The sequence below is a fragment of the Callospermophilus lateralis genome, chromosome 13 (assembly GCF_048772815.1).
Source record: "Callospermophilus lateralis isolate mCalLat2 chromosome 13, mCalLat2.hap1, whole genome shotgun sequence".
Lineage (NCBI taxonomy): Eukaryota > Metazoa > Chordata > Mammalia > Rodentia > Sciuridae > Callospermophilus > Callospermophilus lateralis.
Window position 1 is genome coordinate 101,913,000 of NC_135317.1, and position 144,179 is coordinate 102,057,178.

General features: G+C 46.9%; 2 protein-coding genes across 3 annotated transcripts; one reads left to right on the forward strand and one right to left on the reverse strand.

Annotated features, from left to right (window-relative positions):
- Positions 1-13,415: 13,415 nt before the first annotated feature.
- On the forward strand, positions 13,416-47,550 carry Kiaa0040 (KIAA0040 ortholog). Its single transcript, XM_076873132.2, has 2 exons — positions 13,416-13,746; positions 44,139-47,550. The coding sequence occupies exon 2, from the start codon at positions 44,268-44,270 to the stop codon at positions 44,556-44,558; it is 291 nt and encodes a 96-aa protein (XP_076729247.1). The 5' UTR covers positions 13,416-13,746; positions 44,139-44,267; the 3' UTR covers positions 44,559-47,550.
- A 7,792-nt stretch (positions 47,551-55,342) lies between these two features.
- On the reverse strand, positions 55,343-119,542 carry Tnn (tenascin N). 2 transcript variants are annotated; one of them, XM_076831392.2, is made up of 19 exons: positions 113,506-113,595; positions 112,888-113,073; positions 111,422-111,511; positions 100,692-100,955; positions 97,437-97,700; positions 96,198-96,461; positions 94,885-95,148; positions 91,807-92,070; positions 84,703-84,966; positions 81,742-82,005; positions 80,162-80,425; positions 76,141-76,404; positions 73,962-74,092; positions 72,836-72,968; positions 72,261-72,412; positions 65,583-65,679; positions 64,601-64,768; positions 58,847-59,010; positions 55,343-56,379 (listed from the first exon to the last, which is right to left on the reverse strand). In XM_076831392.2, exons 1-19 carry the CDS (start codon positions 113,516-113,518, stop codon positions 56,239-56,241), a joined length of 3,651 nt encoding a protein of 1,216 aa, XP_076687507.2. In that variant the 5' UTR covers positions 113,519-113,595; the 3' UTR covers positions 55,343-56,238. The 2 variants fall into 2 exon arrangements, with proteins under 2 accessions (XP_076687507.2, XP_076687506.2); XM_076831391.2 differs by lacking the exons at positions 81,742-82,005; positions 84,703-84,966; positions 94,885-95,148; positions 113,506-113,595 and adding exons at positions 116,611-116,874; positions 117,372-117,746; positions 119,134-119,542.
- Between the last annotated feature and the right edge of the window lie 24,637 nt (positions 119,543-144,179).

Sequence of the window (144,179 nt, forward strand, 5' to 3'; positions counted from 1 at the left end):
ATGACTGCAGAGAGCAACTTATCTATGTTATACTTAGAGCAGCAACTATGACATAGACCCCTTATCTAAAACTGCTCAGTGCGTAAGATGCTCAAGTAGGTAGTTGTCTACCAATTGCTAATAGCCCATGGTAGACAAGCTACCAGGCTACAGGTCTCCAAGTGTTTCGTGTGTTTGAAGGTTTTGTTTCATGATCCTTGAGGGCAGGGATATCACCCTGAGCCATGTCTGACACAAAGCTTGGGGACACAGAATCAAAGAACTGGCAAGAGCCTTGGAGTTCATCTAATCCCACCTGCTCACTTTACAAATAAATTATCTGATGCCCAGAGAGGTTGCATAATGTGGCCAAGCCAATCAGGGATGAGGCTGGAGGGAGATGTCAGGCATCCTGGGCTCTTTCCATCCTAGAAGTTGTTGATTTTCTTTTCTCTCTCCCTCACCTTCAGTACCTAGTACAATGTTCTCCAGGGAGGAAGGATCAATAAATGATATAGACTGCTGACTTCTGGAACTCAAGTCGTCTTTGCTTTAGGGGACATAGGGAGGCATTGCCTAGAGCGTATGTGTGTTTACCAGCTGTCTGTACATTCCAGCCCAGTGTGGCAAGGTGGTCAAGAAAATACCGATTTAAAGCCAGACAGTTCCAAGTTCAAGTCCTGGCTTCCCTTTTTCCTAGCTATGTGACCTTGAATAAAATTAAGTTTTTAATTTTATTTCAATTAAATTCACATGAAATTTTAATTTAATTTCAATGACTCATTGAAATTGTGAACATAATAGTAGTACCTACCACAAACAATTATGAGAAATTATACAAAACAAATCATGTAAAGAAGATAGCAGACTCCCTAACACACCATAAATGGCCAATTAATTTTAGAAATCATCACTGTTTCAAAAGTAAGTCCTAATGTTCAAGTGGGCTCTAAAGGCAGATGGATCAAGCCATCTGTAGGAGTCTGTGATATACCTACATTTTTGTAATATAGTGAATAAAGATTGGGAATGGAGAGAAAAGCTATCTGTCAAGCACATTTGCTTAATGGATGCAGATGTGCCACATCTATCCCATGAAGCCCCATAAACACCTCGTACTAGAGTTAGTCTGTGGGATCTCAGTTCCATAAATCAGGACAAGGAGCCCTGCACTCTAGCTCCTGAAATTTTACAGATTTCCCCCAAAGCACCAGGAACCCAGATCAGTGGACTATCAAAAGGGACCCGTCACAGACTCAAAAATGCCTAAACCGTAATTCCATCTTAGGATCCATTTGAAGAGAAAATAAGCTGTATTAGTGAGGATGCCCAGTCGATCAGCAGAGCCCACAGCTGAAGTCCAGCAGAGGCTCATGCCCTGCCCACGAGAAGCCACTCAGAGAAATCAGCTCGCAGGGGACTTCAACCAACCTCGCCTTCTATTTCTTCTGCTCCCAGCACAGAGCAAATACCAGGCCCACGACCCACAGGAAGATGGGAGGCAGAAGGCTGTGAAAGCATCCAATATTTTAGGACTTAGAACCTGAGGGGAAGAAACATACCTGGGTATTCCAAATTTCCAGTCAAAGACGGCAACATCTTACGGTTGTGCAGTATCTTTTCTCCAAAATCTTCAAATCACTTCACCTAACCCAGCATTAACCTCCCAGTGAGGCAGCTAGGGGTTCTTTGGGGTTGCAAAACTTTAAAGAGCACTTAATGTTCCAAGCACATTGATAACGAAAAATGAGAGAAAATTATAAATAAGACCCTTAGTCCTAATTTAAACCATCGATTGACAACCTGAAAGTTTCTTGAAATTCAAGGTTTTCCAGAAGTAATGTGGTATTCTAAGTCAGACCCTTAAAGTAACAAAGGTCATTTGTGAATTAGCTGGTGAAATCCAAGGGTCCCGAGTTTAGTTAATAGCATCACATATCGGTGCTGATTTCTTTGCTTTGACAAATGTACCTTGGTGCATTGGCTATACCCTCGGGGAAGCTGAAGTTCTGGAAGGTAGACAGGATCTCTGGGCTACCTTTGCAGCTTTTCTGTAAATTGAACATTATTCCAGAGTTTAGCTTTAAAATAGCAAAAATAGAATACATCAAGGTGGTTGTGGGATTTTTGATCTGCCAAAGAACCTTTATTCAGTGGGTGGGGATAGTGGTTACCATTTTCCCTCCCCAGTACCAAGAATATTTAAAAGACAAAGACCTCCAGCCTCTTTCCAGAGGTCAAGCAAAAAATGGAGCCAACTGTTATGCCCTCACGGTGCTTTGTTAGGAAGGCGGGGAGCTGGGGCCTGGAGCCTCCAGGGTGTAGAGCACTGGTATCTCCCGTGGTCAAGTGCCACTGCGGGGAAGGATGGGGACGGTGCTGCGGAGCACTGGACACCTCCAGGCTGGGGCATTTCCCGTTGCTCCGTTGCTCCTTCTCAGGACGTCCTCACAGGTGGCTCCGTCAACCCCAGGGGGAGCTGCTGCAGAACCGTCTGCAAGCCCCCCCGGAGGTGCACCTGCTCTGTCCCCTCAGGAGGAGCTGCTGGGTGGTGCAGGCCCTGGACAGTGAGCGGCAGGCTGTGCACCCCACTTGTAGAAGGCAGTCTGCACCCTGCTGGACTCCTGTCGAGTGTCCTGGACACTGATGTGTCCATATGCCACTTTCTGAAGAACAACCATCCATCACTCTGGGGCAGGGACAGTGAAGAACCTGCCTCGTGCTTGCTCGTCCACGCCCTGGGGCCCAGCGCTGGCTCCTCAGAGGCCCCTGTCTGGAGCAGCGCCTGCTTCCCTCCGCTTCAGCCAACTTTAACTACATCCACAGCTGCTCGCTTTTCTTCCTGGTACTGGAGTTGAACTCAGGGGCACTTGACCACAGAGCCTCATCCCCAGCCCTTTTTAGTTTTCATTTTGAAACAGGATCTCACTAAGCTGCTTAGGGCCTTGCTAAGTTGCTGAGGTTGGCCTCGAACTTGTGATTCTTCTGCCTCAGCCTCCTGAGTCACTGGGTTCAAAGTGTGCACCCCCATGCCCAACTCTCACACCAACTAGACTTGGTCATTTTATGACAGTATAGAATCCATCTGTTCTTCCCAACTTTGTCTGGTCTTACAAATAGAGATTATTTGGGGAAAAAAAAAAAAAACAAGTTTCCATGTACTACTTCCATAGGTTGTAAATTTTCTTGATTAATCTCCATTCCAAATTCTCTGCATTATTGTTTAATCCCAGCCCTATTTGGGGGGGTAGCAGGTACTAGGGATTGAACTCAGGGGGACTCAACCGCTGAGCCACAAGCCCAGCCCTATTTTTTGTATTTTATTTAGAGACAGAGTCGGAGTTGCTTAGCATGCCTCACTTATGCTGAAGCTGGCTTTGAACTCACACTCCTCCTGCCTCAGCCTCCCAAGCCACTGAGATTATAGGCATGGACCAATTCGCCTGGCTTGCATTATTATTCTTAGAAATCATCCAGATGTCTCCAGAAGTTTAAATATTTCAGCACCTAAATAGACTATTCTCTCCCTGACAGCCTTGTCTACCTAAGGGTGACCCCATATTGTGCTAGCCTACAGGTTTTCTTTAGAAGTGGTCATAGTACCCACTGGATAGGTGGGTCTGTCAAAGACATCTGTCATGCTTTTTGGCCACTTAACATCTGAACCCAGTCTCTATGTTTGGGGAGCGCCTCTCCCTGCAAGGCAGAGCGGATCCCCCCCAGGGAGGCTAGAGATGACAGCCTCCCTTGGAGCTAGGTGGGGGCACTGGCCATGAGCTAGGCTCCCCCAAACTAGCAATATGGAACAGCAGGAGTCAACAGAATCCATGTGGCCGTGAGGACGGCTCCTTCTGGCTCACTGGTGCACCAGTGGCAAGCGATTCAGGGCACTTTCCAGCATTTACCAGCATGGCCGGCGGACACCCTGCAGCAGCACTGCCCAGCAGGGGCAGCTCCGTTTTCACCAGGAGAGGTCTCCAGCACAGTCTGAACACTCTTCCTGGCTCCACAGCCATTGAGCTTGGCCCTCCAACCTCTCTGGGGAAATCTCAGAGCCAGGACCGGCTTCCCATGCATGTGCCCTGTGCAGTCACAGGGAGTCCCAGGCTCAGCAGAGGCCTGTCTTGGCTCTGTACTCAGCTGCTGCCATCTTAAAATTCTTAAGATTTTTTTTGGAATAAGAGACCCCACACTTCCATTTTGCCGGGTGCCCAGAGCTAACCAGAGCTGTGGGTCCAGGAATTCTTGACCTTTGATGTTCATGAGCCCTCTGGTAGGCTAAAAACCTGTGGCACCCAGGAGGGAGGTTTTTAAGTACACAAAGCAAAACACAAAGAAAACTAATTATTTTGAAATGTGCTTAAATCTTGTTTTTGAAGAAACAAATATGGGATGACAGTGCACGTCTGCCGTTTGTATTAGTGCATTAAGCAAATCTAGCGGCAGAACTGAAGCCTTCTGCTATTTAGAAGTAATAACAGGCTTAAGCAATATTTGGAATGTCTGCAGCAACTGAAATGTGACCTAAAAGTATCTATGATTTCCAAAAATGGTAGTCACAGGTACCTAGTTTATTAACCTAAGGAAGTGCTAAGTTCAGTGGGAGACTATTGAGAAAAAAAAAGGATCCATCCTCATTACAGAGTCCCTAAATCTTAAACAGGAAAATCAACTTAAGAGGACTGACTTAAATAAGTTCCTTTTCCACTTAGACCAAAGCTATCATTTTGTGGTTGGCAACCAAGAACTCTGGGGACAGAGATACCCAGTGTGAGCCAGGTGCCAGACCATCCCTAAGTTTGTCATGGTCCTCCATAGAAAATGAGCAAACACAACAGTCATAGTGGCTCCAGGTGGCCCTGCCCTCGGCCACTAGGAGCGTAGAGGAGAGAGATCAACAACGACACTCCCAGACACTCCCTGGAAAACACAGGACAAGCACTGTGTGTGTGGCAGGAGGGTGATCTAGATGGCCCGGCCTGTGGAGACCCCTTCCAGCCAGCTGTCAACCCTGACCCTTCTCTATGAGAAGGGAGATGAGCCACACAGCAATACAACCCTTGCGCCAAAGCTCACCACCCGTTAACAGAACAGTAAATACTTCCCTTCCTCAGCTTCCCAAGTTCTAATCCATCATTCTTTATTCTAGCCCAGATCATCTCTTCACTATTTCAACATGGGTTAATTTTTTGCATGTCTTGAAGGAAATTTGCTCAGCACATCCCTCCCCAAGTACCTTTCTCCTCCTCCTTCTAGTTCTTTTGGAAGAGGAAGACTCAAGAGCCCTTTGGACAAAGGAAAGATCTATCATTTGGACACACTTGAAAAGCCTGAATTCAGTGAAAGTAGAAAGCAATCCATTTGCAGCCATCTTGACTTCTCCAAGTTGTTTCTCATGAGTTTCACTTGCGTTCTAAGCATCTTTCACTGTGTCTATTACATAGATGAGGAAACTGAAGTTCAGAGAGGTTGTGACCTGCTCAATGGCACAACGCAAAGTAACACAGCTGGAAGAGAACCCCAGGTCCTTTCCCTGCCTTACCTCTGCCAGGAGCAGATCGCGATGAAGAGAGGCTGAATTGGAAAGGGGAGTACATTCAAGCAGATAGTTAAAAACCAAGAAACACACACCCCAAATTCTGGAGAGCAGGTGTCCATTGAGAGAAAAGAAGCTCAAAAAGGAAACAGATGACCCAATCCTCTGGCTCCTACTGGGCGCACTTCAAGCCCCCACATATACTAGAATTCATTTGGCTGGTGACCAGGGCAGTCCGCCCCCTTCCTGCCTGGGAGTTCCACTCATAACAACAGCGCCAGCAGGAAAAGGGTTTCATGAACATAAAAATAAACAAACTTTCTATTTTTAGCAGAGCTGCAGCTGTGAGAATCTCATTCTTTGCTCTGAGCTGCAGCATTCTGAGAGAGCAGAGGGGTTGGGGAGGAGGAAAACGGGGCACCAGGAAAGCAGGAGCAGTTGTGCTGGGGGCCAAATCTCCCGTTGCTGAACCTGATCACATGAGGCCACAGAAACCTATGTCCAGCCTGGAAGTCTGTGGAGTCGGCAGGTCTGGAGAAACTGGAGCTTGTCCACCAGGAAGCCAGCCCCAGATCGGGCTAGTTTCTGGCCATATATAGAAGTAAACAATCCCTTTAAATGATCCTTTACCCACATGCTTTTTAGAGCCACTGAAAACCAGGGTGGTTTTGTTTCCCCATCAGAAGAGCAGAGAGAAGCTGGTGGATTTCTGCCCTTTGCTTAGGCTCTGGCTGGAAATTGCGTGGCTCTCACAGGAACGCAGGTCCCACACCTTTCAGGCTGACAGACGGGTGCAGAATTGAACTGCAGCAAGATTTCTCACTCAGCCCTTGTGACAGTCGGCAGCATCAAGAACCTGAGAAAGGACGGCGTCAACACCGGAGCAGGGAGTTAGGGGCACCCCAGTTGCTTTTCTTGTTTTTTGCCTGGAACAGGATGGGAAGCTGCGAGAGGGGGCTCCTAGGCCCCACCAAGGCCAGGGGAGAGGGCCTCTCTATGGGGCACCTGCCCTGGTGTCAGGGAGCCTCTCAGCCTTGCTCCTGCCTTCCCCTGACCCCAGCCCCCTTCTTCATTTTCCTCTCCCCACACCCCTCCTTTCCCCCACAGTCCAACTACGCTTCAGTCCTTCATAAGGGGACAGAATGGCCCCAAAGCAGCACTGAGGAAGGAAGAACCGCCTGTTTCACGTGCTTCAAAGAGCTACGTGATTGCAGAAGGGTGTCACATGTGTGCCCACTCACAGACAGTTTCTAAAGCTCCCCAGATCTGGTCTTGCAGCCGAAGCTCTTCATTCAAAGACACGTTTTCCAAGCAACTCACTGTCTGCCAGACGCTGTCCCAGCCCACAAGAGCTTACAGTGCGGTTCGGAGAACAAACATGCAATTTCATTACAGTGGGGCAGGCTCCGTGCCGGGCAAGCCGAGTCCTGTGGGAAGCAGAGGACCTGCTTCTACCTCAGCCTCGGGAGCTTCCAGAGGAGACACTGGCTGAGCCGAGAGCCAGGAAGGTGGAGATTGCACAGGGGCGAGAGTTTCTCAAATGCTCTCCATGTAAGGGCAGCTCTCAAATAGCAGATCAGTGGCACCAAAATACACAAGATCTTACCCCTGGCACTTCAGGGTTTGCTGATTTCCACCACCCAATACCATCTGCATGGGACCTGGTAACATGTACTAAGCTAATCAACAGTCATTGAATCATCAGAGAGTATGCACTGTTAGTAAGGAAGGTCCTGAATCTTGGGATCAGGAGAGGCCATACAGGATTCTCAACCTTCCCTCCAGGGACAGCAATCCTTCCCTGTCAGGGCATGTGAATTGTTCCAGTGATGGAGAACTCAGCCCTGATGAAGGTAACTTGTTAGTGCTCATTACTCAGTCTTCCGGGCAGGAGCTGGAGTATGTAGTGTTCTTTTACACACTGGAATTTCTCGCTCCTGTCTCCCACTCTTCCCCCACCACCATCAATTCTGCAGAACACCATGAACCTGCAGCAATATTTCCCACTCAGCCCTTGCTTCTCTGAGATGAAGTGGCTGTACCTTCTTTGAGAGTGGTCACTTCATCATCCAAAGTCTGTAGTGACCTCGATTTCCTACATGCGAGTTCTACTTTCCTTCTAAAAACAAGACTGACCCAAATAAAAAAGAAATGCATAAATAAATAAAACATTTTAAAAAAGAAAAAAAAAACATGCATGGTTATCTTTGATTACCAGGATTATGGATCATACTTTTTTTTTTCCTCCTTCACAGTTTTGAGTCTTTCCTCATTTTGCCACATTGAGGGACAGAGGTCAAACAATTAATGTGACTTGCCAAAAAAGCCCTACCATGTTCATTCCTCCTGCACACCTTTGTTTATGCTGTGCCCAGAGGCCACGCGCTCTCTTCCCTTGTCTTCAAATGCTGCTGTTCCTCCTAGATTCTAGTCAACCAACCTTCATCAGGAAAGTTTCTGTGAGTGTTCCAACCCTTACTATCCCTAAATCTAAATCACAAAATTCAGCATTTTACTATAAAACAATGCTAATCATTCCACATTAGATTGTAGACCCCTTAAGAGCTATATCACATCATATCATATGATAGTCCTACCTAGCTCAGGGCAGAGGTTACTGTAGGTTCCTCATAAATATTTGCTAGAGCCTGGTGGATAAAATTCCATGGGTCCTATTCATCAGCCTGGTGGCTGGAGCATGGTTCTAATGCCATTTCATAAATCATCTGATACTATGCCTCTCAATCTGTGGGGCACACTTCCCCAGGAATGGATGGCAATATGTACCAAGTGAGTGAAACCCCAGCATAACAACTAATGTCCTCCTAAAGCCACAATCCTCTGTCCTTCAGGAATGTTTTGGTAGGAAGACTGGCAAAGTGCTCTTGCACCGCATGGTTTCCAAGTGCAGATATCAATATTCTGCTGGAGCTCTTGGTCTAGACCCTGCTTCTACATCCTTTCAGACAACCATCTCTAAGTTTCACCAGAAGATGTTCCTGGGCTGCACATTTATCCTGCATTCTGCAAGTAGAGGCCACTGATATGGGGGCAGAACACCCAGATTCTAGTCCAATTGTGCAACTACCGTAGGCCACGGCCTCTACAAGCCCTGGCCGCTCATGCCCTGTCCACAAACAAAGGCGAGGTCATGTTAAGTAATACCTGGGAAACACTCTTGCAAACTGAAAATTTACAAAGCTCCAGGTATTACCGTTGTCCTTATCGTCCCAGAATCAGTTGACCCATGGAACCCACCTGCCCATGGAATGAAGGTGGACAGCCAAGGAGCCCTGAATTCAGAAACTTCTGGGCTGAAACCTGACTCCAGCATAAGCTCCATGAAACTAGAGTCTCATTTGTTTTTATATACCTAACATTTTGCCTGGTATTGGGAACATATATGTCTAATAAATCTTTCTATTTATTGAAATCTCTGCCTGCCATTTATCTGACTTTTGACAAATTTTTAAATTTTCAAAATCTCAGTTTCCGCATATATTAGATGGGTATGATAATAACTCACAGAGTCGCTCGATTTCAAAAGCAATGTGTATGAGCTGCGTCACTCAGTGCCTAAAGCAGAGAGAAGAGTGAGTCGAGAGCGTGTGTTTCTACAACTTGGGAAACGGAGGCTGGCTCATTATTTTCTGATGTCTTTGTCAGCCCTTCCTCTTACCTGTTTTAAAAGAGCCAGCCTAGGGTCAGGAAGTTTGTTGGTGGCAACACTGGTGCTCTGAGTCACTGAAGTAGTTAAGGAAGCAAATTTCAAAGCCACATTACTCCATGGGCCCTGGGGGCAGGAGCGATGAACAACTCCAGCCTCCACAAGAGCTTCTGCCTGCGTGAAGGTGCCGGGCAGGGCGCGCGGGGGTTTCCCAGGAGTCGGACCAAGGGGGAGCAGCGTTCCACCTGGTAACGCTGTAGGAAGCCCACACTCTGGGCTCGCTGCATAAACCACCCACCCCCAAGGGGGAAGACAAATGTGGAAAACACAGGAAGGAGCTCTGCTCCCACGGGAGACCCCTGCCACAAAACAGAGTCCAGAGCCCCCCCCCCCCGCCCGTTTACATCCCAGGCCAATGCTGAATCCAACAGAGGACCCCAAACAGTAGTGCCAGCCAGTTCACAACGCCAGCCATCGTGCCATAAAGACAGCTCAGGAGACACAGCTCTGGGGGCCGTGAGCCACAAACAGAATGAGAATTGAGCCCCTTAGGGCCCCAGAGGTATTAACAAAGGGCTTTCCAGGCCACCACCCACCCTCACCCCACACTGAAGGTGCTGGGGCTTGGTGCTGTATCTCTAGAACCCATAGGGACATGAAGGGAACTTTGGTGGAGGAGGAACAGGAGGATTATTAGAGGAGACATCCAAGTTCCCACCAATGCCAAGTGTCGGAGTCCATAAAAATGACATTTTTCCCGACACCCTGGATAAGACATTGGAGACGTTTTAGATATCACAGTAAAAAGAGCCTCCAAGAAAAGGACAGTGTTGCTGCTCTTTTTAAAGGACTTTCACAATGAGTTTATGTCAGAATTAGGTAATTTAGGAGGGAAGTTCTGCCAGAAATCTACTGCAAGAGATAGATACAATAACTGGCATGAAGACAGACATTCAAAACCTGAAAGAAATCAAAAGCCAAAATGAGGAAGAGGTAACACATTTTAAATGGGTCATGAGACTGCGGTAAAAAGAACAAGGTTTTGCTGCCTTCCTGAGGCAGAGGCCACAGAGACTCTAGATTTGGGTGGGGGAGGGGGGAGTGACATGGCCTGCTGGCCTGATTCCAAGTTCCATGGAGGCAGGACTCCTGCCCACGAGGTACCCGCTGTGAGTGCCAGTGGGTCTCCCTGGACTCCCAACCACAGAGAAGACATCTCAGCTTCTCGTGGGTCTCCCTTAGGGCTCTAAACCCTTCAGAATCCATTTCCGTTGCCAGCTTGTGCCACCTCTGGGGGATAATCACCCCACAAGCTCATCGCCTGCCTGTGAAGTGGCGCTTCCACGGGCCTGTCCTGAGCTTGCCTCCCTGTGCCGTCTCAGGATCCCGCTAACAAGTCTGTGCTCATCTTCTTCCCACCCCAACCACCTCCGCCTGTCAGCAGCCTCCCGACTGCGGTCCTCCGGGCTGCTGTTCCTGGACCTTCTCCCGCCCTGCGCTGACCTGCGAGACCCTTGCACTGCGTTGCAGGCAAGAATGCACCACAGTTTTAGATGAGGGGAAGAGAGTGTTCTCAGTATGATCACTTGGCCCTGGAGAAGGAAGCCCTTCTTGTGCAGCACTGTCCCTGGGCGACCACGGTGTGTTATACTCTAGACCTGGAGTTTGGAAACTGTCTCCCATAGGCAGGCTGCACAGACAGATCCAAGTTGGCCACTACTGCACCCAAACTGTCTGGAACAGGGCATTACTGAGGAAGGAAAGCAGATGCAGTCTGTGTCGGCCATGGAAGAAGGCTCAAGTTCAACACTTAATGCCCCACTGACTTTCACAAGGTCCGAGAGGGAAGCGACACCTCCCATCTGAAACTGACATGAACCCAAGACACAGCAGGTGCTAAAGTTAGTGGAGGGTGGTCACCCAAAAAAAGGGGTTTGAATTTCCAGTCTCAGTTTGCAGATCTTCTATTTTAAGATTTTTTTTTTTTCCTTAATTGGATGTTAGCATTCTGTTTCACTCCATTCGGAGCCCACTAACCTCTTGACCACCTTCAAATGTCTTTATGGAAAACAAGAAAAATAATGAGGCTTAAGCAAACTGGAACAGCTCGGTGGTTCCCTGAGGCCCGTCACGAGCGAGTAGACGTTGTAATGAAATAAGAGGTGGGTGTTCTGACCTGCCTCTTCCCAGGGAGGCAGCATCCACCCAGAATGAGAACACCTGGCCAGACGCCCATTCCCACCTTCTGCGGTAATTTCATCTTCTTGGCCGCATCAGGGCCTCAACAGACTCTACAGCCTTGATCACCCAGGGTCAGCCAAGCCACCAGCTTGCCCTCCAATTAGGCCCCGACTTGTCTGCCCCAGAAGACACTGGCTTTCCGTGCCGGCTTTTCTCCTTAGGAACCAGACGACACAGACACACCGTGATAGGCCTTGGTTTCCCTTCTTCTGACAGCCAAATCCATGAAGCCCAGAGAGCAACTCAACTACCTCAGTTCCTCTCATTTGTTTTCTCCCTTCTTTTCTCTTAAAAGCAACCCCCTATAACCGTCTCCTCAGCCAGAACCAGTCTGTAATGTTGGTAAGAAAGTATTTCCCCATCCTTCCCTCTAGGGCATAATTCCAGGCCTGCCTCTACCCCTTCCTTCCTCCTCTACTAGATGAGGTGGAGGGGGAAAGCAGGGGTCAGAAAAACTTGAGCCCAGATCTGAATCCCATCATTTATTAGCCGTGACCTTGAGAGAATTTCTTACCTACTTCTGAACCTCAGCCTCCTCATCTGTAGGATGATATCAAATCCCACACACGGGTAACCTCAGACCGAACGTACGTCACATGGGCAGCTCCGTTGCAAGCACCCCTCCATTTCCAAATCCTCAGCAGCGCATTTGAGGCCTTCCCCTCAGACCTCAGCCCTGTCCTCCTCAACTCTCTATCAGACCCTACGCTCCAGCTTTGCGCTTCAGGAGTCCCAGAGGATCCAACTTTAAGTGGGTAGATGGTAATAGGCCCAAAATGCCACTACACACTGAGCTGCCCCAGCCTGCTTAAAGCACCTGCTGAGGAACCGGCTCTCCCAAGCTGCTGTTTCAGTCCATGCCTAGGCACTGGCTTCCCTAAGAACCTCTGTATCTTCTTTCAAAGCCCAAATTTCTACCCCCTGCAGTCCTACCTAACTACCCACTGGCCCACCTATTTCTGGGACCCCTTTCCCCCCAACTTATTCAAATCCAGACTGAGCACAGAAATCTGCCTGGATTTCTGGGAAGAAGATCCCATCTAATCTTCACTTGAAAGAACACATTCCCCTTCTCTCTCCCTGACCATTCTGGGCATTCCGGGCTGGGGTGCTGGGCTTTCTCTTTGGTTTTTCAACTCAGAGCCATTTGGCCTCTCCAGCATAAACAGGAAGGGCTCTCTTGTTGCTCAGTTGTAACAGCTGGCACCAGTCATTTCCATGGCCACGTGGGGAGGCCACTGCCTGGGCCCAGTTGGTGGAAAGCAAGCCCCAGATCAGCCCTGGTACCTGGTACCTGTGCACCTGGCAGATACAGTCAAGGGGGCAGAATCTCACACCCGTGTCATGGAAGACCCTGGACGCTCCACAGCCAGGTCCTGGCACCCCTCCTCCTCACCCGCAGAAACCTTGGAGACAAAATCAAGATTCCTGGCCACCAGAACCTACATGTGCCAGAGCTGCATGCACCGTTGGCACTGTCTTCCTGTTTGTCATCGCTCCAGAACTCGACTCGAGAGATAGGGACGGGGTGAGAGGAAGAACTCTAGAGAACTTTTGGCGCTGGCTTTCCCCTCCTTCTCTACTTCCGACAATGTCTGTTGACAGTTTTCCTTACACCTTCAGTGCGTGGCCCAGACATCTCTGAGAAGTCGCCCCAAGCTCCCTAGAGCACAGGGCATCACCTAGAGGGACCGTCACTTCCCTCATCAGCTAAGGCAGGGGAGCTTTGCCCACCCCTCGAGGTGTCCCTCTCGACGCCTCCCATCCCCTTTCCAAGAAGTCCCTCTCTCAGGCAGCACGGGGCTCCTGTCCCTTGAGCCCGTTGCCCTGCGCTCCGTCCCTGGGAACGCTGGGGCGTCTGTGGAAGAAACCGGCTGGCCCGGGACCAGGCCAGGAGGCGGCGTCCTCAAGGAGGCGCGCTCCGCCGCGGAGGGGCAAGAGCGCGTCACAGCGGGGCGGGGGCGAGGCCGAGGAGAGGGCGCGGCCGGCGTTTGCGCCCAAGGCCAAGGGCACGGTAGTCGGTGGTCGGCTGGCTCCGCGGGAAGCCGGGCCAGCTGCGCCAGCCGTGGGGACCGCGTCCGACCCGGGAAGTTGTGTCTGTGACCTCAGGGGCAGAAGGGGTTGCAGTGAACCCTCAAGTATGCGAGGCGCGGGCCAGCGGCAGGGCAGGGCGGGCGAGGCGCACCCGGGGCGCTGCGGCAGGTAGGCGCCCGCTGGCCGCGCACTCCTGGACGCTGAGGAGCCCCCACCTCGCCCGCCTGGTCGCTGTCACTCAAGGGAGCGCGGGACAGATCCCAGCCAAGGAAGCCCCTGGCGCCTAAAGGTGAGTCTCAAGACTTTGTGTTGTGTCCCTGTGTTTGGAAGGGGACTTCCTGGGCCGAGGTCAGTGAGGTCGGAGGGTCCTTCCCGACCCTGCGAGGGTTCTCCGCAGGCTTCCATCTGCTCTGGGCAGAGGCCACATGGGCTCCTCCCGAGTTTGGGGTGGAGTTCTCTTACTCCAGTGGACAACAGCTGCCTAGGAGCAGTTTAAAGGGGCACACAGCCATTCGGTCTCCAGCTGAGGACGTCAAGACCGAGACCCTCCCCAAAGCATCCCAGGCTTGGAGGTTTCTAAGCGAAGCCAAATATTCTCTGGGGCTAAGACACTGGCCCCGACGAAAATGTGGCCTGGAGCCAGGGGTGGAGTGGGACCTGCCTGCTGTTACTCTCTGTCTCCGGGGAATTTCCAGCGGCCAGATTGTTTCCAGACTTTTTCGACTCTCTAAATGGTCTGTTCTCAGACCCTGCAGGTAGACTAGGGGACTCAACTGGGTCTGCTCCCCTCCTGTTTTGAAAAGTTTAAGGGAATACTTTGTGTAACAGCAGAGTTAAGTAAATGATAGACATTGGCTGCTGTGAACACCAGCCCTGCCTAACCGAAAGGGAAACTGAAGCAGAGGCCACGCTTGCCCTCATTTAAGAGATCTCCAGCAGCCAGCACACCATGGTAACCTGCAGGACTGTGCTGACTGCTGAATGAAGAAGGGGAGAAACAGCCACTTGGCATCCAGGAAGCACCTGCCTTCCAAAACATTTGCTCTCACTCACTGGTCTACAGCTCCTAAGAACCTGAAGGTACCCTTAAGGAACCCCTGTTCTGCAGTCCTGCTGGTTAATAAGAAAGTCTTGAGTTACAAAGAGCAGGATTTAAATATAGCATTGGTGCATCTTGTTTCTAACCTTTTTATAAATGGCTTGAAAGTTCTACCTACAGAATCCTGCAAGGGTCTCACTTACCTTAAGCTGACTCAGTTCTACCAATCACTTGATGTGATATGCTTGCCCTTTACCCTGTGCTGAAAGATCTGGTCAAGTTCTTCATTTTATCTGAAATTATAACTCCCCATCCCCACCCCAGATACAATTTTAGGAAAGAGATGCATTGCAAAACAAAAATTTCTCTTAGCCTTTACACATTGACAGCTTTCAGCTTAGACAATAAGACAATGATCTTTGCCCTTTTCCCGCAAGACAAAATCCAGGAGGATAACCAACACTCCACACACTGTTATTGATTTGATCAGGAGGAGCATCCGTTCCATCAATTCATTCAATATTATTGAACCTACTGTGAGCTGAGAGCATGCCAGGGCCTTGATAATGACATAGTTTCTGCCTTTAAGGATCCCAAGCCTGGCAAAAAGATGCTACAGAAACAAACTATGTTTCCAAATATATACATCATAATAGTAGTAAAACCATCCGAAGTTTTACTACTTTGGAACAGGAATTCCTCCCCAGGAATTTCCTGGGAAGTCAATACCTCAGAAGTGATTCATGAGCAGGGTCTTTAAAAAAAAATGATGAGGAGCTTCCAGGGGAAGGGTCTTTTGGACAAGGTAAAAAGCCCAAGCCAAGTGGATGGCCAGCGGGGGAAACAACGTGCCATGGAGATTACAACCTCGGGAGACCTCCTGCCTGTAGCAGACGGAAGAAGCCACTGCGTATCAGGTAGAGGGAGGGTAGTTAGATTCGTGTTTGGAGAAAGAACTAATGGCCAGGTGGAGGCTGACATGGAGATGAGAAGCAGAGACCACAGGGCCACTAAGAAGATGATGGCCATGGAAATTTAGGAGAGGGAGGGGTTTTCACGGTGTTCAGGCAGCAGAACCAAGAGCAGAACGTAGTCAGGTGTTGAACTGGAGGGCAGGGGAATGCGTGGGGCATTATCCATGGGACTCACACAGGTGGAGCAGGACGGCTCAGGAAGCCGACTGCAGGAAGCAGCAATGACACCTGAGACGTATTTAAGTTGGATCTGCCCAGAAGGGGTCAGGTGGACGGAGTCAGCAGGCAGTGGGGTAGACAGGTCGCAGCCCAGGCAGAGGCCAAGGATGCTCCAACGTAACTGTCCCAGGGGCTGTGTATGGAAGCAGTGTTGGTAGCTGAAGTGGCCTGAGAGGACACTAGCAGGGAGGGCACGTGGACACTGAAGAGCTTGTTTCCGTCAGCAGATGTGGCCTTGGGCATTATTTTCCCATTATATGGAGAGATGACTCTCTCCAGACTCCAGGCTTTCCTGAGATGCCCAGCAGGGTAATTCCTAAAATGTCGGAGGTGGTCGTGGGTTAATGGCACACAGGGAGCGCAGATGCATTTAACGAAGTGAGTGAATCTCCAGGAATTCCCCCCACCTCAAGACTCTGCTGTGTGAGAAATGAATACCGAGTTCAACTGTAGGACCTGCCAGACCTCTCCAGAATTCAGACCCAAATCTTTGCCACACCTTAGAAAAGGTGGGAGAGCCCCACCTTCACTAAAACAAGGAGGATCCCCAGCTCAGACTAATTCCAGGCCCTTGCAGAATTGTTCCTCAGGTCTAAATCGCCCAGATCAGGATCTTGTATAACTTGTATGGAAGAATTTTAAAAATATAATAGAACTGAATTTGGAGCTAGACAGATGTGGGTTCAATTCCTGACTTGACCACTTAGTAGCTGTCCTTGAACAAAATCTTTGAATCTCTCAGCTTCGTTTCCCTTGTATTTTAAAGTGGAGATAATTATTACTCACCAGGGCAATGGTTAGAATCAGAATCCAATTGAAAAAGAAAGTACATTTAATGTGCCACATAAATTGTAAGCCTCTATAAAGACGTAAGGGCTTTTATGATCATTACTAATCTCACCTCCTGACTCGACCCTAATCAGATGGGCTGTGTGGGTATAGGATCTGAGTGGCATCACAGGCCCAGAATTGGAGCTTTTTAACAGCAGGAGGTATTTCAAGGCAGTATTGATAAAAGTCCCCCTGTCTTACCACTGGTGTGCATCTATTCTGGCCTTGACCTTTTCTACTTGTTAGCCAAAGTGGTCAGAATCCAAAGCAGCCAAAGTTCCCGTGATACATATATATGCAGATCAGTCACTGCACAGGTCGCATGGGGCTGGAAGCAGCCAGGATTTCACCAGCCTGGTCAGAAACCCACCCCACTTGCAGCTGAGTCCCCCGGAGGGGACACTTTAATCTTCACCACGGTGCTGGTTAAGCCCGCAGTGCGGTGGCCCTGAGGCTGAGCACCACTTGATGGCTTAGATGGGTATGTGTTTTTCCAGGGAAACCTGACATAGTGCCACACAGCGCATCTCCAGTTGACACCAGCATCCAAACTGTCAAGTGCACAGAGTTCTAGTAATAGCAGCTGTTGAGGAAGAACAGGAAGTCACCCCAGGTTCAGAGACTTCAAATGAAAAGACACTTTAGAGATGAGCCAACCCACCCCGCTCACTTCTTAGAGGAGAACTAAGGTTCAGGGAGGGAAGAGAGTGCCCAGGTCGCCCAGCTGGTTCACGGAGGAACCAGAATCCAACTCTGCTCTTCTGTTCAGGAACACCCTATGGTATCTAGAGTCTCTGTCACCTGGAACTTCCATACTCAAGGACACATGTGGACGTTCAAATGGTGGCAGAGAGGTGAAATGGAAAGATCACACCTGAAGGCTGAGCCTCCCCCAGTGGCCTCTGGGACAAATCAGGAGCGAGCCTGAGAGACATGGGTAGATCCCCTCCTGGGACACTCCTGTGCCATCGCCCAGCCCTTCTGCCTCCTCAGCCTCAACCCTTAAACATTCCCAGGAGTCCCAAAGTCCCCTCCAGTAGGCGGGCCACACTGAGCACCTGGATTAGCTAAAACCCTTTCAGTGTTTTGCCAAACTTGCCGTGAGGACTGTTTGGCCTCAGAGATGAGAGTGTGGTGGAGACTAGTGCTCAAGTCAGCCTTCCATATCAACGTCAGTGTGTAACTTGCAGCAAGGCTCGAGGTGAACAATGGAGCTCCTGAGACTTGTCACAGGTGCAATAAGAGCGGTAAGAACAATGGCAGGATAGACCTTTTCCCTCTCCAAGCAGCCAGAGGAAAATCCACAACGGGTTCTTTGAAGGGTAGTCCCCAGGGCTATCGGCGAGCGTGGGTGCCCCGCATTCCCCCACATTGATCTGAACCTCCAAACAGAGCTTCAGTTAGTTGGCGACTGTGAGAGGAGAGCTAAGCTCTTAAATGAACTGCTCACTTTTCCAGGGGCAGCACCCAAGGGACCATAGCAGTGGCCAGACACAGTCCCTTACCCTGAGAAGAGACTTACTCCCATGGCTGTGAACAAGCTGCCTCATGGAGTTTGTGTCTAAGAAATGAAGTAAAACCTCACCATGGCTGCATCTCTTGGCCAGAACTGAAGAGGAGGCTGTGCCTGTAAGCCACAGCAGACTTTCCTGGCCGTCTCTCACCACCCCACCTAGGATGTTTTTCAGTTGAGGTTTTGCTCTCCTTGAACACAACCCCCATCTCAAGATGAATAGCTTGAAGGAAAGCCCTATCAGCACCTTCTTTTAGTTTTCTGGGGAAATCATAAAAGAAAATTGGCAGAAGAAAGGAAAGAGTGTGTGATAATAGCAGTAGGAGAGTGGCACGGTATAGAACATTATTTAATCTTTGGATTGTCCTGAGAGGGAGAAGATTTAGAGATGGGCCCAGAGGCTGAGGCTGGGACCGTGGCAGTCCCATTAGCTTTAGTACCATGGGAGCAGCAGGGCACTGCGGGCAAGCGGTGTCTCAGCCTCAGCGGCATGTGACAGTGGCCACTGTAAAGAAGAAGAAAGTGCCGCCCTCTGAGTCTAGAGCCTTCGCATAACCTCCCCCACCCAGGTAGATCTGAGCCCGCACCTTCTGCTTATGGTTCCCAACCCTAGATTCTTGTGCTACTTCCCCAGCAGGACAAAGTGCAGCCTTTCAGAAGCCCCTCTTCATGTGGTCATCAAACACCCAAAACCCTGGCCACAGCCTGCAAGCTCCAAAGAGTCACTCCAACACCACTGATCTGAAACCTCTTAGGAACTAACACTGGCCAAAGTGACCTTCTCAGCCACCAGGACCCTGGAGTAAACAGAGGTCCCTCCAGTCTTTCAGTGTCAATGTGAGGTTATCATTCGCCATTTATCCAATGGTGGTGCTAAGAATTTGAGGCATGCAAAGATAATAGCCCTTGCTGCCCCCACCTGCAGGGTGCCTAGCAGCATGTCACAGCATGTGTCCGTGTTCAGCATTGTGCTAGGGAGAAACTTCATAGCCAACAGGGAACAAGCCACTCTAAAGGCCAACCCTGCAGGCTTACCCCATCTATGAGTCCTCTTTTGTGAACGACTTTGACTTTCATCCCCTTCCCGCCTCCCCCTCCACCTTCTGCTGCTGACCTGAAGCATTCCCTCCTGCCCCAAGCCCACAGTCTGCCAGCAGCAGTCGCCAGCCCAGACATCACTCGCCTAGATCAAAGCCTCCGGGTTCATGACATGGGCGACCCCCACCATCCCCCAGGGAAACCTCCACTGGGAGAGGGGAGCAGCTTTGCCCCCCACCACACAGACATGGGCTGCTCAGAGCTCTCCAAGTTTTCAGATTAAAAACTCAGACGCTGCCCTCTGGGATGCTGGCACCAAACTTGCCTGGGGCAGGAAGAAAGCAGGGTTCTTCCCGGTGCCTCAGGACGCTCGTGGGTTCCCGAGGACTCTGCTCTTCCCGGCTCTGCCCGAGTTCCTAACCTCTCTGGGGGGAGAGCTGGGCTTCTGCGGTGCCGTGGCTGCCTGGCACCATCTTGCAGGCTGGCTGCGGAAAGGGTACCTCCCTGCCAGACAAAGGCACCGCGTGCCCCACACCAGCCCGATGCCTGGCACAGTGGCAGAGACAGTCACAGGGTGTGCACCACAGGGAAGGCCAGATGCTCCTGACCGACATTTTCCAAGGAGTTAGATTTTAGTAGTTTGAAAAAATATTATTCCTTCAAGGTGGACGTGAGAGTGAAGGGAAAAAATATCTAAACCACTGGCCATGTAGGGAATGGACAAACACACCCAAGAGTCCCTTAACACGTTTGATGCTTCTCAAATGATGGATAATGAAGGTTATGCCATTCTTTTCCATGTGCCATCTTTTAGTTTTTAAGAAATGTTGTGTTAGCTCCCGTATTTTTCCACTGAGATGAGAGTACTATTACATATAGTCAGCCATTCCCAAGTGAACAGCTCTGTGGCATTGGGGACATTCACCACCACCTTCAGCTCATTCCAAAACATTTTCATTACCCCCCACAATGAAATCCATTAAGCAGTTTCTCCCCTTTACTTCCTGTTCCCAGCCCCTGGCAACCCACCTGCACTCTGCCTGGGGGGTACCTAGGGCAGGTATTTCACATCTGTGACTCAGACAGCATGTGACCTTCCGTGACTGGCTTTTCTCACTTGACATGATGTTTCCAAGGCTCATCCGCGTTGAGCCTTGATTGGCATGTGTTGCTACTTGATTGTTTTATGGCTGATTAGTGACCCATGGCATGTAGAGGCCACGGTTTGTCTATCCATTCACTTGTGGCTGGACATTGGAGAGACTCCCACCTTTGGGCTGCTGTGATCGTGTGAGCATGAGATGAGTTCAAAGACTTATTTTCCATTGGTCTGAACGTGTAGCCAGGGGTGGATTGCCGAATCCTATGATAAGGAGGACTTGCCCAACTGCTCTCCCTTCCCCTACCTTCTTATCAAGAAACTTAAAGATTCATCTTCCTTTCTTGAAAATAATGTGCATATTACATGGCTTACATTCCCAGGCCAGGTCTCTTCTTTGATGCTTTTGATCCTGGGCTTTAATAAGAGATTTCAAATCTAGTGTCCTCAAGATTCATGGTTGCTTAGATGCTTGAGATTAAAAAAAATATATGTATTTGGGGTGCATTCAAGCTCCTCCTGGGTGTAACGGAGCAGGAAGCAGCAGCATTTGTGGAGCCTGGGTGGGTGCTGGGCATAGCATGAGCCCTGCCTACCTCCCCTCATTGAACCCTGATTTCGGCTCAACCAGAGGTACTGCTGCTATCCCGCTTTTACAGATGAGGAAATGGGGTTTCCCCAGGGTGAGGGGCTGTCCCCAGCTCCTACTCAGGAACTCACCTGCAGAAAAGCTCGGGAAGCTGCTCTAGTGTCAGAAGCTTGCAGTCTGTTTCGGCAGGTAGATTACAACACAATTCAACTGCAAATGCGGAGGTGGCACCACAGCGGGGCCCAGGGGACCCAGAAGAAAAGCACTAAGCCCACCTTTGGGCAATTCATTTCCCAGCCTGTGGGCTCCCTGGTAAAGTCCGAGCCTCTCCCTGCCCTACCTTTTGGGACACCCCTCCACCACAACACGGCCAGGGCACAGTGTCCAGCACAGAGTGGCCGCTCGTCCCATGTGGGTTAGTAAACACGTGCTGTGTACGCATAGAGCCTCCAGCCCTGTCTGGCTGTTATTGGACCCAACCCCTGGGGCCTGTCTTTTAGCTCAGCATCTTTCTCAAACAGACATGGATCAGCAAAGAAGGAAGGAACAGAAGGGATGGGAGGGGACAGGAGGTCTTTCCTGTGGCCTGGAGAGGAGAGTCTAGAGTGGTACGAGATCCTAAAGAAGAAAGTAACTGGGCTCCTCCTTCCATTTCCCCATTTCGTCTCTAGGTCTTATTATCGTGTCACTCAGCCAACAGGCACCTGGCACAGGAGCTCCCTGGGAAGGTCGAGACTCTGCCCAAACGCGAATTCCCACCGCTCTTTCCTGGGTCAGAGCTCTGTCGTGCCTATCACTCACCCGGGATCAGTCATCTTCTGCTCTTCTTGGCGAAGGGAGAATGGCAGAAACCCTCAGGAGGCCTGGTGCCTTGTTTAGACGTGGGAACTGCCCTGACATGACTCCGGCTGCATTTTTTAACGCACTTAAACACCTCTGTGAGTGCCGACACTGTGCTAGAGGCTGTGGGGAACTTTCAAAACAAAAAGCAGGCACAGATTCACCCCCAGGGACCTACCACCCAGGAGCCTGCAAGCACCCAGCTGCACCTCCCGCCCTTGTGTCTTAGAGCCGTGAGAAACTGCTTCTTCCTGGGCTCTCTGCTCACTGGTGCCGCCGTCTCCTTGCCCACTGACCGGGCTCAAGACCATGCCATCTTGGAATTCCTGGCGCCTGTCCCATCCCTGCTGAGCTGGGTCCCCAGGTGTCTAGCCACTTTACTGGATCCACACGCTGCCACTTGGGCTGCAGCCCCAACTGTGAGGGCTTCCTGTTCTGCCCAGGCCCCAGTCCTGCGCCCCTTGCCCTGCTGTAGCCTCCCCTGCTCTCCCACCCCAGGCCTGGCCCCGCAGAGCCTCCAGAGGTGTGTGTAGGCACACAAGCTCGGGTGCCAGTGGAGGTAACACAGCCCACACACCCTTAGCTCCAGTTATTTCCCATCCCTAAGCCATAGCCAGTCAGTTGGTTAGCCAGTCAACAAGCAGGTACAAGCATCCAGCCAGTCCCAAACTAGACCCCGGGGATCACTAGAGAGAAGAGCTCTCCTGGCTATGTCGAGCAGGAAAGCAAACACCAACAGCATGTACGCCCAGGAAACAATAAGCTCGAGCGTCCTCAGGGAGGGCAGGAGGTAGAGGAGGAGGAGATTTTCAATTAGGATGGTCTCTGTGGAACCAGGGATTCCAGAAAAAGCCCCCAAGCCACCAAGTCTTCCCTCTCCTCACGTCCCTTTGGTGGGAGCTACACAGGCCGAGTTTGCTTGAGCTTGACACTCCTGCTGGCTCTGAGACAAGGAGGCATAAAAGGTGTCTGCTGGGTATGCATGGGCCTTGTCACTGTGGTCCCTTCTGGTTGCTCAAGCCCCTCCCCGGGGACCACAGCAGGTGTCTCAAGCTCAAATGCTGCCAGGGGCCTGAAGGACGAGGCGTCCGTTGGACATTTATTCCAGGCCAGGTGCTGTTTTAACCAGGTTACTCAAGTCGTCCGCTTCCCACAACCATCCCAGGATGGAGGGGCAATTCCTGTCTTCTGTTTAGAGTTGAGGAAACTAAGGCGGAGAGTGGGGGGACATTTACGTGTGCCGCTAGCTAGGAAGGGGTGGGGCCAGGCTTCAGCCAGGCTCCAGTCAAAATGGGGGACGTAGGTGGTGACGAGCCTGGGGAGGGCGCGCTGGGCCGGCTGTGGGGCCATGGATCAGCAGAAGCCGTTCACTGCTCTCGTGGACCTCGTGGGCCTGTTTGCAATCTCTGATCCACCGGCTGATCCAGGTTGGCCCTTCTGAGGGAAAAAATATCGTGCAGTTTCAAAAACCCGGGCTAAATGTTGACAATGGCGTTAAACAAGTAGGCGAACAGAGTGTGTGTGTGACAGAGAGAGGAGAGGGGGAGAGGGAGCCCTTCGAATCAAGTAGGACTGGCTGTGGTTACCCAGAGCCTGGTGACGGATTTGGAATCAGGATTATGGCCAAATTTAAGAATATACAGAGATTGAGTATGGTGGGGATGGGGGAGGGAGGAGGAAGAAGACCCACTCTCTACCGGGTTTCTTAGCACAGGGATCTGCCTTCTTGGTCAAAGGTGGAAGACCTCTTCTGAAGGTCCTTAGGCCTGGGCCATCATCAGCCACCCCTACCCCCACCCTGTCTGGGGACATTCAAGTCCTAACAGCTTACGAGGTGTGGAGAGAGTTCCCAGTGGTCGTCCTCCTCCGTGGGCCACAGCCTTCAGGAATCCCTGCCGTGTGCAGCTGCCCCCTGGAATGCCCTGGAGCTGAGGGAAGGTCCCCACCGGGGAGGTGGGAACCCTGCAGATCGGGCCGGAGCTGGGCCACCCGGACCACAGACTCTTCCTCAGAGCCAGCTGTGCTTTCTCGAGCAGCCTGGAATCCCCTTCTTCCCCAGCCTTGCTGCCTGTAAACACCCTAGCACCCGTGGGTTCTCACAAGTCTCACCCTCCTTAAAGCCTTCACCAGACTCCTCAGTGGGATCAACGGCTTCCATAACCGTTGACTTCCGTTTCCCTGGGGCCACTTCACGAGTCCATTTCCCAACAAAGCAGCAGCTTCCTGGAGTTGACAGTCTCTGTATGAGGTCAGAAATCCTCCGAGACTTCTCACCAGGCAGCACTATCTGGAGAGGCTTAGGAGGGGGAAGTCCTCCGTGCACACAGGAGGTGCTTGACCAGCGTACGCGGAGTTGGACTCTCTGCTGCCCTACAGTGACAGCGAGGGCAGCTGTTGGCCTCTGCGGTGTCCATGGGGTCAGCAACCCTGGCCCAGCAAAGGGAGAAAGGAGGCAGCAAAGAGAGCTCCCCTTCGGGGGACAAAGCGGGCAGCACCTGTGGCAGTAATAACAGTAGGACACACACTTCTGCTCGGTTGGCCTGGCAGCCGGAAATCACCAAATGAAATGCCACCATTCAAGAACACTGGTGCTGTAGTCAGCTAGTTCGCTGCTTTGACTAAAAGACCCTTCCAGAACCCGTTCACTGCCACCTCTCATTGTCTCACAAATGAGCTTTGGGGGAACACCTCACATCCAAACCATAACACTGGGAATCCCAGGAGCATATCAACCCAGGCTTTCCAACAACAAGGGGGCAATCTCACTTCCAAGTGATGTCATCTTAATACTCAATATGGCAGCCCACAATAAGACCAAGGTCCACTAAGGCCAATGGTCTTTGTCCACGGAGTGTGCCTACCCTGGAACGCCCCAGCATATCTGGCGTCCCTGCATGTTGCCTCGCTGAAAGAATTCTCCAAACCTAGAATACTGAAATTCCAATTGGCAGTTGTTTTTTTTTTTCCGAATATCTTCTTTTATCTGATGACAATGTCGGGTGTGAAACTAGAGACCAGTGTGGCATTGTGGAAGCAGCGCTAGGTGGACAGGGAGGAGGACAGCCTTGTCATCTTTTATTAGCTGTGTGTGAGACCTCGGACAAGTCATTTAATTTCAGTGGGCCTCAGAGTACTTTCATCTATAAAAATGTTCTTTCATTAATTTAGCAGAAATTTCCCAAGGACCCAAAATATGTCCCAGAAGTTGGGGGAGTGGTGATGGAAATAGATACCGTCTATTGTGCCGAAACAAAGATGATTAAATAATAAACCATTACCCTAATGCTGGTTGGACATGGTTACGGTAAAGTACAGTGCAGGTCAAAGGGCAGGGCCCTGACCTTTAACAAGGTCAAAGGTTTCCCAAGGTCTCTGCTGAGACTTTGAGGATGAACACAGGCCAGGGGGCTCAGTGGTGGTGATTGGGAAACAGTTGTGGGTTCCACATGGAGAAGCTCGTGGGAAACCCCAAAGCAAGAGAAGAGTCACAGATCTCACGGAGTGGGACAGCCCTTGACCAATGTTCCTGTCCCCTTTGTGTTGCTCTCCAGGACCTGGAGCAGTAAAGAGAGCGTCACGCTGGGAAATGGGACGGCTGCAGCCATCTGCTGTGGCCACCAGCCAGCTTTACAATGCTGAGCAATTTTTTGCTCTTTACAAGAAATCCCTCCCCTTTCACATTTCAGAGGCTGGAAAGAAGAAACCTTCGCAGGAGTGAAACATTCAGATGAGTGTTAATGTTGGTAGACTTTTCCTAATCATAAATAAAACCAAGGCCCGTTTGGGTGTCAGTTCACAGACTGGAGAAGTGATCTCATCAGTGGCTTTATCTCCTGCCCGCCCCCCGCCCCCATTCCCCAGGGATCTGGAGATAAATAGCAGTTTCTTTCTGATTGGTTTGGTGATATTTCATTTCAGGTCATAATCAGATTTTGTCAAAGGGAGAAAGTGTGCTATTAATAAAAGGGTTTTTTGTTGCAGTATCTGTGATTACTCTACCCAACTGGGTAGGGCAGACTGCCAGAAGGCCTAGGGGTGGGGGCTTCATCCTGCATAATCCTCACTGCTGGCACGGAGTCCTTTTAGTTAGGAGTGAGCTCAGGTAAGAGGACGTGGAGACTGAAACATGGATACCAGTAGGTCCCCTCTGCTCACCACTTCGGAGGCCTTCCTGGGGTCCATTGCAACAAACCCATGCGAGGCTTTCAGAGCCCTGGTTAAATCCCACCAAACTAGCTTGCACGGCCCCCTTCCCACTCTTTCTCAGACGATGTCTTCACTGCCATCCCAGTCTCAGACCCTGTGCACTCACCCGGTACCCCCGCCCCCACAGCATGCCATTCCTCCATGTGAGAACACGCAGCCCCACAGCAGCCACCTCCCGCATCCCTCCCGCAAAAAACCTAAGCCAACATCCATCTCTCTCCTTCCTACGAGTGCGTGCATCTGGCACTTGCTGATATTTAGTTTAGCATTTAATTGGCATCATTTTTTTAAATTAAATTTTTCAGAGAATTTTCAGATTACAGAGAACTTGCATGAGTATCATATTTGACTTACACAGTGACGCTGGGTGAGTGAACTTGTGACTGGTACCCGAGGCCAGAGGCCTGCCTCCAGGGGTCTCCACGAACCAGATTGGGCCCCCTGCCCCAAGCGGAAAACAACATGGTGAAAAGCAGGGAAAACTTTAATCAGTATGGCCAGGTTGAGAAGGCAGAGTGAGACCCAGCACCTCAGCCTAACTTCAGGTGCTGACAGAGCTTTAGGTCCAAATAGGGGAAGGATCGGCAGTGGGGCTGAGCGCTCTGTATGACTGGGTTGCCTTGGTCAAGTGTGGTCTGGCTGATCACTCTCCAGTTCTGGTTCTGCAATGCCGGGTTTCTGTTCTCTCGACTAAAAGGCTCAGGGGTCACTCTAGTTAAACTGGGCTAACTGGGCTGCACGAAACAACCACACAAGAAACCCAAATACCTTTTTCTTTGGGGTAGCTGTGACGGCTCCTCTGACCTTAAGGGTCCACAGAAAGAGAGAGTGAGAGCATGCGCTGACCCTTTTTATTGAGGAGAAGCTATTCAAATGAGGCAAGGGGTCAGGTTTCAGGGGGCTGAGTCTCTTCATGATGTCCACTGTCAGCAGGTTGACTGACACCTGGGTAGGTCACACCCAAGGGCACAGTAAGAGAAGGGGACACACACAAGGCACTTCCACGGAAGATTCTATCCTAAACAGGGCAAGGGGTAATATTACAAAGGAACAGGTGAGCGTAGCTTCACCCACGGGGCTGTAGCAAGACACACCCATTTCTGTGACTGAGCTCCTCAGCACCCAGCTGGGGAGTGTAACTCAGTCACCAGTAAGGTTGGCCTCCCACACTGCAACAAAGCGCCGGAGAAGTCCCTATCACTTGAGGGGACAATTGCCACTTCTTGCTCAGGATGTTTATCCGTGGGCCTGGATCCTGGAAGGGGCAATTCCGCTCTGGGAGGTGATTGTTCCCGCTCTTTCTGGGAGGTGTAGGAATGAGGGGAGCCTTTTAAGCACCACCCCAGGGCTCTGAAACCAGATGCTGCAAACCTGGCCTTAATCTTCAACGGGGATGATAGTTTGGGTAAATCTGGGGCAAACAAAACCACATATTACTCATTTTTTAAATGAACATTCCTTAAATGATCAAGGTGCCTAGGTGCAGAGCTTAGCAGGGACTGACTGGAAGCTTAAGGAGACAGATACAAAATGAAGGCAGAGGGTCCCCTGCTCCATCCCACTTTCACTCACGCAGAGGGCACCTGCAGGTCTAGATAGAGTCGCCCGATGGCCTCTCTAAGTCCCTGCTCCAAAGTCAATGTCACTGATGTCGTCACAGCCCAAGGAGGAGGAGCCTGAGCTTCTGAGGTCCAGGACTTGGCCGCCACCTGGCCGAGCAGGCAGGACATAGAGTGTTCCGGGTCTCAGGAAGAAACTCCCTCGGGGGGAACCAGGTCATGCATTTCCTTTTGCCCCCCGCAGTACCACGTCAGTCACCTCGTAGATACTTAACTCATGCTTCTTGAAATGAAATTCATATATAACTGAGAAAATCATTCAAATGGCACCTCTCCTTGATGCAGATCATCATTATTTGTACACATCAAGCCTCTTCAAGTATAAAGTATGTCGGCAGCATCATTTTTATTAGTGACTCAGTAAGCAGCCTGAGGCAGACCCTGCATATTCTATAACAAAGCTTCCCTGACCCCAGGGACATGAGCGGCCCCACTGCCTCCTGGCGATGGATGGAATGCGCTTGTCGGAACTTGCTCAGCTGGGTGGACATGCTCCACCAGCCCTAGAAAATCTGGAGTCATTGAGCACCTGGAGGTCCCAAGTCACCCAGCACGGAGCCAGCAGGCGGGCCTCTGCTTTTCTATACCACTGGCGAAAGAGCTGCCCGGGAAGGGATGAGAGTGGCATCCCTCCACCCACTCTGGCTTGAAGGCAGGAAGACCTCCCAGGACTGGAGGAAATCTCTCAGGAATTTTAGGCAGAAACTTTGACACCAGGTGGAATTAAGGAGTGGCTTTTGTTATTGCCCCTTCTTCAGCCTAGAGTATACCAACTGTGACTGAGTATTTGCACAGCTCCTAACAGCCCAGCGTACAATCACATGCATTGCTGCTTTGGTCCAAGGACCCTGTCATTCACTTCCAGGTGCTTGTTCTTTAGGAAGTATGTGCCGGCGATAGAACATTTGGAACAGTACCAAAGGACTGAAAGAAAAGTCATTTCCCAGCACTGTCCCCAATTTCTTCCAAAGAGACAACACATGCTATCGTTTTCTTGTGTATTCTTTTAGATTTTATCCCATTTTGGAGATGAAGAAGATGAGGCCCAAAGCAGCTGAGTGACTTTCCCAAGGACACGCACTGAGCAAGTCAGACCTGCTTCTCTTACTGCATTTGTGACTCTTGAACTGTCCCTTCAGCCAAGATTTTGGCTCACATGAAAACACACAAGAGCATAAACAAAAAACAAACAAACAACAAAAAATAAAACCAGGAAAAGTGAAAGCCAGAACAGGAGGCCTGGGGCCCACAGGCTGTCCGTCAAGGAGCCTGGCTGCCCAGCTCTGTGGGGAAATGCAAGGTCATCTGCCCCCTTCACTGGCTGCTCCAAGCCAAACCCAAGCCAGGACCCTTTCCTGCTTTCTAACTAGCGGGGCCGCAGGCCAACTTTCAGGTTGTTCTGCTCTATCAAAGAGTCTCCGCCAACACCCATTCCTTCAGGACCTAGACACCTTGATGGCTGGTCTGATAAACAGCGTGTTCGGGGCTGCTAGAGGGAGATAAAGTGTACAGGCTGGTGCCTGGCCCTGAGACCACAGCACAGAGAGCCCCGAGACAAGGGCTGAGTTCCCTAATCTCTCCCACCACCTTACCATCTCCTAGGAGCCTCAAGAGCATTCCAGAAAGCCTTGATGTCTCCAGGCACAGACAGAGCAGAGGCAGGGTAGAGGGTAAGGAGGAAGGAGGTGAGGCCAGGGGCTGTGTGTGTGCGCACGGTGTGGTATTGATGGGGCCTCCCCTGAGATCCCCCGCCTCAACAATTCCTCTCATCCATACTCCCAAATCATGCATTTGCAATAGAGTAGTCTCCCCTCACCTGAGGGGGATACATCCTAAGACCGCCAGTGGTCTTCCCCTATAAATACACACCTAGGATGAACTTTAATTTATAAATTAGGCACAGTAAGTGATTAACAACAACAGCTAATAATAAAATGGAATCATGATAACAATACACCTTACAACAATCTAAAAGAATTTATTTTTAAAATATAGTATAGGGCCAGGAATATAGCTCAGAGATAGAGTACTTGCCTAGTATGTCTAAAGACCTGGGTTCAATCTCAGTACCGTGAAAAAGACCCTATCATTCACTTCCAGTCGTTTGTGTTCTATATTCCAGTATTAGAACTGCCAGCATTGCCACTCTTGCAATGAGGGACTATTATTAAGTGAAATAAGTGTTATTTGAACACAAACACTGAGATAGCCTGACAGTCAGTCTAATAACCCAGATGGCTGCTAAGCACCCACTAGGCAGGTAGCATATACAGTATGGATACGCTGCACAAAGGGATGATTCATGTCCCAGACTGAACAGAAAGGACCAGTATAAGATGTCATCACACTACTCAGAATGGTACACAATTTAAAACTTGTTAAGTGTTTATTTCTGGAATATTCCATTTAATATTTTTAGCAGTGGGTAACTAGGACTGCAGAAAGTGAGACCTTGGGTAAGGGGGAACTACTGTACTTTCAGTTTCCTTTGGGAAGGGCATTTCTGAGATGGAGAGGCAGATATTTGGTTACAGGGCGGGGCGGAGCCAGAGAGGTTTAGAAGCAACAGTATGTTTACAGTGCAGCTGCACTTAATGAGCTGGTGTGTGTGTGTGTGTGGGGGGGGGTCATCCGTAGCAAAGAAATTAAATGCTGAAGCAAAAGGAGAAGGGGGAGGAGGAGAACGCCTGCCTGGCCCTGAACGGTGTTCAGTGAATTCTTTAGCTCTCTCATATATGTCCTCTGCATTCATCAGCTATTAACTATCAAGACTCTAAGAGGAAGGAGCCTCCAGGCAGCGTTTGGAATGCAGATTTACACCCCTGCAGAAAGGAAGTGGAGGCTGGTCCTCAGGCTGGGAATCTCCTGCACAGTCACCCTCTGGGGTGGAGGCTGGGACCTGAAGCCTGGTGACTTCAAAATATACCACACTGTCCATTCCACCAGGATGAGTTGTTATTGAAATGAGACCATTTCTGCTCACTCACTGTGTGATTTGGCCTTTACATTTTAAGCTTAATAGTGCAATAAGGTAGCGTTTGGCTTTTAATCGCCCTGGACTTTTGTTAACATTAAACGAAAGGAGGAAATGGAAAGGAAAGTAGAATTCTGTCCTGCTTTTGAGTTGCATAATTGTATATTTTTGCCGCCCCATTAGTTTTCAACTACTCCAGCCTATAAACCTCTCTCGCATCACCACGGAGGAAAAGAAGTCAGCCGTTCTGTTACTGCTGCAAAGTTTGCAGAACTCTAAATTCCCTTCTCTGGCATGAAGGAGAATTGTGCAACTTTTAATTGAGGGTCTATTTTTTAATCACCACCTGTGTGGGAGGCCAGGAATGACACAAGTGTTTGGTTGTCCTCTTGCTGTTACACTCCTTCCCTCCAAGAGGATGTGACGTTTGGAGACAAGCATCAGTGTTTGGAGTGGGCCAGGAACAGAACTCTCCCTTTATTTGTAGAGCAGAAAAGGCACTACCCCACCCCAACCGCTGCTAACTCACAGATGACCTCAGAGGCTCCTGGTTCCAAAAATAAAACCTCACCTAGTCGCTTTCCACACCCATAAAAACCAGCTCCAAAATCTTTTTCCGAATGAGAGCTGGGCCTTTCACCGTAACCATGACTACAGGTTTTATGAGCACTAACACCCGGATGTGGTCAGATGGGAGATAGACAGAGGGTGAGTTGTAGCAGAGTGTACACTCGAATCCTCCACATTGGAAATAGAGCTCCTGATGACTGTGATTCATAAAAGACCAGGGAACTGGAGGGGAGGGAGAGGAGGGCCTGGGAGTACAGCAGCAGGAAGAGCTCAGTGTTCTAATTTTAGCTTTAATTCAGCTTTTTAATACAGTCCTCTGAAATACTACTACCTTCCATTTAGATTGCGGTTCCTCTTCTCAGTGTTCTTTCACGTGTCTTGGCTGTTCTTGGCAACCGCATTGAGAGATATCCAGGATGGGTAATGAACTCATTTCTCTGACAAGGAAAGGGCACAGAAAGCTTAATTTTGTCCAAGGTCAAAGGCATGGAGGACAACTGAACTGAACTAGAACTAGGTCCTGTGACTCCTAGCCTCAGAGTCTCTCCACCTCCCTCTCTGCAGCATTTGGTATCGAGCCCGGGGATTTCTACATGTGTACGAGATCCTCTGGCAGACATCGCTCATCTTGACCGTTTGTCTCTTTAACCAGAGACCAGGGTCAGTCAATCGGGCTGCAAGTTTCAGCTGCTAGCAAAACCTTGCCTTTCGTCCTGATACGTTTCAAGCTGCTGCCTGGCCCTCCTCTTCCCAGAGGGTAATACAGTCCCTACTCCTGGGGGATTTTATGATGGGGGGCTCCCAGGGTGAAATGCCTCCAGGGACCAGATGGGTGAACAGGAGTGGGCAGAGTAGGCAGGGGGCAGGGATCCGAGAGAACACAGGCCCTTTTAAATCTTCAGCAGACTATGGCTATGTGGGAAGTTAGTGAGCCCAAATATTAGGACTAGCTAAATACGGAGCATTTTACATGAAATCAGAGGAGGCAGAAAAATCACAAAAAAATGCAAGTGTCTGTGTATTGCATAGAGTTGTGACTGCTGGTGAGCGCCATGTCGGAGGACTTTCATGCCTCTGGGGCTCCGTCCCTCGTGGCCAGACATGATGAAGTGTTATAACTCTCTTCAGGGTGTTTGGTCCCTTTAAATGTGAGCTCCTTGAGGTCACTTTAGACATCTCCATCAGGGGTGAATCCTTATGGTGTGGTGCATGCGGCAGCTCTCAGATGCTGGCGGTTGAATGATTGGGTGAACAGCCCATCATCCTAAAAAAGAAAGCTCAGAGACTTGAGTCCTGGGCTGCCTGTGGTTTAGCAGCATCTTTGGACCAAGATAGGACAGGATCAAACCTCATTCTGCCCTTTAGTAGCTCCAAGGCCTTGGGCAAATATCTTAATCTCGGCCTCAGTTTCCTCATCCATATGATGGGGATACCCAGGGCTACTTTGAGTTGCTGGATGAGGCCTTGTCTGTAACCCCTCAGTCACACACATTGGTGAGAACTCAACCCACGGTGGCCTTTGAATCCGCAGATCATCCTGCTCCAGTGCAGGCGGTGACACCTTTGCCAACCCCCTGTTGGGAGGCTGTGGCCTTCTGAAGCAGCTGAGTCAAAAGAGGCTGGTCAGAGGAAAACAAGCCAGCATTCGGCTGAAATGAGGGGGAAAGCTGATAGTGATGGGCACAGCAGGCTCCCTAAGAAATCAGATCCCGCAGGTCAGGAGGGCTGAGAGGCTGAGAGAGGGAGCAGCAGCCGGGGATGAATGGAACCAGTCAGCGAGGAAGCCAGGAGAGCCCCGGGTGTCTGCCGGATCCCCGGGGAGTCTGTCCCTCACCCTCTAAACCAGTTCAAGCAGAAACTGATCAGACTCAGCGAGGATGAAATAATTTGTTAATCAAAGGATGTTTCCACCTTCCACATGATACGAACCATCTAAGAGCATACGTGGTGCTTTAGTGTGTCCCAGGCAATTGTGCGGCGCCCGCTGCGTGACGCATCTCACACCACACGCCTCACACACTCTGTCCCACTTATCCCACCAGAAATGCAGTCATTCCTTCACTCATCCACCCCATGAGGGCTGCCGCCCACATCGGCCAAGCACTGCTCCAGAGTCCAAGGGCAAAGAGAGGCAGTCCGGGGTCTGAGCCAGATCTAAACAGAAGCTGAACTCCAGGGTGCTGGGGTGGCCCAGGCCCCGCATTGTGATTGTGGCAGAGGCAAATTCTTGGCTACAACAAGTTTTCTGATTTATGAGAAGAAAAATTAGGAAATGTCCTGAATGATCTCAGGGGGGCGGGTATGAGGACGCTGTTGACTTTTGGCAAGTTGGGGAGGTGCTGGGTCCCAGGCAGCGCAGCCAGATGTTCAGGCCGCCGGAGACACGGACCAGTCCCAAGAGGGAGCTGAAAAGGACTACTGATTTTGGACGCAATGTGATGAAGGAAGGAGACAGGAAAGGGAACAAAGCAATCAGCTATCCCAGGCCTTCTATTTTTCCATAATAGAAAATCCAAGAAAGTCCAATGAGAACCTTTTTAAACTCTTTTTGTTGATCTTAAATCATTCTCTAATTATTTTTCCGGTATCACCTTTGAGAAGAGGGAGTATCTTTACTCTCCCTGTATGTCCTAGCATGGCTTAATTAATACCTGATTGATTGAAAGATGGACTCATTTGAACCCGAAGTGAAATGGAGCTTTTTAATTTTCTTTTCTGCTGATTCCGAAATAGAGCATATAGTAATTAGGAAAGGATCCCTTGTTATCAGAAAGTCCCAGCCACAATGGGCTTTTTGTAACTGAGCAAAGGAAGGTAGGCGATTATTTAGGAGCGGATAAAACGTACATGCCCACTCCCTACTGCTGTTAGTGATAATGGGATTTTCTTGGTCGTTATTTCCCCCTCAAATGAGTTTTGTGGCTGGAGGGTCCAACTGGACAGTACTAAATGGATGGGTGATTGTCATCAGAGTCCAGCCAGAGCTATGGCTGATGGCCACTTTCTGGGCCCTTCACTGCTTCTCCCAGTCTCCCCCGTGCCCTGGACTGATGTGCCCTGGAGCACTGGCTTGTGTCTCCAGAACAGGGTTGGCTTCGTCCATGCTGCAGTCCCCTGCCACACTCAGGGTCCAAACAGGCAGACAGGCTCCCTGTTGTGGTGGAGGGAGACAGGCTTTAAACGTGCGCGCCATCACCAGGGCCATCAGGAGTGACAGGAATTCTGGAGTGGGAAGACAGGACGGTGTGGTGGGCGTTGCCTGGATAGGAAAGCCTCTTATTGAGGTGGCACTGGAGTGAATCTGAATGGAAACCCATTTGAGCTGAGGCCTGAATGTTTTGAAGTACTCACACAAAGATCTGAGAACAAATGGACCAGACAAGGGACAAACAAGGTCCTGAGCAGGTGGACTGTCCCCAAAGTAGGCGTGGCAAGGGCACAGTAAGTGGGAAAGGAGTGCGATACAAGGTCAAGGAAGGAAGCAGATGAAGGAGGCAGAAGACAGATGATGGGGGTGGGGGCCAGGTGATGGGGGCAGGGGACAGATGAAGGAGGCAGGGGACAGATAAGGGGGATGGGGTCAGGGGCCAGATGATGGGGGCAGGGGACAGATGATGGAGGCCGGGGACAGATGATGGGGGCCGGGGGCAGGTAAGGGGGGCAAGGGGCAGGTGATGGGGATGGGGGCCAGGTAATGGGGGCAGGGGACAGATGATGGGGGCAGGGGACAGATGATGGGGGCAGGGGACAGGTGATGGGGGCCAGGGACAGGTGAGGTGATGGGGATAGGGGCCAGGTAATGGGGGCAGGGGACAGGTGATGGGGGCAGGGGACAGATGATGGGGGCAAGGGACAGGTGATGGAGGCAGGGGACAGATGATGAAGGCAGGGGCCAGGTGATGGGGGCAGGGGACAGATGACGGGGGTCTTGTGGACATGAGGACTTTAGATTTCACACATTGAGTGATGGGGAATCACAGGGCATAAACGGGTGAGACCAACATGACCTGGTTCATGTGGGGAGAACAGACTAGAGCGCGGGAAGAGAGGGCAAGAGGCGGGCCTGGAGCTGCTGCCATCATCATGGGATGAACACAGACACAGGTTCGCAGAGTGTTTTGGAGGAAGCCTGCGAGAGCAGCCAATGGGGGAGGTGAGTGAGGCAGAGGAGAGGGCAAGGGGGCCGGCCGTCTGCTTGGTCCAAGTGTTGAAGATCCGTTAGTTTGTCAAATACTTATTAGCTCCTGTCATGGGACAGGCACAAAGCTAGACAGACCTTCAGGTCACATTGAGGAGCCAGAAGCTCTTTGGGACTGAAGTGAGGGTGAAATGCCAGTCAACGAGCCCCAGAGAATGTGGAGAGAGAGATAAGCTTTGTATTTTTCTGTAGTCTTGCAACTTTTCAAAGGAAATAAATAATTATAATACAATGAGACCAAGGTTCCAGTGGGTAATTGCCTCTTTGGAAACTCGGAAGAGAAAGAAATCAGTTCCTGAAGTGGGGACAGGGCCTGAGAGCCACAGAGGACCTCACTAAGGAGGCTTGAACGACACGGGTTCTCCTGGTGGACGCACCACACCCAAAGCACACGGCTTGTGGCCATGGGGGAGAGCAGGGAGTTGGGGGGACTTAGGAACAGGTGGGGGGAGATGAGGGACAGATCCCAGGAGATTTGTCCTCCCTGCTGAGGAGTTGGGATTAGCACAAAGTGATGAGGAGCCAAAGAGGGGTTAAGCAGGGGTGTGGGGTCCCACTTAGATTTTAGAAAGATGAGTTGAAGGAAGGAAAAGGAGAGGAGCGTGGGGCTTGGTCAGTGTGTGACCGTGAGTTTGAAGAGGAGGCCACTTCTCATCTCAGGACCCTGTGGGAGGAGGGTGGGGAGCTGAGATACGCAGCGAACCCCTAGAGAAACATCTGCTGATACCTGAGCAGAAGGAAAGAAGGGAGAGCCACGGACGGCGTGGTGAGGAGGCAAGAAAGGAGAGACCCACGGAGGAAAGGCCAAGGTCTGAACCCTCAGACCTCTTGTGATCCGTCCCTCCTCTCCCACCGCCCTTTCTCAGTCCCCCCCAAATGCCCTGCTCTCCCCCCGCCTCACTCATCTGCCTGAGCAAGGCCTGCACATATTTCAATTCTGAAGTGGCTATTTTGAAAAAAAAAATAAAATAAAGAATGAAATGATTTTTTTTAAAGAATCTCCTAACCAAGGAAAACTAGACAAAGAATGGGGAATTCCCTTGTAAAGGAGACATACATAATCAAAATGAGACTCCAGACCATCCTAAATCTGACAAAGGCAAACAAAGTCATTATTAGTCAAGGGGTGTCTATTTGGCCTGTTTGCTTGGGGTCCGATCATCAGGATTCACATTCACTGCCACACAGGCTCTGAGGCCCTCCACCTACTGATGCGCTCAGTCCTCACAGCACCCTACACTGTCAAGCCCATTCTCCAAAGGAGAAGACGGCCTCAGAGGGCGAGGTTAACCTACAGTGGGGTATAGAGCCAGAGTTCAGACCCAGAATAACTGGTCCCAGAACCGCCAACTCGCAAGCACTAAGGGAACCTGCTCTCAGGTCGGTCGCAGGCCTAGGAGAGCGTCAGACTCCTGGCGTTGGTTGTAAGCATCCCTTAGACAAGGAGATCAAGGAGCCCTCATCACCTGAGTTGGTCAGGTTAGGCCAGTTGCTGTAGCAAAATACTCCAAGCTCAGAGGCTCCAGCCAACAGAGGTTTCTCTCCCTCGTTTCGCTGTTCACTATGGTCAGCCCGGGAGCTCGGCTCCACGCAGTCATTCAGGACACCTTGGTCTCTGCTCCCAGGCTCTTGGAGACCTCTCCTTGCGTCTGGCCAGATGAGCAAGCAGAAAGAAGAGAGGAGCTTGGCCATCATCCCTCACTTATGGCCCCTCAGAGACAGAGGAGGGGAAGGTCCTCCAGCTCATGCCCAGGAAGAGTGTGGTGGGCCTTCTGAAAAGCTCTGCCCAGTCTTTAAGGACTTTGATGATAGGAGAAGCCTGGCAAGAAGTTAACCTGAGAGGCAGAAGACACTGATTCTAGCCTGGTTTCTACAGGTTGCTAGCCAGGCGAGCTCCAGCAAAAGGCCCCAGAGTCTCACCAATAAAGCAAGGGAATTTGGTCAGGTGGAGCTGCTCAAGATTCTTCTCAACCCAGAATGGCCATACAATAAAGCATCGTTTCATTATTTTTAATAACTGTGGTGCCTTAGTCATTTGTGTATTGATGATCTATTTGTACTTGTGTTCAAAATTGTAGCCATAATTATAAATTCGATTCTGAGGGAACATACTATCTATTTTCCTTTAACAATCGATGTATGGTAACACATAATATCTGCATACTCTAGGAGAAGAGTCTCCAACTTTTATTAGGACTAGTTATTTGAAGCAATTAATTCAATTGGGAGAAATATAGATACCTATTTTCTAATGCCTTGAGCCAGGTATAAACGAACAACGTAATGTTCTACAACCAGATTATCGTTGTGATCTGATTTTTGTACAGCACAGTACTTACATCTGTGAGAGGGTATCTGAGCATGCCAGGTTAGCAAGGTGAGAACCGTCAAGAAAATATATATCCCGAGCCACGGAGTTAATAACTACCGGCTGCAGTTCCACCCTGTGCCCTCACAGCCGGAGAGCCCTGGTTTCTGAAGTGAGTGATATTATTGTAACCACTGGGATTTGCAAGGTAGGGTGGTTTGAGAGCCAGGGCAAGGTTTGAACAGGCAAGGTGGAGAGGTCTGGGGCTGAATAAGATGTTATAAACCCCCAGGAGAGACGGTAGGGTCAGAAGTCTGTTTGATGAGATTCTTATTTTGGAAAAAAGATTAAAAAAAAAAAAAAGTTAATATGTCCCCAAATTCAGAGAGATCATCACAGGAAACTAGGGCTAGAGCACAGGCAAGGTGCTGCCACATGTCCCTTTGCCTGGGGGTTCTACACCTGGAGAACCCTGAGCCAGACATGGTCCCCTGCTGCCACTGTCACCCTCACCCACCCGCCATTTCCCACAGCAATCGGAATCATCTCCCACTCCTGCCTCTTCAGTCTGTTCAGCCCGTTCTCTGGCATCTCCGTGAGAGTATTCTTTGCAAAACACCCATCGTTCATACCCCTCCTTACAACCCCACAGCCCTCACAGCACACACTGGAGTTCAGCACATGGCTGACAAGGCCCGGGGTGGTGTGCCTCCCGCCCCCATGTCGCCCAACTCCCGCCCCCACCCCCTGCGGCTGTGAAGCCACTCTGTCCTTTTCAGGAGAAGCACTGGGTCCAATTGATCATCTGATCAAAAATTCAATAAATGTATCATTTCCCTACGCCTCCAGACTTTCGGAGGACTTTCTAGTGTATTAACAATTGAACTCATCGGCGGAAATTTAGAGTCGCCTCACCTTTCAGGTACCTAAGGGTTGGAGGAAAGCACATCAAGCACATTACTTGGGAATGCTTGGAAATAGGGGTATCCCAGGTTCCCTGACTTTTCAGACACCCTGCTCGGGGAGTTTGCTGCTGGGTAATTTGGATCTTGGCTCATCCATGCCACACAAGGCCTCCCTGGCCTCCCTGGTGGGTCTCTCTTGCCTGGTGCGCCTTGCGGAGCCTCCTGGGTTTCCTGTTCGTGGCACTCACCATGATTATGCTTGGGCACAGTTGGCTCCTGCGTTGGCTTCCCACCCCAGACTGGAGCACTGGCAGGACAGGGTCTGGTCTGCATGCCCCTGGAGAGTCGAGGCCCAGCTCGGTTGCCAACGCAGAGCAGGTGCTTATACAGCCCTGTGACGAAGGAGCCGACATCCCAGGGGTTGTTTCCCCACAGCCCCTGCACAGCTGGACCGCAGGATTCATGGTACCTGCTTCTCCTTGCTGGACTGGGAGGGGCTCCAGATCTGAGTGCACAGCGCCAGATACATTGTGGGTGTCCGGCAGCCCTGGCCCAGATGCCCCGACTACACGGAGCAAGAAATAACCCCATAGGAGGGCCCACGGCAGGCCACGGCACAGCTCTGCATGGAGACACACCATTCCCTCATCAACACGAGGCTCCTGTGCTCCCAGATGAGGGTCATCTGCTCAGCCTGCTTTATGGTACTTCTCAAACCTGACCAGGAGTTTGTCATACACATACATTCCTGGCCCCACCTAGATCTACTGCATCAGATCCTCCAGGAGTGGGGCCCAGGAATCTAAATCATTAGCTAACTCTGTGAGCCACTGTTCCTGGCCTGCACTCCATCCTGCTGTCACCGGGATCCCTGGGCACAGGAGACAAAGCAAGCACAGTGTTAACTGCAACCTAAGGCAGAAAGCACAGTGGAAGCCGTTGAGGAGAGACAGGGGGAGGCCTTTCCTTGCACCCGCCCAGGTCGGCCCTGCAGCAGGGACACCTCTCAGGGTTCTGGCTGAGACCTGAACCTCCTGCCCCTCCTCCTTCCACAGGAGGGCTGAGGAGCTACAGAATTGGTAGGTCACTCTGGAGTTGGCCTTGGGATTTAACTGGGGGCCATCATTAACACTTCTAGAAAGCATTTAGTACTGGACAGACACTATTCTAGAATTTGACATGTATTATTTTATCCCATAAATAGGAACAATGAGAGGCCAGTGCTAAATAGAATGCCCACCCCCTTCTCAAGAGAGTTCTAGAAGGAACACCAGCCCCAGTGCCAGCCCTGCACAACCCCCTGCAGCAGCTGTTGGCTCTCGGAGATTGGTTCAGGCCTCCCTGTACCCACCTCTGTGTGCTTCCAGGGGTTACGAAGCCTGGGAGGGAGCCGGGGCCTGCAGGCAGCCAGCTCGTCTCCTCAGGCCTCACCTGGGAACTCAACAATCCTCAGATGTTCCCCAGGTGACCCTTCTCCATCTGCTAGAATCTCAGCCACAGACCTGAAGACTGCCGTAGCAGGGAGGCCCCTCACGAAGCCCTTTCCATCTGAACGAGGTGGGAACTGTGGTTCTTCAGCAGCGAGGACTGGGCTTGGAGGTGAAGGATGGGGAGGAAAAGCTCAAGGCTAGAATTAGTCCACTGTTATTGGGAAATAACCCACTAATTTATGGATTACGTTTGTATTGTATTTTACAGTTTACAAAATACATGGAATATATTGAGCCTTTTTAATCCTCTGACTTCATTACAAAGGAAGCTTATTAGCTTCATTTTGTAGCTGGGTCAGTAACTCGCTGGGGTCGTGCGGGTTGACCTAGGGCTCAAACCCAGGCCTTCTGTCTCTGACATGGTTCCTCTTCGACACAGGCGGATGAGAGCTTGTGGAAGAAAAAAATAAATGACTGATTCTCCCTGGCTAAAGGCTGCAAAGGATATAGAGATAAGTAATATTTCTTTCCCAGGGACTTGAAGGTGATGCTTCCCCTCTTCTCTTTCTTTACTCCCACAACCAGAGTCAGACATTGGAGGTTGATTAGCACCCATTGCTGGGCTGACGAGATTAGATGAATTGCATTTCAAACAGTGTCAGAGTTGAAAGCCAACAAAGCCAGGGTCTCCCAGAGCACAGTCAGGGCCCAGGCCCGGCTGCTTCTGCAAAACATCCCACAGAAGCGCTAACTTTTAATTCATACCACCGAGGAGCTATTTGATTGTTTCCTGGAAATGCTAATAATGCAAAGCTCATAAATACTAATGAAACACTATAGATTAGTGGAGCTCAGCAAGTAACCTAGGGGGCCTAGAAGAGAATTCTTAGATTAAAAAATATAAAGAATACCTTTTAATCGAATTTTCCCCAGACTGGGTTCCCAAATGTTAATGAATACTCTCTTTGGCTGTGGAGAGCAGGCTCAAATAAGTACCTTTAAGAATGCAGAAGTGAGTTATTGACTTAGCTTTATCTTGAAAAGAAATCTATTTATTCCAAGGCTGCTTTAGGTGCCATGGGATGGAGGAGTTTAAGACAGGTGGGAGGGGTAGGAGAGCCGAGCACATTGAGATAGACACATAATTCAAATGCATGCATCTATTTCAGCCAGCTAAGCAGCCTAGGTTGGAATTTGCTTATTATGTTTATCTTTCATGACATGATCCTTCAATAATAGTAACTCCCCTGGAATATACAAGGCTCCCTGATATCAAAACTATACCTTCGTCATTTGTTGCCAAACCCACACCTGGCACGGAACATGGCACATATTAGATGTCCAATTAATGTGGGTGGATTGATAAAGAGCTCTCTCAAACATTTCCCAGAGCTTTTACATCTTGTTAACTTCTTCTAAAGGGTAGCTCTGATCACAGGGTTCTGCTATCATAAAACTCCCAAATAAACATTAGCCCCATCTCTACCCTGGCCACACTTTGCCATTCTAGTTTGTCTCCCCATCTTCTCTCCCACCCAGAGCCCCAGGCCCATCAAAAGATGTCCTGTGCTCCTGCTCATAGTCTAGAAATTTCTCTGTCTGGAATATCTGAACATTCTTTTTACCCACATTTCTCTGTCAAAATCCCACTCATCTTTCAAGCTCCTCCTTCAGTGACTCCACCTTCAGGAAAACTGCCATAATATTCTCAAAGGCCTCAGTACCCTTCCTCTCTCTCTGGAAGACCCCAAAGTGGGCCCCAGATGCCCTTCAATCGTGTGGGGTGGCGTCGTCACTACCATGCTGCCGCAAAGTCACAGCGGCACCGTGCAAGGAGCACTCAGTCCCAGGAGGGCCATGTGCAGGATCCAGTAAGAGAAAAGACCCAAGTCTTCCCCAGCAGAGCAGAAAAGTCCAGCCCCCAGGGGAGCCCACACCTAGGCCACACAGAGCGAGGCAACAGCAAAAGGAAAAGGAAAATCCCACCAGAGGCGGGGGGTGGACAGGAGAGTGAGGGCTGCAAGGCTGCGAGGTTGCTTTTCCCCACAAACCACCTGGCCGTGTGACCGTGTGTGAGCAGACCCAAGTCCTGGGGTGTTCCCAGACCCTGGGGGCTTGGGCAGAGCCTCCAGCCAGGGGCCGTGGCTTCTCAGAGCGCTTTCCTTTGTTGGGCGTTGAGTTTGGGCAGCCAGCTGCTTTCTATAAACCTGCACTTGGGCAGGACTTGGTCCTTATGCTGTGTTTCTTTATGCATCTGGGAAGTGTCTAACAATGGGAAATAAATCTCTTTGCGGTCTTTTCTACAATAGACTGGGATAAATGTTTAAGTCAGTCTGGGGAATAGCCAGGAATTGTAAGATTCTGCAAATCCTGGGCTTCTTGCCAGAAATGGGTTAATTCCATACAAAGGAACTGGAGGTCCCAGAGCAATACCTGTGAACAGCTCAACCCTTGGGGATCTGGAACAAAACTCCCCAGAATAAGCAAGGCCAGCTCTGCCACTCACTGCATGACTTGTGCTTCTACCTCTTCAGCTGGGGATGGACATAACAGCACCTTCTTCACAAGGGTACAGTGAAGGTTAGATGAGTTCATAGGTGCACAGTGCCTGGCATATAATAGTGCTTAATAAAAATTAGCTGAAATTATCACTATTTTAGCATTACTTCAGTCTCTATGGTCAAAGGGCCCAATAGTAGGTGCCAATTTATACAGTTGGGAAAATTTGTGTAAATAGTGGCATCTGGGGTGGGGTCACATGCCAGCAGACCAGGACTGAGGTTGGGGGAGCCTGGATGGGTGCATGGGTACTAGGTATATGGGACATTTATAGATCACGCTATGCAAGGAATTAGACCTTGAAGGACAACCCTGGGATGCCACACGTAACACCCCACCCCGCAGGGCCACGCCTTTGTGCTCCGGTGCAAGGTAATGGGTGAGCCTGAGTTACCCGCTGGTGCTTCCGTCCACAGGCACAGCACCATCCTGCTGGGTGCTTCAAAGATAAAATGCATGTGGAGTGATTAGAAAAGTATCAAGTAAACCCTAACGTGAAGTAACAGCTCATCATTGCTGGCTCCTCCACTTGCCCACCATCCTTGGGTCTGGGTGTTCACCGCCCCTCTGTGTGTCCTCCAGCATGTCACCTCACCACTCTGGGCCTCAGGTGTGTCATCTTTCAGTGAGACAGTTGGCCAGGATGATCTCTAAAGTCTACAACCTGAAAATCAGTGATTCTGGTATTTGGGTACCAAGAGGTCTCTTAAACTCCTGTGAATCATTCCCGACCTCAAAGTCTTGTTTGGACACACGAACCTGTGGGTTCCAGGACCCAAGGGAGCCTCTGTGGCATGACACTTGAGAGCTGAGCCCGTGAAGAGGCAGAGGGGTAATAAGCAAGAGATGCCGCCCTGTGTGGGAACATGTCCCCATACACTGAGGTCAGCACAGGGCCAGGGGGTCCAAACACCCCCGTTTTCAAGGAGCTGAAAGACTCTTTACCCCTGAGACGCAAAGGAGCAGGTAGTGAAAGAGTCTTGGGAACAGAAGGTAGAGAGGAAGGTGAGGAAGGAGGAGAAGGTGCCTAGAATCAGGTTGAGGAGTGGGGCCTGGGAAGGGGAGGAGGCATGCAGCAGGACATCAAGGCAGGCAGGGGTGGGGCAAGTTGAGGACAGTGTCCTCTGAGCCTGGAGGAGGCTCAGGTCCCCTGCCACAGGCAGCAGGGAATAGACATGGCATCTTGTGCTTGAGCTTTAGTTAGCATTGGGAATGGCAAGTTACCTTCATAGAGGGTCACATCCAGCACTGTCCCCTTGGAAGTGTGCGGACAGCACCTGGCAGGTGGGCGGCAGTGGGGAAAAGATTGAGAACTGCCACCGCAGAGGGTCTGGAGGGCCAGCGCCTCCTCAGAACCCTGGCTACTCACATCGATTCACGTACCCAAGAATTTTTGATCAGCTACTCTGTGCCAGATCCGATAGAATAGTAATGTTTGTATAGTAAACCCCAAAGTGTGTGTGTACACAGCAAGAACGGACTGGTGCTTATTGACCAAACGCACACATTTACCTTCTTCATTGAGTCACAATAAAATTTCAGTGGACTATTTGAAAATCTGCTCTTCTTTCTCCTCCCTTTGTAAACCTAAAATCTATGAGGCTACTAAAATCATAGGGCTGAGGATGAGCTCAGTGCTAGAGCCTTCAGAGCTCGTGCGAGGTGCCAGGTCCACCCCCAGCATCATAAAACAGCCTGCCAAAAATAAATAGGGGAAACCATACACCCTCCACTGCATTTCTCTTCATGTCTCGGTTTTTCTCTCCTCAGGGGCTTTGATGGCATGCTCAGGCCCAGAGCTGAAAGAGGAATAAATTCCAAGTGGCCGAGGCTGTGTCCTCCAGGGCCCAGGACTTGCTCGTGAGTGCCTTGGCCGTGAGCCCCACACAGCCCAGCACCATGGAGAGAGTCATCACCTTCTTCAACTCCATCTGGGACATCATCGTGACCAAGCACCAGGAGGGCATCTTCAACACCGTCTGCCTGGCCATCCTCCTGGGGCTGCCACTCGTCGTGGTTCTCACGCTCATCTTCATCTGCTGCCACTGCTGCTGGAGCCGGCCAGGCAGGAGCAGACCACAGCCGGCGCAAAACAAGAGGAAGAAGAAGAAGAAGGATGAAGAAGACCTCTGGATCTCTGTCCAGCCCAAGCTTCTCCAGATGGAGAAGAGGCCATCGCTGCCTATCTAGCTCCCTCTGGGGCCAAGCCTCCTCCCGTCCCCACAGAGACTAGGGAGCAGGAATCCCTGGAGAGACGCACTCATGTCCCCAGACTACCTACTCAACCAGGGAACCAATCTCAGACTCAGTGTCCCCATGGAGGGCACTCCCCGGGGAGCACATGGACATGTCTTGCTCTGTCTTGGCCACTATGTGTCCAGTAGCCATGCCTCTGACGGCGACCCAAGAATGCATTCCACCTGCCTCTGCACACCCCATACCCCAAAGCACCAAGAACGTGAGTCTGTCCATCTTGACAGAGCTTCCCCGTGTACCCACACACCATCACACGGGCAGATTCAGGCAACGGCGCAAGGGCAAGTCTATTCTGCTCATCTGATGGCTGTCGACTGTGTGCTCCGGGCCAGCAGCGCATTACACACACTTGCAGAAATGCCTCGTGGGAAGGCGTGGCTAGACTCAGGCACTTAGACACAGTTGTGCAGCCAGGGAAGGCCCCCACGCACTGTCTGCTCCACAGTTCAGTCAGGTTGGAGTCGTTGCCTCCCTATTCCTGTACCTATTCTGCCTTTCACTGGAGAGTCTGGCAGCCTGGTACTGCCCCTATTCCAGTGCAGATTGACACAGACACACCAAGTTCCTGTGCTTCTGACCCCTCACCTGTGCCCCTGTAAAGTCTGATGATCAAAATTCACTGAAAGCTCTTTTCTCGCAACATTGTTCTCTTTGCCACTGATGGGTATTCATTGTGGGCCAAGACCTCTCTGGGACACTACCCCATAACCACTCAGCAAGGTGCCCTCTTCCAAGCAAAAACAAACAGCTCTTGGCGGTGACTGCTAGAAAACTATGGCAACCCCTCATCCACTTCAGTGGGCTCCAAGTGTATTCCTGTGCAATTATGTTTTCCAGATGGAAATGTTAGATGCTACAACTGAGTGAGGTATCCTCTTTCTACCAAAGATTTTCAGTAGGAAAGGAATTAAGACAATCACAGCACCATCTCCAAGAATGCACACAGGGACTGATTTCATATGGTTGTAAGGGGTGCATGGTGTGGTGCAGGAGGGACCCAGAAGTAGCAACTGAAATGAAAGTAGGATGTAGCTATAAAGAAGTTTATTAATATTTATCTTGAAGCTCAGGCAAGTACCTTGCACACAGTAGGTACTCATAACTGTAGTTTCTGTTTGATACATGGTGACATTATGGGTAAACTCTGATACCTCACCAATTCCCCCCAAGTGACCTTGTAAGAGAGCCCACTAACTGCTGCAATGGCTGGAACTAGGTATTGGGTTCCACAGGAGACTACATGCAGAGCTAAGGGGCAAGAGGATGCTCACGCCCCAAGGGATGTGAGGACATATAAGCTAGGTCCCCAGTGAGTTGAGAGGCTCCTCCTCACCAGGCTGAGGTTGGGAGGCACAGTTAATCTACCATATGATGAACTGGTTGGCATTTTGATTGCATATGACCATATTACAAAGATGGATCATTCCCAATCTGGGAGCAGGTTGTACTCTAACAATTCATTTGCAGATCTTCTAGGGAGCTCTCTTGAAATATTTTCCCATGGAGGCTGTTCTAGACAGTGGCAAAATCACTGCCTAATAGCACAGCTAAACTATGACATTTAGAAAAAAAACTAAATTCATCAAGGCTGTGTGAATGGAGAAATGTACTCAATTTGCTTACTTGGGCTACCTGGTACTCACTTGCCCTCCAGGTACACTCCAGGTCCAAGGAGGGTGGGCATCTGGTGGTGACCAGGGTCTAAGACAGAACTCTATGAACCTAACTTAGGCCTGCCTATGTGTCCAACCAGTCATGTTTGCCCTGGGGTGAGATTCTCTAGCGACTCAGGCCTCTACTCTTAAACCCCTTTGACCCAGAAAAAAAGCACTTTCTGATTCTGTGTCCCCTTGTCACCTGGAGAACTTGTTATAGAGCATCTGGCTGTCTCCTGCGAGTCCCAGGATGGCCAGTCATCTCCCCACATCACATGCCTCCCGTGTCCTCTGCTGCCCACCAGGACCAGCTGGCCTTCCCATCTCCAGCTCTCAGTCCCTCTAACGTAGATGACTTGGGAGAGAAATGGAGACCGGCAGAGAGATGGGGTGTCAGGATCTGGGGGCATGGATCAACAGCATCAGGGACCATATGAGTAACATGGTTTCCATGGCAACTGGCCACCAAATTGAATTAAGACAGCAGTCAGTTGGCTGCTGTGACAAGGCTTCTGTCCCTAGGCACAGGGCCCCTGCCATCTCCTAAACACATGGACTTTCTCCCACTCTGGACGTGAAACACCCAGAAACTCACATCTCAATTGTCTCCAAAGCCCAAGACACAGAAGACTCCACCTGGAGGGGGCTTGTCTGTTCCTCTCCCGGCCTCCCCACAGCCTCATGGTGCCTAGGCCTGTGCTGGAAGCGTGCCAGGCCCTCAGATTGTTGGACAAATGGAAGCTCGGAAGGGCCAAGGGAACCTTCCGGCACGTCCTCTCCCGCCGTCCTTGCCTCTCCCATGCCCCTCCTAGTCCCTCTTCTCCCTGCGCCTGCGGTTCAGCCGTCTAGTCCCTCCCCTTTTACTCCCTGTATCCCAGCCTCTGTCCCAGAACCACCTCTGGCAACCACTGGGACCTCAGGACTCCTGTCCACATGGCTCATCTGGGGAGGTGAGGTTGATGGGGGACAAAACGAGGATCTGTAAAGAAGAGGCCTCAACCAGCACAGGCTGGGAGAGAGGGTCCCCAGGCCCAGAGTCCTCACGCCTCAGCCAGACCCAGACAGGGTCAGAGGAGAGAGGCCCGCCATTGCTCAGAGTCGCTGTTCATCTGCATTTCCTGGTGGGGAGGGAAAGGAAAAGGACAGTGTGGAGAAAGGAAATTCCCCTTTCCAAGGAGAATATAAATCATCAAAGCTGTATAATATTTTTCAGTAAAATTCAAATACCATAAAAGAAAATTTTATTTAAATAAATATTTTGAAAATCAAAAGCTGTGCCTAGCCTCCTTGCTGGCTGGAGTCAGTTACATCAGGTGTTTCTCCCTTGGCCAGGCCTCAGAAGTGATGGGGGCAGGCTCTCACTCTGGACCCCTACCCAACCCTGCCTGGTCACCACCTCCCCAGAGCAGAGTCACAGGTCGAAGGACCAGGAACGTGGCTTTCTCACCCCTCTTTGCTAAGCAGACAGCCTCAGAGACCAAACTCCTCAGAGGTGCCAACTCCGGAAAAACACACTTACGTTCCCTGGCAACCCTTGGAGAACTTTCCCTTCTATGAGGTCAATCAATGGCTTCTCACAGAGAAAGGAGAAAGAGCAAAGACCTAAGCAAAAAGTCGACCTCTGGGCTAATCTGGTGTGGGAAGGGAAGGATCAAGAGCCTCTAGAGAGCCACCAGGGACTGAGCTATGGGTGTTTGCCTGGTGAGCGGGATAGGGGGGTACACACACGTGCACACTTGCACATATGGATAAGTGTACACCTTCCTTTTGAGTCACCCAGAGCTTTGCATTGGTTATGAAATGCAATGATTTAGATCCTCCTGATTCCTCTCCTATGATGCTAAGAATTGCTGTTAAAGCAGAAGCTGTCCAGAGCATGCTGCCCAAGAATCACGAGTGATGGAAGTGCTCTCCCTCAACACCGTCTGGTATGGCACCATCGCCACAGTGGCTGTTTAAATCCACTAAAATCAAATCAAAGGTCTGCCAGCTCAGTTCTGCCAACCATACTTCAAGTGTCCAGCAGCCACACGTGGCTAGCTGCTCTCATCCTGGACAGCATAGGTCCATGATCTCCTGGGGAACCACTTTCAAACACGTTGGCAAAACTCCATGCTGGACTGTATGTTAACGAGGCTCAGGAAGGAAGGCCCATGGAACAGGCTCCCATCTGCCCTGTCTCCCCCCAGGCAGGCTACATCTGAAGTTCTACTTGGTTCCCAGTCACCCATGACACCAGGCAATGGAGGCTTCACTTAGCTTCCCATTCATTCCTCAAGACATTCCAAAACTTTCCAGAGCAGTTAGGGCTGTTGACCAGAAACCACCAGGAAGGGAGCGGCCCCTGCACCCCTGAAGGGAGCCACTGCTGATGCCCCCAGCCCCTCCACCAGGCCCCCTGGGGTGTGCCCAGGGTTCCCACGGAACCATCGGCCATCACACTCTCAACTCACCAGGGCACCCCTGCGTGGGCCTTGCCTGTGACTTCAGCATGATTCCCAAATTAAAACCCCCAGGACTACGAGTCCGAGTGAAGATCCCTTCAGCCAGCTTTCTGTTTCTGTTACAGTTTCAGAGGGAAGTTTTCAGACACCTTTGTGGACAACCCCATAAGGTGGTGCTTTACTCAGGAAGGGTGGCCTGCATGCACTGAGTCCCCTCTCACGATATCTGTTCCATAGTTGTCTGTGCCATCCACTACATGCCACACACACTGGGTGCCAGACGTGCAAAGCTGTCCAGAGGGGCTCACAGCCTGACTGAGGGGGCAGACAAGCAAAGAGACCACCATGATCCAGTGTGGTCTCTGCTCCCTTAGAAGGATGCCCCAGGGCTGGTGTCAGGACAGGCTGACAGGAGACCACGGGAACACCAATGGCTGCCTGGTAGGAGGTGGTCAGGAGGGCCCCGTCTGCACAGTGGACTTTGGGAAGGTGCACTCTGGAATAGGGGTGCAGGGGGCAGCTGACGAGACCATTCAGAAGCCATCTGAGCTGTCGAGTCACAGGTGCTGTGGGCTAGGACTCAGGAGGAGAGTGGTCCGACCCTGCTGCTGACTCCAGCTCCCACTGGTCATGTCCTTCAGGCCCCTGCATCTTTCTGTCAAGACTTATCTGCAAAGTGGAGCTGATGGCAGTCCCTGTCTCCCAGGGGTGAAAAGCTTAAATGAGATAATGCATACAAATCATTTAGCACAGGGCCTGGCTTATAGAAAGTGCTCAGTAAAGGTTGGGTGTTAATAATAAGAATAGAGGGAAAGTCATGAGAGAGCTGTCCCAGGAGTCAGAAGAGAAGCGACTCTCAGGAAGAAAGCAAATTCCACGGGACAGAACGATGCAGGCAGGCCCCACGCGATGGGGATTCACCCTTATTTTTACTAACCTTTCCCTGTCTCACTCTTCTCTTTCTCTTTCTTCCATTCATGAACCATATGATCCTGTGAACAGCCTTAGAGCTGGCTAGAGACACACCCCTAGCAAGGAGGAAAACAGAAAAGCAACACTAAAATCAAAAGTTTTGAATGAAATCATAAAACCTACTATCTTACCATTCCAGAGGGTTTGCAATACATAGAGAACACTTTCATTACCTCATTTGATATCCACTTTATAAATGAAGAAAATGAGGCCCACCGAAGGGAAGCCCACTGATCTGGCCTGGAATGGAAACCAGAGTCTCAGGCTCTTGCCCCAGAGCACCCACACACCAGGCCCCGCCCAGGCTAATTTGCTGATTTGGGCTCCTCCAGACTTCTAGGAGCACCTCCTTTGAGTCAGAAATTACTGAATGCAATCAGCCATAGCCTGTGACATGCCCAAATGTCTCCTTCAGATGCTCCACAGCAAGCCCCATCTGCCTCCTTAGCTGTCTCTAAGCCTAATTGTCCTTACTCACCAAAATAAAGCACTGCTTTCATTTCATTTCCTTCTTTTATTGGAATTATAATACTACTGCAGTACTATTGTTTCTGCTTTGTTCTTATAATTACCCTGCAGTTCATCTATTTTATAGAATAAACAGGCTTTATGGGCTAACCTGGAAATCTAACTTCTTTAGATAACATTGGAATTAGAACCAAAAACCTTTCCCCCATGGAAGCAAACAACCAAAAAGAGGGCTTTGGGAAGCATTTGAAAACTTGGAACTGCTTGAAATCCCTTCCAGGAGTGCCCCTTACCTTCCTGCATGCTGACAACCTCCAGCCCCTGTCTCCTCGCTCAGCCTGGTACGCCAGGTCTGGGAACAGAGGCCCGGTCTCACTAGGCAACCTCTTCAAGCCTCTTACCTACTTGTGAATTGGTCCAGCAACAACACTGCCTGAGCAACCACCAGGGGCAGGTGGATGTTGATATGAGCCACCTTGGTTGACCCTCCATACAACTTCCCAAGAAGGAAAAGAAGTGGGAAACCCTAGCTCCCAGATTCCCGCATTATGGAGGAGAGAGATGCTAAGGCAAGAGGCTCTTGGTAAGACAACACTGCCATCTCCTGGCCTGGATGAGTATAGCAAGGCTCTGGCACCAGGCTGCAGGCCCCAACTGTACTGATCAGCTCCTAGGGACAGGCATGTCCTCCTGCCCTGATGAAGGGATTAAAGCATGACTTGGAAGTTTGTTTAGTAGAGGACCTTCTTCAGTAACTGACTACCCTTTGCCAAGAGCTCTTCGCCGTTCCTGTTTTTCCTTCCTCCTGGCTATTCCTGCATCTGCATTTCTCCCATGTACATATTTTCCTTTCACACCCCACACCTGGTTCTTCTCCTTCCTTGATCACAATTCCTTCAGCACTTCCTAGCTGCAATAGTCCTTGAATCCCTGAAAATTCCAAGTTCTAAAACAGAGCTCTTGACCTCATCTGACTAACACAGACTCAGGACCCTTTCCCAGAGGAAGCAGCTGTGAGCAGCATCCGACTCCAAGCTTTGCCAGGTGAGGACGGCCCCTCCTCTTAAATCCTGTTGACTTTCCTTCCATAGATCTGTTTTGCCTGCGCCCTCCCTCCCTTTCCCGGTCACGGGCCAAGGAAGTCATTACGTGTTGCCTGAACTCGTGATTCTCCATCCTCCCTGAGCCCTCCCCAAGAGGATGGTTAGATGGGTGGCAGGTGCAGTTGGATGCCTTCTGATGTTCTGCAGCACAGCAGAGTAACTGTGGTTGACAACAATTAATTGAATATTTCAAAATAGCTAGTAGAAAGGGTTGTGAATGCTCCCAATACAAAGAATGATGAATGCCTGAGGCGATGGATGCGCCAATTACCCGGATCTGATCATTACACATTATATACGTGTACTGAAATGTCAAACTGAGCCCCTCAGATGTATGCAATTACCATGTTTCAATTAAAAATATATTTTTTTAAAAATCCCACCACCCCCATTCTCTATTCTGCCTTCAGACTGATGATATTTTCAAAATAAAACCTGACCGTGTCACTGAAGAGTTTAGGAACCTCTGAGAGTTCTATGCTGTCCAAATGCTTTCATGTGAGCAGTAGCTCTGGTCCCTGTGGGATGTTAGAATCCCCCGGGGAGCTTTGAAAAGCTCAGATGCACAGGACTCACCTGAGACCCACTGAAATGGAGTCTTTGGAGGGGAGTGAGTCTTTGTGCACATCAAAGCTCATGTGAACTCTGATGGGCAGTGCCAGCTGAGGGCCACCGTGATGGCATGGCAGGGAATCCTGGCCCACTCCTGTAGACTGGCTCCCAAGCTCTTCACATCTGCTAGGTGCCCTGGCACCCCAGGGTGTCTGTGTCCTCCCCTGGAAGATTCAGACCCATCCTTCCAGAACTAATGCTGATGCATCACCGCAAAGATTTCTCCAGCACCCACGATGGGATTGGTGGCCCTGCTCTGCTCACCATGGCCCTGGTGACTCATGGTCCCCATGCTGCCACTGTCCTAGTTTGTTGCCACACTGGCTTCCCACAGCCCTGCCAGCTGCTCCAGAGCAATGGTGGTTCTGCTCATCCTGTGCCCTGTATGGGGCAGGCCACACTCAGGGAACTCCGCCAAACGCTTGCATGACTACTGTCCTGTCCCTACCCTGGCCTGGCCTGTGGTCCAACCCTTCCACGTGAGCTTCTGTGTGCTCTGGTTTGCACTAAGGGGTAGACATTGCTTCCCAGGAGCTTCACAACCTTAATGGCTCAGATCCTGGCCCATATTCAGCCACCAGAGCAGGAGCTTCAGGTGCTTGCCACATCAAAAGAAGCCAGGCACACGTGAAGGGTCAGGGGTGGAATGCCTCCCAGAGCCAGATAAACACCTTTTGGAACAAGCTTCCCAGACTTCCTTCCCTGCCCCAGTGGAACTCTTGAAGGTCAGCTGAGTTCTCCACCCCACCCCTCCTTTGGGCCAGCATAGGTCCTACATGCAAAGGAATATGAACTAACTAACCCACTCCAGTTTCCTACAGGACCCCTGTGGCCCCTGGTGGAGAAAGCCTGGCTCAGTGAGCACGGGTGTGCACCCTGTAATCTACTGCCATCAGACCCCACGAGAGCAAAAGATCCAGTTCAGGGCTACTCAGAGTGGTCACCAATCCAGCAGGAGCCCCCAACCCCCCACACCTACTGACTTACAACATCCGGGGACAGGGTGCAGCAGTCCGTGTTTTATAAGTGCTTAAGTTTAAGAAGCAGCTTAAAACTGAAGAGCAGGGCTGGGGATGTGGCTCAAGCAGTAGCGCACTCGCCTGGCGTGCGTGCGGCCCGGGTTTGATCCTCAGCACCACATACAAACAAAGATGTTGTGTCCGCCAAAAACTAAAAAAATAAATATTAAAATTCTCTCCCTCTCTCTCTCTCTCTCTCTCTCTCTCTCTAAAAAAAAATAAAACTGAAGACCATTGTCACCATCCACCATCCCTGCTCTGAGCAGTGCCTGGATTGAAGCCATTCTGCTGTTTTAAGAGGCACTTCTTTGCTGGAACTCCTGGACCTACCGGGATGGGCCCAGGGCTTCTGAGTCACAGGGATGAGTACCCTCATGCTCAGGTGCAGAGCATAGCACAGAGGAATCCAGAGATGACTTGAAACTGGGAAGCTGTACAGAAGGACCTTTAAGACAAGCAAGGAAAAGAGCTCAGGTCCAGGGCCCAACAAAGCTGGGTCAAGGCTGAAAGAAACCTGGCATGTCTCTGCAAAAGCTCCCCCTCAGAGCCCATCACAGCACCCTCCTCCACCCCGTCCCCACCTCCATCTCTCTTTTTTTTTAAATATATGACAGCAGGATGCATTACAATTCTTATTACACATATAGAGCACAATTTTTCATATCTCTGGTTGTATACAAAGTATATTCACACCAATTCATGTCTTCATACATGGACTTTGGATAATAATGTCCATCACATTCCACCATCATTTCTAATCCCATGCCACCTCCCTTCCCCTCCAACCCCTCTGCCCTATCTAAAGCTCGTCCATTCGGCCCATGTTCCTTCTCCCTATCCCACTATGAATCAGCCTCCTTATATCAAAGAAAACATTCAGCATTTGGTTTTTTGGGATTGGCTAACTTCACTTAGCATTATCTTCTCTAACTTTATCCATTTACCTGCAAATGCCATGATTTTATTCTCTTTTATTGCTGAGTAATATTTCATTGTGTATATATGCCACTTTTTTTATCCATTCATCTATTGAAGGGCACCTGGGTTGGTTGCACAGTTTAGCTATTGTGAATTGTGCTGCTATAAACATTGATGTGGCTGTATCACTGTAGTATGGTGTTTTTAAGTCCTTTGGTTATAGACAGAGAAGAAGGATAGCTGGGTCAAATGGTGGTTCCATTCCCCATTTTCCAAGAAATCTCCTTACTGCTTTCCATATTGGCTGCACAAATTTTCAGTCCCACCAGCAGTGTATGAGTGTGCCTTTTTCCCCACATCCTCACCAACACTTATTGTTGTTTGAATGCATAATAGCTGCCATTCTGACTGGAGTGAGATGAAATCTTAGAGTGGTTTTAATTTGCATTTTTCTGATTGCTAGTGAGGATGAACATTTTTTCATGGATTTGTTGATTGATTGCATATCATCTTCTCAGAAGTGACTGTTCAGGTCCTTGGCCCATTTATTGATTGGGTTTTTTGGTGCTTAGCTTTTTGAGTTCATCATCTCCATCTCTTAATCCTACTCTTTTTCTCCTGCAGCATTTATCACTCTTGAAATTAGATACTTATTCTTCATTGTCAGTCTCCACCACTAGATTATGAGCATAATTTATTTGCTATTTATTGCTGGTCTTGACCTCTAGTATATAAGCACTAGAATATATAGAACAAAACATATAAGCAAATGTCTTGTTCACGCGGCTAGGTCCAGTGCTTCGGAGGGAACCCGGTACATCACATGTCTGTTGAATGAATAGGTGAATGAATGAGTGAATGACGGCTTTGTGAGCACCAGGCCAGCGTTGGGCTTGCTCACCCATTTCCCCCAGTGTCTAACAGGCTGCCTGGTACCAAGCCAGCGAACTCTTTATAGGTTCCTGAGTCAATGAACTGATCAGCCCCAACATGAAGATCATACCTCATGCAGACCACTCATTATTAGATCTAAGGTTACTATGGCATTGCTCAGTGTGTCCATCTGGGGAGGGAGTGGGACAGAAACAGGAAAACTGCCAACTTGGAAGGTTGGCAAAGACAGTCTCAGGAATATGGCGTGACGTTCACCCAGAGGTCAACACCTGGAGAAGCCCAGGCAGTCACTTACCCCTGCCCTGATGGGACACTGTAGCTTTTAGGACATACACTTCCTTCCCATTCATGTGCTTCTGCATTGCAAATGCCATCATTTGCCATCACACAGGAAGACAGCAGCCAACCAAATTCCATCATAATGTGCCAATTGCGCCTTCACTTGCACTTAGGTTAAGTTTAGCGTTCAAGTGCACTTATTCAGGGAAGAAAAACACAAAGCGAAATTTATTTTTGATCAAGTGGTTTATTTCTTCTTGAATAGGAATTTAAGTTACTTCAATGGCCATTGACTCTGCTACAGAAAACTTCCAGGATGATAGGAAACAAGCAAGAAGAATCTGATTCTGTCCAGTCAAGCAGTAAGCCTCATGGGGCTGGGGAACCTGGGAAAACCCAGGGTCCAGCAGGGAGGGGAGCCAGGGAAGCAGCGAGGCTGAGGGCCACATGGGCACAAAGGGGAGTCCAGGAAGAGTCCTGGGTGGGACTAGTTATTAAGAGAGTCAAATCATTTAAAGTTGAAATGAGTGAGAATTTATTTACAACATATGCAGATCTATGCAAGTGATTATGCAAATGGATGGAAAGGGGGCAGTTAAAGATAGCAGTAAAATGGGAGCTTAGGTTTCCAGCATGCCAGAGCCCCGTCAGAGCTCAGCTAAATGTGAGTGCATTGGCCCTTCCCCTTCATGTGCCCCATAACACCAGCAGTATAAAGTGGGTAAGAGCTGCACTTTCTCTCAAAACCCAGGAAGAACAACAAATGCTGGGCTGCCTCAGCCCTGACCCCTGGGGAGTCGGAACCTCTCTGTGATGCTTTTTTCCAAAAGATTTGTAGTAGCAGAGTTTAAATATGTGTATATATACACACCCATTTCTAGAGATTTCCGATGGGTGATACTAGGTGATTCATCTTTTCACCCTAATGCAGTATATGTATTATCAAAAGTGGGCTGAAAACCCGTGAGTTCCAACACCCTTTCCCACTCACACATACTGTGCAACTACAATAATGAGGATTCTCAGGTCCCCTGGGGGTAGCTGGGAGAAAATGCAGGTGCCAGGGGTGGAACTGCTGTGATTTGAAGTGGGGAGACCCATTTATTCTGGGTTACCCATCAATCTCAGAAACTAGAGGCCCTGAGCAAACCTCAGACTTCCGTCCCCTCATCCCCACTGACCACCCAGCCCAAGCCTACACAGCCCCAACCCCAGCCGGTGGCTTCCTGTGAAGACTGCTGCAACCGCCATCAGAACGCTCTCGTCTTTCCTCTCAGTGTCCGCTTCTTTCTGCCAGAGAAACGCCCTCTGCTGTAGCCATGGGGGCGGATTTTCAACTCCACGTAAGGAATGGAGAACTCGTGTCCTTTCCAGGGCTCCCAGTTCACCCCCTAAGAAGAAGGCCAACATCAAGAAGAGGCATCCGGAAGGAGGGCAGGGGAGGGTACAGTACCAAGCAGTCCTCTGTATCCAGTGAAATTACTCTCTCCCTCCCTCCTTCTCTCTCTCCAGGGGAGAGAGGAGACAAGGTGGCCCCTCTGATTCTGGGGAGGTGAGAGTCAGATCTGAAGGCACCCTCTGCTGGGCAGCTGGGGTTAGACAGACTGAGGGGACAGATTCCTGCAGCCCCTGTGCTGGGAGGATGGGATGTGAGTTCAGGATGTGGATGAGGCCAGAGGCCCCCAAAATAACACGGGGTCCACCTGGCCAGCAATGAGCAAATTAGCTTGGCCTCACTCTTTCCCCTTCCAAAAAATTAAAGGCAAAAAATAAACATATTAATTGGCCAATTGTGTAAAATCATTTTCAATTTAGACTGTTTAGATATTAGCTCTGGGGTAACAAATAACCCGCTGAAAACTAAATTTCATTTTATGTCTTTTGACTGGTGAGCACAATAATATTTAATTCACTTAATAACCTTGCAACCTGGCCAATAAAGAGCCCAAGTGACCGATTTTATGTATTTTAATTTGTGAGGTAAATAATAAACAAGAAGCTAAATGCCTTGCAGACTGTGAAAAGCACATTAACCAGATGAATGTCTTTTATTAGCAAATATGGGGATGGTTTAGGGCATGCTGGCTGCTCGGTTCAAATATCTGATCTCTGATGGCAAGTTTCTCTGAGTCAGCCCACATGCTGCCACCATGATTGATGGGCCACCCTCCTTGGCTTCCCTGGGGGGAAAATTTATTCTTCCCTTTGAAAAACTACATAAGAATTGGGAGTCTCCCCAACCTAGTTAGGATCAAAGGGATAAAAATGTACCTGGACTTTAGATGTAGTAATATTGGAATGGAGTGAGTTCTGGGGAAAGGTGACTTCCCGAAGGGCAGGGTCAGGACCTGGGGTGTGTTATGATTTTTACATGAGGAATATTCAGAGGTAAATGATTAGACTATGAGAGCTGTCACCTGGTCAGTCCATCCTAGTTTGAGTGGACCAACTGGGTGATAACTACAGACAGGTGGGGTATGACTGAAGGAGGAGGGTCACTGGGGTCGTGCCCTGGAAGGACTCATCTTCCCTATGGCCCTTTCCCTTCTGTCTCTTGCTGCTTCCTGGCCCCCAGGAGCAGAGCAGAGCTCCTCCACCACACCCCCCCCCATGATGTTCTGCCTCACCTTGGGCCCAGAGCCACGCAGTTGGCCCATCATGGACTGAACCTTTGAAACCCTGAGCCAAGATAAACTTTTTCTCCTCTAAGTGGTCCTTGTCAGGTACTTTGGTCACAGCTATAAAAAGCTGGCTAATACAGATGGGAAATTGGAAGCCCAGGATGGAACTCCAAGGGCTTGTAGGGAGGACTGATGATGACTAGGAGGAAAGATGCGATTTTCCAGAAGCTGGGAGAGCCCACAGGAGACACCCAGTAGCTGACAGAATCCAGATGATACTCAAGAGTCATGAAGGTTTGAGAAGTGGTTACTTAGGAAACCCTCAGAGCAAGGAAGGGAGAGGTACCCTCCTGGACTCTCAGCCCTGCGCACACTCTTACTGCAGAGACCCGTCTAGCACAATGCTCTGGGAGGACACAGGGTGGGCTTTGGGTGAAGTAGATCTAAGGATAAGTCCGACCTGAGGCAGAAGAGACTACCTTCTTGGTGATCAGGGACTTGAGAGAAATGGCTCTGATCCCATGAGAACAGCTAGGAAGGACCATGAGTGTCAGGTGTGGAAAACGTTCTTCTCTCCCCAACAGGTGGAAGCCCTAACCCCCAGTGTGATGGTATTAGGAGGTAGGCCTTTAGGAGGTCATTAGTTTAGATGAGATCATGAAGGTACTGCCCTATGATGAGATTAATGCCCTTATGAGAAGAGGAAGAGGCGATAATCTCTCTCTCTCTCTCTCTCTCTTACTCCCCACCCCCACCCCCACCCCACCTCCGCTCTCTTACTGTCTCGCTCTCTTGCTCTCTCTACAGCCAGGAAGCAAGGCCCCACCAAGAGCTGGACCTGTGGCACCCTGATCTTAGATTTCTCAACCTCTACGAGAAATAAATGTCTGTTGCTCAAGCCACCCTTCAGTGGCATTCTGTTAGAGCAGCCTAAGCTGACTGAGACAACGTGTGTGTGAACTGGTAAGGTGAAATGGTGGTGACCCATGGCATCTAGCTTTATACGGCAGTGGGCATTTGGAGTTTCCCACCCACCTACCACCAAGTAAGTGTAAAGCCCTGGAATGCAGAGGGCAGGGAGGGACGTGACGTCAAGGCCTGAAGCCTAGAAGAGAAGCTTTTCTGTCCTGACTGGAAGTCTTGGAGAGAGAGGAGTCCCCAGACCAGGGAGCAGGGTGCCCTTTGGGGAGCCGATGTGGGCAGAGCTGGAACAGAGAGATGTTTGCCTCTCACATACCTCACTGTGCTTGGTCTCCCCGTATTTGCCATTGGGATTGGCCAAGTGGCAGTTCTTGTACCACCATCCGCCATGATGGGTCAGGGCACAGTTGCTGAGGGCGATATCATTGTCCCTGTCAAAAGTTGTAAATTTCCATCCATTGTGGTAAGTAAGAGCGTCCCCTGCAGGAGAGAAGAGCAGGGAGGCAGAGCCATAAGAGGATGATCAAGGCATTCCCAGGAAAGTGCCCATGGACCCAGTCACTTATATGTCACGATGGTCACCACTCTCTGAAAACAGCCATAATGGGAGCAGAACATGAGTGAACAGGTCCTCTTTCCTGGCCTGTCACCCAAATTCCAGGCTTGTTTCTCCAACAGCCTCAACATTTTCACATGGAAGCTCACGGTTACATCAAATGTCCAGCCATCCCTCACATGAGATGACCACTCTGTCCTTTCATCTCTGCTGTGCTGAACCCCCGCCCCATGTCCAACAAGCCCCTCATGCCCTTTACCACCCTTTCTCCTCAGCTCTTCGCCCCCCCCCTCCCCTATTGCTGCCACCCCAGGCCTCTCCTCATCTTCTCTCTGGCTTCTCACCCGCCAGCCCCCCGGAAGCCCAAACACCCATTTTCACTCTCTCCAACCTAACATCCTGCTTCCTACCACAGGGAGGTGACTTACTCCTCCAAGTGACAGTCTTGTCACTTGGCTGTCCCCTAGACACAATCTCAGATTCCACTGTCCCCACCAGGCACCCTCCACTTATAAATCAAGCCAGTCCACCTTTCATGGCAAGTCTGCCCTTCACTGGTCAAAACCTAACCTCCCGTAAAGCCTAGTAACGCCACTGCTAGGGAAGAGCCTCACTGATCCCCCTGATGTACGCACACACCCCTGAACCTGGAGCCCGTCATGTGTACAATTCCGCACTTCTTTACATCCCATCTGGGCCCTGCCTCTATGATCTTAGTTGTCTTTCCCTATGGCACTTGTCATTTTTATAAGTTCACTTCTTTCTCAGCTCATAAAAGGCAACGGAGTCCCATATCACACTCAAGCTTCGTCAAGTTCTGTTCCAGCAACAACGATGCCTACAATTGCATCGAATCTGAGTTTATGGAGAAGCTTCACACACATGTTCCCGTTTAACTCTCAGGGGCCTGCAAGGTGGGCAGGGCAGCTCTGGGTCCCGTGAGGAAATAAACCCACAGTGGTTAGACTCTAGGGAATTTTAAAGTCCCACAGTCCACAAATAGCAGAGCTGGGATCCAACCCCAGTTCCTCAGATTCTAAGACCAGTGTTCTTTCTGAGAGACCAGTCACGATGACTCCTTGATTCCAAGACATGGCTTCGAATGCTCTAGCAAGAGCAAGCTGTCTCTGAAAGCCCTACAGGCTTCACCCAGCCCTAAAGAACCAGAAACTGATTATGGGGTGGGCCCCTGCCATCTGTGCTTCGACTAGCCCTTAGATGTTTCTGATGCAGACTACAGTTTCCTGCATTCACCTACCTAGTCAAGGACATTTACTGGACACCTGCTATGGATTAGCACCATGCCAGGCTCTGGGAATATAAAAAATGAGGAAGCCCTTGCTCAAAAAGCTTAGCTGGGGTGAGTGTTTATAAAGAATTGGTAGGGCCTGGGGGTTCAGCTTGGTGATGGAGCATGCACCAGGTCCTGGGTTCCATCTCCAGTACCACAAAAAAAAAAAAAATTTAAAAATAAAAAAGTTGGTAACACTTTGTGCAAAGGGAAGGTCCTGGTTTCCCCTCCACCTCTGTGAGGTGAACAGCCGCTCTTTTATGCCTCACCCAGCCAAGGCAGGAGGCGCAAGTGGCCAGAGAGGCCACTCCACTTCAACCCAGCAAAATGGCTCTGCCCCCATCAGTTTCCAATCAAAGAAAGGCACTTCCCCCTCCCTCCAGTGTTCTCCCAGGTAGTTTACTACAGCTAGAAATAACACACGAGCCCCTCAGCCACATTCTTTTAGTGAGCATAGCTGACCTAAGTTGTGTGAACGTTCCCAGAGCTGTTTTCTAAAAATTCAGGCAGAAGCTTTCTTAAAGATATGTTCATGGTTATCTAACCCTGGGCACTGGGATGAAGAAAGGTGAAGCAGGTTTCAGTCTGAGTGTAGAAGGATTTTTTTTTTTTTTTTTTTTACTTTTTTGATGTTGTTTTTTGCAGATGAATGTTTTCTGAGGCCATCCTACCATTCAGAGTGCAGATAGTGAGTATACTCACAAAACAGAAAATAACTTGCTCTGGTCATCTGGTCCCATTAAGAAGCTTATGTCCCTGGTGACATCAAGTCATCAAGCCAGTGGAGCTCAGACGCCCTCCCTCCTTCCCACTGAGATTGAGGATGAAACACTGATGAGGGACAAAGGCCCACCTCAGGGACTTGGGGTCAGTGCAGGTCCATAAAAGGTCTGAACCCAAGTTCAAGGTGGGGCCACTGATATGGTCATCATTCACCTCATCAAAATGTCACCCTGGGACACATTCCCCTCCTCCAGCACTTCAGGGGACAAGAAAGTTGACCCAGGAAGCTACCATCTCAGCCCAGGAGAATCCATTAGCCTCCTGCATTGTGTTTGGACCTGGAAAGTCTCCTATCCTGGGATGTGCGGTAGGCGAAGAGAAGAGGTGCGGTTTCGAGCTTTCCCTTTTGTCCATGTATCCATTAATTTTTTTCCTCTTCCTCAAGTACTAGCTTTTGAAAATCTGCTTCAAAACAAGGAAGCCACTGTCATTCATAGAAAAAAAAAATCCTCACCATCAATATGTGGCATCCCTGGCCCCAACCTACTAAGCAGGAGGCAGAGATCCCAGGTCATGGCTCCAAGTGCCCTGGTGGTGGACACATCCCCTGAGCACCTGAGCACAATGGAGCCCCATGCAGGTGGGATATGAAATCAGCTGTCAGTAATTGGGTGGCCCACAGAAATCATTCAGCACCATTTTTCACATTTTTATATTTCCATTATCATCTCTAAGAGGATGAACAGCATCTTGAAGGGAGAGCTCACCTTGTAGCCTCCCCACCCCACTCCAATCCTTAGAATCAGAAACAAAATTTGCACCCTATCACCTGGCTGGAGTTCGCTTCATGAAGGAATAATTGACTTTTCAATAGGACTTCCGTAAAGTCAAAAATTAGGGCCCACCTGGGCAGTCTGAGGCAGGGAATAGCCTTAAACCACACATTTTCTCCAGGGTGGCACAGAGCTCACTTCTAATTAGAGCTTTTATGATATTCGAGCTTTTCAGAAGCTGGGAGAACAGGAAGGGCAGGGAGATATCAAAATGTTCACCTTCCACTTGAACACCTGTTCTCAAATGGTGATCATTAGGATGTGAGTGGCCAGAAGCTTCCTAAGTTTTAATGCCCTCCTCCTGGACCAATCAGCATATGTAAGGAAAACCAGAGCCCCATCAACCCACCATTGCAGCTCTGAGTTTAAGACTAGATGGCTGTCTAAGTGCTGGGTGATCTGAAGCCCCCAAGGCTTCCTATTAAAAAGCACGTCCTCCGCTGACTGGCACTGTGGCCTGAACAACCTGAGGGCAGGAATTACCCCGGAATCCATGCAAGTAGAGGACCTGTGAGGGGAACCAGGTTAACTCCGGAATGTGGCAACTTCCTTCCACTCGCTTTCTACTCGCATCAGTTCATTTCCTGGATTATGTTAAACAGACCCAGAAAAGGCAGATTTTAACAATGGAGCAAAGGAGAAGGGACAGCCTGGGAGGACGGGTCTGAGTGAACCAGGAAGTCAGTGACTGAGCTCCAGGGAGAGGTGCAGGGCACAGGGACTGCACCCAGCTTTTACCCTGCCTGGAGGTGCCCCAGATGGAGCCTGTGGACACTGGGACCTGTTAGTCTGAGAAGGAAAATCTGAGGCTAGCTGGTAGCTGGGGACGAGAACAGAGGAGAGGGTAATGGAAGAAAAAGGGACGGACGGCCTGTTTGGCTCTGTGCTGGAGGAGGCCCAGGGGTGAGGGAGATGGCTGTGTGTCCCCTGTTCTACCACAAGGTTGGGAGAGGCAAGAAGAGGCATCAGGAATGCAGGCTGGCTTTACTTAGGGAGGGTGGGAGTGGAGGAACATGGGTTTAGTCCTAAAAAACAGCATTTTTTAAATTATTTGACTATTAAATTATCATGACCATTTAAATCATCCTGTAAATGCCTGAAAGCCACATGCATGTCCATCTGTGTTTCCGGATTGTATCTGAACTGCCTCTTCTCCATGCCTGACTTTCATGATTGACAGCACATAGGAGTGATACAGTGCAGCCTCTCTGCAGCCCACAGAGACCAGTGACCACCAAGGAAAGAGGAGGAATCTGGAGCAGTGCAGCCTCTTCCAGCTGCAAGCCCTTGCTTCAAGGACTGCTCCTTCCTGGAGACAGTCTGTGTTCACTCTCCCCCGACCCCTACCCTTGCTTGGACTATGCAGACAGCTCTGTCTATAGCCAAACTCCTTTCACCTTGATAGATTCCCACTCCTGCCACATCACCAAACCCTCCCTTCACTAACCCCTGTGGAACCTCCAAAGCCTCAGGAGCTACTCTGTGAGATATTAAATATCCATAAGATTATATAGAAAATTTCTGCAATATTTTGTGTTTAACACTCATTTACATATGCTGAGCCAAGCTCTGTGCTAGACTCCACAAAAGGAAAGCAAAATACAAATGATTGTTGGAAAAAGTGAAATTATAAATCTCAAAGAAATTCTGCATTAGCAGTTGACCACTCCTGACCATGGCCCCAGACACTCCAGAGTTCTGTTCAAAGTCATCTGCCATGGGGGGCCTCAAGTAGGCAGCTTTGAGAAGCCCCGCAAGGCTTCAAGACTGTACCAACTTCCCTTGCCCCAGTTCCATCCTTGCCCTCACTGGGTTCCGCAGGCCTGGACAGCCCCTGCCCACCTCCCATCTATGCTCAGCCCTTCCTGCAGACCTGCCTCCAGTCCCTGTCCAGCCAGAAGCTTCCTCCAGTCACTCGGGTCCTCAGCATTCCTCTCCTTAGCTCCTTATTCCCCTTGCCTTTTGGCTCACTCTGCAAATACTGCCTTTCACTTTTCCCTCTGTATACATGTGCACTCCATGCTCTCCTATACAAAAGCCCACCCGTTACGCCAAAGTCGGGAACACTCCAAAGTCAAAGGACAGATTCACATTGTTTAAAACCCACAAATATAGATGTTTAAATATTAGTATTGAAACAATAACCACACCTCCCCCTCTTAAACATTTACTGGTGTAATCCAGCATTTCAGTCGCATTGCTTAGTTGAATCCTTGGCCTTCGCAACTGAACACACTGTTGACTGGCAGTGCAGCGAGCAGGGCTGGATGAAGAAGCTTCAAGTTAATGAGACCTGTGCTTCTTATTGGTTGAGTCAATTTTTTGCTGTGATAAAATACACACACACACACACACACACACACACACACATACCCTGCTGTGAAGAGAGGACCCCAAAATACTGCTGAGGCTAATGAAAGACTGAGAGCACCATGAAATCACTCAGAGGCTAACTTCATCCACTGAGTTACCGCATCCTGAATTCGGGCAGTCCAAGAGGAGGGAGAGGCACAAGCATGCCCCCCGCCCCCTCCAGGGAGCAGGCCTCAGCTGTCAACAAGGTCAATTCAGCTCCACATAGTACTCCGCTCTGCAGACCCACCACAGGGCACACCACCCTTGAACAACCCAGAGCGAGGGCCACAGTCAGAAAACCCCCTTTCTTACCTGCTGTGCCTCTGTATTTCCCAACTGTCAGCTTGTAGCGCTCCTTGCTGGAGGCCACTTGAAAGAAATCATACACGGCATAAGCGGATTCGTTGACGGTCTGCAAGTCCACTCGCACCTCATACCGGGTGGGGGTGGCCGTGGTGAGATTGTGCAGTTTTTCAAGTCCTAGAGACATGGGATGGAATTCTATTAACCAGCCTGCCCTATGCGTGAGACCTCACCATTTGCATCTGAGACTTTCAGAGCCAAAATTCACTTTAGCCTTTACCTTCTCTGCTAACAAGAAGCCTTCCCAACACTTTCTCTTTAATTTTCTGACTCTACTATTTCTTTGGCACAGGCATGCCAATGACTTCTATGGAAGGCACCATGAGGGGAGCAGAGTGATCATGGAATTAATCCACAATAGGCTCCATCTCTCTAAAGGAGAAGCAGCTCTATTTATCAATCATTAATCTCACCAAGTGGAAAAACAGAGCAACACGTTTCAATCCCTGAAGAGATCTGTCCCAATCCAACCACAAACACCACCTACTCTACCAGATGCTCAATGTCTGGCTCTGACTTCTAAATTTCACATTTCTCGCTGCATGTTTGGCTATTTCACTCTCTTTGAACATTGCTCCAGAAGACAGCAGAAGAGGGGAAACAACATCCACCACCCTCGGCATCCCTAGCAGAATTTCAGGGACAACAGAATGTCTCCCCAGTCAAAGCTCAGGACCCCAGTTCATTGACCCCTTCTCCACTATGGGGTCTGTAAGAAGTCCAGGCTTGGCTGACCCTGCAGAGCTCAGACACAGCACAAACCCCCGGGGCATTCCTCCCTCTCTCTACTGCCATGGCACAGGGGCACAGTGTCCCTGTCACTTGGACCTCTCCCTGAGTGTAGTGGGCATCCTTGAGCTGCCTGACCTGCTTGTCAAAGGGGAAGTGACCCCTCTGCCACCCCAACCCTCCCAATGCTCAGAGAACCGACCAAGCCAGAACTCCTTCATGGGGTCCCCAAAGCCTTCCACGTAGCTCCGCCAACGCTTGAAGAAATCCAGTTGCCCAGTGTTCCGTCTCTGGAAGACCTGAGAAGGGAAACAGGAAATAGGTGTTCCACCTGGACATGCTAACAGACAACTGAGTAGAAGGGAAATGATGTCTATATTTCCAAGGTGGTACAGGCAGACAAGAAGGGACTGTGAACCCGAACATACACGGACTCCCCCCAGGAGCTCCTCTTTGTGTATATTTTAGAAAGAATTTTCATCTATGTATCAGTTGATTCATGGTATTTGTCCACCATATTAACAAGTGTTGTTTAGATACAAGAACTATGCTGGGTGCTCAAATGTGGAACACCTACTAGAGAAGGTTTCTACCCTCAATTATAGAGCACAGAAGAACCAGGAACTGGTGATATAGTTACTAGAGGTAGGCTCTGTAGGGCAGAACATTCCAGACCTTTGCTGGCTCTGATCTGTAACCTTCAACATCTGTTCAACTCAATTGGAACACATCATGTTGTCTGCCTTCCCTCTTTAAATAGTTGGAAAAATTATTTTTAGTTCACTTGATTCCTAACATAGCAAGTATTTAGTATTTTTTTTTGGGGGGGGGGCGTTCACTCAAATATTTATTAAGCATGTAGTTGGCAATATGCAAGGTGATAGGTGAAACAGGTAAGCCAGAAATGCTCCCTGCCCTCATGGACCCAGCAGCCCAGTAAATGAAATAGACGTGGATTAGATAATCCAGCAAATAAACATGCAATTAAAACAATGATAAGGCTATGAAAGAAGATGCAATAGGACTGTGAGAGAGCTATCAAGAGGCCAGGAAAGCGCCCCAACAGGGAAGTGGAGAGAGCCGCAGGATGGGTAAGGGTATCGGGCAGGAGAACTGGAGGCCAGGTTGTTGGGGCTCTGGAGCTGATTAGGAAGGGTCAGGAAAGGCAGCTGGAAAGGCGGGCAAGGGTAGACACTGGTGGGGCTTCAAAAAGCATGGTTGAAGACGTTGGCCCAGTGGACAAGCTGTGGGTTGTTGAAGGGTCTTAAGCAGGAAGTGAACTGTTCATACATCCATCTTGCTCAGACCTGTCTGGCTGCAGCATAGAGAATGGAAAAGTGGACGAGAGAGGTGGAGTTAGGAGGCCAGTGTGGAGTACTTGACAGGAGGCTGCCCTAAGGATAGACAGAAGTGCCCAGAAGATCAAATTGGCAGACGTGGGGATTGACAGAATGTGGAACTGCAATAGGAGAGAAGCAAGAATGAGTCTTACTGAGTTTGGGCTTGCAGAACCTGGTGACTATTCACTGAGCTGTTTTCTTAGATGCAGGATTCTGAGAGAGGCCAGGCTCTGAGAGGACATGGTATGAGTTATTTTCAGGTTTCCTGGTGAATGAGTTCTTGCAAGGGCTGAGTTCTAAGGAGAAGCTAGGCTGGATGTCGAAGGCAGGTGTGCGTCTGGGAACACTAGGAGTTCACCAAATCCTGATTCACTTTCCTCTTACCAGGAACCCATAGAGAGCTTCTTCCCTAGCTCCCCTGGCAGTTAAGTTGGAGCCATGTGACTATTACTAACCAAGAGGCTGTAAGTGGGAGCACAGGAGAGCGGATGGGGCTCTCCGGGTTCTCTTCCATTGCCAAGTGTGGTGGCAAAGGCCACATGTTGAAACCACAGAACCACAAGATGAAAGCAGCCTGAATCCTGAGTCACCACTTAGAAATGGCTTCACACCAGAGCCAAAAAGCTTACGTGCCATCTAGAACCTGGGGCTGGTTTGTCTTCACAGCATGACCCACTCCATCCTAATGAACACAGAGCCACCAGACACAGGAAGAAGATGAAGTCATGGGAAAGGATGAGACCACTCAGGAAGGAACCAGCAATGGATTTGACAGCCCTGGGGAAGGGTGCGTTCATTAAGGAGAGGGAAATGTAGAAAGAAAATCAGAACAATGTGGAGTCACAAAAGCCACAATGAGAAACATGGTCCAGAGTGTCAAACCATGAGAGGTATAGGAAATGGAACCAAACCTGTCCCTAGAATTCAGAGACAGAAATCACAGTGACTTTAAAGCCAAGGCTGTTGACAAGAGATGGGGGGAGTGCAGGGTGCCAAACTGGAATCGGCTGAGAGTGAGTGAGGAAATGGAGATGGAGTGAGGTATTATCTCACAGGTGGGCTGCTTTCTTTACAAAACTTCCTCTTTCTGGAGAAGGAAGTAGTTCCTGTCAGAGTAAATTGAGTTATTTTATCTGAAATAAACTAGAAGAGTGCCTAAACCAAAATACATCTGTGTGCACTATTGGAATTGATAATCCATATAATTCCACCAACCTTGAGGGCCAGGGACTAGAATTGCATCTTCCTCTCCACCTACTTTCCTTTGTATCCATTCAAATGAAATCCCAACCCAGGCTTCACAGCTCATGTTTCCAAAGAAAACACATTATCCTGAATTGGTTAGGCAAGCCTCCCAATAGATGTGTGGCCTTTACATTTTTCTCTGGGAAGAACTGGAGTGGGGGTAGTGATGCTACAGTCATGCTGAAGCTCCCATCCAGGTAGCTGGCCCAGGAGGTGCTGAATGAAGCACCCACAGTGAAGGGGAGTCCCAGCTCTGAGGCAGCCACAGCCTCATCCTGGCAAGGTGTGGGAAGTCAGCCTTTCTGTTCCTGACCCTGGGCAGCCCGTTGAAAAACAGGGACAGAAGTGGGAAAGAAGAGTCCACCACGCAGAGTTGCTGGGAAGATTTCTAGATGCCCTACAAACATGTCTTATAAATGAGAAAGAGCTGAACAGAATTTAAGAATGGTCACAGCCAACAATCACAGGCGGCATTGGCCTGTTGGTGGTGTTCCCCTTTTCTCAAGTGTCCCTTTGTTAGAATTGTCCTGCTCCTTCCTCAGCTTCCTTCATTCTTTGCTCATTTGCTGGCTCACATAATAAAACTCATCGAGCATCTGCTGAGTGTCAGACCTGGAGCAAGAATTTATGATGCCATTTTACAGCTGTGAAAGTCCAGAGAAGCAAGTAGCCAGTATCACACAGCTAGTAATTTAGTGGCTGAAGTAAGGGTAACACACACACTCACACAAAACCTCATCTTTAATCAAAAAGGTTGGAAACACCCACTCTACCGAGTCTATTTCCCACAGAGCACTTCTGAAGACATGGAAGGTTTGTTTCCTGGCAAGGTACCAGTGCCAACCCCTCCCCCGGGCTCTTCCTGTATCACAGTAAGGGGAGGCCTAGGGCGGAAGTGGTACTGATGTTTGCTTCCCCGTGCATCATGTTATTAGGGGACAGAAAAAGATGAGGATGGTGGGAACACAAGGTTAAGAGAATAATCCTATAAGATAGACCCACTGTGCTGACCCCCACATGCTTTCTTTGCCAAAAAGCAATTTGCCTGCAGCCTTGCCTAGCCTAAGTGGACAGGATATGTCACATTCCTCAGCAAACTACCTGATATCTGCAAGGAAATGCAGGCAGGAAATAATGTTGATAAGAGGAACCCATACTTTGAAGGAAGAGACTTTTGTGACCCGTTCATAGACCAGATTCTGGAAGAGAAGGGTAGTTCCTTCTAACCCTAAATCTGTAAGAATGTTTGGTTAAGAAGTCATTTAGAACCAGACAGCATGGGCCAAAGTGACCTAGAGTTGCCAAGGCAGTAGGGACTTGAAAGTCCAATGTCACCCTGTTGTCAGTCAGACAGGTAACCTGGGTGGGACTCTCTGGAAACTTCTCTGAGATCCCCAATAAAACTGGGTGCAGGAGAGGCACAATGTCCTTCTCCTCTCTGAGAGGACCCATTCTCTCCCTTGAGAGTGTCCCCTTTCCCTATCCCTTCCATAAACTCATGCTTATTAGTCTGAAAGGCACGTCTGAAATCCTTCTGACTTGGTCACAGGAATTGGGTTTAAAGAAGAGGTCTTAATGCTGCCTCAGCTTCTCAGAAGACTCCAGCTCTGTACCAGTGTCACCTTGCACAAGGTCAGGCTCAGAGTCAAGCCTGCCCTCTGAGGACAGGTACATCACAGAGGCCTCTGGTCTCCACCTCTTATTCATGAGCCTAGTATCCACACTCACCCTGATTTTTTTTTTTAATAATTCTCCAGCATGGCCAGGGAAGCTGATTCAGGTGTTCCTGACTCATTGTTTAGACCATTGTTTAGATTAAACCACATCCTTGGGCAAGTTGGTTAATATTTTCCTAAATTGTCAGATCAAGACACCAATAGCCCCATCTGTCATGGGTTAAAATTAGGGCTTCAAGCAAGGTCATTAATCGCAGTAAATCATAACACATTGAACTCAGAGTCTGGCACATATACATAATAATATTATTTTATCTCAATAAATGCTTGTTTGCACTGTATTAAATCAGCTTCGAGTGAATTGACTCCCAGGGATCATTTATACACCTTGATCAGGTAGCATTAATTGAGCCACTCAGAATCTAGTCCATTCCCTTTCTGACACCAAGACACTCCATAATGAACTATTTGGGAATAACAAGAGCCCCTTATCGAACCAGTCTCATGGGAAAAGAATCTCTTTGTGTCTGGCTCTATGCACCAAAGCAGGCCTTACACTCAAGAACTTAATATCCTAAATGACTAAACCAGGAAGAAAAAAATCAAAATTGCATTTAAATGCCTTGGAAAGAGCCTCTGATTCAGTCCCTGAGACTTCCAAGATGGAAACATTTCAGCAGTCCCGGGTTCCTCACAGCCGCCCACCAGCTGCCCCAGTTGCCCCAGGGCAGTGTTCTTCCAACCTGTTCATCAAAGTGGGGTCCCGCCACCCAGGATGGAGAATTTTCTTAAAAACCTTCTAAAGGCTCAAAAGAAGCAATGTTCTCTAGATCAGCCTTCAGTGACAGAAGACTCCAGAACCCCCAAAGTGAAAATTGTCAGTGAACTATGTGGAGAACTTTTCAGGATTCCACATGTTTTCTGGAGCATGTGGCTTTGCAGTGAACCCTGCAGGGTCCTGGCTCATGTGGTTCACCTCCAGGGGACAGAGAACTTGACTTGAGAGGGACTGGGGGACTGGTGTTGGTGAGGATGAAGGGTGGTCTCAGGATGTCTTTTGCACAGAAGGTAGAAAGCAGGCTTCTCGAGGGGGGGGCTTTCAGTCTGATTTGTTCACTACTAGATCTTGAGTGCACAAAACAGTGCCTGACACACAGTAGGTCCTCAATAAACACTGTGCAATAGTTTGCAAGTTTCCCAGGCAGCCAGACTGACAGAGCTCATTCTAAAGTTATCCTAGACAGATGTCTTCTTTCCTATGTGGGTTTGGCTTTCGAAAGCCACACTAGGCAGCACAACCTGCCAATGGTCAATTACAAGCACAGTGGCAGCAAATTGGGCTTCAGGCTGGAAGGGTTGGAGTGCCCGGAGTCACACCAGTGCCGATGAACAGCAGCAGGTGCAGGGGGCGCTGGTCAGGTGGAAGACTTCCCTCGTTGCATTCTGCTCTGATACTCTACGGATCAATCGGGAATTCTCCCCATCTAAAATTCCCATCCTATCCAAAGACGGCTTTTCAGCTGTCAAATGCCCCTGTGCAGACAGTGAGTTTTCTTGATGCGGCTCCTCGGATGGTCTCATTTCAGCCATGGATGCTCAAGTGTCTTTGGTTTCCCAGGCCCCTGAGCAAATGTGTAAATGAATATAGCTTGGGCACTAAGAGATGGCGCTTTCTGTTTCCACAGTGGGTTGCCAGTGCAGAGCAGGCAAAGGTCGCATGCTGGGTGAGGCAGTGAGAGCTTCTATCGGTTCAGACACGGGAGGAGAGGGGAGGGAGATAGAAGGATCAGATCACCACCTTCATATGACTGATCAGGCATGGAATCAAAAAGGAGAGGCTGTGCGGTTTAAGTGGACAATGGCTCAAGAAAAGAAAACCTCCTCAGAGAAGAGAAACTACTAGAACTCTGTCCAAGCTTCCCCCTTTCAGGTCTTAGTCTTTCACATAAAATCCCCAAAGGCCTTGTTTCTGTCCTGTGGAGCCAGGGTGGCAGAACCTAGACAATAGGCTCTGTCATCCTGAGGACTGAGTCCCCAGAGAGGCCATGGGTTTCCACCTTGAATGGCCTGAGGTGACCCATTGGGGAAAACTAATGAGTAAGGAGGCTGGAGTTATATATATAATATAACTAATATAATATAATATATATAATATAATACATATAATATATAATATAATATAAACTAATGAGTAAGGAGGCTGGAGTTATATATATAAAGTAATGACTTTGTCATTAACTTGTGTGACTCAGTCAAGGTGTTTTTCCTCTGTGGACTTCACTTTCCCTGTCTGTAAAACAGGTATAATAATCCTCCCACTTACTCTAAAGCTGTTGGGACAGGTCATGTTTACAAACGTTTAGGAACATAAGTAACGCACACAAGCCACGTGGTCACCAGGCCTATTTAACCAAGCCTGCTCTATGACAGGTAGTCAGTACAAAGCTCTGTCCTTACAGTAGGTTGGGATCACTCTCAAAGCAGCTGCAAGTCCCCAAAGCTCCTCTGTCCCCTGGATAAAAATGAACTAGAGCCCCAAACACCCCCTGAGTAGCTGTGACCAGCTCCCTAGGAAGGCAGTCAGTGTTCCACAGAGTTCCCAGGCTCTGCAGGACTCACAATCCAGCCGCCTCCATCCGTGTCCATGTCACAGTACACCTCCAAGGGCCGGCTGGCGTCACCATTTATGTAGATGGTGTAGAGACCACTGGCAGCATTGCTGTTCTGCTGCACCTGGCTGCAGTCCGAGGGGTGTGGGAAACGGGCATCAACTGGAAGGGGAGCAGAGGGACAGTGTGGTGAGAAGGGCAAGGGAGGGGCTTTTCCCCGTCCGTAGGCAAGCTATTTTGTTAGGAAAACAGTTCATAACCTTCTGCTATTTTGCTCCTTCAAACTCTTCATACACATTTTATTTTCCTCACTTATTTTACTCTCATCAAACTCTGCAAAGACATTTTAAGGCCAAGTTCATATGACTTTCTCCCCCAATCCAATTCTCCCACAAAATAACTCTCTTTTTCACTCTGACTTTACTGTTTCCACTGTGGGATGGATTTCTTTGAAATCCTTAACTCCGTTTGCACTGCCCCATGCCCCAAGAAATCCGGAACTCTGCAAGCACTTGCTCACTCCAGCCTTGCCACTGCCTGTCCTCTACGGCACTGCCATTCAGAGGCCAGGATTCTTCTCGTCACCTGTGGAGAGGGGGGTGGAGACGCTCCTGCTCCGGCGATCACCCTTAAAGGCAACCAAGGACACAGGGTAGGTGGTGCCCTGCTCCAGGCCTTGCAACTCCAACCTCTGGTCGCCCCTTCGGAGCTGCACCTCCTACCAAGCAAAGAAGAAGTGGGTAGTCAGTGATGCGGTTTATGGTCCCAGCATGCTGGAAGTCAAAGCTTTCCTTGATGCTACTGACAGGAGCTCTCGGAGGGCTCAGTGGCAGCCCAGAAGCCCAGTGGGTCCTAGCCACCTCTCTGAAGGCCCTGCCACGGAGCTTTAGCACTACTGGGAATACAAGCTGAGAGCCAGGCACCGCCACTCCTCCAGCACTGCCAGACCCTAAAGACTTCTTCTTCAGACACCCACCAGAGCACTGACCACAGCCACCACTAGCAGCAATTTGCTGACAATGATGGGCCGAGGAGGTATTTAAAAGGGAGTGAAACTGGCCATTATATCTGTGGACACAGAAGTAGCTGATATTTCCCATCTTATTCCCTCTACAAGCACAGGGCTACCTCTCCTAGCAGGACTGGCAGAAGCATTCACTATAAAAACGAATAAGTCAAAATGCCTTCCTTTTTTTCTGCCTCCTTTCTTTCTATCTTACCAAGGAGAGAGAAGGACAAGTTTTGAAAATTTGCTGGCCTTCAGATTCAAGGGTAGATACAACCCTTAAATAAGGATTAATCAATTCATTCAATATATTTTTATTGAGCACCTACCATGTGCTAAGCATTATCCTAAGCACTTTAGATATAGCTATAAAGAAAATGGACCATGATTCCCCGCCCTCGCAGACCTCACATTTTATAACCTCACTGGTTATAAAAATAAATAACACAGGGTAGATGTGCCGCCAGCAAATGCACAGTGATCAGCTAGGAGCAGGCACAAAGCTTAGACCTAACACTGAGACCAGTGTTCACAAATGACTGTGCTTAGCTGTTTGGTATACACACTCTGTGATTGATGAGGACCCACGGCGTGATTAGCATGTTGCCAGCCAGCCAGCAATCAAGGTGATCTGCACAGTCAGTACCTCCACACAGAGGCTGTGGAGACAGGACACTAAGGGAAAAGACAGAGAATATCCAGTACCTCAACTGAGCCATTTGGGAACTGGTAGGTCAGGATGTAGCCATCGATCTGAGCAGAGGGAGGCATCCAGGTCAACACCCCACCAGAATGTGTTACCCCAAATGGACGGAGGTTTTTGGGAGGGTCAATTTCTGTAAATAAAAAGTCAGGTAATTATCATTACTAAGGTACAGCTGAGGCCATTTCTGAACTATTGGTTTATATTTTCTCCCTACATATCCTCCCATTTCTCTTCCTTCCAGTGTAAGTTTTTCCTTACCAAAGGGCCTTCCTGTCCTCTGTTTCCAAAAGTACAGACCCACTGAGAACAAGAAGATTAAGAAATAGGGTGCTGGATGGGTCCCAAAGGGAGGGAATCTGGGCCCCCGCCTCCCCAGCAGATTCCCATAAAGCAGTGGAGATGAGCAGCGCAGGGGAGCAATGAGTTCTTGGACTCAGCAGTGCTCCCAGGGTGATGTGGAGCCAGGAGACAGCCACAGACCTAGAAGGGCCCCCACACAAGAACCAGGGATGCCTCAGCAAGCACAACTCTGGTGTGCTCACCATGAAGCATAACCGGGATTATGATAAAAATTAAGTTCCATGGAAAGATAATTTCCACGATGGAAATACAAAGTTACATTTCTTAAATACCCATGGGTGTGGCATACATTGGTGTCTGCTGGTAATGCATACCCAGCACAGAAAGAAGTGGGACAAGACAGTACTTACATAGAGAAAAATGAAGGGAGCAATGGAGGCATGGGGAGGGGGTAGAATAAGCAGTTTTTCTCACGTGTACTTCCCTACCAAACACCAGGGGGAGTGTGCGGGCATGGGCATGTGCATGAAGCTCAGCAAAAGTACTAGTCACCACCATAATAACTGGTCAGACAGTTCTTCAAAAAAAAAATTTTTAAACTAAATAAGACATGAATGGAAATTTCCATTTTGAAGAAACTTCATCATTGAAGGCGATTTTAATTTAGAAGTTCCCAAAAAGACGTCTCTTGGCTATTTTCTACCCAGTAGCATTTCAGCAGAGAACAGAACTGCAGTATTTTAATAGAAATCAGACAAACAGCTGTTGTTTTGAATTAGGCTGTTTTGACAAATTTCGAGTTTCTGTAATATCAGCTTTGTTTGATTTTCTAAAACATAACATCTGGCATGGATTTTATTCTATCCATCACACGGAAAAATTTAATTTGCTTGCAAAATTGTAACTATTTAAACATTTTAACCTAGTTCCTGCCACCTCTTTGACAGCCACTAGTCCCCTGGTCATGGACTTGAGATGTCTTTCTTGGTTACTTTCACATTTCTATGAAATAGAAAGATGAAAATTTCATTCCTGTCTTTACAAATGGGAAAAGTGAGGTAAAGAAAAGATGAAGAAGAGACCATCAAAGGAATGGGGGAGACAAGAGAGAAATGGAGGGAAAGAAGGAGAAGGCAGGGACAGAGACCCTATTTACTGCTCACTCTGAGAGCACACAGGTGTGGGGAGTCTGGGGTGGAAAGAAGAGGTGGTTTGGTTGTGTTTTTACATAGATTTCTTTAGTTTGAAAACTTTTGCTAAAAGCACATATTCACTCGAGGGTTAAAAATACTGGCTGATTTTTAATAAAATTAAAATCATGAAGAAACTTAGGGCATCTCTAACTCCAGAGGCCCCGGTTGGTGCACTTGACCATAAAGGGTATGAACAGAACTTGCCCAAACTGCCTGAATGACCACAGACCTCCAGCTCCTACCGCGGCCTGATTCCATGATGCTCTGCCAAGCCTAGAGACCCTCACCCATACACACACAGCCCAGCACCCTGGGTGAGCAACTGGATATGGCATGCAGGAAGACTCCTCACCATGGCCCCCACCCTGGAAGAGACAGACTGAGGTCCCTGCCTCTCCTCCTCCACCTGGAGTTGAGCCCCAACCAATTCTGATACCAAGGGCCAGAGACTCCAACAGCTGGGCTGAGAGTATGTGGCTAGGGGCAGCCATGTTTTGGACAACCATCCCACCACGGGCTCTACATGCAATCTTCTCTGGATGGTCATGTCAGAGTATCATTTCAAAAATGTAAATAGGAAACAGCTTTGAAGAATGTCCTCAGGTAAATCAAGCTCACTTCCTGAACCCCTCCCCACCCAGTCATGATAAGTGTGAAGGGTTCCCTTGACTGGTCCCTCGAATACCTGTCAGGGCCTTGGTGTTGGCCTTCTTGCTCTCCCGGGCCCCCTTCTGGGCCCACACCTGGATGGTGTACTCCACACCTGGCTTCAGGCCCGTCAAGACGGTGCTGCTCCTCTCCTTCCCCACTGGAACCTCCCTGGTCTCTCCATCAGCTGAGGTGTAGCGCACCATGTACCTGTCAATGGTGGCTCGCACGGGGTCCCAGGAGATGGTAATGGCGTTCTCTGTCACTCGATTGGTCACCAGGTTTTTGGGGCTGTCGATTTCTTTTTTGAAAGATTTAGAAAAGATTTAGAACCAAAAAAGGACATCCCACCACTCTCCCCATTCCAGCCACTCTCCATTGTCATTAATAATGGTAGGACCTCATTTAAAACAGGGGTAAGAGGCTTCTATTTTCTGGGGAAACAAGCCACTGAATATTAAAACTGGAAGGAATCAGATATTCTCTACATTTATAAATACAGAAATTTTCTGACCTTGTAGTTCTTACCAAAATTGACAGTAAAAATCTGAGCATCAAGATGAGTCACCATAGCTGAAACACTCTTATGATCACCATGGTTTCTATTTACTGTGTTTCTCCAAATTTGAGAACTGAGAAATCAACCCTCCCAAACTTCTCGACTTATAAAAAGGGAAAGAGAATGGAAGACCAGAGAAACGAAGACTTTTATCCAAGTTCCTGTTATTTTCTTGTGCTCAAACCAAGACTGAACCCTCTTTGCTCTGAGTTTTGAAGCCCCTCTCCTGCCCACGTATTCGTCCTTCTCTGCCCTCTCTCCTGCACCACCAGCCTCCCCTTCTCTGCCATCAGTCCAGACACACCAGCCTTAGGGTCCCCATCTCTCCCAGCATCACTTATCCCCTGCACCTTTGAGCTGACAGACTCAAGGGAGGCACCTGCATGCTCAACCCCACCCGTCTCTGGCTCACTCCTCAACTTCATGTTTGGCCCCTGCCTACAACACACCACTAATCTGCTAGTCAAGGTCACCAAGGACAACTTTCTAGTGGACACTTGAAATCCTCACTTTACTTGACATTTGAGAGCATTTGGCAGAGCTGATCCCTGGCCTCCTTCTTGGAACTCTCAGCTCTGCCAAGAGCTACACACTCCCCAGATTTTCCTCCTAACTGACTGGCTCCTCCACTTCATCCTCAGTCCTCTGTTAGAAACCTTCAAGAACCAGCCAAAGCTTCCTCTTTTCCTCTCTCTCTGCGTTTCTCCCTGGGAGATTTGCACATGTCCACAGCTTAAAGTGTCAAATGGATGCTCATGGCTTCACAAAATTCTGAGCCCCTGGCTTGAGTCAACTGCTGCTCATCTACCACAGTGCCCCGCCTATGTTAGACACCCCCTAAACATGTGTTGGAATTAATGAATAAATCACTCAATTTACAAAAAAACCTCACAGATATTTCAAGCTTAAATATTTAAAAGTCTCACATTCCTTCCCAAACATTTATCTCTCAGCCTTGCTTGTCAAAACAATGGTACCACAATCTTCTGTGTTGCTCAAATCAGAAACAAAGGTCATATTTGATTCCTTATTTTCTTCTTACCCCACATCTCATTGATCACCCAGCACTGTCACTTATACAATATACTCCCAGCAACCCCTTTTCTCTCTTCCTACTGCCACCACACTTATCCAAATCATTACCATCTCTCACCCAGATTTTTATAATAATTTCTTTACTAATCTTCCTGCTTCTACCCTTGCCTTCTCTCTGCCATTTATTTTCCTCACTATGGTGTGCAAAATGTTTTTGAATACTGCATTATGTCACTCTTGTCTAGTAAATATAACATACTTCCTCTTTCAGGTGCCATGTGGTCCTGGATGACCTAACCCTGCTCCTTCCCACCTCATCTCAAGACACTTGCCAGCTCACCTTCTGTGTTCCAAAGATACCATCCTCTTTCAGTTCTGCAACCATCTCCTGGGCTGTTCCTGCTCAGGGCCATCACACATGCTCTTGCCTATGCCAGAAATAGCTTTTTCCCCAGTATCTACCCTCTGCTTCTTCTGTAAGCGCACTGTCCAACAGATCTCTGCAGTGATGCAACCAATATTTCTGGAATTTGCATTGTCTGATACAGTAGCCTTAGCCACACATGCTATTAACTATCTGAATGTGATTGGTTCAACTGAGGAAATAATTTTTATTTTAGTTATTCTTAATTAAAAACTAAATAGTCACACTAGCTAGATGCAACTTAAATAGTTAACAGGAAAATTTTAAGGAAGTTAAAACTAAGGGCTGGGGATGTAGCTCAGAGCTATAGAGCTACAGTGTTTGCCTAGCATGCATGAGGATTTAATCCCCAACACTGGAAAGAAAAAGAGAAGTAAAACTGGGCATATGGCCATTCAGATGAAGACCTCATTACCAGCCTCTCTGTAGTGAGATCTGGCACTGTGTCTTGGATCTGACAGTGAATAGGAAGAATCTATGTGTGCAATATGCCAGTCATGCCTGCCCTTTCCCAGGCCCCTCCCACTGGCTGGAATGCAGATGCAGTCGTTGTCAAATAAATGAGGCCAACTCCCTGGAGTCCACTGAACAAACACAGACAAGGAGCCTAGGTGTCCTGCACCAGGGAGCTACCACACAGCCCTGGCCCCCTTACACACTGCCATTTTAAACACAGGAACAGACTCCCCTCCTGCAACAACTGCTATTTGGGTGTCTCCATCAAGGTGTCTGCTATCAGTACCCCCTCACCCCCATTAAGGACCACCCCTCCCTGTTGTTCTCTACACCTGCACCATGTTCATCTCCTTCCCAGAACTCATCATAATTCATAATCATAGATTTGACTTTTTGTTTACTGTCCCTCTCCCAGTGGACTTTCAGAGTGCTGCCATATTTATTTTGTTCACGGCTCTATCTCCACGACTGCCAACTGAGAAGATGCTCGTTAAGTTAGCTGCATGTTGGAACAGAGCTCTAACTGCCCAGTTAATATTTATAACTTAACTATAAGGTATGCATTAAGTCAAACCTACATAAAATAGCCTGCCACAAAACAATTCCTAATCCACTGGTTTTAGGAATTTTGAATTGTTTTACATTATTTACATTATTTCTATTGTTTCTTTCTTCCTATGGGGAGTTGAACCCAAGGATGCTCTACCACTGAGCTATGCACCCCCAACCCTTTTTATTTTTTTACTCTTGAGACAGGGTCTCATTAGGACTGCTCAGGCTGGCCTTGAACTTGTAATCCTCCTGCCTCAGCCTCCCAAATAGTTGGATTACAGAAGTGTACCATACTCAGCTTATTTCTAAAATGTTCTATAGCTGAGAAGCACAATGGTGAGAAACACAGACTTTAGAAAGATTTTTAAGCCATTGGAGGGACTACTCAGTGGAGTCTATTACTATGCTTCCTTCCCTCGTTAGGTGAATGGCTATGGCTTGAATGCCTGACTCCTCTAAAGCTCATAATGAAATTGAACCATTACTGTATCAGCATTAAGCAGTGGAAACTCTGAGAGATGACTGGGTCACAAGGGTTCTGCCCTCACTCATGGATTAGTGTCATTATCACAGGAGTAGGTGAGAGATCACAAGGTAGGATAAGGTCAGAGCCCTCTTGCTGTCTCTCTTGCCCTCCTGCCAAGTTATGACACAGCACAAAGTTCATCAGCAGATGACAGCACCAAGCTCTGGGACTTCAGACTCCAGAACCACAAACCAAATAAACTTGTTTTGTTTACAATTCACACGATCTGTGGAATGCTATTATAGCAGCAGAAAATGTACTAAAGCACCCTGCAAAAACAGCCCACAGTCCCTTAAGTGACAGACCCCCAAATCAACTGTGTCATCATGAAGAAACAATAGCTCATTAATGCAATAAGCTGTGTTAATTATCCTATTTGCTCTACTTGCCCCCCTACCCCCGCCCTGTTACCTACCAATAGAAGCAAAGGGAAACAAGGGAAACAAACTTGACTCCATGGATTTAGCACGGCAGCTCTGACATTCCCAAAGAGTGGAGCCTATTACCTGTCGGGGCCTTGGTGTCAGCCTTCTTGCTCTCCCGGGCCCCCCTCTGGGCCCACACGTGGACTGTGTACTCCACACCTGGCCTCAGGCCCGTCAGGACGGTGCTGCTCTTCTCCTTCCTCACTGGGACCTCCCTGGTCTCTCCATCAGCTGAGGTGTAGCGCACCATGTACCTGTCTATGTCAGCCTGCACTGGATCCCAGGAGATAGTGGCGGTATTCTCTGTCACCTGGTTGGTCACCAAGTTTTTGGGGCTGTCAATGTCTAAAAGGAAAAGTGCTGATCAGTATACGCTATGAACAGGTTCCATGGTGCAGAAACTGGTGGCCATTTTGCCTGTGATGAGACTCTTTCAAGTTTTGTGGGTTTTCGTCTCATTTTTTTTCTAACTAGTTCATGAACATACATCTCTCTCCCTGTATACACTTGTCTTCTCAACTACAAAGCACTGTCAACAAGAATCTGAAAATCTGGTCTATCACCTCTACCAAAAGTTTAACAAATCTTCTTGTTCATTTAGTAAGGCACAGGGAGCCTTTCCTCATCACAAGGCACATTGTAGGCAGTGTGCAAGGTTCTGAGTGGAGGAGGATCTGGGAGCTAACACCCTTATGTCTGCCCTCATGTCAGTGAAGACCTCTCTTTTCATAGAAGGAGATTCTAACAGTCACAACCAAATGCTGCAGGAGAAGGCTGCATCTATTCCTCTTCATGTCCCCAGTGCTAGCAGAGGACAGGACACATGGAAAGTGCTTGGCACATGTTGCAAAATAAGTCAGCAAAAATTCAAACCCTATTTTAATATTCTTCCGTATATATGGATCCACTTGTCATATTGATTTGATAGTTAAATCACTGTCCACAATATGGTCACATATCTCTTCTACAATGGTAAGAATATAATGCAAAAATTATGCTTATCCTCAAAACCCTGGCCCACTACACTCTGCTATTCTACACAGGGAAATACACTTTTCTCTTGCTTAAGTCATTGTTATTTGGGCGTTTCAATGTGCTTACTGTGACACCCCAACTCATCCAAGAACACTCTGACCTCATCACCGTCCCTTAGGTCACAGACCCCCAAATCAACTGTGTCATCACGTTCTCTATACCTACACCATATTCATCTCATTCAGAGAAGTAATCATCGTTTAAAGTCACAAACTCATTTTAAAAGTATGATTCATTTGTAGTAAAGCAAACCCCATACATCTATCTGCTCTATTAGAAGTCACACTTATAAAGTTGAACTTTTACTGCACTCTAAATAGTATTTATTTTTATTTACTATTCCTATTCAAACTAACTGAGAACATCAATAATATCTCCAGCACACAGAAGAGAATTTGTTAGATACATTATCCAAAAATAGTTTAGAGACTGACATGAGGAACTGACCTCTAAAGAAACCAGTTAAGGAAATGAGGAATGGCATGGAGTGTGTCCATTACCCAGGGAGACTGTCCTGCCCATGCATAGATTATCCTCTTCTTCCCACATCACAAGAGGAAATAAACTCTGACCTCCCATAGGTGCTGTATGATAGGTGTCAGCTCCTAAAGAACAATTCACCTTACCTGTGGGGGCCTTGGTGGTGGCCTTCCTGCTCTCCCGGGCCCCCTTCTGGGCCCACACATCGACCATGTACTCCACACCTGGCTTCAGGCCCGTCAGGACAGTGCTGCTCTGATCCTTCCCAACCAGAAATTCCTTGGTCTCTCCGTCAGCAGAGGTGTAGCGCACCATGTACCTGTCAATGTCAGCCTCCACAGGGTCCCAGGAGACAGTGGCAGTGTTCTCTGTCACCTGTTTAGTCACCAGGTTTTTGGGGCTGTCAATGTCTAAGAGGAAAAGTGCTGATCAATAAACACTCTAACAGGCACCAGACAGTGTGCCCGTTTTGCTGGGCCGGGGCAGTTTTTTGTCCTCATGGTTTCCCTTCTTCTATGTTCTTCCCTTCTCCTGTGTCATGGACTCAGACCTTGTCTGCACAGCTGAATTCTTGGGTCCTCAAGGAGGCAGCACAGGACAATGAAATGAGTGGTACCCCAGAGTGAAAGGGGCTGGGTTCTGGACTCAGCCTGAGGCACAGCTGAGGGGCAGCAAGCACCTGGCTGCAGCCCCCAGAACATGGGTCTTCTCCAGCTCTGCCCCCAGCTGCCCATGGCCTTGGACCCCCCACTGCCTCCGACTGTGCCTCACATTCCTCATCTGTAAATGTGGATGTTTGCTATTTGTTTGTTTATTTGGTGTGGTGTGGTGTGGTGTGGTGTGGTACTATGGATAGAACCCATGGCCCCACAGATGCTAGGCAAACACTTGACCTTGAGCTACATCCCCAGTTCTTGTTTTTTACTTTGAGATAGAATCTTAAGTTGCACAGACTGGCCTTAATCTTTTTTTTTTAAGTTGCAGTTGGGCAATACCTTTATTTTATTTATTTATTTTATGTGGTGCTGAGGATCAAACCCAGGGCCTTGCACGTGCTAGGTGAGTGCTCTACCGCTGAGCCACAGCCACAGCCCTGGCCTTGACCTTGACACCCTTCTGCCTCAGCTTTCTGAGGGGCTAGAATTTCAAGCACGCACCACCATGCCCATCTACTCTATACAGATTTTTAAGGTACCATAATATCCCATATTTAATGAATCAAACCTAATAAATGTAACTATGTGACTTGTAGAAATCATGCACTGAATTTGAGCATTCTCAACTGCAAATGTGGATATTGATTTCTGCTCTACAACTCAAAAAAATATACCTTCTTCTGAGGCTAAAGCAAATGAAGGAAATAACCACCATTCATTGCTGCTGGACATACAATGATTTAACTCCTATGGAAACATACTGGCAGTCCCTCAAAAATTCAGAATAGAACTACAAAGCCAGGCCTGGTGGCACGTCCAGTAAACCCAGGTATTTGTGAGGCTGAGGCAGAAAAATCACCAAATTTGAGGTCAGCCTTGGCAGCTTAGCAAGACCTGTCTCAAAATTTTAAGAAGGGACTGTGAATGTAGTTCACTGGTAGAGTACTTGCCTATTTTATCAGAGACCCTAAGTCAATTCCCAGTACAGCTAGGAAAAAAAATGAAATACCAAATGATATAGTAATCACACGTCTGGGCAGATGCCTAAAAGAAATATATATATATATATATATATATATATATATGTTTTGTATAAAGACATGTGTATGTGTGTATGTGTGTGTGTATATATATAAAATCTTTTTGTATGAAGATATAGGTACATATAAATATATAAAATGATGCTATGAGGATTTATGTATAAATTTTGTATGAAGCTATATGTATATATATACATATATACATATATATATATATATATATATATATATATATATATATATATATACAGAAGCTATATACATATAGCTTCACTCAAAACTTATACATAAATCCTCATAGCATCGTTATGCACAATTGTAAAACAAACAAAAAAAATACAAAAGTCCAAAAACTGACGAACAAAATATGGTGTATCCATACAATCATACAATGAAATATTAATTCACAACAAAATTAAGTACCTATGCAGGCTACAATATGGATGAACCTGGAAAATACCATGCTTCATGAAGGAAGCTGGGCACAAAAAGCCACGTATCATGTTAACCCTGGATGTGAATTGCTCAGGACAGGGAGAAGTGAGGTAACAGTAGCTGTTACCTACTGCTGCAAAGATTGGGAATGGAGCAATCAGTAATGGATACGAGGTTTCTCATTGGTGTTGAAAATGTGCTGAAGCAGACTGTGGTGGTGTCTGCACCCCTCTGGATGCTCTAAAACTGTCAAATTATGTATTTTAAAGGAGCAAATTTTATAATATTCAAATGCATCTTAATAAGACTTCTTAAAACATGAGAAACAGAGATGGCAAAGCACTAAAATTGTGAACTGTTATTCCATGTAACTACAACGAAGAACCCAAATTAGTAAAGACTATTCAAAACAGGAGCTGGAACTGTAGCTCAGCGGTAGCGCACTTGCTTGGGATGTATGAGGCACTGGGTTCGATTCTCAGCACCACGTATAAATAAATAAAATAAAGATCTATCAACAACTAAAAAAAATTTTTTTTAAAAAAGACTATTCAAAACAGGATTTATCCACTAAGAAAGTAATAACCTCCCCTTGTTCCCTTGTGAGCACAGCAAAAGCCATCTCCCAAGGTACCCAGCATGCAGATCCTAAAGTATGGGTCTTCTTTATATCTCTACCCTTTCTGAAAGTGTTTTAATGACTAACCACAAAGAAAACACACAATTGGAGGTACAGAGGGTGGACATGACCAATTACCACTAATCTTTATGAAACCCAAATATGAGGCTGAATCCAAGGATTTATTATAAGATAATGTGTTCAAAGTTACTGAAGGATGGTGGGAACAGTATGACAAAGGTCTGCCATCCAGGTCTTCTACAGGTCACTGATTTCTGCCAATATCAGACAAGGAAAACTAAATATCCTCCCACAGGCCCAGCATAGTGTTAGATTGCCAAAGAACGATGCCCTTACCTGTGGGAGCCTTGGTGTTGATTTTTCTGCTCTCCTGTTTCCCCTTCTGAGCCCACACGTAGACTCTGTACTCCACACCTGGCCTCAGGCCCGTCAGGACGGTGCTGCTCTGATCCTTCCCCACTGGAACATCCTCGGTCTCTCCGTCAGCAGAGGTGTAGCGCACCACGTACCTGTCAATGTCAGCCTCCACGGGGTCCCAGGAGACAGTGGCAGTGTTCTCTGTCACCTGTTTAGTCACCAGGTTTTGGGGGCTGTCAATGTCTAAAAGGAAAAGTGCTGATCAATAAACACTACTAACAGGCACCAGAGAGAAAGAATGTTGCTGGGCGAAAGCAGTTTCCTGTTCTCATGGTTTTCCCTTCTCCTGTGTTGTTTTTCAGGGGTGTCACAGACACAGACCTTGTCTGCACAGCTGGATTCTTGGGTCCTCAAGGAAGCAGCACTGGAAAGTGAAATGAGCAGCACTCCAGAGTGAGAGGGGCCGGGTTCTGGTCTCAGCCTATGGCTTAGCTGAGGGGCAGGAAGCTCCCTGGCTGCAGCCCCCCGACCATAGGTCTTCTCTAGCTCTGGCCTTGGACCCCTCACTGCCTCTGTACCTCACAGTCCTCATCTTAAATGTGGGCCTTTCACTAGACAGATTTTTAAGGTACCTTGATAATTTGATAACTCATTAATATTTTATGAACCACACCATGAATTATCAGCTATGTGATTTGTAGAAATTCTGACTTTCACTTATTTGAACATTCTCAACTGCAAAATGGGCATATTGGCTCCTATTATAGTATTTTAACAAATTCCTCTGAGGACAAAAGAAATTTTAAAACTAACCCTCATTTATTGGTATTGGGCAAGCAAAACAACACAACCACAACAGAAATATCTGGAAGTTCCTTCAAAATTGAAGATAGAATTACCAAATGATTAGATTAATTCTACACTTAAGCATATATCTAAGATAAATGAAGACATATATGCACACAAAACTTGTATACAGGGTTGTGGGGTCAAGCTCAGTGTCAGAGCACTTGCCTACCATGGGTTTGATCCCCAGAAGCAGAAAAATAAACTTAAATGTAAATAACCAACCATCATTATTCACAACAGCTAAAAAGTGGGAATAACCCACAAGCCCAACAGCTGGTGAAAAAGACAATGTGGTATATTTATACAGCGAAATATTAATTCACAATGAAATTAAGTAATGATCTATGGATGAACCTGGAGAATAACATGTTTCAGGAAGGAAGCCAGGTATTATGTTTATCCTGCATGTGAAATGCTCAGGACAGGGAGATGTGTGGACAGATAGCAGCTGTTACCAAGGCTGCAGAGACTGGGGACAGGGAGCAATCAGTAATGGATATGAGGTTTCTCATTGGTGATGTGTGCTGAAACAGACTGTGGTGGTGTCTGCATAGCTCTGAATGCACAAAAACTGTCAAATTGTACATTTTAAAGGAGTGAACTTTATAATATATAAATGCATATTAATAAGACTTCTTAAAAAATGAGGAACAGAGACAGAAAAGCACTAAAATTGTGAACTGTTGGGCTGGGGTTGTGGCTCAAGCGGTAGTGCGCTCGCCTGGCATGCGTGCGGCCCGGGTTCGATCCTCAGCACCACATACAAACAAAGATGTTGTGTCCGCCGATAACTAAAAAATAAATATTAAAATTCTCTCTCTCTCTCCCTCTCTCATTCTCTCTTTAAAAAAAAAAGTGAACTGTTATTGTAAACAACTAAAACCATGGAATCCTCAAATGTAGTAACAGGATTTATGACAATTCAAGCTAGGGCGTATCAGAGGAAAGCTGCAGTTCCAGTAGCCTTGTGGCCCCAGATTCAAGCAGCAGGAATACTGCTTCTCAGCAAAGTGGGTGAAAGAGGAAATTTACTGAGATTCTTTATCAGAGAGCCAGCCTCTATTCAGGTGTATTGAACAAAGAACAGCAAAGAGTACACTGGAGCCAAGCCAGCAGCAGCAGCAGCTCACTGCAGAGGCAGGGATGATACCAACAGAAATAAACACAGTGAACAGATGTGAGGAGGGAAAACCGACAGATTAGACAAGTGGCCTGAAATTGCCTGATTCAGAGGCTGCACGGTGAGCTGGGGTTTGAAAAGTGCTCTGTTTCTCAACTGGCTGCAGAGGGCTGAGGTGGGGGCCACCTTGAGGCAGCCATGCTGCAGCTTGCTGCTGCAGGAACCAGGAGATCACAGCAAACTCTGCCATGCTGCCCTGGAGAGCACCTGTCCTGTGGCCCAGGGTGGACCTGGCAGAATGTACGTGAAACAGGCACAGAGAAGATGGTGCCCAGGGGGATACAAATCAGAAATCCCACGGGGAGGGAAACTCACTTTCCCTTTGAGTCGGGCAGCTCACGGGACCAGCTGAACAGGGTTGGGAAGCTGAACTGGTGGGCATGATTACTCTCACAGCCTTCACCTTGGAAGACCATATCCATGGCCAGCGAAGTGTGTGAGAGCTTTGGAGGGTTGGCTCCCCTGCTCCATGAGGTGATCCAGACTCCCAGCAGAGATCTGAATCTGGCCCTAGAAGTGGGTTGATCTAACCTCTCCAGAGAAGACAACACCCAACAAAGTCCCTAAGGCCCATTTAGACATAAGCCGCAGCGGCCAGAACTCCCCGCTTAGAACTTTGTAGCAGCCTCACCCTGGGAGTGCATTCATCTGGTCTGGGCAGACAACACTCAACTGACGCACTTCCCATTCCATCCTACCTTATACTGGTGAGAAGGGAAACTGAGAGCTATCTCAACCAGCTTCAGTTTAGAGCCACTCTAGCTGGAAACTTGGTGAACATTTCTAAAAAGGAAGTGGTTAGCAACTGACAGCCCTTGCTCTTTCTTTGTATTTTTTTTCCTTTTTTTCTTTTTTGTGGTGCTGGGGTTGGAACCCAGGAACTTGTGCATGAGAGGCAAGCTTTCTACCAACTTAACTGTTTCCCCAGCCCTCTCTCTGTGTCTCTGTCTCTCATGTGTTTCTTGCTGTCTGTACATAACCCAAGAAGAAACAGAAAGAAGGACTGACCCTCAGGGATGAGCAGTGACCATCCATCCTCACCCACAGTTATGACCACTTCAGTGGAGACAATTCTTTCATTTTTTTCTAAGAATCTTTATCCCTTTCCTTTTTTATTGTGTGTGTGTGTGTTCTTCCTATGCTGATTGGTCATGGATATATATTGGTAATGATTATATTTCTTTCTTTTTTTCTCATTCTTGGCAATTTTTTAATGATAGTTATTTTTCCTTGTCTTATGAGGGTTAGGGATTCTTGTTTGTTTTTGTTTTTTTTTTTTTTACTTGTTTCTCTTGTTCCTTTTTGTCTCAATCTTTGTTTTCTGTTGTTGTTGTTTTCCTTCTTCTTTATAGTCATTACTTGCTACATATCTTCTGCATTCTCTCTGTTCACATCTTGAACATTTTAAAATTTCTTTGACCTTTCGATCATAATTTCTTTCTCTTAATGAACTATATTTTTATAATCTCTCAGAACTAATTGTTGTATATAGCCCCGCGCTCCCTGTTCATGGTATTGCAGTCATTGTCCTGTGGACAGCGTAGTCGACACCTGCTGTTTAATGCCAGATCTAGTCCAGAGCTATTTACTGTTTTTGCTTTTGTCAGCTGCTAACCCAGCCATTCCTGTTTTTGTGATAATTAGTGCTGTAGATGTCATAGTAGGCACAGAGTATGTAATGGTTTTTAATGCTATATGTATTTTCCCCTTTTATGTGAAGTGCTAGGAAACTAGAGGGCACTACAACTTCACAGGGTAGAAACTCTGCTTCTGAACTATACGCAGCCAAGAGACAGTACAAGTTGCTCCACACACAAACTAACCACACCCAAACTTCAGTAATACTTTAATACAAAGAATAGAAGAGACAAAACCCCAAAACTAACAACCAGACCCCAAGTAGGAATACTATAGGTGTCCTCAGGTCCCACTTAAGGACATGCATTCCTATAACAAAAACAGAGAGAATTAACACAAAGCCTGTGGATATCACACCTGTGAATCAAATAAGAAATAAAAACCTTTAAATATAAGAAGAAACTAAAAGAATTCATGACTACTAAGCCAGCACTACAGAAAATACTTAAATAAATACCTCACACAGAGAAATTTTTTAAATAAAATTAAAAACAGAGTGCATACACAAATGAACAAATCTTATTTATGGAGTAGCTAAGAAAATAGAACCAAATTAAACATTATCAATAAATCAAAATGGCAGGAATTAATAAATATATCTATAATAACATTGGTTAAAATACATAGGCTGGCAGAATAGATTTTTAAAAACCAGATTGAACTATTTGCCAGACTCACCTACAAGTAAAAACAGCCCCTGGCTGAAATTTAAAGAATAGAAATTGATATCCCATTCAAATGGAGCCCCAAACAAGCAGAGTAGCTAATCTCATGCCTGACAAATCAAATTTTTAAGCCAAAATTAATCACTTCATACAGGTAAAGAGAATAATCCAATAAGAAGATATAAAAATAGTAAATATTTATACACAAAACATTGGTGCACCTAATTACATAAAGCGAATACTATTCAAAGACTCAAGTAGACCCCAATACAATAATACTGGGTGATATCAACATACCTCTCTCATCCAGACATAAACTTAGTAAAGACTCTTTGTTTTGTATTCAAAACAATACATCGTTTTGAATAATGAGTAAATGATATAAGAAATCAGGGGAGAAATTTTAAAATTCTTAGAATCAAATGAGAATAGGAAAATAGCGATATAACATGCCAGAATGTCTGGAACATTATGAAGGTGAGAGAAAGATTTATAACTATAAGTGCCAATATAGGAAAATAAGAACAATCCCAAATAAACTACCTAATGCTGCATCTCAAGCTCCTTGAAACATAGGAACAAACCACTTCCAAAACCTGTAGAAGGAAGGAAATCGATGAGCTAAAATTAAAAAAAAAAAAAATTGAGAGAAAAAAATACAAAGGATCAATGGAATAAACATTGGTTCTTCGAAAAAATAAACGTGATTGATAAGCCCTTTGCCAAACTAACCAAAGGAAAAGTGAGAAGACTCAAATTAATAAAATTAGAGATGTAAAAGGAGGCTATTTTGAAAATATGGGACTATTCTGAAAATTTATACTCCAAATAAATTGGAAAACCTGGAAGAAATGGACACCTTTCTATACACATATGAACTGCCAAAACTGAATCAAGAGGACACAGAAAACCTAAAAAGACCAATTGAAGTGGCACCCCCTTTCTCCACTAAAAAGTCTTTAACTGGGCTTCTCCAGAAATCTTCACCATGGCTGATATTAGAACTGTCAGCAAAAGAGTCTCTGCAAAAGAGTTCAATGTAGATAAACTTCCTATTTTCGTGTCACCCTGTTTTACTTGGCCACTGGCAGAGAAGATACCAGCACTCCAGGTGCTGGACACCTCTTACTAGTTTTTCATGAACATATCTAGTATAGTACTTTTGTAGAAATGTGCAAACAAGGCCTCTGGCCTTGAGCTGGGCTTCACAGAGATGTGTACATTTTTAAGATAAGTTACCAACTGGACTCCATGGCAGGGGAGGAATGAAGGGAAGAAGAAGCTCTCCCCTTCTCAGGTGCTGTCCATGAAGAGTTAACTTTCCCAAAACAGTGAAAGAAAAAGCTGCTTTTCTGTGAACTTTTACAGACTGTGAACTTCTGAGCCCCTCCCTTTACATTCTGGGTATAAAACTCTGAAACTCCCTGAATTTGGGGTTCAGGGGATTAATTGATTACAGCAAAAGCTGTGCCCTCTGAACCTGGCTGCAGCCAAATAAAACTGTTTCCTACTATCTTCGGTGCCTTGCCTCATCTGTGCCTACAACACAATAACTAGCAATGAGATAGAAGCAGTAATAAAAAGTCTTCCAAAAAAGAAAAGCTCAGAATCAGATGAATTTTCAGCTGAAGTCCTACCAGACATTTAAAGAAGAACTAACACGGGGGCTGGGGTTGTGGCTCAGTGGTAGAGCACTTGCCTAGCACGTGTGAGGCACTGGGTTCAATTCTCAGCACCACATATAAATAAATGAATAAAATAAAGGTCCATCAACAACTAAAAAAATAAAATAAAATAAAAGAAGGATTAATAACAATTTTTCTCAAATTATTCCATGAAATAGAGTTTGGAACACATCCAAATTCATTCTATGAAGCCAATATCACTCTATTAAAACCAAATAAGTCGGGCCTGGATTATGGCTCAGTGGTAGAGTACTTGCCTAGCATGCATGAGGCACAGGGTTCGATCTCTGGCACCACATTAAAAAATAAATAAATAAAATGAAAGTATCATGTCCATCTACAACTAAAACAAATATTAAAAAAAAATAAGTACACATCAAGGAAAGAAAACTACAGACCAATATCCCTGATAAAATCCTTAATTAAATATTAGCAAATCATATTTAACGATATGTTAAGATCATATCATGACTATGTTGGTTTTATCCCAGGGATGCAAGGATGGTTTAATATATGAAAATCAATAAATGTAATTTACCACATAAATATAATTAAGGACAAAAATCACATAGTCTTCTCAATAGTTACAGAGAATGCCTTTGACAAAACTCAGCACCCATAAATGCTAAAAACACTGAAGAAACTAGGGATAGAAGAAACCTATCTCAACATTATAAAGACTATATATGACACACACAAAAGCCATCTCCCTAATGTAACTAGTTCACAGATCCTAACATGTTGGCTTCTTTGTTTCTCTTCTCTTCCTAGAAATATTTTGAGGTTAACCACAAAAGAAATACATAATTGGAGGTACAGTAGGTGAATATGACTAATCATCATTAATCTTTCTGAAGTCAAACTATGAGACTGAATATAGATAAGCTCCTTATAATGAGAGAACATGTTAAACAGCATTAAAGCATGAGGTGAATAGTATGACAAAGGTCTATCATTCAGGTCTTCTACAAATCATGGACTTTTGCCAATTTCAGAGGAGGAAAACTCAACTTCCCAAAGGCTTAGCATAACAAGTGTTACGTTCCCAAAGAATGGCATTCATTACCTGTGGGGTATTTGGTGTAGGCCTTCTTGCTCTCCTGGGTCCCCTTCTGGGCCCACACATGGACAGCGTACTCCATCCCTGGCCTCAGGCCCGTCAGGACAGTGCTGCTCTGATCCTTCCCAACCAGAAATTCCTTGGTCTCTCCGTCAGCAGAGGTGTAGCGCACCACGTACCTGTCAATGTCAGCCTCCACGGGGTCCCAGGAGACAGTGGCAGTGTTCTCTGTCACCTGGTCAGTCACCAGATTTTGAGGGCTGTCAATGTCTAAGAGGAAAAGTGCTGATCAATAAATACTACTAACAGGCACCAGAGAGTGAGGAATTACTGGGCTGAGGAATTTCCTGTTCTCATGGTTTTCCCTTCTCCTATGTTTATTTTTAGGGGTGTCACAGACACAGACCTTGTCTGCACAGCTGGATTCTTGCATCCTCAAGGAGGCAGCACAGGACAGTAGAATGAGCAGCACCCCAGAGTGAGAGAGGCTGGGTTCTGGTCCCAGCCTGAGGCTGAGCTGAGGGGTAGGAAGCACCTGGCTGCAGGCAGAAGACCATGGGTCTTCTCCAGCTCTGCCCTCAGCGGGCCATGGCCTAGGACCCTCACTGCCTCTGACTGTGATTCACATTCCTCATCTGTAAATGCAGGCCTTTCACTAAACAGATTTTAAGATACCTTGATAATCCATGAATATTTTATGAATCAAACCACGAATCATCACATCAGCTGAGTGACCTGTAGATATCCTGCACTGCACTATATTTGAGCATTCTCAGATGCAAAATGGGCAGGTCTGATTCCTGTTCTACTATCTCAACAAATTTCTGTTCTACTATTTCAACAAATAATGCTCAGGTGGGCATAGTGGCACACCCGGTATGACTGGCTACTCAGGAAACTGAGGCAGGAGGAACACAAGTTCAGGCCAGCCTTGGTAACTTGACCCTGTGTCAAAATATTTTTAAAAGGACTGAGGATATAACTCAGTGGTAGAGTACTTTTTTTTAACATGCACAAGGCCCTGGGTTCAATCCTAGAATCCTAGTGTCTGTCTGTCTCTCTCTCTCTCTCTCTCTCTCTCTCTCTCTCTCTCACACACACACACACACACACACACACACACACACAAAACCATAAATCATTGCTGGTGGTAATGTAAAATGACACAAACACTTCAGAAATAGTTTGGTAGTGCCTCAAAGATTAAAGATAGGATTAGCAAATTGTCTTAAGTTCCTACCTGATAGAAATGAAGACATATGTGCACATAAAACCTTGTAGACAAATGTTCATAGTATCATTATTCAAAATAGCTAAAGGTGGAAACAACTCTAATATCCAATAATTGGTGGATGGATAAAATGTATGTATCCATACAATTAAATATTAATTCACAACAAAATTAAGTACCTATGCAGGCTACAACATGGATGAACCTGGAAAATACCATGCTTCAGGAAGGAAGCTGGGCACAAGCCAGGTGTTATGTTTACCCTGGATATGAAATGCTCAGGGCAGGGAGATGTGTGAACAGTTAGCAGCTGTTATCTAGGGCTGCAAAGACTGGGGACAGGGAGCAATTGGCAATGAATATGAGGTTTCTCTTTGGTGATGTGTGCTGAAACAGACTGTGGTGGTGTCTGTACAGCTCTGAATGCACTAACACTGACGAATTGTTTTATATATATATATGTTGTAGATGGAAACAATACCTTCATTTTGTTTATTTATTTTTATGTGGTGCTAAGGATCGAACCCAGTGCCTCCATGCAAAGGCAATCACTCTACCGCTAAGCCATAGCCCCAGCCCCTGAAATTGTATATTTTTAAGGAGCAAATTTTATAATATGTAAATTCATCTTAATAAGATTGTTCTTAAAAATTAGAAACAGAGTTGGAAAAGCACTAAAATTGTGGACTGTTATCCCATATAATTACAATCGTGGGATCCTCAGATTAGTAAAAACTATTCAAAAACAGGATTTATCCACTAAGAAAGCAATAACCTTCCCTTGTTCCCTAGTAAGCACAACAAAAGCCATCTCCCACGGTACCCAGCATGCAGATCCTAAAGTATGTGTCTTCTTTAAATCTCTAACCTTTCTGAAAGTGTTTTGATGACTGACCAGAAAGGAAATACACAATTGGAGGTATAGTGGTTGGACATGACCAATTATCACTAATCTTTATGAAACCCAAATATGAGGCTGAATCCACAGTCTTTGTTATAAGATAATGTGTTCAAAGTTACTGAAGGATGGTGGGAAGAATATGACACAGGTCTGCCATCTACATGTTACTGATTTCTGCCAATATCAGACAAGGAAAATCAAACATCCTCCCACAGGAAAAAGGTTCACTCAAACTTTGTTGGTGGGACTGCAAATTGGTGCAACCACTCTGAAAAGCAGTATAGAGGTTCCTCAGAAAACCTGGAATAGAACCACCATTTGATTCAGTTATCCCACTCCTCCGTCTATACTCATAGGATTTAAAATCAGCAAACTGAAGTGATGCAGCCACATCAATGTGTATAGCAGCTCAACTCACAATAGCTAAGATGGAACCAAACTTGGTGCCCTTCAACAGATGAATGGATAAAGAAAATGTGGTACATATACACAATGAAATATTACTCAGCTATAAATAAAATGAAATTATGGTACTTGCCAGTATATAGATGGAAATGGAGACTATCATTCTCAGTGAAATAAGCCAATCCCAAAAACCCAAAGGCTGAATGTTCTCTCTGATATGTGGATGCTAACACACAATGGAGGGGATGGAACAGAGTTCATTGGATTAGACAAAGGGGAATGAAGGGAAGTAAGCATGAGAATAGGAAAGACAGTAGAGTGAATCAGACATAAATTTCATATGTTCACATATGAATATAACCAGTGAAACTCATGTACATCATGTACCAACACAAGAATGGGAAGTTATACTCCCTGTGGTTATAACATGTCAAAATACATTCTACTGTCATGTAAATCTAAAAAGAATAAAAATAAATAAATAAAAACATCTTCCCACAGGCTTAGCCTGAAAGGTGTTAGATTGCCAAAGAGCGATGCCCCTTACCTGTGGGAGCCTTGGTGGTGGCCTTCCTGCTCTCCCGGGCCCCCTTCTGGGCCCACACATCGACCATGTACTCCACACCTGGCTTCAGGCCCTTCAGGACGGTGCTGCTCTGATCCTTCCGCACTGGAACCTCCTTGGTCTCTCCGTCAGCAGAGGTGTAGCGCACCACATACCTGTCAATGTCAGCCTCCACGGGGTCCCAGGAGACAGTGGCAGTGTACTCCGTCACCTGGTCAGTCACCAGGTTTTGGGGGCTGTCAATGTCTAAGAGGAAAAGGGCTGATCAATAAACACTCTAACAGCCACCAGACAGTGTGCCCGTTTTGCTGGGCCGGGGCAGTTTCTTGTCCTCATGGTTTCCCTTCTTCTATGTTCTTCCCTTCTCCTGTGTCATGGACGCAGACCTTGTCTGCACAGCTGAATTCTTGGGTCCTCAAGGAGGCAGCCCAGGAAGTGAAATGAGCGGCACCTCAGAGGGAGAGGGGCTGGGTTCTGTTTCCCACCTGAGAGGCCCAAATCAGCTGTGATTGTTACAGTCCAGCAAGACATTCCAAGACCCCTGCATCTGCTCTGCCCGACCTCTCCTTCCTTCAGATTCTTTAGCCTCCTTCCTTCTGACCCCTGGCCTCTCCTCCTGACCTTTGGCCTCTCTTTCAAACACAAATGTATCAGAATTTGCACTTAGCAAGCTGAAAGAACAGTAGTCAGAGTCCAAGAAAGAAAGCGCCAGAGAAGCTGAGCAGTGCCCCTTGAGAGCAGGCAGCTGGTGTGCGAGTGGAAAACTGTACAGGAAGGTGGACTGCTTCACAGGAACTCACTCTTCCATTATCAAACAACGGACATTTGGGGGACTAGACACTGTCTTATTTTTAACTAGAAAAACACAGTAATTATTTCTGCTTAGAACATTCCTCCAGAAGGCAGAAACAAGGACAAGCTTCATAGAAAGGTTTAAACAGGTGGGAAGTTTTTTGTTTTTGTTTTTAAGTTGGTTTAGGATCAGGATGCACAAATCTTGCTCTCTTGGCATGGCGGTTACTTGTGTTTCTTCATATTTACTCCTCACCAAGAAACACTTAATTTTTTAACAACAAGAAAGGTACACAGGCAGGGGAAGAATGGGGGACCCTTAACAGTAACCATCAATCTGTGAAGACTGCAAGCCATTCAAGGAAGTAAGAGGTACTTCATTTAGTGTGAAGGCGTGCTGAACCCTAGTCCATGAAGCCGCCCTGTCTGCCAAGGTCAGAGAAGGAGCCCAGCTGCCCAGACCATGAGCTGAGCAGTGACACAGCCTGTCGCAAGCTGGTTACCTGTGGGGGCCTTGGTGTCGGCCTTCCTGCTCTCCTGGGTCCCCTTCTGGGCCCACACATGGAACGCATACTCCATGCCTGGCCTCAGGCCCGTCAGGATGGTGCTGCTCTTCTCCTTCCCCACAGGAACCTCCCTGGTCTCTCCATCAGCCGAGGTGTAGCTCACTATGTACCTGTCAATGGCGGCCTGCACAGGATCCCAGGAGACAGTGACCGTATTCTCTGTCACATGGTCAGTCACCAAGTTTTGGGGGCTGTCAATGTCTGGAAGGAACATGTTTGGGAAAGCCTCAGCTCTGATGTGGAAGGAACACCCACTGGTCCCCCCAGAACCAAGCTTTTTTTTATTAAAACAGATACAACATTTTTTATACCTTTATTTTATTTATTCATTTTTATGTGGTGCCAATGATCAAACCCAGTGCCTCGCACATGCTAGGCAAGCGCTGTACCACTGAGTCACAACCCCAGCCCCAAAACTGAGATTTTCATCTTCCAGAGCTCTTAGCACAAGGCAACAGGATTCCCATCCTGAGTCTCTGGTGGGAGTCAGGTCAGAAAGTAGTGGTGGTGCCCACCTATAATTGCAGCTACTAGGGAAGCAGAGGCAGAAGAATGGCAAGGTCAAGGCCAGCCTGGGTAATTTAGCAAGTCCTAGTCTCAAAATAAAAACTAAAATGATTGGGGTGTAGCTTAGTGGTAGAACACTCCAGGTTCACTCCCCAGGACTGAAAAAGGAAGTGTGAACATTAGCGCAGAGAGAAGGCAGCCCTCTGGTTCTCAAAGGGAGGATTATTACAAATTTGGCGCTACTTCTGGGTGTCCAGCTCCCTGACGTGGAAAGAAGAATGTCTTTAGTAGTATATGCACACATAGACTGCCAATTAAACATCTGCTGAGCGTTGGGACACCTAATTTATCATTTCACAAAGGCCTACTTCACCAGCAAGCATTGTAAAATTATTATCACAATCCCTGCAATAACCATATCCTATGTGTCCTGCCTAAGTCTGCTAAAAACAGTGCTACAACACAACTTTACTGCTTGCTTCTCCTGACCAAGTGGCTTCATGAACAGCTCATCACTTGTCAGAGAAGAGCAGCCCACTGACATCAACCCTGGAGCTCACTGTCCTACAGCTTCAGGGTTCTGGTTGTAGTCTCTCGTCCCTGGTTCCATGCACACTCAAATCCATAAGTATGGAATTCAATTCCAATGGGCCATTTTTCTCTACTCACCTGTTGGGGCCTTAGTGTCGGCCTTCTTGCTCTCCCGGTCCCCCTTCTGGGCCCACACATAGACTTTATACTCCACACCTGGCCTCAGGCCCTTCAGGACGGTGCTGCTCTGCTCCTTGGCCACTGGAACCTCCCTGGTCTCTCCATCAGCCGAGGTGTAGTTTACCACATACCTATCAATGGCAGCCTGCACAGGGTCCCAGGAGACAGTGATCGTATTCTCCGTCACCCGGTCAGTCACCAGGTTAGCTGGGCCATCAATTTCTTTAAGATATAAAAGAAGGCAGACTTTACCACCCTCTAGTTCCTGAAAAGCCAGCACATTCACAGGCAAAAAGAGGACCTCAGTAACCTTCAGAGTCTGCTATATGCCAATAATTGAGTTGGAGGATTTAAGCAAGGAAGCAGTAGGAGATCCCACATTTAATAAGTACAGTAGCAACATATAGATCAGTGCTATATACTTTCCCCATAAATTGCTTTTTGATGAAAAGAATTGGTCTTCATATACAGATTTCTCCTCTATCCTGTATTAACATAGCACACTCTTTCTATTCCTAACTTTATATATATATATATATATATATATATATATATATATATATATATATATATATATATATATCTTTCTTTTAGTTGTACACAATACCTTTGATTTTATTGATTCATTTTTATGTGGTGTTGAGGATCAAACCCAGGGCCTCGCACATGCTAGGCAAGCACTCTACCCCTAAACCACAACCCCACCCCTATTCCTAATTTTTTGTAAGCAATAACTTCAATAACTCTCTGCATTTGTTTGGGGGAAGAAAAATATCCTGGATGTAGGAGCTGTTAGTTCTTTCCATCTAAACAGCATGTCTGTGTCCAGGAATCGGAAGAGTTTTAAAGGGATGGTATTTGAGGTCTGGACTAATAAAAGTACTCCTACTTGTAGGAGCTTCCCGGGTTTCTATGTGACCTAACCTCTAGGAAGAGGGAAGTGTTAGTGCCTACCTCACAGACAGGGGTGAATTCTATAGGAGCTATTGCATAGTAAATACTATATGTGAAATACCACATTCTCCTCTAAATGTAAACCCCTAGTGAGAGTTAAAAATCAAAGTACCTGTTATATGGTTAGAAAGGATGCCTTTCTTTTCATGTTTAAACAACAGTTCCTCAAAAGGCTGGGCTCTCTGGGATAGCAAATGCATTTCACACCTGTCTGGCAGCACTTGCCAAGCCTAGCACACTGGCTCAGGGGAATACATGGCCAAGGAACATGACTGGCCTTAAGGACCAGAGTTCAGACTGCAGCACAGGCAGCTGTCATGTAAGGACACATGACTTAGCTCCTGGGACTCTGAGCTGGCTTTACCACTCCTGCCTTCTTCACAATGCAGCCCCTCACAGACCTGTCCCCTACACAAGCCCTGAGATTACCTGACCTGAAGCTTCTTTGCACACTGCTGTCACCTCTAACTGCCACCGGCCCTTCCAGGCTGTGTTCAGTTGTCACCTCCTTCAACAGCCTGCTATGACCCCTATCCCACCCTGGGCTGTGGTTGATATCCTTTTTATAGGTCGCCATAGTTCCAGGGCTGTGTGTTTCCTCTAGAACCTAACTCAGTGTATTTGATCTTTTTCACTTGTCTTCTCTACAAATCCTACTCTAGAGTCTGCCCAGGTTTCTCTGCGACCACACTGGTGAGAACCCGGGCTGCAATGCCCTCTAGCTGTTCACTTGTGAACAACTCCCAGGCATGAGTCAGTTCCTTTATCATGGCTCCTCCAGAGCCCAGCTCCATGCCTGGTGCCCCCCACCCAGCAGCAATGTCACACTCCAGTGGATCCCCAACTGTGGGGTGCTTATTAACACCACCCCACCTGAGGAAAGAGGAGTTTCTTCTCTTGTCCACCCTCCGTTTTCTTAAAAGAGCTGATCCACATGCTTTCTTTGTACAATGTTCAAAATCTGAGTAAATAGACAGCCATGAGTAAACAGACAAGGAAGCAGCAATCTACAGCCCATAGGCCAAATCTGACCCACTGTGCATCTATATAAAGTCTTACTGAAACACAGTTGTTGTCTGTGGCTGTAACACAGCTGAGTAGCTGCACAGAAACTGTGTCTCTAAAGTCAAAGACATTTACTGTCTGATCCTTTACAGAAAGTCTGATGATCCTGACTTTCACCAGATTTAGAACTTGCAGTCTTTACTGTCCACTTCTCTCCTCCCTGGAGAAGAAGGGGGCTCTCGGAGGCCCACCAGCATCCATTCAGCAGGCTGTGCACCACAAAACATTCCAAGGCCAAAGGCTGATTAATTCTAAGAAATAACTATTGTTGTTACTTACATAGCACTTGCCAAATGTCAGGTATTTTACATGAAGTAATTCATGTAATCCTCCCAACGACCTCTGATGCAGACTCTCATGCATCATTTTACTGATAAGAAACTGAGGAGTAGAGGTAAAGTAATTTGCCCAAAGCTACTTGGCTAGCAAATGGCAGAGCTGAGATTAAAATCTGGACAGCCACACTCTAAAACCATACTCCTAACTTGTACCTGCTTCTCTGAAAGTCAGCTCAGCGACTGCCCAGAACAGGGCCCACATGATAAGCAAATCCTTTTTCCATGATGTCCTATCGAGTGTTTTGGAACCTCAAGTGAGCACCACAGTCAGGCTGCTCTGAATCCCGGGAGGGACTAGAGGAGGGTGTAGCCAGAAGGAATGGCCACGCTCTGTCTCAATACACCTGCAGGCCCAAGCTGAGCAGGATGAGCAGATGAAGAATGGCAATGCTTATGTTCCTACAGTTTAAAGGCAGAATCGGCACATTTGGGGAATGTTGACTCAGGATGCAAAAAAAACCATTTCCATGGTTTACAAGAGAGCTCCAGACTATATGCAGACTGCCCACACAGTCACTGCAAACTGAGATAAGTGTCCAAATTTCCTGTCAGTCCAACACTTTAATTTTCACATTCAAAAAAAAAATGAAAATTACAAAAAAGGTACTCTCGAGAGAGAGTTGCATACAGAATTCCAGCCCAAATAAATGACCTTCTGCATCAAATAAAAAGTCTGGTCTTCTCAGTTTAAAATTAAAAGGAAAAATTTCTCTAATTATGAAACTCAAAATTGCTTTTGCAAGTTTCCTCTACCCTGCTAATGAAAGAGTTTATGCCAAGTGGCAACAACCTCCTAATTCAAACATGAACCCTCCCCTTGCTCTGGGGAGTCATGCCATTCCCCAGCCTTCCATACCTGTGAGGGCTTTGGTGTCGGCCTTCTTGCTGCCCTGGTTGCCCCTCTCGGCCCACACATACACCTGGTATGCCTCCCCCGGCTTCAGGCCAGTCAGGACAGTGCTGCTCTGGTGCTTGGGTACAGTCGTCTCCTTGGTCTCCCCCTCAGGGGAAATGTAGCGAACCATGTACTTGTCTATGTCAGCCTTCACAGGGTCCCAGGAGACAACTGCTGTGTCTTCTGTCACTTGATCAGTGACCACATTCCTTGGACCATCAATTTCTTCATAAAAATGCATGAGAAAGAAATATTAGAAAACTCATTTGGCTGGCCAAGATCACAGATGCTTTAAGATCTAGTTAATCTGGGTGACCTCATTCTGTAGTCTACACCATGCAAGAGGGTCTCTCCATCATCAGTGACAGGTGGACACTGGCCTCTGCTTTAAGCTGAGTTCATTTGTTCCACAATTCATTGCACATCCATTAAGTGCCAGGGAATGTAATCAGTAGCGGTCATCAATAAATGAATCGAAAATCTCTGCTGGTATCAAGTTTATATTCAAAAAGGACCAACCCAGACAAGATGCAGCCCATGTCTTCAATACATATATGCTTCCCAATAACATGTCCTGAGCTGGTGGCCTTAGAAAATCCCTAATCTTTCTCACTAACTCAAGGGCTCTCGATCATTGTAAACACTGGGTGCCTCCTAAGCACCACCACCAGAGATTTCATTTCAGAAGATCTCAGATAAGCCTTGGCATTCTAGTTTTAAAAGTCAATATACAAAACTCTCAAATGACTCTGATGCACATCAAAATCAATAATGGCCTGGGGCTGGGGCTCAGTGGTAGAGCACTTGCCTAGCACATGTGAGGCACTGGGTTTGATCCTTAGCACCACATAAACATAAGTAAATAAAGGTACTGTGTCCATCTACAACTAAAAAAAAAATTTTAAAATCAATTTTTTCCATGTTAAGCCACACCATTCTCATTTTTTGCATGTAATACATTTCCTGAACCCAACATTGACCCTTATTATCTTATAGATCCCATTTATAATTTAGTCTTTTGTCCAATATAGCTACTTTCCTGTCCAGCTTCTTGTCATTGGAGAAATTTATAAGTAAGCCATCTGAGCACATCTTCAAGGTCCCTGATAAAGATGCTGCACAGAGCAAATCTGAGGCATGTCACCAGAACTCCCCCAAATGCACATTGGCATCTTGGGGGTAAGTAAACAAAACAGCTCTTACTCTCAGACACCTAAGCATTTTTCCTTCCTCCCATGCTGCCGCATACTTTTAGTCTCTTGGCCAAAGAGTCTCCAGAGAGAAGTTACAACTTCACATAGTCTCATTTTTTACTATTAGCTATAATGTATCTTTCTCAAGTATAAGGGCAATGTTTCATTTGTGTGTAGAGATCAAACAGGTTCCATCACCAGAAGCAGTGCAGATTTCATTTAGTAAGTCAACTGCCATTTACTGAGTGCATACTAAGTGCCAGGTGCTTTATATATATTACTTTATCAAATCTCATGGTAGAAATACAAGGCATTTATCAGATTATCCAATGGAAAATGAATAAAAGCTACTGCTCTTACAGCACTAAGTACATGCCTGGCTCAGAAAGGTAAGATAGCTTGTTTAAGATCACTCAGCTAGTAGTCAGACTCATTCCACAAAGTCATTGAATGCTTCCTCAAAGCTAGGGATTCATCAGATGGAACTGTGCCCTTCCCCCAGCCCTACTCCCCCAAATATATTGATGTGCTATCCCCAAGGACCTCAGAATATGACCTTAGTTAGAAATAGAGTTTTTCCAGAAATAATCAAGTTAAAATGAGGTTATTAGGGTGGAGCCAATTCCATAGGACTTGAGGGATATTTCTATAAGTCACAGAACAATCATTGTCAATAAATATCAGAGGCTAGAAGATAAAGGAGGGTTCCCCTCTCTGATGAGAGTAAGCATTGTCCTGGGGACACCTTGATTTCAGACTCCTACTCTCCATAACTAGAGACAAAAATCTCTGTTGTTTTAAGCCACCCAGGTTTTGGTAGGTTGTTCCAGAAGCCTTTGGGAACTAATACAAGCAATGAACAAGATTTAGACTGTCTTATGAGTGTACACTCTCTCGGGAAGAGATAGGCAGCAAGCAAATAGTACAGCATTATGAATTCAAACAAGGCAAGGTAAAGGGACCACAGGATAAGGAACACGGATGAGGGATATAGCTGAGTGGCAGAGCAAGTGCTCAGGGTGTGCAAGGCCCTGGCTTCAACCTCCAGCACCAAAAAGGAAGAAAGAAAACGATGAACAAATTGTCTTCATGATTTTAGACAAGGAAATCAGGGAAGATCTCTCTCACTGACAAGGTCACATTTGAACAAAGACCTAAATGAAATGAGGCAGCCAGTCGTAAACATCCTGGGGGAACTTACTACCAGGTAGGAACAACAAGTTGATAGGCCCTGCTTCCTGTGTTCAGGGAACAGCAAGGAGGACCAGGTATTGGACAGAGTAAGTGGCCTGAGGTAAGGCCGGTGAGGTAAGGGGAAGAGTGGACTGTGGACGGTCGTGAAGGCCATTGTAATGACTTTGGCTTACTGAGTGAGTTGAGATTTTTGAGATGAGATTTGGGGTTTTGCAAAGAAGAATGATATGATCTGACTTCTGCTACTAAAAGAGTCTTCTAGCTACTGATAAGAGTACAGACCATAGCAAGTTGAGTGGAGGCCACCTGGAGGCTGTACTAACCATTTGTGTGCAAGATAGCAGGTGTTCAGACAACTTCTGCAGTGACAAAGGTCATGAAAAAAGGACAGCTTGGGAGTTTTCAAAGGTAAAGCTGCCAGAATCTGCCGACAGATTTGATGTGGGGTACAATGAATGACTTGTTGGTTTGGGGCCTGAGCAATATGCAGAATGGAGTGACCATTTATAGCAGTGGGGAGGGAAAGGTTCACAGTAGGAAGTAGAAAGAGGGATGGGACCAACGGTTGCTTGGAGACGTATTAAGTGGTATTTGAACCCAATTCTATCAGACCATGCATTCCCATTTTATACCATTATAACTTATGCAGCATTATCATAAGTCTATTCTCATGGAACCACTACTAATAATAAATCATAAACAAAACAAAGTGTGATCTGAAAGGTTAGTAATATCTAAAATCTAGCAGCAGTAGTAAATCATAACTTGAAGAGAAAACTAAGGAGATAAAATAGTCTTGGCCTTTTGCCTCTGGGAAACAGGCTCTGGACATACCTCATCAGCAGAGCAGACCTCATGGAATGAGATTGGACAATTGGCCACTGATGCCCAGGGGGCCATGTCCAGGTCTCAGGAGGCTGGAGCAGGCTCTAAGAGGTGTTCAGGAGGAAGCATGCACATAGTAGAGGACTCTCCCAGCCCTGTTGCCTCTTTCTATACAATAAATAATTCTGCACATGCTAGGGAAGGGATAAGCACCCTCCAAAGGTGAAATCTCAGTCTGGGAAATCAGCAGTGAACTGAGAATGGAAAAGTAAGGGAGGAGGAAAAAGAGTGCAAGAATACCCTGAGCCAGGCACTGTGATGCACGCTTGTAATCCCAGTGGCATGAGAGACTGAGACAGGAGAATAACGAATTCAAAGCCAGCCTCAGCTTAGCAGATCAGTGAGACCCTGTCTCTAAATTAAATACAAAATAGGGCTGGGATATGGCTTAGTGGTTGAGTGCCCACCCAAAATGAGAACACCCTTGAAGCCCATGGCCCTCACCCTCTCCAAAGTGACCCAAATCCACACACCCCAGGGTCCTAGCAGTGACTCCCACCTCCCCTCCCTGCCTCGGATCAGTGCTCCTTCCACACTGCCCAGGCCCATAGCATAGGCCCATGGCTTGGTGGGGTCGGGGCTGCCTGTGGATGCTGAGAGATCTACCACATCCCCCAGGCAGCAACCAGCCCTGGAGCCCCATTCCCCCAATGGTCCCAGAGCCCTCAAGAGATCCAGTAGAGCCCCCCCCCAAAAAAAAGACCCTTGGCTATGAAAAGTAGGAAGTGTAAACAGCATCAAATCATGCTGGGTTATAGGAGACCTGGAAGTTTAACCCAGAGAGGAGCTGAAACTTCCCAAGCTCACGTAGCCAGTAGGAGGCAGAGCCAGGCTAGAACTTAGGGCTCTCTGCCCACTTCCACTTCCTTTCTCTCAGTTCCCTAACAATTTAAGCCAGAAGAAGGCTCTTCACAACGCTGTTCTCTTTGGCCATTCTCAGGATGGTAATCAGATGCTGAGGTACAGGAATAGGAAAAAGATCTCTGAGATGGGCCCCCCTCACAACATACCACATTGCTAGAAGAAGCCAGCCGGCTGCAAGACCAAAGCCTCCCTATCTGCCAAGAAAGAATGTGAGGGTTATTAAACGGCGATTCCATGCAACAAAGTCTCCCAGTAGCTTTCCCAGCTGGCCAAGTCATCAATGAGTCACAGCTGCTGCCTCAACTACAAGATAGAGTCTTGGAACCACAGCCCCACCTTCCTTCTCAGGCTGCAACATCTCCCCTGCTGGACACTAGCACCCTGCAAACCTTTCTCAGGGTTGTTTAAGGCCAGAAAGATTTAAGGCAAGACTGACAAGACTTGATAGGTGACTCACCTTTGAGTGCATGTGTAAGTTAGAATAAAAGAGAGCCCCAGCTCAAAGGGACCTAATAACCTGAATATACAGAATATACAGAAGAGGCAGGCTAATTGGTAGCCCCATTCTCATAAGGAAAGTTTACTTTATAACAAGATTCTCACCTAGTTGGGAGGGACTGGCTGTCCTAGGCCTATCCTGAAATGCCCTTTAGCACATGTCCAGTGCTCACACAGCCACAGACCCAGAAAGCAGTTTCCCTGTTCATGGTGGCCACCTGTGACTCTCCCAGCTGTGTTGCAGGGAAGGACAGAGCCAGAATGTAAAATCTATGGATATAGGTTTGGGGACAGAGAAGAGGACCAGGGCCTATACCATTGATTTGAAGGTGAATTTATGAAAAGTTGGACTACAGTACCTAGGTATGCCATTCCCTGTGCTCAGGGCCTCTGTGACTGGCTTTTCATTGTGTCAACAAAAATCATTCAGAAGGCACTAGTCATAGAAAAATGTGCTCAGAAAGATCAACTCCTTTTCCTGCTCCTCTCTAGCTTTGCTTCTGGAAAGTTTACCAACCTTGGTCTTTACGGACTCTGAGTTCAAGCGGCAGATCAGCTGTTCACTACCTCATCCTGAGTCTCCAAAACTACGTAGGCTTCAGTTTTCTCATCAGTAAGATGGGAATAATAATACTTTGCAATACTATTATAAGGACCAGAAATAATACTCATGAAGCCTCACAGATGCAGAAGCCATCATAATAGAGCAGTCACTCCAGTGAAAGAGACGGTCAATGTATTTCAGCCTCTGGTGTTTGTACTGGGTGGCTATGTGAGAGATAGGAGTTCTAAAGTGGACAGGAGCTCATCTTGGAACGCTGAAGGAGTCTGAGAAAGAAAGTGTCAAGAGGTGAGGCCACTGCAAATGGAACATTGGAAATGAGTGAAAAGTGAAACAGTAAGGGAAGCAAAACTGCTTTTTCATTGCATCTAAAGGAGAAAGTTCTGAGAAAACTTTTAACAAGCGAATACGTAGACAACAGGTTCTGCTGTGCCTGGGAGCTTGTGAAATCAGAACAAAGCAAGCGTGCTTTGTTTCATGATCAGTATAAGGAGGCAGGCATCACAGAAATCATCAAAAGAATAACCATGATCATAAAAAAGACTTTAAATTGGTTTAGTCCTACCCTTCATTTTACAGATGCAGAAACTGAAGATGAAAAAAAAATGGCAACCTCCTCTTTGTTAATTGTCTGCTTTTCTTGTCTTCCATGTGAAGTGTGCTGTAGGGCTGTTGGAGAAAAACAGGGACAGTCCTCTAAGGACACTGGCCTGGTTGTGCTTGCTGCTCTGGAAGCCAGCCCACCTAAAGCTACACCTTTCCAGAAGGTTCTCTCTGCACATAAAGTATGTTAATAGGGAGAGGATTTTCTGTCAACTCTATCCCTTTTTGTGATATTCGTTTGATAAAAGAAAAACTCAGAGATGTCCTCTACATAATTAGAAGTCCAGAGGATGGTCAAAAGAGCTATGGGAAATTAACCAATTAACAGCTGTGGGTGAAATTCACACAAGAAGATTTTCACATTGCTGAGAATATATTGAAATCTTGACTTAAGTCCCATTACTGCCCAGGGACATTTCGCTGTTCACTTATAAATTTTCCAAACTGTTAACTCCAACCAGTGTGGAAACTACCAGTACCCCCCTTGCAGACTCCCTTCCTATTCCAAGTCCTCCCACCTTGCATAATTCACCCCTTTGATCAGCAGGCATTGTGGGTTCAAAGCAAACAACTTGTGCTCTCCTTCCCTAAATTTTGTAAAATTACTCTTGGCTGTAGGTGCTACAGATATATTTCCAGTTGCTACTTCACCCTGCTGCTGGTAGCTGCAGGATTTTGTCCAAAGACCTGGTCCTTTCTGGCCAGCAGCTGTAACAACTCAATAAACGCTTTTATTTAGAAATCCTTTGGTCTCAGAGTTTTGGTTTAACAAGTTCCACTGGGTGACTTGTTAAGTGGAAAATATCTGAACTGTGTCCTTTCCTCCTTGTACATGCTTATACTATCTTAAATTCCAGTGCCTTTTTCCATCTCATGAGAGGCAAAATGTTTGGAGAAAGCAGTTTCCTTTTTCTCTTAAATTAATTAGTAGTCTAGCCAGGATTGAGAGTGTTTCCTGATCTTAGAAGTTACAAGAACTTTTCTTTTTTATATTAGAGAACACACAACACAGATTTGTTTACAGTCCAATAAAACATTCCATCCTGCTTTTAGGATATAATTGGTAATAAATACACTTCCTGGGTGCTAATATTCTAGCTGGAATAGCATACTTAAAAGATTAACGAGAATTCAAGGCCACATGTGATTAAATGCTCTAGGAACTCAGAGGCAGAATGGCCTACATTTAATGTGGTCATGAAAATCTTCAGTCCAGAAGCAGAGGTTTGAGTGGAACCTGGAAGGATAAGTGATATTGCTATGAAGTGTAGGTATGATGACATGTCATCTTTATTAGTTTCTAAAGGACTATGTCATTTTTTGCCCAATTCGTTGACAGGGATGAAGGTAGAGCGTTTTCTAAGATGGGGTTACAACATAAACAAATGCAGTATGTAGATGAGCCTTCTCTGCTGGGAAAACCCAACGAGGGTCTGACTGTGGGAAGGCTTTCTGCCGGAAATAATGAGGACAAAGGTCCACAGAAGCCAAGATAAAAGGACTAGACCTTCTCCCAAGGCAACGAAGAGTCACAGAAATTTTTGTAGCTAAGGAGTACACAGTATGAAAATTAACCATCAGTAAAGGAAAAGGAGGACAGAGGTGTGGTGCTGTGACCATGGAGGGCAGGCTGTGCCCTGCCCTGAGTCACTCTGTGTTGTAAAGCAGCGGGAAGCCCTGAGATTCTCCATTTTGAGTGCAAGTGCTCAAACTGAATGACTTAACCACTTGATTGAGCAAAGAGATAATCATCAGATGTTGGGTGTACAGAATTTACAGGAAAGAATAACTCCCAATAGCACGGTACAATAATAAGGTACAAACTATCAATTGTGCTGATAAAAATGACCACCTGTGGCTGGGTGTGGTGGCATGTGCCTGTAATCCCAGCGGCTTGGGGGCGGGGGGGGGGGGGGGGGGGCGGGCAGAGGCAAGAGGATCACAAGTTCAAAGCCAGAAACAGTGAGGTGCTAAGCCATTCAGTAAGAACCTGTCTCTAAATAAAATACAAAATAGGCTGAAAATATAGCTTAGGTTTCCCTTCCGTCAGTACCACCCCCCCACACACACACAAAAAAAATGACGACCTCATGAAAGAAATCAAAGGCACATGGATTCCTGGGTGTATCAAACCCATACCAGGGAAACCAGGCATGTGAGCTTATTCGGCACACCAGACCACCCAACTATGCACCCCACTCTCACCTGAAATACATAAAGGAGAGGCATCTGGGATGGTGATAGAGGGCAGTGCACACCAAGCCATCAGCTGTCAGACCACCAGGTATCACAAGGTCAACAAGTGTCTAACTCCAGACTCTCTCGGGCTCCCTGCTTGACTCAGGCCCCTTAGAAACTGCCTGCCATCTGGCCCCTCACTTTGAAGGACCCAGTCCTTACAAGTTCCACACCTCTGACAAGTTCTTTGGCTGGGTTCCCCCTCATCCCATCACCTGCAGCCACTCTCACAACTATACCAGCCCTCTGCCTCTGCTTTCATTTCTGCCTCTTAAACCCACAGCCCTCGCCGACGACCCTTCTTCGCCATCTGTAACCCGAGTATCATTGTGCAGACGGCGATGCGTGACTCACTTGGTATAGACATTAACAATTAAGATTGGAATAGGATAAAAGAGCTAGCTATTGCCATAGTCATGACACCAGTGAACCATGGGCACTCAGTGGATCACAGCTGATGAAAGTTGTGTGGCTTGTGAATTTATTGTTTCGACATTGTGGAAAGACGCAGATGTGTCTGGTGTGCATTAATGAATCGCACAGCTCATAACAATCATTTATAATAAGAAATACATATTTGGTTTTTGTCCCTTTTCCTAGCACACAGCTCCTGAAACATTTGGACTTTCCAAAGTGATTAGTAGTTTTTTGTATGCTAATGGGATAAAAATGACTGGGAGCTCCTGGACGCCGCAGGACACAGGCTGGCTGCACTTTCAGTACCATTCGCCTCATCAAGACTGGTGTGGGGAAAAGGGGTAAATGGTTGAGGTATCACCAGAGGCCAGTGATTTAAATAGTCATGCCTACCACATGAGGCCCCCATGAAAACCCAAAGGGCAGGTTTTCTAGAGCACCCTGGTTACTGAACACATGGCAGTTTCAGGAGGGTAGTGGGCTCAGAAAGGGTGTGGAATCTCCATTCCCTTCCCCCAGACCTTGCCCTGTGCATCTCTTCCATCTGGCTGTTTATCTGTATCCTGTGCAATAAATAGTCTTTACAATAAATAAGTAAGCATAAGTATAGTGTTTCCCTGAGTTCGGTGAGCTACTCTAGCAAATTAATAGAGCCCAAGGAAAGAGTCCTAGGAACCTCAACTCACTGTTGGTTGCTTGTAAATACAGATCACAACCTAGGATGTGTCTAGCATCTGAAGCAAGAAGGGTCTTGGGAGACTGAGCCCTTAGTCTGTGGTCTGACACTATCTCCAGGTAGAGTGTCTGAATTGAATTGAATTACAGGACACTCCGTTGGTGTCTGGTGGAGAACTTCTGGGTATATGAGGAAAAATCCACACACTCAGTTCGGTGACCCTAGGTGAGGTATTCTGTGTTCTGTTGACTCTGTAAGAGAGGAGAATGTGTTCATCTCTTATAGAATCATCAAACTGGGAAACACTTCACCTTTGTGGCTAAGCCCAAAGGCTTAGATTTGCACAAACCGCATACAAATCCCAGCTCTGTCGTTTCCTGGCTAGGTGATTCCTGAGCTTAACTTCTCTGAGTCTTAGTTTGATTATGCATATGACATAGAAATCATATTAGTCCCTACAACATATAATCGCTGAGAACTAAATGCGATAATTCATGAAAAGTGCTTCATGAGTATAATGCCCGGTACTGAGTAAATTCTCAGTGAATTCAAAGCTACAGAGAAAGAAACGAGGAAGTCTTTGTCATTTTCCAACTCACTATAACGTTTCGCTAGTCCACGATTCAGGCAGGCTACAGAGTCTATGTTGTCTAGTTTATAAATTAGATTATATCTTATCCTTTAAAATCACTCAACTATAACTCTTTCATACTTCAGATACACAATCTGTTAAACAATTAAAATAGAGAATTCAATCCTTGCCTCATTTCCCCCCAATTCTCACCATCCCAACTAGCTACTTCGAGACTGGGTTGGAAAGAACTAAAAAAACTTCCAAGGACGATTAGATCCCATCTTTGTTGTCTCCAAGAATTAGCCTCCACCAGTTCCATCACCTTCTAGATCACAGCTTCCCACCTGGGGCGGGCAGGAGCAGAGTGACTATAGGAGGCTCCCAATTCAATATAGGCTATAAGCGAAAGTATTATTTAAAAGCTGTTACATAGATGTCTTTTATATATGCCTATGATGTTTTCAAATTCTGTTATGATTAATATAAGTTATAAACTTATAAATTACAAATTACTGATTTGTAACATTTTGTCATTATGTATTTTCTCAATACACAGATAGTAACTGTGTCACTACTCCCATGTGAGGGCCTTTAATATATTTTCATATTTCAAAGTGGACAGCCTGAGTGTGAACATCAGGAACAAATCAGGCAAGAAAAAACTTACAGGCCACCCTGTCCTTGGGTAATATGAAACTGAGTGCCTAGGTCCAAAGTCCAGTGATTGAAACAATTGAGATGAATACAAAGGTGCCGGAGTACCTTTGACTCCAGGATCGTGGGGGAAATTTTCTAGGCAAGAAAAATTTAAAACAGGAGAAGTCTGCTTTCCCGCTCATGTTCCTGAAAAAAGATGTCCACACATCTAAAGAGGTAGAATCTCTCTGCCTGCAAATCCTAGAATTTTTATCCAGAAAAGAGTCGACTAAGAACAATACCTGAATGCAAATACAATTAAACATGCAAGTATCGCCAAGCAGCTCTTACCTGTCCTGCCATTCAAGAGAATTGGCTTGCCCTCCAGATCGCCTCGTATGGGGACAACTGTGATCTTATACTCTGTCCCAGGCTGCAGACCTGGAAACAAGCAGCCAGTGCTAGAGTGAGAGCAGACTCCAGCCCCCTCCCCCAACGCTGCATTTCCCCCAGACTTCTCTTGTGGAGGGGAGATGAGGGGTTCTGCTTCCTTCCCAAAGACTCAGGGTACAGGCAGATAAAGAGCCCCAGGATGGGTGAAATAGAAGGCATCACTGAAGAGGCTGATGGTGGGGGGCACAGGACAGAGGAGGTGAAATCTGAGCTCTGGTTCCTTATTGGGCCTTCTAGCACTTATCTCCCAATTTTATTCATAACCCCAAATGTTTTTCTGCTTCCAACAATTATCTTCCCTTAAAAGTCTCTTTCCATGCTGGGGATATAGCTCAGTTGGTAAAGTGAGTGCCTCACATGCACAAGGCCCTGGGTTCAATCCCCAGCACCACGCCAAAAAAAGTCTCTTTCCTTTTCACTATAATACCTAGCTCCCTCTCCACACCTTTCTTTCTTTTTTTTTTTTTTTTTAATTATTTCTCTGTAGAAGCAATTTGAAAGATTGTTCCTCCCTAGCCACACACTGGCAAACACCTGTAATCCCAGTGACTCCAGAAGCTGAGGCAGGAGGATTGCGAGTTCAAAGCCAGCCTCAACAAGTGAGAACTCAGTGAGACCCTCTCTCTAAATAAAATACAAAAGAGGGCTAGGGATGTGGCTCAGTGGTCGAGTGCCCCTGATACAGTCCACAGTATCAAAAAAAGAAAAGAGAGAGAGAGAGAGATTGTTCCTCCTTATACAAATATTCAGACCCCAGGGGCAAACTTCAGAAAAAAGTAGTGCGTGGATATGCACATATTCCTACTCCAGTCCACCAACACAGAGGACCCCAAGATGTTCTCTCAAGATGGAGCGGAAGAAGAGGGCAGAACAAGGCTGCAGAGGAAGGTTGGCCATGGAGCGAATAAGCCTTGGGGCCCCAACTTGCAAGGGCTCCTTCCCAGGCCTGTGCCTGAGTACTCAAAACTGTGCACTCCTGCTCTTCTAGAGGCCCTGAAAGGGGCTGGGGATATAGCTCAGTTGGTAGAGTGCTTTCCTGGCACACACAAGGCCCTGGGTTCAATCCCCAGCACACATACACACACACACACACACACACACACACACACACACACACACAAGGCCCTGAGAATTATATAAACTTCAAGTCTTGCAAAACTCAACCCCTCTGCATCCCCGTTTCCTGAGTTCCAGTTCCCAGCAACTACTCAGTCATCTAAAACAGGAACCCCTCCAGGGCCTGCCAACCCAACCCTCCCAGGACTCCACAGACCTATCTCAACCTCCTCCCACCCCCCCAACCCCCCAACACACACACTTCCACCTCCTCAGCAAACACCTCACATCCTCAGTGCAGCTCTTACCAGTGATGTCATATCGGCTCTTCGGGTCACTGCTCCTGGGCACAGTGACTTCAGCCACCTCCTGCCCTGTCAAGGGCCCATACCGCAGCTTGTAGTAGTCCACCTGGGTCGGCGGGTTCTCCCACTCCACGTCCAGGGAGTTTTCCGTCTCTTCTGTCACCCAGGCAGTGCCAACCACAGCAAGATCTAGGGTCAGGGGTCAGAGAGCACAGGAGACAGCAGTGAGGAGCAGAGGTCCCCATGGTCTGTAATGGCCATCAGCTACACAGAGAGAGCTGGCCTCAACCCTAGGACAGGGTCCTTAACAAGGATCAGATATTGCTCTGAATTAAGTGGTCACCCTTCAGGGGCAGCATCCCTTCCCTTAGAGACCACCTCAGAATGAGACGCTCTGGCCTTTCTGCGTAAAGTTTGGGAAACGCATTCCAAATTTTCTATAGTATAACTTCTATCATACACATAGCTCCTCCCTCCATCTCCCAAATTATAGTCCTTCACTTGCAAATTCTTCTCTAAGGATTAACTCAAAGCTAAACTATAGAGTAGGTGAATTTCAACTTGGTCCTTCAATGAAGCCTTCCTGCAGTTCTAACAAATTTTAGTACTTCCGCCAGCTACCTGGTGTTCTCATGCTGCCCCAGCTGCCTCCCCTGTAAGGCAGGAGAGCACCTGCTCAGCTTTATTCATAGCAAAGTACTTTAGGCTAAATCTTTGCCCTTCCACTCAGGGGGAAAGAACTGTAGAATTATAATACAGAAAAATGGATCATTGACGTGGCTCTTAGGGAAGAACTTCGGGGAGCAGGGCACTGACTGGAGTCTTTGGGGAGTACTTTGAATTCCAACAGCTATTCCCAGGCCAATCGAGCCTGACCTTGAAGGGAAGACAAGTCCCCAGGTTCTCAGCCTTGTCCTCTTCCACAGTCACTTCTCCACCTTCACCTCCTTGGAGGTGTTCCCACCAGGCTGCTGACCAGTTGTCAAGGATGTGGGTCAGGGAACTCATGCATCAGGCAGGGTGTGAACTTGGTGATGTCAAGGTCCCTTGGTCCCTTGGAGTGTCCCTGACTCCCTATGTTAAGGATAAAGCCCCTCGGAGCCTTTCTCGGAAGCATGGCCTCTCATTGCTGGCTTCCACCTGTAGCCCAGGTCCTGTTTCTTGACATCCTTCAAAGATGAAATTCCCCAGAGACAGGTCAGGAGAGTAACGAAGGTGACACGCAGATTGTAGCAGAGGGCCTACATGGCTTAAGGGATTTAGGAGGGGTTCACAAATGAAAAGGCAAGGACTTAATGAGAATGTTCAAGATTATGATGAGGATGATAAGCCTTGCTGGGTCTGAGGCTCCCCTGAGGAGCAAAAGACAGAGGTTTTAACTTGAATCAGATTAGACAGAAAGACAAACCTCACAGTAGCCAGACTCTACAAGTCCCTAGAGCAAGATGCCAATAAGGGTTGCTACAACTTTCTGAACAGATATTACTCTTTCCCTGTGAGGCTAGACACTCCTGTCTGTAGGCAGATGCAGCTACAGATAAAAAGAGGGAAAGGAGAAAAGCAGTTAGGGCTTTTCACAGCTAGGGCTTGGTGTTCTGTTGGACCTAGAGCCCTTACCAGAACATGAGCATCAGACAAGACCACTCTGTAGCAAAAACAGGCCATTCTGTGACCACATCTGAACACAGACACAAGTATGACTGTTGCCACACAAACAATGAAACATCCCCTCTCCTTCAGCCTCCCTCCAGTCTATCCTCTTTCTAGATAAGATCCTCTAAGATACCACCCACAGAATTACCCCAGTTCCCCCAAATTACCTAACCCAAGCCTATAACCAGTCCTCCATACACTCCAGTCCTTTCTTACACTCTCTTGCTGAGATGTCCCCACGAGTCCCCATGGTGTGCATTCTCCAAGCTAAAACAATCAATAAATCCAACCTGTTCAACTACAGGGATGTAACTAGGTGTCTTTGGCTAGAGGGCACCAACAAGGGTGATCAGAAATTGTGCCCTCAAGGTACTGTCTTTCCTGGCCCTTTTCAATTCTGACCCATTCCTACCCCCACCCTATTCCTACCCTCAAAGAAGGACGAGCAGCCTGGCATTTCTGCAAAGATGACTCATTACATGCCAAAGTCCCATCCACCTGGATCTACCTGGCTCTCTCCCAGGAGGGTCATCAGCCCCTGTACAGTATCTGGCACATAACAGGTGCTCAGTTAAAACGTTTTGAGAAAAGGAATGAATCTGAGTCATTCAAACAGCTAGATTTCTCCAAACCCTGGAAGATCTAAGTTGCTTTAAGAACTTTCATGAGGAAACAAGAATTTTTAAGAAGTGAATATTAGCTTCTAGATAGGCAATTTTAGGGGCAAGCATCTATACTAACAGGGGGAAAAGCCTCTGCCACTTCAAAAGACTATCAGCAGTGCCTTCAAAGCTATTTTTGCTGCTGCTGCTGCTACTGCTGTCATTAAAGACCTTCAGAGAAACTTACCAGGAACCAGCCAAAATGGCTAAGTCACTCTGACTCATTATTTTTATTATAATACTAAATTCTTCACCCAGAGGCATCCCTATCCACCATTTTTTTTCAACCTATAATGTATGACCTCAAACTGGGCATGCTCAGGAATATACCCACCTCTACAAGTGATTATGAGTCTTTCCTAAATGAATATGTATGAGTTTCCTAATAAAAGCCCCAGCTTTCTTTATTCAGAGGAGAACACTGCTTTGAGAGTTATCCCTGGCATTCTGTGCACCTGCTGCAAGTATTAAAGCTCTCTCCACTCTTGTTTCCTGGTTGGGCTCATTGGCTTTGCATTCACCGAGAGGAAAACCCATTTGCCCTGATCGTATTAGCCGTGATGCTTGTTCTTCCAAATATTTTGGTGGTATTTGGTGGTACACAGGAGACTGTCCCTGCAAGCCAGGCCCCACCAGCCTCCATCCTGCTCTCTAGCGCAGGTTGCAACCTCTGTGAATTAAGTCAGCCAAGGGCCTTGCCCTCTAGCCTCTGGGATCAGCCAGCAGCAGTCGCCAGCAGAAAGCAGGAGAGAGTTCAAGAAACTGATCTTCACTCCCTTCCTGTGGGGAAACAGTGCCTGCCTGCATTCCTTCACCAAAAGTGCATCATCAGGTATCTTTTCTGAACATTTCTCTGCATCGAGTACCAGTGCTTGCCCCTCTCCCTTTCTGGCTGGGCTGGATCTCCACTGATGCTAGTCCTCCTGTTTTGCTCTCCAACATGCCTCTGTAAACAACCTCTTCCCTAAACTTCCTTCAGTTGTGTTTTCCTCTCTTTCCTGCTGAGATGAATCTAATTGACGCAGGCAGCTTCAGCAGCTTCTCACGAATTCCTACTTGAACTTGTTGAAGGCTTTGGAGTCTCCATGAAGGGCCAGGGATGCAGGTTTGCTCTTTGGCTGCTTATGTGGGGTGCAAAGCAGCCAGACCTGACTAATTTCAGTGACACAAAGGACCCCTTAAACCCCAAATCAGCAGGCTGCCATTACTGACATGGAGGACCCAATAATCTGGGAGCATCAAGAGAAGACAGAACTGGGACTCTTCTCCAGAACCTAATGGTTGTGTTTTTCAAACTATCTACTAGGACAATGTCCTGACCCACAGAAGGGTATCTGTGGGGAAAGTGTAAGAAAACACCCAATGTGGGGCCTCTCCTGGGAACCCTGGGGGCATCTGGCTGCTTCCTCACCTGTTGTAGCCAGGAGATGCTGAGGGCTGCTGGAAATATCTTTCTTCACGTTGCGCAGGGTGACTATATACTTGGTTCCAGGGAGCAAGCCAGGGATCTCATAGATGTGCTTCTCCTTGGGCACCTGGATCTGCTTCACAGAGAGCTCCTTCCCCAGGGGATAATAGCTGAGGAGGTAGTGGTCCACGTCACTGGAGGGCTCCCAGCTCACCAGCAGGGAATTCTCTGTGCTCTTGAGTAGCTGCAGGCCCTGGGGGGGCACCACTGTGTGCAGAACAGGAACAGGTGAGGGGTGGGTGTGGAACAAGCATGTGAATCTAGCCAGTGGGTGTTCAGTGAGCACCTACTGCACACTTGGCACTAAGATGGCAGGCCTGGAGGAGGAGACTTAAGTATGCTCCTGTTAAGGGACACACGCTTAAATTGTTATCTGCTTAGGAGCTAATACTGATACCTTCCCACATGGTGGGGGAAGGACAGGTGGAAACCTCACACAAACAGTCTTTAGTGGTCCTCAAAGTTCAGGCCCCAAACCAACAGCATCAGCATTACATGGGAACTTGTAGAAATGCAAATTCTCAGGCCCCAGCCCAGACCTGCAGGATCACAAGCTCTGGGGCATGCGTGTTTAAGAAGCCCTCCAGGGAATCTGCTCCAGCTGAAGGTCATACCCCCAACAGCACCAAGTGCAAGTGGTGGTTCAAGGAGTGGAGACCATAGGTGGAAGCAAACAAGGCCCCAAGGCACGTCTCAGCTCTCACCCTGGGAGCAGTCGGGGCCAGTGAAGCCCAGCTCGCAGTAACACTCGCCAGTGTCGCAGAAGCCGTGGCCGCTGCAGTCGCCCGGACAGCGTTGCTCGCTGCAGTCCTCCGACGTGAAGTGCTCGTGGCACTGGCAGACCCCGCGCACGCACACGCCGTGCCCACTGCAGTCCTGGGGGCAGGCCGGGTAGGCGCAGTCGGGTCCCACGTAGGGGTCGTCGCACAGGCAGAGCCCGTCCATGCAGCGCCCGTGACCGCTGCACGCCCCGGGGCAGGCCGGCAGCTCGCAGTTGGCGCCCTCCCAGCCCAGCTCGCAGTGGCAGCTGCAGGTGTCAGGGGAGAAGGTCCCATGGCCGCTGCAGTGGCGGCTCAGGTCTGGGGGAAGAGAGGAAACCATGGTGGATGGCCATCTCCTTGGAGACGGGTTAGAGAAGGCTCCGGGTATCTGGGTCTTGCCTGGCTCTTCAGGGGATGACCCGGTTCCAGTTCCCCGAGGAGGACAGAGCCTCGGCCCCTTCCAGCTGGGCCCACTTCTAACCTGCCAAAGCTACAGGCATTTTTCTCTTTTTCTTGGTCTGAGAAGCTATGGACACCACCCTTTTCCCTTCCCAGATGACTCCCTGGGTTCTGTCCCCTCTGAATGATGAGAACTGTTCAGTGTTTTCCTAGGAATGGGCCTTGAATGTTCCAACGTGGCAGGTGGCTGGCTGGCTGACACAGAGGGACACGGCTTCTGCCAGGCAGGAGGGAGATTGTCCTCTAGCCGTGGGTGAGTGGGGCTGGACCTAGGAAGGCCTCAGAAAAAAGGATTCCCTGAAGCTACAAAATAGCCCAGTCTCACTGATGGCATCGGGGGCCTGGCAGGGGGATTTAACCTGGCTCCGTTCTGTAGCCCTTTATGGTAAGAGGCAGGGGAAGGGCAGGCCACTCAGCGCAGTGCCCTCTCTGTCCATTCTCAGAACACCTTTCTGGCTTCTCAGAACACCTTTCCTTCCTAAGGATGTGTCTAAGAGGCGGCTCCTCAGGGACTGGTCCACACTGTTCTATTCATGGCAGTGTCCCTGGTGCCTACATTTGTACCTGGCACTTAGGAAGTGCTCTCAACCCTAGCAATTCCTTCAGATATAAAAATCTGTGCCTCAGTACCATTGGTTGTCCTCTGGTTCAATCTAGGTGTCTTATGTTTTTAAAAGGGTGGGACAGAGGGAACTTCAATATTTGTAAAATCAAATTGTGACATTTTATTACTAATTAAATAGTCACAACCTCCAGAACATCTATCACTGGCCATCAAATTGTGACATTTTATTACTAATTAAATAGTCGCAACCTCCAGAACATCTATCACTGGCCAGGAATCTATTACATATCATCTGTAATTCTCAGAACTAGGCTGGCTGATGGAATCATCCTGATGGACAGTTGAGGAGACTTAAGGAATTTGCCAAATCACAGTTGGCCTCCATCTTTCCTGCACACCCCTGCTTCCCCTTTGAGGGAGATTGGATCCCCAGGTAAGAAAGCCCCTAGAAGCCAGACCCATCTGGAAACATTGCCCCAGGAGTCTGGTGTCTTCAAGAGCTGCTGGTCCCTCCCTGATCAGGCATCCAGATGTCCCCTGGAGCTGAAACCAAGAAATAAATAGTGGGAACGAGCCGGATCCCAGAGAAAACCCAGAGTGAGATGTGAGACTGTGCAGCCTCAGAGTGCTCCTGAGGTCTGTGGGTGCCCCAAGTGGGTGCTGAGTGACTGGCCAACTCACCAGCAGCTCCTGGGCAGCAGCGCTGGACGCTGCACTGCTCCTTCATCTCTGCCATCTCTTCCTCCAGCTTCTTCACCCGGGCCAGGAGGTTCTGGACGCTGTCTGCCAGATCACAGTCCCTCTGTGGCGTCTGAAGGCGGATGTTGTGCCTGAAGATGAAGTTCTGCTCCTCCCCGGCCTCCCCCAGGGCCAAGAGCGAGGTCCCATCATCACTGAGGGACTGGGGGTCAGTCTCCACCTGGACCAGGGCAGACTTGGGCACATCAATCTTGTAGGTGTGGCTGACGGTCACCTGTTGCTCCTTGTTGCTGCAGCCCTGAGACTCAGGCATGGCTGGGGCCGAAGCCACCAGGAACACAGAGCCAAGCAGGAGCCCCAGGGGGAAGCTGGACATTCCCTGGAGAACCATCCTTGGAGAGACAAGGAGCAGAGCCTCCCTGAGACCTGTAGCCAGAAAAAAATACAAAAAAAAAAAAAAAAAAAAAAAAAAAAGCCATGCATCGATTTGTTGAGGGAAACTGGTGTTTTTAGCAGGTCCTAAAGAGGCCATAGGAAGATGGGAAGCCAACAGAAAGAACTCATCCTAGATCTCCTGAGGGCTGAGCAATATTATTTTCTGTTCCTTGCTCACACAGGCATGGTCCTGCCTCCTGCCTTTGCTTACCCTGATCACACCATCTGGAGCTTCCTTGCTCTCACTTCTAATTATAGGTTCACCTGCACTTTGATAATAGCAAGGAGAACAGCCGTCTTGTGTTGAGAGCCCACTGTGTGCCAGGCTTTGATCTTAATCCCTAATCTTGTCAACAGCCCTAATATTATCCTCTGCATAATATCAGCAATAATAGCTGCACGTGGAGTCCTTGTGATGTGAGAGGCACTATTCCAAGGGCTTCACATCAGCTAACTCATTAGAGCCTGGTGACCCTTTGTGAAATATATTATTACTCCTATTTTACAGATAGGGAAACTGAGATACAGCTACCTTACATGATTTGCTCACAGGCACACAAACAAAAGTGGCAGGATTTTTTAACTTATTTGAGTGTGTGTGTGTGTGTGTGTGTGTGTGTGTGAGAGAGAGAGAGAGAGAGAGAGAGAGAGAGGAGCTAGGAATGGAGCCCAGCGCCTCACACATGCCAGTCAAGCACTATACCACTGAGCTGCAGCCCCATCCCAGTGGGAGGATTTGAGACCAGATAACCTGACTCCAAAGATCAGGCTCATCACAGTGATGTCATGTTACTTTGCGCAGATGAGGAAGTAGAGGCTCAGAGGCCGAACAAGTCACCCTGGACATCACAGCCTCAAGGGCAGATCTTTACTCAGATCCAAATCACTGGCTGCAAAGCCAGCATCCTGCCTCCACAGACATACCAACAAAACATAAGAACCTCATCCACAAGGTCTTCTCTCTCTCTCTCTCTCTCTCTCTCTCTCTCTCTCTCTCTCTTTCTCTCTTTCTCTCTCTTTCTTCCCCTGCCCTGCCCCCCATCCTCTATCTCACCCCAGCTGGAAACCAACTCTCCCTCTGCTAAGCGTTCAGAGTACTGAATGGTCCCTCTCTGGTGGTCTCTTGTAGTCGCTCTTGAAGACAGCTTGTCTCCCTGCTAACCTGAACCTTTTAGGGCTGGGGTCCAAGGTGCATTCATCATATTGTTGTCCTAAGGCAAAGGCACAGAGTCTCACACTAAGGGGTTCAGTCCCTATTACTCGAGGCCAGGGGTCAAGGGTGGCCTGGTGTCAGGCAGTTATGTTTCACCTCCTTGGCCACTAGGGGGCGATATGGGCCTTCACTGCCATCAGTGGCAGATGGACCCCTCTCCCCTCTGTTCCCCTAGTTCCCATCTGGGAAGTTGTATACTCTGACTACTAAAGAGTCAAGGCAGGGCAGACCTAGAGACCCAGGTGGGCTCACAGGACACACAGGAACCTCATTCATGAGGTGAGCTTGCATGGCCACAGGTATCTAGAAACCCATCCACCAAGCTGCCCCTTGACAATGGGCTTCTGCAACCCACACAAACTTGTAACTAATTGTTGGTGGGAGAGTTTGAAAGTCCTTTCCTGGGCCTGCGTCCTCCTCCACCCAGGCTTTCCTGCACATGGTGAGAGGCAGCCTAAGAACAAACCATACAGGCCCCAGGGCGTCAGCCTTGGGTGGGCCCTTCTCTGCTTTAGCCTCCTCCTCTGACAGGAAGGATGCTGCTGCCTCCTGTCATCAGGGGGCTTAGCACCGTGCCCAGCACCCAGCAAGAGCTCAACAAACATTCTGGGTTTGTTTTGTTTTTAAGAGTCTACCAAGGCTGGGGATATAGCTCAGTTGATAGAGTGCTTGCCTTCCATGCACAAAGCCCTGGGTTTAAAAAGCCTACCAAGTGATTTCCTGTTCATCCCCATTTTTTTTTCTTTAATTGTGAAGGATTGTACTTAGAGTAAAAAGCAGCACATAAACAGCTCTGCTTTAATGACTGGTAAAGACATCAGTCAGCCTTGCACCCACAATCAGGTTGAGAGCTGGACCATCATCAGCATCCTAGCAGCCTTACAGGGCCTTGCCAGATGCTGCCTCTCTTCCACCTTAATAGCTAGAACAGCACAAGACCATCAAAAGAACTGACCTGGAGGACAACTACACAGGTCAGAAAAAGGAATAAACCTTCCTATTCACAAATTCTAGTACAGAGTAAAAATTTTGTCTTTTAAATGGTTATAATTTATTAGGTATCTGAAAATCGAGGAAATAAAGGATGAAGGACCCTGGTAGAATTATTATTTAAAATAAAAATAATGGGGGGCTGGGATTGAGGCTCAGTAGTAGAGCGCTCACCTAGCACGCGCAGGGCGCTGGGTTCGATCCTCAGAACCACATAAAAATAAATGAATGGAATAAAGGTCCAACTACAACTGAAAAAAATAAATATTCTTTAAAAAATTAAATAAAAATAATAATATTACAATACATTACAGCAAAGTTCTGTTGTCCAATTGCTGCTGCATGCTGGTCATTGGCCAGGTGCATGGAGCCTCATTATTAAGGCTCCAAGGTGCTGTGGAAGGTCAGTGTTGTGCTCCTCACTTAGTGGGAGAGGAAACCAGGTCTGAGAGGTAAAGCACTTACCAGAGGTTGCTCAACTAGTAGGTGGCAGAGGCAGGATTCAAACCAGGTCCACACTATTGCAAGCCTGTGCTGGGTCTGTCAGCATGATGTTCTTACACCACCAGCAAATGAGCTCAGTATCGACAGATAACAAATGAGTATCTCATGCAAATAGCAAATGAATTTAGTATATTCATGTCCCCAGGCAATTCCCTCATTTGGAGACAGGTACTATATACCTCATACCCAAGGGATGTGCCACCACTGAGAACTAATCAGAATGATGCCAATAAAGAGTTCTTCTTTTATTGAGACATAACATCTGTGCGGCTTTACAGACACAGTGTGATAATTCAACACATGTACTCAGTGTGCAATGACCACATCTGGGTAGACGCACCTCCACCCCCTGGAGCCTTAACTGTTTTCATGTGCTGGGGGCTTGTACCCTTCTAGCCATTTTGGAAGAGAGAGTTCGTGTTACTATTTTGCTCCATTCACTCCTCTTGATTCTCCAATCATCCAAAGTGTGTATTGGGGCTAGTGATAATCATGGCAGCTCACATTTCCAAGTACCTACTGCACCTCAGGAGCAGGGCTCTGCCCTCGCAGCGGGAGTGGGATGATCGGGGCAGTTCTGACTGTCCTGGGATTTGGACAGTGGGTAATAATTGTCTGCAGACTTTAAAGAGAGCTGCTTTAAGACAGGTTTGGGTTGGGGTGAGGTTAGGGAGAACAGGGGGGTGGCAGGAAGATAGACCAATACCTGACTCTGGCCAAGACTAATTCAGAGGTGGGCACTTGGCTCAGAGTTTGCCATTTCATGGGCATTCAGTAACTGGAGGGAACTACAGTCCCAGCTAAATAAGAGAGCCTTTGGCCTGCTTCCCCAGCCCCCACCATGCAACAGGCAGCACCTGGGGAAACCAGAGCTGCTCTCGGTTGGTGAGAAGTGGAAGAAGGGAAGTACCTGGCTGACCATGGCCCTGCCCTCCTGTGTGTGGTCACCAACCTCATGCCTGAGCTGGGAGAGAGGAAGGAAACTGAGGCTCTGATATTGAAACAGATTTGCCTTCAAAAAGTGGTTCTTTTCTAAGCCCAAAAGCAACCAGAAAACTCGGGAATCTGCTGGGGACTTCTGCGAGGATGGAGGAAGCAGGAAAGCCTATAGTGAGTTAGAAGGCAGATAGACAGAAATAATGAGATGTCACCATCGCCATCTTAAAAGGTTCAGCCCCGTGACCCAAAAGGCACACTCCAGTTCTCCACTTACTCCTCAGGGTGGGAACTGAGGCTCAGAGACACTGAGCCAAGTGCCTCTGACCATACCAGAGAGGACGGCAAGGCCACACTTCAGGTGTGGGGTCTCCAGCTATGGGGCCCTTCAGCTTGTACGCTCTGCAATTTCCAGTAACAGCACACGTCCAACACCGAAGCTCCTACAGTGTTTCCACCCTAAATCCCCCTCCTGGGGAGCAACAGAGCCAGAGAAGCCTCTCTGCCCACCCCTGGCCAATGCTGACTATTCCTGAGACCTAAATGGAGTACAGATGTTTTTCTGAATTAGTTCTGAACAAATGCAAAAAAGCCAGGGACTCTCGCCATAAACCACAGCAAGGCTGCCCAAAGCCCGTCTCACTGTGTTTGTTTTGAAGCCTGGAATATGAGAAACCCCAGAAGCTCTCGCAGCCCTCCCTGTCGCCTGTCCTTCTGAATTGTAACAAGATGTCCTCATTAATTGCAGCCTCTCAGATTTCACATGTTGAGATCAAATTTTCCTGGGCAGGGTAATTTCTCGAAAGAAGATGAGCTGGGAAATCCTCAACCTAACAAGTGTAGCGAGCAAGGAGAGAAGCTGTGGGCTCCCACTCCAACACGTGGCAGGAGACTTTCCATGTTGAACAGCACAAGGAAGGGATGACTTCATCGCTGCTTAGATATGCACTGCACACCACAGACTGAGCTCCCCAGGGCTGGGTTGGAGGGCTCCCAGTTTCACGGAGAAAAACACAGGATGAATAGAAATGAATATTCATCCTATGGAGGGGTAGCTCCCTATGGAAAGTGGGGTAAATGCTGCAGGAGTGCAAGAAGCAAAGGGCATTTACATACAGGAAAAGTGCCTACAAGAAACCTGGAAACCAGGTTCACTGTCTTGCTGCAGCTGAGCATGTGTTTAATTCTGACTATAGGAGAGGGCTGGGTACAGCAGAGAGACAGGAACAAACTGCTTGGTATTGTTCTTCTGAAGGTTTTGCTGAGTCTGAGCTGGATGGATGGCCCTCGGGTCTGCCTTCAGAGACCTGCTGATGTCTCAGGGCTCTCTGCCTGTGCTCTACATCCTCTTGGTAGCTGCACTTAGTTCTGTGGCTTTAATTTCCAGACAAACATTAACAGCCCCCATATCCATATGGATGCTTCTACCCAGATATCCTTATAAGCTCAGGGATGACAGGGGCTAAAACTGTGTTGATCTCCTCTGTATTCCCAGTCTCACAGTACAGTTCTGGCTAAATATTTTCTGAACTAAATAATAGCCACTGAACTAAATAATAGCCACTGGAATTTGGGTATTTAAAGGTGATGGGTACTGTGCCAAATACTTTACAAACATTATTATTTAATCCTCAAAATGCTGGTGGTCAATTGATGACATTCTCTTGTTAGAGGTGTCTAGAGGTGTTAAGGACCCCTTAGTATCCCTTGGTCCTTGGAAAGATGAGCTCTTTCCCAAATAGGGAGTTAAATCCCAGCCAATTTCATGAGAAGCTGGAGAATTCCCTTCCCAGGAGACACCATAGTGCACAAGGTCCCTGTGTGCTGGGGCAGATTCTGATAGGAGAGAAGGCCAGACTCCCAATCCCAACAGTCCTCTCCGACCCCAGGCCAGAAGACCTCTGTGTCACCTCATTCTCTCCAAAGAAGGACACACACTCTGGGTCAGGAAATAACAGTACTACTTACACCAAAAAGATCGGTAGCCAGTTTCTAACCACTGTTACAGATCTTTATCCAGGGCCTTCTCTCATTCCCTCATTACCTCATCCTGCCTGTATGGTTGACCACAGGCAAATGAGAGCCACTGCTTTAGCTTTTAGGGGGGAAAATGGTATTATCCTGGAGTTCCAGAGGAGTCATTTAAGATATTCTGTCCCCAAATGACAAAGTGGACATCACTGAACTATGGAGGGAAATGAAGGAGGTGGGAACTAGGGATGCATCAATCACAAATGTCACTGGCAAACTTGTCACTCCTTTGTTAATTCTCTTGAGCATGTTTTGCTGGTGATCCCCAACCTGGGCCCCAGATGACTCAGGGGTGACTCGGGGTCTTGTGATCCAAGTACTTGGTCCAGAAGAGTGAGTTCTCAGTGGCTGAGGAACCCATGCTGGCTCAACTCATCCTGCGCTGAAGACCTCTCCTCTCTCTCTTCCTCCCTCAGTATGGAAGAGTGAGTGGCATCCAAGGCACATTGTCTCCCCTAGGTCAACTCCCAGTTGAACCAGGTACACACAAGCACTTTTATTTCTAGTCTCTGTGACACTGAACTGTCTACATAGCCATTCCACATAGGATTCGGGATGGCTAGGTGAGGATGAGGATGAGACTGTGGCCTTATGTGATAGGCCTAATATGGCCATATTCTGGGTACACCTCACCCCAGTTCAATTGGATCCACCCAGTGAGCCCCCAGGAAGTGCCTGCAGATGATTCTCACACCGTGGCGCAATGACCATCTTCCTGAAGACCTCTTCCCTTCAAGGTTGCTGCCCACTACAGGTAGAAAGGATAAAGGGGGCGCCTGAACCAGTGTTAGCACTCAGTCGCTTCTCAGGGGTCCCATCAGGCTTATTTTGTTTTGTCAACTGAATCTTAATCTGCCTTGAAAAGGCTCAAGTGGGTGATGATAACAGTAGCTCCCACTTTCCAAGCATTTTTACATGTCAGGCGCTATGCTAAGCACTTGTGAGATTCTTCCTGAACATCAGGCAGAGTGTTCACTCACCCCCTTAGGGATGAAGTACTTTCTCACAGAAAGTCCTCCTTTAGCTTTCAAGATAAAATGGATACAGGGCCTAAATTCAGGAACCTTCTTTTTCCACATCCAACCAAACACCCAATCCCTAGCTGACTGATATTTGATACAGAATTAACCCTATTCCCCAAGGGTATAAGGGGCATCTATGGCAAACTCTGCTCTAGCTAAATGATAATGAAGAGAGGCACATAATGAAAAGTTAAAATCCTTTGTTTAGTTTAACGTGTGGTTTTCCACATATTGAATATCTTCAAACTCCCTGCCTTCTATCAAGGAGGAGAAGCCATTGCTAATTTCCCAGGATCTGCCCTGTTCCACCCATACTCGCTGGGCAGATAATTCCGTGGCAGCTGGTTGGCATTAATGAGAGTCCACTGTGGTGGAACCAGGCAAAGCCCCTGTCCATCAGAGATTAGGCCTGAGAGCTCAGCTTCACAGGCTCACAGATTGGTGGCTCCAAATGCTGCTACAGAACCTAAACCATGATCTCATGTCTGCAGCCAGACCCTATAGGAGCCAGGGCTATGGAATGAGTGGCGGATGGACAAGAGTTTCCATGGGCCTGGGCACAACTCCCTCAGGCATTTCTCAGAAACAGACCTTAGTCTACCCTCCATTTCAAACCACAGAACAACACTGGATGCAAACCAGAAGCCACGAGACGATTTGGAGTCATCTGTTCCATTTTCTCTGTTTTGGAAGTCAGCTGCAGTCTGCATACTTGGGCATATAGCAGGACTCAAAGTGGGGTGGAAGCATGTCAGGTGCTTTTATCCCTCCTCAGAAAAGAGGACACTGGTGCTGACACTGTTTCTGCCTGAGTCCCTGCTCCCCACACTGTAGCCGTCACTCTGAATCTGCAACTAATGCCCAAATGCCAATGGCAATGAGTCTTCATGCACATCCTGTCCCTGCCAGCTTCTAGTGCATAGCCCAGGCCCAGAAGGCATCACCTAACACCTTGGTGCTGACACCAGTGACTTGGACATTGTGGCTTATCTATGTCCAGCTGTGGGAACTCGTTATTTCTATACTGAGATTGTTCCTTTTTTTTTTTTTAATGTTTATCTAAGTAGCTCAAGTTTTATACTTTAAAGTGAAATCCTGCACAGTCTCATTCATTCTTTCTCCTTTTCCCCAGCTCCCTCCCAACCACAAAAATTAATAATAAAGTCAGTCCTCCAAAAACTAGTCCAATCACATCATTCTTGAGATGTTTCAAAATGGTTTCCTTGAGGCATTGTGAGGGTAACTGGGAATTTGGGGGGAAAAATTGTCCTCTTACAGGTAATAATTAAGACCAATTAAAACTCAAAGTTCTACAAGTGAGTTTGCAAATATAATCTTCATTGGTGCATGTGAAATCCAGAAAAAGGGAAAATTATACTAGCTTCCTGATCATAACTGATATAAAAATTCAGTTTTAGGATTTAAAAGAACAGTGAGATATAACAGATAAGAACTTTTTTAAAGGAGGTTTTTGACATTGTAAAGAAGTCAACAAAGAAAAAAGATGAGAAATACATGCTAGATCGACTCCAAGGAAACACTTTATCTAAACATGTCCTACTCCAGGTAGCAGCTAGTACAACACCAACATCATTCGGCCAGATAAGGAGATGCTGGACTTAGTCCTGTCAGAGGACAGAGTGTGACTCTGGCTGAGGATGTCGTATGCAGGTCCTGGAAGATATTTCCTGATTTGAATTTAACCTGCATTACACTGCTTGGGTTTTCAGGTTTGAACTAAGGCACGCGAGTCCAGTGGCCCCTGACCATCCACACCCAGCAGCCTTCTTCCCTCTCACAGGCAGAGCTTCAGCGATGGGTGCACTTACCTGGGAGGCGACTGGGCACTGCTTCCGGCACCCCTGTCTCCTGCGAGCTGGGCTCCTGGTGCTGAAGACCCTGGTGCTGGTCTGTCCTCACTCTTCTCTCCTTGGCTTCCCTCCCTGAGTTTAAATCCTGTCTAGGCCAGAGGAGGAGCCAAAGGGGACTCTTGGTTATTTTCCTCCCTTCCTGGCAGAGATTCCTTTAAAGATTGAGTAATTCATCCTCTTATTCTAACTAGGGGAGAAAAAAATATACATTTCCCCCTCTTTTTCACTTCGATTACACAGCAGCTAAAAATACTAAAGGCTGTTTCCATTTAAGTGGATCCAGAATAAGGATATTAAAAAAGTTTGCATGTCCCCTGGCCAGGAGCTGAGTCTCAGGGTTGGGAAGTACGTTTAAAAAGCCTCTTTCTGTTTTCCCTGTTGCAGGAATTTTGGGATTTATTGCCTCCTACTTTTAAAATAGGAAAGGACCTTTAGCATAAAGAAAATGAGCGGAGACAGAGCCTGCTCTGACTCCTACCTCTCACCATCTCGCACATACCTGGGAGCGGCAGGGTTCTGAACGGGGCTGAGAGCAGACCTGGGACTTCTGGGCCCACTCGGACCAGGTGAGGACAGTGGTGCCCCTTGCAGGCCACCTTCCTCTTTTGCCATCTCATGGGCAGACTTCTCCTTTCTATGAACCAGAGCTATTTCAGTGGGTCACAGGTGGCACCTGCCGCTCTTCCTCCCCGTGGTTCCTCTCTCAGCCTTCCTGAGTAGATTCTGGGGTGCAGATCCAGAATGAAAGGAGCCCATTAGTTTCCAGTCACCCACGGGCAGCCATATACCAAGGAGAAGGAAGAAGGTAAGATAGGAGAGGTGGGGAATCAAAGAGCTGCCCTCGGAAGTTCTGTTACCCATCCAGGCTGTTTGTGCTCATCAGGTGGGATGCCAATACTGAGATGGTGAGTTTTGTGAAAGAGAAAGGGTTTGTTCACAAGGTAGCCAAGCATGGGTATAAGAGAGCCGGTCTCAAATTCTCCTCCCTGAACCTAGGGTTTAGGGTCATTGATGAGATAAAGAAGCAGGGTGGTTTGAGGTGTGGGGAAAGTAATTGTATGTATAGAAGCAATTGGTGACCTTTGCATGCCTAATCAAGCATCATGGCTCTTCATGGGATATGTGTTCAGAAGATGGTGGGGTTAGCATGCTCTGGGGTGGGGTTTGGCCCTCTGACATCAAAAGGTTGCCCATTGGACACTTGTGCACGTTCAAGTGAAGGAGTCAATGGTTTAATTGGTTCGGGATGGATAACAGTGGCCTCCAAGTTTTATGAATAACAACTTAGGCAACTATCATTGTAACCAACATGTCAGAGGTATTATCTATAGAAAAGCTACGAAAATACTGTGTTAGCCTTCTTTTCATTGCTATGACTAGAATACCTGACAAGAACAAGTTGGAGGAAGAAAAGCTAAATATTCAGGAGCTCATGGTTTCAGAGGTTCAGCTCATGTTGGCTGATTCCATTGCTATGGGTCCAAGATGAGGCAGAACATCATGGCGGAAGGTCATGGTCGAGGAGAGCAGCTCAGCTCCTGGCAGCAAGGAAGCAGAAGAAGAGTGAAGGAGGAGCTAGAACAAGCTATGATCCCCAGTGGTCCTCCCCCAGGGACCTACTTCCCCCAGCCACACCCCACCTGCCTTCAGTTACCATCCAATTAGTCTATTCAAATGACTAATCCATCAAGTGAATTCATCCACTGATTAGGTGGCAGCTCTCATAATCTAATCACTTTACCTCTGAACATTCCTGCATTAACACAGGAGTTTTGGGAGGACACCTCATATCCAAACCATACCAGATGCTAATATATTGCTCAGCTATAGACCTCCAAAGTGGGTGATAAAAGCCAGTGAAGTAAGTAAAGTCTGAAGGTTTTATTCAGGTCCAGATTGAAGGTGAGCCCAGAGCCTGAGTGCTTGCATCTGAAACTTGCATGTGTGACTGGCAATTTCCCTCCATGTAACCTCCTTGTGCCTTAGTTTACTCATCTCCAAGGAGAAATGGTACAGTTATTGCAAGGATTAAATGAGTTGATGCACAGAAAGAACTTAGAGTAGACTCAAGGACAAAACAAGGACTCGGTAGACATCAGCTGCCCTTGTTGCTGTGATCATTATCATTTTTGATTCTGATGAAATCCACTGAGTAGTCTTTGATAAGCTCCTCCTCAGTGCATGGGTTCATAGTTCTCTATCTTCTCCACTTACAACCATGGACAGTTCTGTTCTCTGCCCCCGGAATTAGGGCCAGTCATATACAAAAGTGACCACTGTGGTGAATTAAGGGCTGTCAGAAACCCCCTAGTCCCAAACATCCTTATTCTCCCTCAGATCTTTTCTCAGCTTCTGAAATTTGAAAATCTCCTGTAGGGCCTCTTATTCCTAGTTTCCTTTCACTAATTCTTCCCCTGTGAGGGTCTTAGTTACTCTCGTCATTACCCTATCCTCCATGTCCTCAATAGATTCAACTGAACCAGTGCAGTGAGCGCCTAAGCCCTCCAGTGAAGCTTAACAAAGCAGAACATGCATCACAGTAGAGGAAGGCAGTCCAGGGTGCGAGGGCTGGGCCACCCTCCACAGCACACCTCTACTCCAGGACATCTCCCAGCCAGAGGGGAGCGGGAAAGGGCAGGGGCAGAGGGAATGCACACCCACTCCTTAAAAACACATAAACCAGCCGGGAGTGGTGGCACCTGCCTCTAACCCCAGTGGCTGGGAGGCTAAAACAGGAAGATCGTGAGTTCAAAGCCAGCCTCAGGAAAAATAAGGTGCTAAGCAACTCAGAAAGACCCTGTCTCTAAATAAAATATAAAACAGGGCTTGGGATGGCTTAGTGGTCAAGTGCCCCTGAGTTCAATCTGCAGTACCAAACATACACACACACGCACTCACATACACATACAATTATTTTAAATTCATTTCAGACTTGCAGAGAAGTTGCAGAAATATTACAAAGAAGCCCTTACATCTTTTACCCACATCTCCATACATTAACAGTCTGCTTCATTTGCTTTATTGTTCAGTCTTTCTCTATTTTTTTCCCTAAAACTTTTGATAATGACTTGTACCTTTATCCTTCATCTCTAAATAATTTTAGTGTGTAGTATTCCCCCAAAACAAAAGCATACTCTTACATAACCTCCATACAGTGATCAAAATCAGAAATTCACACTGACATCCTATCATCTAACTTGAATCTTGTTTTCAAATCACATCAACTGTCTCCCTAATATCCTTTATAGAGAAACAAAAATATACTGATCCAGGATTCAATTCAGGTAATCCATTGCATTTAGTTGTGCTGTCTTTAGCGTCTCTAGTAATCTAGAAGTCTGCCAGCCTTTGCCTTTTATGACCTCAACATCTTTGAAGAGTGACAGCTGTTCTGAAGAGCATCCTTTCCTTGTATTGGGTGTTTCCTCATGACTAGAGTCACATTCTACCTTTTTGGCAGGAATACTGTAGAGGTAGTGTGTCCTCCTCAGTGCACCACATCCAGAGGCATCTGAGGTGATCAGTCTGCCTGATTTGGACATGTTGCCTTGGATCAGAAGGAGAACTGTGACAGGTTTCCTCCATGGTAAATATCTACCTTCTTTGTAATTCATATCTTGTGGGAAGATTTTTTTCTTATAAATATTCTGAATATTTTGAATCTTATAAATCTTATTAAAATATCTTATAAATATTCTGCTTTTTTCTTATACTTTCACTACTAGTTTCAATCCACATTGTTGTTTCTCACCTCAACAGTTTCTTGCTATGTATTAGCTATTGGTGATGATTTTTTTCTAACTCTATCTTTCTTTCATTAATTAGGCAGAATTCTGTCATAAAGAAGAGCTTTTTTACCATCCCTATTTTATTAACCAAATATTTTACTTACCTATATTCAAACTGACTTGTATTCTTTTTTCATTCTATGGGTTATATTCCTTTACTATCATTATTTATTTTGCTGCTCAAATAGCTCCACATTTGATGAGAGCAAGCCCTCCAGCACAGTCCCCATGTGTTGTTAACATGCCCCCATCATTCCCTGAGCACTTCCTTACTTTCTGGCACAGCAAGATATCCCAGACTTACCTGGTTCTGCTCCTGTCCCAGTTCTAGAGCCAGCAACATATATGAAGAGCCCTGCTTCCATTTATTAGAGAATGGTACACATTTTGGATAAAGGCTCAGCCTAGGACGGATGTGCATCACTTCTCCTGCCCCGCTTGGCCAGAATTTGGTCACATGTTCACCTACAGCTACCGGAGAGGCTGGCATATTTCTCAGTGGGTGGTCATGTGTCTTGCTAGAATTCAGAAGCTCTGGGAGGAAAGAAAGGGAGAGTGGCATTAGTGAAAATGCAAAGTCCACCACAGTGCCCACCCATGCACCATGGCAAATGCTCTTCCTGAACTGTGAAATCTCATCGTGCCACACTTCCCTGCCCAATATTCTAGAAACTCCCCTTTACTTACAAGATCAGGTTTCTAAAGTTCTCTGTACTCTACCCATCATACTCCTTCCTATTTATTCCCATGCCCAAACTCTTCTCCCACTTCTTACAAACCATCCATTTCGACCAATGCAGATGCCTCCCCGTCCCTGATAAAAGTGGTACTCCTCCCGGTCTCTGCTCACTGGCACTGCAGCCCCCACTTCTTGAGGCCAATGTCATCTCCACAAGGTCTTCTCCCATTTCCCTATGATATTACCTAAGTTAAGGTGAAATTTTTGCATTTTTAACAAATGATGCCAAACTTTTCCTTAGGAAGGTGACTGTCTTTGCTTAAGAAGATACTTGGGATCCTAAGGATGGGCCTCAATAAAACAAAAAAACCACCACCACCACCACCACCATCACCATCACCATCACCATCACCACAACCACCACCACCATCACCACAACCACCACCATCATCACCACACCACCACCACAAGCTAAACTGATCTGCATGAAATGAATAGGAATTGGCAGTGGGAAAACAAAATATTGTAGAGGATAGAACCTGGGGAGGAGTAAACCTCTTAGAAATTCAATTGCTTTTAAGAACAAGAATTTCTATTCAGTATTAAATTGTTTGCTTAAATTTTATATACATCTTTGTTCATGGTCCCACATCTTAAGTTAAATCTTCTACCAACACTCATATTTACAGCTGACTTGAGAGATAGAAATAAACCAAATAAAAGGTGGTTAGTGCTGCCCAAAGAGAAGGAAGGGGCCATGAGATCTGTGTTACAGACCTTCCCCTCAGAATGTGTGGTTTATAGAGCTTCTATGCCCGTTGGCTGTTAGATTGTCCATGCAGAGGCTTCTTAACTTCAGTTTGAGCTCTAGGTGGAAAAAGACTCTGTTTCCCTGGATTGTACTCACTCCCTCTGAAAAGTACACACTAATTATGGTGTGGATTTATTCCTTAGGATACCTAAGGACAAAGCAAATTCCATAAACACATAGGGGCTAAGCATGGTGGCAGGCACCTGTTGGTCTGTCTCCTTTACAACCTGCCCCTTCCTGTGGCCCAAGAGAATCCCGATTTTATTTTATTATCTACTTATGTCCTCCTGATCTTAGGCGGTAGGGAAATCTGGGCTCATTCCCTATCCAAGAAGAGGGGTCTGGCTGACCTAAGTGAATCAGGGTAATCCTCTTACCCTTGCCAGAGACCAGTTCAGGCAAGAACATGCAGTGTATTTGGGATCAATGAAACATAAAGAATATGATACTGGCTACATACACACACACACACACCCCCCAGAGAAGAGAGAAATATAGGATGCCTGGAGCTATGGCAGACACCTTGAAACTAATCATAAAGACAAAGAAAACTCACCAAAGATGATACAACAAAAAGTGGAAGGAATCTGGGGTTTGCAGGACATTGCTAAGCAGCTGAATGAATGATCCCTCAAGTTTTCCTACTTCAGAACTTTCTGGAGTCAGGATTTTGTTTCTTAGAGCTGCAGCTGTTCTTGAAGATTCAAAAAAGATCTGCCAAGTCCTTAGCAGCAAAGGGGTTTATTGACATGCTGCTAAGAACATGGAACTTGGCAAGGACCTCCAGGAGGGAATGAAGAGTCACCGCCAGTCATGGCCCTGCTGGGAGGCAGGGGAGAGAGGCAAGACCAACTCCAAAGCTTGCTGTCCCTTTATCTCCACTGTTGTCTTCGGAGTGAGAGTCCGCAGTAGATTAAAATGGTCACAAATTCTTTGCAGCTTTCCCCCTCAAAAGGATGAGTCTAGTTGCCTGCTGCTTGACCTTGGGCTAGCTTTGTGATTTACTTTCTCCAAGAGAATACAGCTAAATGACACTGTGATTCTAAGCGTGGGCCTCCGGTGGCACTGTAGTTTCCACTCTCTGCCTGTTGGAATTCAGTGCTGATCATCCCCTGTTGGATTTCAGGGCTTTTTGGAGAAGGAAAACAAAGGAGAGGCCTGGCTAAGACCCCAGAGTTCTGAATGAGCCAGGCAGTACCAGGTGGGCCATCCCAGCATAGGCTACCCCAAAATGGCAAGCAGAGGACTATGAGCAAATAAGAGATTGTTTTAAGTTACTACAGTTTAGAAAGGTTTGATAGAATAGAAAGTTCTCTTGATAAAGACAAAAATTAACATTTTCCATAATTCCCACAACCAGAGATAACCCCAGGGTTTTTTCCTGCAAATATATAAATATGGGCTGTGGATACAGCTCAGTGGTACAGGACTTGCCTAATATGAGTGAGGCCCTGTACTCGATTCCTAGAACCACAAATGTATGTGTGTGCAGAAATGTGTGTATCTATGTGAATATATTTAAAAGTTAATTCAGATTATACAACAATGGAAAAATGATACAAGAACCTATATCTAGCCAGGCGCGGTGGCACACACTTGCAATCCCAGCAGCTCAGGAGGTTGAGGCAGGAGGATCACCAGTTCAAAGCCAGCCTCAGCAAAAGAGAGGCACTAAGCAACTCGGTGAGACCCTGTCTCTAAATAAAATACAAAAATATGGCTGGGGATGTGGCTCAGTGGTCAAGTGCCCCTGAGTTCAATCCCCAGTACCACCCCCCACCAAAAAAAGAATCTATACCTAAACAAGAGGAATAGTTTAATGTGAAACTAATTTCAACTCATCATTTTATCCAGTAGTATAACCCATTCCAAAACAACCTGGAAAAAAAGTTGCTGATTCAAATGATGACTCAAAAAAAAAAAAAAACATGTTATTATATCATTTTCTTTTATTTGAGAAAAATGTAGGATAAAGCATTCCAACTGCAGCCATCTCCCATTGTATCTGTTCTAAGAAATCACCAAAAACCCAATAAACCAAAGTGCTGGCTTTGAGGGAGTCTGAATCAATTGTGTCTAGTTTGGAGATCTGGGCTGGTTTCAGTTCGTTTGGGTTTGTTTGAGCTGGTTGGAATGTTTGTCTTGTATCTTTAATTATGATGCTGCTGAATCTAAAGAAGCTGAAGCCAAACCCAGACAGATCTTATTGTTAAGAGTTTATCTTGACTGTCACTCTCTCTCCCATAAATTATATTTATTTTGAACCCCAGGACCTTCCTCCCCTTGGTCCCCTTGTAGTAAATTCTGAATTCAAGTCTCTTAACAGTGCTTGCATGAATGTGATATCTTAGACTTTAGATGTGAAAATTGCCTGTAAAAATAAACAACAGAATATGGAATTCAGCAAAGAGGAAGGTTTATTACTCCCTTCAAGGAAATGAAAGACCTTGATTCTTCTTCCATCAATATTTTCTTCTCATGGGTCAATATTTTTTGATATCCATCTCAGTAGAAGTCAATATCTTCTTATTAATCTCTTCTGGCAATAACAGTTGCTATGAGCCAATGACCTGAAGTGTATGGGTTCAGAGAGCTGGATTTACAGCTAGGGGCCTGGAAACTTGTAGGGGGCAGCAATTTTCTTCAGGAGACTCTTTTGTGTATCACTTGTCTGGGGGGGGTCACTATTTTGTGAATATAATTATTTTCATTTAAAAAAGCAACCTATTGTTATAGACTAACCAGCACCACAAAAATAGAAAATAAAAACAGAAAAATATAAAATAAACATTTTCCATAATTCCTACAACCAGAGATAACCCCAGGTTTTTTTTTCCTGCAAATGTATAAATACGGACTGGGGATGCAGTTCAGTGGTCGAGGATTTGCGTATCATGAGCAAGGCCCTGTGCTTGATCCCCAGAACCACAGATGTATGTGTGTATCAATGTGAACATATTTAAAAGTTAATTATTCAGATTATATAGAGCATTTTTTCCTGCTTGTTTTTCTCTTTATATAGTAATTTTTTCTCTGTTTTCTTCCATATATTCAAGGAATGTATGTTCATGTCTCATTGTTTTCTAGTATTTAATACACAGGGGGAAGGACAGACTGCAAAGGAACACAAAGGAATTGGGGGAAGTAATGGAAAGGTTCTATACCTTGATTATAGTGGCTGTCATAGAGATTTATACATTTGTCAAAACTCATCAAACTACACACTTTTAAAGGGTAAATTTTAATGTACATGATTTATATCTCAATAAACCTGACTTAAGAAGGGAAAAAAAGATTTGTTAAAGTGTCACCACACAATCTGACCCAGTGTCACCTGTGTCTTGGTCCACTCTTCAAGTCTCAATCTCAGTAGCACATGGGAATCACCTGGAAGATTTTAGTAAAACAAGATGGCAACATTGTGGGGGAGAAGCAGAGACTCAGATGTACTGGCCATGTGTTGGGCGCAGGCTCCATATTTTCAAAAAACTCTTGTGGAGGTCCTAAAATGTGCAAGGAACAGCCAGATTAAGAACAACACACTGTAAGTCATTGGGACCAAGCAAGCAGAGGAAATGGGTAAATTTTACAATCATAAATTTTATATCATAAAATTCATCCTTTTGAAATGTAATATGAAGTGGTTGTACAGTAACTGTATATTCATAAGGCTGTGTCATCATTATCTTGAGAACATTTTAATAACTTGAGAACATTTTAATAACCCAAAAAGAAACCTCACACCTATTAACTGTCACTTCCCATTTCCCATGACAACCACTACTCTTTCTCTCTCTATGGATTTGCCTCTTCTACATGTTTGATAGAAATGGAACCACACAAAATGTGTTCTTTTGTGGCTGACTTCTTTCACTTGGCAGAATTTCCAAAGTTCCTCTGTGCTGTTGCATGCATCAGTACTTCAGTCCTTTATATGACTAAATAGTACTCCCTTGTACAGTTTTATCTCATTTTGTTTATCCAAGCTTAAGGAAACTTGGATCATTTCCACTTTTTGGCTATTATTAATCAAATGCAATGAACATTTGTGTAAAAGCTTTCATGTGGATGTAGGTTTCTTTTATCTTGAGTATTTACCTAGGAATAGGTACTGGATCATTTGGTAATTCTGTTTTAAGTTTTTGAGAAACTGCAGTTTTCCAAAGTGGCTGTACCAGCAATATATCAGTATTTTTCCAAGTCTTTGAAAACACCTGTTATTCTCTATTCTCTCTCTCTCTCTCTCTCTCTCTCTCTCTCTCTCACACACACACACACACACACACACACACACACAGTCATAGTCATCTAGTGGGTATGAAGTGATCTCTGTGGCTTTGATTTGCATTTCTGTGACGCTTAATGATGCTGAGCATCTTTTCGTGTGTTTAGTGAACATTTGAATATCATCTTTGGGGAAATATTTATTTAAATCCTCTGTGCATTTTAAATTAAGTCATTTGTTATTTGTATTTTTATTATTGAGTTGTAAAAACTTTTTAGATATTCTGGATACTAGATTCATAATAAGTATATGATTTGCATTTCACTTTATTTTTTCTTTGCAGTACTGGGAATTGAACCCAGTGGTGCTCTACCACTGAGTTATATCCCAGACTTTTTTGGGAGGAGTACTGGGGATTGAACCCAGGGGTACTCAACCACTGAGCCACATCCCCAGCCCTATTTTGTATTTTATTGAAGAACAGGGTCTCATTGAGTTGCTTAGTGCCTCTCTTTTGCTAAGGTTGGCTTTGAACTGGCAATCTTCCTGTATCAACTTCCTGAGGCGTTGCGATTACAGGAGTGCACCACCATACCCAGCATCCCCAGCCTTTTTTATGTTTTTATTTTGAGACAAGGTCTCACTAAGTTGCCCAAACTGGCCTAAACTTACGATATTCCTGCCTCAGCCTCCCAAGTAGTTAGGATTACAAGTATGCAACATTACACCCAGCTTCACTTTCTTCATAGTGTCCTTTGAAGCATAACATTTTTAATTTTGATGAGGTCGAAATTAAATAATTCTTTTTCTTCTTTGACTAATCCAATGTTACAAGATTTACATGTTTTCTCCTAAGGGTTTTTAAATTTTATTTTATAGTGCTAGCTCTTACATTGAGGCCAACGGACCCATTTTGAGTTCATTTTTGTTTGTAAGGTGAGGTGAGGGTTCAGCTGCCTTCTTTTGTATGTGGATTTGGAGTTGTCCCAGCAGCACTGTTGGAAAGACTATTCTTCTTCTCCTATTGAATTGCCTTGACAACCTTGTTGAAAATTATAGTCACATGCACTTTTTGAGTATTTACCTTTGCTCACCTAGATGACATTTTTATATATTCTGTCAGTTTGATTAGGAGCTCTCAGTCCAATTGTCTAGTGTGCATGCTAGAAGGGCCAGTGTCTGATCACCAGTACATAATACCTCAGTGTACCTGGTTCTTAACAAATGCTTTTTTGATAAGTTGACCCTAAGGTCCATCAGTTTAATAAATAACATAATTTATTTCTGATCAAGTTGATGGTCTGATTCAAGTGGATCTCTCTGACCAAGAGGATCAAATTGACCTGTGTGAGTCTTAGCATCAGGACAGTGAAAGAATTCTTTGGAGGACAGCTGTCTACCAAGCAGGACCACACTTTTGTCTGTGTTCACCCTCCCCAATTTGATCCTGATTTTTTTCTAAACCAATCATAGTAAGTCTGGTCTTCTGATATGGTTTGACTTGGAAAAGGATATTTTACCCAATTGTGTCAAATGGGCCTTCTGGAAAAGTTTTCCTGCACAGAATGAAGTGGTCCTTCTCCTGCCAATGTTTGTTGCTGTGTTGGCCTGGAATGCGACAGCCATTTTACAGCTATGAGTTAACAGGTCAAAGGAAGACAAAGCAGAAATATGGGCAGAACCTGGGTCCTTCAGGACATTCTCAATCTTCTCAATCAATTGTGATTTTTTAAGAGAGAGAAAGAGAGAGAATTTTTTTTAATATTCATTCTTCAGTTTTCGGCGGATACAACATCTTTGTTTGTATGTGGTGCTGAGGATCAAACCCGGGCCGCACGCATGCCAGGTGAGTGCACTACCGCTTCAGCCACATCCCCAGCCCTCAATTGTGATATTTTTTGACCTTATTTAAGATCATTTATTTCTTCATTAATAAGCAAATTGGTCAGAATAATTTGAGTACAATCAAATGATTCGAGTACAATGATTGTACTCGAATCATTCTGACCAATTCAGGCCATTAGACTCTTCATGGAAAATGCCCTTCAGACTGCAAGAGTTCAAGAGGACTGTAACACTGCGCACAGATACCCAGGGATATGAAATCCTCCTAAAGGGCAGCTTCCAAACTTAGTCCAAGATGAAGCTTTCCTAAGATCGGCAGACACTTGCCCTTTTGGCTGAATGATGACTGGGGAAAGTATTGCACATGAGTCAAACTCTGTTACAAGCTCTGAGCCACTGGCTTTTGGGGGAAGGATAACTTATCTCCATTGTTTTTCAATGAAGGGAATAGAGTTTGGGTAATTAATATGTCTCCTATAGTCCTACCTCTTAAAAATGTATGGCTGTGAAGGAAGGACTTTTATATCCTAAATGGAATGATAAAATCTCATCATTTTTGGACTGAGAGGGAGTGGGACGAGGTCATACACGGAGGAGTCCTCTCTGGACTAGAGGGTTTCCCTCTGGAGAGCTGGCTGTGGAGCATTACAACTGGAAATCCCCTCTAAGTCAGTCTGGGGATATGAGGTTCCTTTATGCCAAGGTAAAATATTTCTCAGACTTCATAGGTGTAAATAAAAAAGATGAAGGGCCCTACTGAGCCACCCTGGAGATGACTAACTGCTGCAAATATAGGAAAATCCTGTGGTTCTCCTTGTCCTGAGTCACAGGCTCTCAACTCACATTTTCCTGCGAGGCCAAGCTGTTCATGTTTTTCTTTTAAATGCAACATTGATTCTTCCTAATAGCCAATGTTTGGGTTTTGTTTTCTGCTTTTAATTGTCATTTTCTCAGAGGATAGGATTACAGCAAGGCTGTGCTGTGGCAATTGTTCCATTCCATGCAAGGGCAAAGCCACAGTAATGACAAGGTCCTACTGTGGAACTGCTGAGGTCGCCTATCTGAGGCCAACTGTGGTGCCTGGGAGAGCTGAGTCTATTGGTAGTTCCCCAAGTGACTGAGAGGCGGGATCCCCAGAGGATACCACTGCAGACCGATTTCCCTCTGCCTCTGCATCTCCTCTGGCTCTGTTTCTGCACACCCGGGTCCCCATCCTCACAGGCTCGCCTTCCTCCAACCCCTCTTACCAAGTAGAGATTTGAAAAATGTTGAAAAGTGGGGGCAAATTCATTGTCAACACACTGTCTGTGCTAGAGCCTAAAGCTCCACATTATAGAATATTTCAGAAACACAGAAGGGATAAAGAGGTGTTACAAGCACTCGTGTCCCTACCCAGCTCAGGAAATACAAACACTGTTAAAGTTCCCGCCTGTGCCTCTGCCATATTCCCCTCCCTGCAAAAGAGAGAAATGCTTTCCTGAAGTGGGTATTACTAGTCCAACACATATCTTTATATAATTACTGTATATGTCTACACACAAGTTTCAATATAGTTTTTTTTTCAGATGTACTCTTGTTTCCTATATTCTAGCATTTTTCTGTTGAGAATAACAAGCTTAAAATGATTTTTCTCAACATTCTGAATTGACACTTAAACCTAGATATCCAGTCCTATAAAACTGTAATAATGATTTTAAAGTGGCAATTAAGTCTAATGTGCTGATTTTTTTTCATGAAAGAGCAAATTCCTACATTACTTATATTTTCTCCTTATTTGTACTCCTCTATTAGCTTTCTTTCTGGTATTTTAATATGCAGATGTTTTCATTTTAATTCAATCAAGTTTATCATCCTTTCCCTTTATGATTTGTTCCTTTTGTGGCTCATTTAAGAAACATTTTTCTATCCTGAGGTCATGAAGATAGTCATCTCTATTTTCCTGTAAAGCTTTTAAAGTTTTGTTTTAACACATTCAGGCTTATGATATACCTGGAATGTATTTTTGTCCAGGGTATAAATAAGTACCCAATTTTATTTTTTTCTACATAGATGATCTAGATTCAATGTATGGTGCTAAAACAGCTAGCTATCCATGCAACAAAACTGCTTCCCCTTTAATAGGCCATCTCTCACTTATCAAATTTTCATACATGCATAGATTTGCTTCCAGATTCTCTATTCTGGTCTATTGCTCTATTTGGTTATTCTTCTACCAATACACTCTGCCTTAATTATTTTTAAGTCTTTATATCCCATTTTTCTTCAGAATTTGTTTAGTCTATGCTGACTTTTGTGTCTATGCTGACTTTTGTTCTTTTTATGTAAACTTAGGTTCAGATTGCCAAATTCCATGAAAAATCTCACTGGGATTTGATTGGAGTCATCCTCAATTTGTAGTTTAATTCAGAGAATGTTATGGACTGAATAAATTCATATGTTGAAATCCTAAATTCAAGTACTTCAAATATTACTGTTAGCTTTTTCATTGCTGAGAACAAAAAAAAAGACTTGACAAGAACAATTTTAGAGGAGAAAAAGTTATTTGGCACTCTGGACCTTAGGTGATGCAGATGGGTGTGGTAGAGTAAAATAGTTCAGGGCACAAAACCAGAAGCAGAGAGAGCTCTGCTCAACAAGGACAAAATATAAAAGCCCAAAGGCATGCCTCCAATGAGCTACCTCCTCCAGCCACACCATACCTGCCTATAGTTAGCATCCAGTTAATTCATTCAACTGGATTGATGCACTGATTAGTTTAAGGCTCTCATAACCCAAGCATTTTACTTCTACAATTTCTTGCATTGTCTAACACATGAGCTTTTGGGGGACACCTAATATCTAAACATAATACAGTGCATTTGGAGATGGAATTTCTAAATAGGTGATTAAAGTTTAAAGACATCACTGGGGTGGGCTCTAAACCAATATGATTAGTGTCCTCATAAGAACAGGAAATTGAGATGCAGACAAATACACAGGAAAGACTATGTGAGGATGCAGCAAGTAGGCAGCAAGTGGGCAGTCATCTAAAAGCCAGTGAGAGAGGCCTCTTGAGAAACCATGCCTGACGACACCTAGATCTTAAATTTCCAGCTTCCACATCTGTAGAAAAAGAAACTTTTGCTGTTTAAGTCGCTAGCCTGAGGTACAGGTTGAGTACCCCTTATCTGAGGTGCCTGGGACAAGGAGTGTTCCAGATTTTGGAGGTTTGGGAATTTGAGCACATTTACATAGGCCTCACTGGTTGAGCATCTTTAATCCGAAAATCAAAAATTCAGAATGCTCCAAAATCTGAAACTTTGAGAACATCAGGTAAGCACTTAGAAAGTTTCAGTTTGGGGAGCATTTCAAATTTGAGGATTAGAATGCTCAAACTGTTCTTTATTATCATAGCCCTTGTGAACTAGTACAGAGAACACTGGCGGAATAACAATATTGAATTTTTTGTCTACAAGCATGGGTTACCCTTCCACTTAGTATTTTCTTCTATCAACAAAGTTTTATCATTTTCTCCAATGGGAATCTCATATATCTTTTATAAAGTGCCTTATATTTTTGTTTTTACTCTCTTAATAATTATAATAATTTTCCTATAGATTTTCACAAGTTTCCATGTAAATAACTATATTATCTGAATAATAACAGCTTTACCTCCTTCTTTTCTATTTTAATATTTTTTTGACAAAATTGAATGGACATACTGAAGGCTAGAGTCCTTGCTTTGACCTTAATCTCCAAGAGTCTACTTCTAAAACTTCAAGGGCATATGTTTTTCTGAAGGAGATTTTGTTACCTGGTATGCTACAGCAGATGCTTAGAACACCCAGCCTGCAGGGCTGGGTATGTGGCTTAGTGGTAGAGTGTTTGCCTAGCACATGTTGAGGCACTGGGCTCCTTCTTCAGCACCACATAAAAATAAATAAAATAGAGGCGTTGTGTCCATCTACAACTAAAAATATTTTTAAAAATTAAAAAAAAAGAAAACCCACCTGCATCACCCCCTTTCTTCAACACTTTCTCCCCATTACTGTCTATCTGTTCTGCACCCTGCATCTTTAAAAGAAAGTCATTAACATGGCGGTTCACACCGAAACCCTGGGGGCTGGTCAGATGCACATTCACCTTGTGGGGAAAAGTCTAGACCCAAGAAATAACTGATTGTTGAGGCCTAAGCAGTAACACCTAAGACCACAATAATAATGGAAAGCATCTATATCTCCCTTCCCACTTACTCTGTAAACATCACTTCTTTAGCACTGCCATCTGGGTTCCCAGATCAGACTAACTCAGATGTAACCAGGAGCCATTCCAAACTATGGGGAATTGACCTCTTCCCACACTTTAATCAAACTACTCAGGTTCACACCCCAGTTCCACCACATATTTGTATGGGCTTGGATAAGGTTCTTCTCTCTTGCCTGTTGCCTGACCTGTCAAGTGCTGTTAGAATTAAATAGATCATTAATGTAACTCTCTCGGAACAGTGACTTACACATAGGGAGCCCTTGACAAACATTAGCTAAGCCCAAAGGATGGCCATCTCTGTACTGCCTTCAGTTACTTAGTGGATTTTACTTTTTCCCTTAAAAAAATCTCAAAATATAACATTTAATATTACTCAATCCACCATGTATTCAACCCTGCAGCCTGGTACAGAATATTGGTCTTGCCTGTAAAA

What these genes read in the sequence shown, in the direction of transcription:
- Kiaa0040 (XM_076873132.2), top strand. Translation starts at nt 44,268, where the DNA reads ATGGAGAGAGTCATCACCTTCTTCAACTCCATCTGGGACATCATCGTG.
- Tnn (XM_076831391.2), bottom strand. Translation starts at nt 119,542, where the DNA reads ATGGTTCTCCAGGGAATGTCCAGCTTCCCCCTGGGGCTCCTGCTTGGC. An exon ending in TCTCTTGAATGGCAGGACAG is followed by an intron (nt 100,956 to 111,421) that starts GTAAGAGCTGCT and finishes ATTTTTATGAAG; the next exon opens with AAATTGATGGTCCAAGGAAT. An exon ending in TCCCAAATGGCTCAGTTGAG is followed by an intron (nt 72,969 to 73,961) that starts GTACTGGATATT and finishes TTTGCTTGGTAG; the next exon opens with GAGGTGCAGCTCCGAAGGGG.